This window comes from Microtus pennsylvanicus, chromosome 4 (assembly GCF_037038515.1).
Source record: "Microtus pennsylvanicus isolate mMicPen1 chromosome 4, mMicPen1.hap1, whole genome shotgun sequence".
NCBI lineage: Eukaryota > Metazoa > Chordata > Mammalia > Rodentia > Cricetidae > Microtus > Microtus pennsylvanicus.
This window is the reverse complement of record NC_134582.1, coordinates 110,216,097-110,360,275: the sequence shown is the minus strand read 5'-3', so window position 1 is coordinate 110,360,275 and position 144,179 is coordinate 110,216,097. Positions and strand designations below refer to the sequence as shown.

General features: G+C 37.7%; 3 protein-coding genes across 7 annotated transcripts in view; 1 reads left to right on the top strand and 2 right to left on the bottom strand.

Moving 5' to 3' along the window:
* Positions 1–13,199, bottom strand: part of Sugct (succinyl-CoA:glutarate-CoA transferase) — a 661,530-nt gene extending 648,331 nt beyond the window's left edge. For both annotated transcript variants that reach the window (XM_075971076.1, XM_075971078.1), the window contains exon 1: positions 13,087–13,199. In XM_075971076.1, coding sequence (XP_075827191.1) covers positions 13,087–13,180 — 94 coding nt within the window. In that variant the 5' untranslated portion in view covers positions 13,181–13,199. The remainder of the gene's footprint in view (positions 1–13,086) is intronic.
* Positions 13,200–13,771: 572 nt separating this feature from the next.
* Mplkip (M-phase specific PLK1 interacting protein) lies at positions 13,772–16,359 on the top strand. The gene is made up of 2 exons (XM_075970156.1): positions 13,772–14,456; positions 15,597–16,359. Exons 1-2 carry the CDS (start codon positions 14,121–14,123, stop codon positions 15,795–15,797), a joined length of 537 nt encoding a protein of 178 aa, XP_075826271.1. The 5' UTR covers positions 13,772–14,120; the 3' UTR covers positions 15,798–16,359.
* A 17,203-nt stretch (positions 16,360–33,562) lies between these two features.
* Positions 33,563–135,389, bottom strand: Cdk13 (cyclin dependent kinase 13). Of its 4 annotated transcripts, none has more exons than XM_075970151.1 (15): positions 134,031–135,389; positions 97,904–98,563; positions 90,462–90,632; positions 88,941–89,080; positions 86,874–87,044; positions 67,227–67,416; positions 66,403–66,459; positions 54,713–54,814; positions 54,540–54,617; positions 45,614–45,730; positions 44,666–44,797; positions 40,077–40,124; positions 37,968–38,173; positions 36,235–36,684; positions 33,563–35,755 (listed from the first exon to the last, which is right to left on the bottom strand). In XM_075970151.1, exons 1-15 carry the CDS (start codon positions 135,242–135,244, stop codon positions 34,905–34,907), a joined length of 4,587 nt encoding a protein of 1,528 aa, XP_075826266.1. In that variant the 5' UTR covers positions 135,245–135,389; the 3' UTR covers positions 33,563–34,904. The 4 variants fall into 4 exon arrangements, with proteins under 4 accessions (XP_075826266.1, XP_075826268.1, XP_075826267.1 ...); XM_075970153.1 differs by having other exon boundaries at positions 36,235–36,504; XM_075970152.1 differs by lacking the exon at positions 40,077–40,124.
* Between the last annotated feature and the right edge of the window lie 8,790 nt (positions 135,390–144,179).

The window sequence follows — 144,179 nt, the reverse complement described above, 5'->3', positions numbered from 1 at the left end:
ACTACAAGACCTAAAAGAAAATTTAATTTTTTTTTTATTTTTTTGGTTTTTCGAGACAGGGTTTCCCTGTGTAACAGTCCTAGCTATCCTGGAACTACCTCTTGAAGACCAGGCTGGCCTCAAACTCACAGGGATTCACCTGCCTCTGCCTCATGAGTGCTGGGATTAAAGGCATGTGCCATCACTGCCCGGCCAAGACCCAAAATTTCTTTTTTTTTCATTTCTTTTTTTATATTTTTTAATTAATTAATTTATTTATTAAAGATTTCTGTCTCTTCCCCGCCACTGCCTCCCATTTCCCTCCCCCTCCCCCAATCAAGTCCCCCTCCCTCGTCAGCCCAAAGAGCAATCAGGGTTCCCTGCCCTGTGGGAAGTCCAAGGACCACCCACCTCCATCCAGGTCTAGTAAGGTGAGCATCCAAACTGCCTAGGCTCCCACAAAGCCAGTACGTGCAGTAGGATCAAAAACCCATTGCCATTGTTCTTGAGTTCTCAGTATTCCTCATTGTCTGTTATGTTCAGAGAGTCCGGTTTTATCCCAGGCTTTTTCAGACCCAGGCCAGCTGGCCTTGGTGAGTTCCCGATAGAACATCCCCATTGTCTCAGTGTGTGGGTGCACCCCTCGGGGTCCTGAGTTCCTTGCTCGTGCTCTCTGTCCTTCTGCTCCTGATTTGGACCTTGAGATATCTGTCCGGTGCTCCAATGAAGACCCAAAAATTCTTAAACTGATAAACACTTTCAGCAAAGTCGTAGGATACAAAATACACAAAAGACAGTAGCATTCCTATACAACAAGGAAAAACAAGCTGAAAAAAATGAAAGACATAATCCTATTCAAAATGGCCTCAAAAAATAAATTGCCTTACAATAAACGTAAGCAAGGAAAACACTAGAAGATGGAAAGACCTTCATGCTCATGTGTTGGAAGAACCAATATTATGAAAATGGCTGACCAACCAAAATAAATCGAGTCAATGTAATCCCAACCAAAATTCCAATTACGTGCTTCACAGAAATATTTTATGTACATCAGTATGTTACCTGCATGTTTGTCTGTTTGAGAGTGTTAGGTCTTGGAGGTACAAACAGTTGTGAGTTGCCATGTGGGTGCTAGGAACTGAACCCAGGTCTTTTGGAAGAATAGCCAGTGTTCTTGACTGCTGAGCCATCTCTCCAGCCCCAACACAGAAATATTTTTTAAAATCTCAGAAAGCTAAAGAATGGGCTGGATCCAGTCATCAAAACCATGGCTTTAATCCTACCCATATTGCTTAGTAAATTAAAAACTCATGTGGTCAGAAAAAGAGAGAGATATACAGTAAAGATAGATTCAAAGATAAAAAAAACTTCTAAAGGTGTTACTGTGTTTAAAAATATATGAAGACTTGGGGGAAAAAAAGGGAGTAGTTGGGTGTGGCAGCACACACCTTTCATCCCAACACTTAGGAGGCAGAGGTAGATGGACCTCTGAGAGTTTAAGGTATTGTGGCACATGCCTTTAATCCCAATGCTTGGAAGACAGAGGCAGACAGATCTCTGTGAATTCAAGGTGTGGTGTCACACACTTTTAATCCCAGCACTTGGGAGACAGAGACAGGCAGATCTCTGAGTTCAAGGACAGCCTGGTCTACAGGGTAAATTCCAGGACAAAAAAAGAAACCATCTCAAAAAACAAAAAATTAAAAGTAAAAATAAAAGAAATAGAGGTTAAAATAAAGCCATGTAAAGATGAAAAATACACAGAGAATCTGGATAGTGTATGTTATTATGCTTTCTTTGAATTGTTTGAATGTTGAGGAAGGAGCAATAGCTGCTAAAAGATATTTGTTTATAAATGCTGCTGAATCAATCCAAGATAGGTATTTTGAAAATACCTGACTTCAAAAGATATGTTACTTTGGAGAAGAGGTTTTGCTTTTGTTTCCACAGAATATGAGAATTTTTGGATTTATTCTGAGTTAAGAAAAACCAGGTTTGATCAAGGAAGACCACCTGAGAGATCTCCAGTAGAAACAAATAGCCCAGCTGTCTGAGTTCTACATCCAGAACAGATTCAAGATGCTGCCTGAGATGATCAAGCCTCAACGGATACTCCAGTCAGGACTTGATTATAACTGTAAATTTTCTTTAGGTCCCCATAAGATTATCAGTGCCCCCAACCAGCAGGAAGTAGTCTGGAAAACTATGCCCACATTCCCAAAAAAATGGACTATGGATGTTCTTGTTTTTGTTTGTTTGTTTGTTTGTTGTTTTTTTTAAGAGGAGGAAGTGGTGTGGGACCATGATCTGTATTCTGTAAATTATATTTTAAATAAATGCTGATTGGCCAGTAGCCAGGCAGGAAGTATAGGCAGGACAAACAGACAGGAACTAGAGGCGGGTCAAGGAGAACAGGAGAATTCTGGGAAGAGGACGCAGTCCCAGCCTAGACACAAAAGAAGCAAGGTGTGACTGCCTCGCTGAAAAAGGTACTGAGTCATGTAGCTAACATATACTAGAATAATGGGCTAATATAAGTTATAAGAATTAATAAGAAGCCTGAGCTAATGAGCCAATCAGTTTATAGTTAAAAAAAAAAAAGCTATTGGCAATTGATAGCTCCGAGGAAAGGGAAAGCCATCTTCTTCAGGGATTTGAGTCATGAGAAGCTACAACTGTATTATTAAATTTCTTTACAAAATAGAGGGTTTCTATAAAGGTTTTTCATAAACCATCTCACATGTATCCTGTTCCCTCACCCCTTAAATTCCTCTTTACTGGCCGGTCGGTGGCGGTGCATGCCTTTAATCCCAGCACTCAGGAGGCAGAGGCAGGTGTGCTTCACTAATTTCTTAGAAGTAACCAGGAAAATAAGCTAAAAGTTATAATCAGTGAAAATCATGAGCAAGGCAAGAATAATCTTTTTCTCAGCAGGCCACTTTTCTCCAGAAGGCAGAGGGAGTGTCGGGTAACTAGGAAACGTATGTAAGCAAACAGGGGAAGCGAGTAGCATTTGGTTCCCGTTAGTACTTTCGCCAACTGTTAGTTGTCTAAAAGGAACATTTTGGCTCTAAGGATTACACCCTATGCTGCCTCTCGGGATGAAATACAAGCAGTAAATTTCTTGCTTCAATTTTACCAAGGTAAAAATAAATACAAATAGTTGAGGATTTACTTTAACGTTAATGCTAAGTTAGCTTGGGACAGACGTTCCCTATCTGCTGGCAAAGTGAATCCAGGGCACTCTTGTTCTCTATCTCTCGGAGAGCTTAGACTCAACAACTTCAGACATGCCATAATTCTTGTACCCGGGTGTCTATGAATGTCTCAATTGAGGTCTCTTTGCCTGGACACTAACAATGACCAACTATTTTTCAAAGAAGATAATTGTGGGGGTTGGAGGGGGGGACAGACAGACTTCGAAGTTAATACAAGGACCTGGTAAAGAGAGTAAGGGTATTGTCTGTGATTATTTTCTTGCCAGAGTCATGCATTACTGGGAAGAAGCCATCCAATATACCAATGCATAAGGAAAATTGTGCCCAGTAAACAATTAACACACTGCTGGGGGCTTGGGGATGAATCCTACCACAGAAGAGGAGTGTTATGGCTTCCCAGGGAATTTACAGTAAGGACACTGACTATTCATAAAGCAAATACTCCCACCATGTTGTAAGGAGAGTCTGCTTGTTTGTTTCCCAGCCACCCGGCAGCTCAGACACAAAATAATCACACAGAAACCATATTGTTTGCAATACTGTTTGGCCAATAGCTTAAGTGTATTTCGGGCTAACTCATATCCTAAACCATCTCTATTAATCTGTGTATCGCCACGTGGCTATGGCTTACTGGGTAAAGTTCCATCTGTCTCCTGTGGTGATACATGGCTTCTCTCTAACTCCTCCTCCTTTCTCCCAGCATCCAGTTTAGTTTTCCCCACCTAGCTCGGCTCTACCCTATCATAGGCCCAAAACAGCTTCTTTATTAACCAATCGTATTCACAGCATACAGAGCAGGGAATCCCACATCACCACGACTCTGTGTGTGGGCCTCTTCCATTGGAATGTGTGATCCTGGTGGGCTAATTATGAGGTTTTGTCAGTTGAGTTCTCATTGCATAATCCTATGGACCACAGCAAGGTAGAAGAGGATAGGCAGGACTTCTGTGGAGAGAGAGGAACCCAGTGGAAGAATCTGAGAGGTGGGGAATTCACCAGTGAGCCACAGAGAAAGTTGGACATATACTATGTTGAGACAAGGTAATGAGTCATGTGGCAGAACATAGATTAATATAAACAGGTTAATTTAAGTTATAAGAGTTAGTTTAGAACAAGCCTAAGCTAAGGCCAAGCTTTCATACTTAATAAGAAGTCTCCATGTCATTATTTGGAAGCTGGTGGTCCAAAGAAAGTCCAATTACACATCTCCTCATTATCAGGAGAAAAAAAACATAAAAAAGAATAAATTTATTTTAAAAATTCATTTTAATGAGTACATAATCAAGTTGAGGAAGGATACTTAGACTAAGAGATTATACAATATAACATATCAATATAAGAACAGACAATGGGGGGAGCTGGAGAGATGATTCAGAGTACTGAGCACTGCCTGCTTCCAGAGGTCCTGAGTTCAATTTCCACCAATCACATAGTGGCTTACAAACATCTATGATGAAGAGCTGGAGAGATGGCTCAGAGGTTAAGAGCATTGCCTGTTCTACCAAAGGTCCTGAGTTCAATTCCCAGCAACCACATGGTGTCTCACAACCATCTGTAATGGGGTCTGGTGCCCTCTCTGGCCTGCAGGCATAGAGACAGAATATTGTATACATAATAAATAAACAAATAAACAAACATCTATGATGAGATCTGATGCCTTATTCTGGCATACAGGTATGAATGTGGATAGAACACTGTATACATAATCTTTTTAAAAAGTTACTTTAGAAAAAGCTTTAATATCTCTTGTGGAAGAACAGGAAGAATTCTGTATCCTTTAAAAACAAAATGAAAGAAAGAAAAAGAAAGAAAGAAAGAAAGAAAGAAAGAAAGAAAGAAAGAAAGAAAGAAAGAGAAAAAGTGATGTGGGATTCCCCTCTGTATGCTGTATCAGTGACTTAAAAGAGTAAAGCCAGGTAGGAAATCCAAACAGAGATGTAGAGAGAGAGTAGGCGGAGTTATGGAGACAACATGTAGCCATAGGAGAAGAAAGATGTCCGCGTGCCAGTACTGATAAACCACGAGCCTTGTGGTAAAATATAAAATAATAAAAATGGGTTAATTTAAAATGTAAGAGCTAAATAAAAATATGCTTAAACTAATAGGCCAAGCAGTGTTTTAATTAACACAGTTTTTGTGTGATTATTTTGGGTCTGGGTGGCCAAAAAACAAACAAGCGGCCTCTGCCTACAAAAAAGAACAGACAATTAAAGTTGGGCAGTGGTGGCTCATGCCTTTAATCCCAGCACTCAGAAGGCAGAAGCAGGCAGATCTCTGTGAGTTTGAGACCAGCCTGGTTTACAGAGCAAGTTCCAGGATAGCTAAGACTGCTAAAAATGAGAAACCCTGTCTTGGCCGGGTAGTGGTGGTGCATGCCTTTAATCCCAGCACGCAGGTGGATTCTGTGAGTTCGAGGCCAGCCTAGTCTACAGACTGAGTTCCAGGGCAGCCAGGGCTGTTACACAGAAAAAAAAAAAAGAGGGGGAAGAGCCTGCCATGATGTGCCTTTTCTTATTAAATTCTAGGTAGATTCAACAAGAACTATATATGAATAAAATGTAAATAGCTAAAGTGCTAGAAAAAGCATGAAAGAAAATACACTTTCATTCGAGAAAAGCTTTTCTTTATCAAAATCAAAAAGGAAATAAAAAACAAGAGGATAAAAGGTTGAAATCAAATAACCATAAACACATAGCTTAGTACAGTAAAAGATCCTGGGAATTAAGTTAGAAGATAAATAATACAGTACACAGATAAAAGCATTCTCAAGAATAAAACAAATGGCTGGAGTCCTGTCCCAACCACAGAAGGAAGATGTGATTGCCCCACTGAAAAAGGTACCGAGCCATGTGGCTAACATAGATAAAAATAATGGATTAATATAAATTATAAGAGTTAATAAGAAGCCTGAGCTAATGGGCCAATCAGCTTATCATTAATATAGACCTCTGTGTGATTTCTTTGGGACCTAATGACTGCAGGAACTGGGCAGGACAAAAACCTCAGACAAAAGAATAGTGCCCATGTGGACAACTGCATCCACTTAAAGCCTGAAAAAGCTTGGGAAGTAATTCTATACAGAAAAGAATAGAGTAAAGCATGGCTTCTTGGTAGCAGCAATTTCTCCGGTATGCTCTGCTTGCTAGAGGCAAGCAAGCACTCTCATTTAAGAGAGGCTTCCTGACTCAGCTTTAGCTGCAAAACCCTGCAGCTCTTTAAGAGGTCCTGCCACAAAACACTTAAATGGTGTTGATGAAAGCTGACCACATGCTTTTTGACCACAGCCATAGCAGGAAAAAGGCTGTGCTGTTTTAAAATGCTGGCTTTCTGGGCCGTCCTGCCAATGCAAACTCTGACCCTTACTACACCAAACACCCTGACAGCTCATATTTCAAAGAGTACTTTAATCTTTTTCTTATTGATTTATATAGATTTGGGTAGCCAGACAAGTTAGTACATACCTTTAATCCCAACACTGAGGAGACAGAGGCAGGCAGGCATACTTACAGGTATGTAAGTATGAGACCAGCCTACAAAATGGAGAGTTCCAGGCCAGACAGGGCTCCATAGCAAGAGCCTATCTCAAAAAGTGTGGCTGTTTAACCAATCATTATTTAGTAGAAGTAAATAATGCACAGGTTTACGTTTCCCCAACCCCAAATTATACCATTTATAGTTAATTTAAAAAGCTTCTATAACATATTTAAAAAGATCTATCTGATGTTTGTTTTTTTGATTAAAATATCAAGTAGTTGTTTCTTGTATAAAAGCTCAGTACTTCTCTTGCTTTTTATGTTTCTAAATCTTTACAGTTTTATGTAAAACTGCAAAAGATATTGTATATGCTGGTTTTCTGCTGCTATAACAGAAAACTAGAGACTGGGTGATTTATTTTAAAGAGATTGTTTCTCATAATCTAATAGCTGGGACATCCAAGAGAACACAATGGCTACATGTAGTCTTTGTGTTCCCCAAGGCAGGAAAAAAAAATGAGGACAAAGGGCAGCAACAACAGGGATAACAAAGTTGAGTTTGATTTTATAACAAACCACTCTGGCAATAACTAACTTACAACCATGGTAATCCATCATGAGGCCTGAGTCCTCAAAGTCCTAAACAACTTTTAAAAGCCAATACTATTAAAGTTGTGATTAATCTTCAACCATGAAAGTACATGTGTAACCTTTTATAATTGGAAAACTACAAAGATACAATGTCATCTGCTCATTTAAAGTAATCTTTTAGTATTTATTTTTAGAAAATGTGACTCACACTTCTGTCAGATTCCAGCCAGACTGATGTTCAGGCCACTATACCTGCAGCAGCCTCAGCCCTCTTGCATCTACTGACAGGCACCCTACTAAGAAACTGTGAATCTATAACAGACTTCCAGGTGCCAGGATTTCTCACCTGGGGAACTGATTTGCAAAAGTTGGTACTGATGACCCTGCATATGCTCTGGTCCCCTGACTCCTGCTAGGAAACCAGAGAGCCCAGCTGCAGGCTTGTTCTGTGAAGCCCCCACACTTCCTCAGAGACCTATTTTAATAAAGGCTCCAACTCCTACCTCATGAGCCTGATTCTGTTGCAGAGTAAGCACCAGGTTCTCTGTCTCTAAACTCTCTTCAGAGCCCCCACAATGCTGGTATCTATTTGCTCATGGTATTAATAGCCCTGCTAATAAACTTCATACCCTCAATAATCCAGCTCAATGTTCCTTTAAAACTTACATCTAGGGCTGGAGAGATGGCTCAGAGGTTAAGAGCACTGCCTGCTCTTCCAAAGGTCCTGAGTTCAATTCCCAGCAACCACATGGTGGCTCACAACCATCTGTAATGAGGTCTGGTGCCCTCTTCTGGCCTGCAGGCATACACGCAAAACAGAATATTGTATACATAATAAATAAATAAACATTTTAAAAAAAAACAAAACTTACATCTAGTCCTTTCAACTCTTTTATTTCTTCATATAGAACTATTTTTGTAAGTATTTTTATTAATTTCAGTGGAGATTTCTGTTGGTGTAACTGCAGTGATACATGTATTACACATTGGTGAAGCATATATTTAACACATTTCTCTTGTGCCTGGCCAATATACATGCTTAGAAATGAAAAGGGAATAGCTTTTTAACAAAGCAATGGAATTTGACTCTATTTAAAAACAGTTCCTAGGGGCTGGAGAGATGGCTCAGTGGTTAAGAGCACTGTCTGCTCTTCCAGAGGACCTGAGTTCAATTCCCAGCAACCACATGGTGGCTCACAACCATCTGTAATGAGATCTGGTGCCCCCCTCTGGCGTGTTGGCATACATGGAGGCAAAATGTTGTATACATAATAAATAAATAAATCTTTAAAAAATAAATAAATAAATACAAAAAATAAAAACAGTTCCTAGCTGGGCGGTGGTGGCACTCGCCTTTAATCCCAGCACTCGGGAGGCAGAGGCAGGTGGATCTCTGAGAGTTTGAGGCCAGCCTGCTCTACAAGAGCTAGTGCCAGGACAGGCTCAAAGCTACAGCAAAACCTTGTCTTGAAAAACAAAAACAAACAAACAAAACACCACACAGTTCCTGTAACATCTTGCTTTGTCAATGGAAATATTAAGTGATTTACTGTGTTTGAAGCAGATTCACTCCTATTAATGAATGAGCTAATCACATATTTACTTCTCGGTAACCTACATTACAGGGGTTGAATCATAAGAGAAGACCCCAAAAACTATGAGTCTAGGAGTTTGTGCCACCTTCCTCTGATAAATGGGAGTAAATTCTGCTTGGGTGGAAAAATGAACTAATGCCTGAGCTTCTACCCTGTGAGATATAAATAACCTTTCCAGGAGCACAGCAGCCTCACTGAGTTTGCAGTCCTTAAAATGTACCCAAGTCTCTCTGTTTGTATCCCTTTAACTATAAACACATACTTCAAACTATCTAATCAATCATCTTTTAACTTCCAAGTTAAAAGATGTGCTTTAACCCAGTTTCCATCTAGAAAGTACTAGCAATGCAGAAACATGAAAATATTTACTTCTTAGAGACACAGTAAACAACCAAAATATCAATGCATGAAGCACTGATTGCTGCCACTAACCTAAAATGGATGTGTTCAGAATCTTTTTTTGCTGAGATCTGGGACTTCCTCAGAGGGATCCCAGAGTCTCTTCGCAGGATGGCAAAATAAGGAGACAAGGTGAGCAGGATTCTGGGTCCCCAATCTGTCTTAAACATTATTCTTCTGCTATTATAAGTATTGGACTCTCAAATAGGTCTTTCTTGTTTTTTAAGGATTTTTTTGTTTTGTTGTTTTTTTTTTTTTTTTTTTTTGGTTTTTCAAGACAGGGTTTCTCTTTGGCTTTGGAGCCTGTCCTGGAACTAGCTCTGTAGACCAGGCTGGTCTCGAACTCACAGAGATCCACCTGCCTCTACCTCCCAAGTGCTGGGATTAAAGGCATGCGCCACCATCGCCCCGCTAGGTTTTTTTTAAGATACAGCATGATGAAATGAAATTGATATCCACTATAAACACACACACACACTTTTGGATAACCTAAATAAAGATTGCAACCTTATATAAACAAGCAGTCTCAGGGCTGGAGAGATGGCTCAGAGATTAAGAGCACTGGTTGCTCTTCCGGAGGTCCTGAGTTCAATTCCCAGCAACCACATGGTGGTTCACAACCATCTGTAATGAGATATGGTGTCCTGGCACACATGCAGGTAGAATACTGTTTACATAATAAATAAATAAATAAAATCTTTTTTTAAAAAAAAAAAAGAAAGAAAAAAGTAGACTCCACTCATCTTCATACTTATGTTTCCTGATCTTGTTGCTCTTACTTGCTTTAACTTCTACACTCTAAAACATTATCACCAGAGAGTCCTCATTAACTCAGAAAGTTCCTTGACATTGTTCATTTCTATATATACAATGTTAAACTGAACACAACACCTAGTCACTGGCAATATCTATCCTGAGAGCACTGTAGTGTGCACAATCCTGTCTTCTAATGCTAGTCATCCCTACACTGTGTGTGCTGTTCTTTTTGCAGGAACAATGTCTATTAGCTAACAAAAATGCCTACTTTCCTTTTCCCTCCAAGAGAAAGCTATTCTATACTCATAGCCATCATTACAGTTCTTTAATTTTCATAGCTCCAGGAAAAACAACCAAATTTCCTTTCCCCTCATGCTTTCACTAAACTCAGTATAGAAAGAAATTTTCAGTCGGGGGTTCTTGGGCCTACCAGCTTGGCCAGTCAAACTGTAAATCCCAGACTAAAGTTTAGGAATACCCTAGCTTTAGTTATAGTTCACTAGCTAAGAGCATATTCATCATCTATAAATCCAAAAGAAGCTACACAGTACCACTTTCTTTTTTTCTTTTTTTGAGAGAGGATCTCTATTATGCAGCTCTGGTCATCTAGGATGCCAAGACAGAGAAACTCTGTCTCGAAAAGGCATATGTCACCATGCCTGGCCACCTTCAAAATTTGTGTGCATGTGTTTTTTGTTTTTGTTTTTTTTTTTTCCGAGACAGGATTTCTCTGTAGCTTTGGTACCTATCCCGGAACTAGCTCTTGTAGACCAGGCTGGCCTTGAACTCCCAGAGATCCGCCCTCTGCCTCCCAAGTGCTGGGATTAAACGCGTGCGCCACCACCGCCTGGCATGTGTTTTATTTTTTATTTAATTTCATTTTTTCAATGATTAATTTGTATTTCTAAGGGAGAAAAAAATCCCTAGAATTCAAAAAGTCTGATTTCTGATCTTGCTAGGTGAGTTTAAACAAATCATTTAACTGTTCTTGCCAAAATTATCATTTGAAAGAAGTCCGTAAAGAGATTAAAATATATGTTGAGTTTCACATAATTAAAGATTCAGTTTTGGACAATCCTATAGATGTGTAGGAGGCACACTGCCTTAAATATAAATCTACCCAGCAAAATTTTCCACTGTATTTCTTCCTCTGTCAGATTTTAGTGTATTGTGTAGATAGACATAAGAGCATTCTGGGGGCTGTGGATGCACTGAAGCTCAATAGTAAAGAGCCTGCCTTGCCTGGATTAGACCTTGGATTCGATTCCATTCTAGAAGAATTCAAGTAAAAAGATAATATTGAACAAGCTGAGACCTAATTCTGTATATCTTCTCCCAGTTATAAAAATAATAAATGTAACTTTGATGCCCATCACCCCACTTCTTGGTTCCCCTTGTAGGACAGATTATTGATTCACTGACATATATGTGACTTATTTATTGTAAGTATGAGTGTTTAGAAAAGAAACATTTGGTCAGCGTTAGTATTCAGGCATCTGTACTGACCTGCCCTTGGGGTCCTGACAGGACATGCCCTCAGCTGCAGCCACTAAGAGCACCTCATGTGCACCTTCTCCATGTTCCCTTATAAAAGGCAGGTCTTATCCACCTCCAGTCTCTTTCTCTCTCTCTCTCTCTCTCTCTCTCTCTCTCTCTCTCTCTCTCTCTCTCTCTCTCTCTCTCTTTTGTCTGCTACTCTTATCAGCTCTCTCTCTTTCTCTTCCACCACTCTTGTCCCCAGGGACTGGTCTCTGTTCCTTCTCTATACCCTTCTCTTTCCTCTTCAATAAGCCTCCTGTTGTATGGCATGACTTCTCCTCGCTGCATTTTAAAATAAACAACAGTCAGGATAGAACAATACTAATGTTAGATAAGTTGTAGTCTGTAGGCTTTAATTATATCACGGTATCTTGATGGTGACATTATCCTTCCATGAATAATTATACAAATTGTCTTCAAAAAAAAGAAATGTGGTCAACCCTGAGTTATATATTGAGAACTTGTCTCAAAAACAAAACAAAATGAGGCAAAACAAGAAAGTTGAATGGAATTAATTGCCTAAGAATAAACCACCACCATGAAAAAAAAATCTCACCCCCCTCACCCCAAAATCCTGTGTGTCTCCATTAATGGAGATAAAAGCTTAAAAGATACTCTTTACTCATGTCACTGAAGATGTCAGAGACTAAACAGAGGCCAAAATCTTCCATGAAGGTGCTCTGGCTGAATGCAAACCACAGGGAACAGGAGCTGGAGAGGAGGCTCAGTGCTTAAGACTGCCCTCGCGGAGGACCTGGGTTGTTCCCAGCGCCCACCTGGAAAAGCACAGCCACACTTTTCTCCAGTTCCTTCTGATCTCCAAAGGCATAAGCAAGTGAATAAATACACAACAAAAATCTAAACAAAATCTCCTCAGGCCCATACTATACACTGGTCTAATTTAATGAGTTCTAGAATTCCCAGAGCTGATTTCAGTATGAAGAACTAAGGGAAACTCCACAAAACTAGTAATTTGAAATTCCATCTTCTACAAGATGGAGACAAGTGTCTTATGCAGAATTTATGCAGAGGATGGAATTCCTGAATTATGTTTCTTTATAATTACAAGATTTTTAAGTTTTGGTTAAATTTTCCTCTTTTTCTTTTTAAAAATATCTGGTGGCGCACGCCTTTAATCCCAGCAATCTGGAGGCAGAGGCAGGTGGATCTCTGTGAGTTCGAGACCGGCCTGGTCTACAAGAGCTATTTCCAGGACAGGCTCCAAAGCCACAGAGAAACCCTGTCTCAAAAAAAAAAAAAATCTTTTTCCCAATCTCGTCAACTTCCACAAGAACTGAAACGCAGGGGTCAAGTCCAGCATCAATTAGTACAGGCTAAGTTATCAAGGAAACAGTCTGCTTTCGAAAACTCAGCTTTGGGCGGGAGGTAGTGTTTTTTAAGTTATCAGAACTTGGGGGGGGACTAAAAGGTAGGGGTGAAGAGAAGCGGGGCACGAACGCGGCCACGAGCCTGGTCAGGGGAGAGGGCGGCGCGAGCGCTCTCCTCAGGGACGGGACGCTGAGTGTCATAGGGTACCTGACTGCAGGCGGCCGGTCCACAGCCCCCTCCCGCCGGCCCGGCCTCGGCCCGGTCTCCGAAAAGCCAGCGCCCTGGCCAGTGTCCACAGCATCGTCCCCTCAGACGAGTGAGAGCACGGCAGCGACAGCCCTCCTTGACCTTAGGACCCCCGGCCAGCCCCGCCCCCTCTGACAGTCCCGCTCCTCTGCCAGCTCCGCCCAGGTCCTCGGCCCCGCCCCCCGAACTCACTCCCCCCACCCCCCCTCGCGCCTCGGAGCTGGCTCCGCCTCAGGCCCTCGCGGCCCCGCCTCCTCAGCCCCGCCCCCTCTGGCTCTTGCCCCCCCCCCCGTCCCGCCCCCTAGGGCTCCCCCCTCCTCCCCCCCTCCCACTCCCGCGCCTCGGCGTTGGTTCCGCCTCTGGCCCAATCAGCCCCGCCCCCTCTGGCTCCTGCCCCTCTCAGCCCCGCCCCCTCGGACTCATTTCCCCCCCCCCCCCTCGTCCTCGCCCCCGCGCCTCCGCGCTGCCCTCCGCCCCGGGTCCACTCGTCTTGCCCCTTTGTCTAGAGCCCACGACTCCGGCCTGTGGCCCGGCAGACACCCGGAAGCCCCAGAGCACGATGGCCCACCCCCCTCGGACCCGCCCCCTCCGGGACCACCTCCCCCGACACGTCCTCTCCCACCCTACGGCACTCTGCCACACCCCACACAGCCTAAAAGACTGGACGACGGGTTTGTGTCTTCCGCTTCCGCCTTCGTGGACGTGGGTCCCACCAAAGGCTGCCGGAGGCAGTTTTCGAGCTTGTGGGTCTCATTATACAGCCTTTCCTCCTCTCAGACACACCCACGTCCTCCGGATTGAGTGACCTATTTACTCGCCTTCCTGCGGAAGCTTTGAGCGATCGGAACCTTTGTGCGCCCGGAACTAAGGTGCCGAACTGCGCTGGCACTCGGAAGGCTTCATAAATAGAGAAATCCCAGTTCTTTTCTGGCGGTCGATTGCTGGAGTTCCGGTGAGAGGATCGTCGAAGGAGGTCTTCAGCTTCAGTTCATGATATGCACCGACCGAATTTTCGACCCCCAACTCCTCCGTACCCCGGCCCGGGGGTAGGAGGCTGGGGTAGCGGAAGCAGCTTCCGGGGTGCCCTGGGCGGGGGGCCGCGACCGCCCTCCCCGCGGGACGGGTACGGGAGTCCGCACCAAACTCCGCCGTGCGGGCCCCGGGCTAGGCCGTACGGGAGCAGCCACTCTCCGCGGCATGGCGGCAGCTTCTCGGGGCCCCGCTTCGGGTCTCCGTCCCCGGGCGGCTACCCAGGCTCCTACTCCAGGTCCCCCGCGGGGTCCCAGCATCAATTCGGCTACTCCCCAGGGCAGCAGCAGACCTACCCCCAGGTAAAGACAATAGCTAGCGTTTGCCGAGCTCTTACTGCGATGGCAGACGTGATACTAAACTTCCCTTTACGTGGATTGTTTAATCCTCTGTGAAGTGACCTACTACGTTGGCCCAGTTTTGCAGATAAATATACTGAAGTGTAAAGAAATAAATTAAGATTATCATAAGTGGCAGAGCTATCGTTCTCTGTTCCACAGCAGATGTGCTCTTAACGAGTATACCATATTCATATACAAATTTTCTTAATCCTCTATTTCTTCTCTCCTCCCAGCCCCCACAGTTGTTTTTTTTTTTTGTCAGTTTTTCAGTAAATAATCCTGGAATCCTATGGGGAGGACAAATGATTCCCTACTATTGTATGACTTGTCTAGACTTTAGTCCACTGCCATTTCCTACCGATGTCCATCCTTGGTTTTGTTTCATTGTTCTTTTTTTTTTTAATTGTTACAATTTTTTCCCCCCGAACTATATTGACTTCTACTCCAAGTTCTCTTGAAGGACAAAACCGAGAATTGGGAGTTGTGTAAATTTCCCTTCATCGAAATGAGTGTCCACAAGGCAGGAAGTAGCTCTTTGACTGAAAACTTGAATCTACTGTGTTTTGCAAACTTGAATATTCTCACCAGCTGAATCCCGTTGAGCTGGAGCTAAAAAGTGTAGGAAATTTTCATGCAATATAAAAGTAGAAATTTGATAGCTTTCAGGTTAAAACGTTTTCAAGAAAAAAAATGAATACAATTAGTTTGTTCACGGCTTGTACAGGATTTATTTGTATTTGATAGTTGCAGGGTTATCCCATAAGAAACGCAAAAGATGGGCATTTTTTAAAAACGAAATATACAATTGGTTTTAGTAATTGTTTTGTTTTTAGAGACGGGTTTTCTCTGTTGTAGCTCTGTAGACCATGATGGCCTCGAACCCACAGAGATCAAGCCTGCCTCTGTCTTCTGTGGGCTGGGATTAAAGTCGTGGGCCACCATTCCCTGCTGATTTAAAGAAAACAAGAGATTTGCAACTGAATATACTATTCAGCTTCACTTTTCAGCTTTTAATGTGATCACCACTAATCTTCAACTAGTCTCGAAAGTACCAATTATCACTATTAGATGTTTTTTTAACTGATGATTTTTTTCCTAAAGGGTTCTCCAAGGACATCTACACCATTTGGATCAGGGCGTGGTAGAGAAAAAAGAATGTCTAATGAGTTGGAAAGTTATTTTAAACCTTCAATGCTTGAAGACCCTTGGGCTGGCCTAGAACCAGTGTCTGTAGTGGATATAAGCCAACAGTACAGCAATACGCAAACATTCACAGGCAAAAAAGGAAGATACTTTTCTTAAATTTTCTGAAATTCAACTGGAAGCTTCATGTGTCAGGAACATCTTGGACAGAACTTTACACAACTTGTGTAAATGAGTTGAACCCAAAGATGCCTGTGCTACGTGGTGGTGGCATACAACTTCAATGCCAGCACTGGGAGGCAGGCAGGCGGATCTGAGTGTGAGGCCAGCCTGGTCTACAGAGTGTGTTTCAGGACAGCCAGGGCTACACAGAGTAACCCTGTCTCAAAAAAACAAAGAAGATGCCTGTGATCAAGGGATCACAACAATTTAATCTTTCTCCCATTTTACAAAAGAAACCAATGGTAAGATTTGTTTTCCAAAATGGGCTCAACAGTATTTCAAGTCCCATATACTCTTGCAGAATTCTGCCACTTCCCTATCAAGAGGATGTGTCATTTTGAACTTTATCAAACATTTCTTACTGTCCTGATTAAAGGAGTATGATGAAGTTTATTTTTATTATGAGTGAAACATTTCATCCAAACTGTTACACTTGCATATGGAAATGTTCAGAGTTCAGATGTTTTGACCAGTAAAGGAGATGGCAGTGTGTGTTTAATGGCTCTTTTTTTGTCCCCTGTTTTAAAAACTAGTCTTTGGGTGAGTCACATGAAAGGAAAACTAAGAGTACGGATATAACAAAGGAAAAGCTACCAGTTTAGGCAATAAGCAAATGGTAAGGCTATTTGCCTCATCTAAGAATATCCAAATCTAATATTAAACTACGGTTGATTTTGGGTGAATCAGGTTCTCTATTTCCACCATGCTGAACAATGATGAGTTTGAAGATGCATCTCAAATTTTCAAAATTTGTGTGATTTCAAGGATGGAGAAGTTAGCAGTCCATGTATTCTTCTCATATACTAACATTACATTTCACATTAAAGGAATGTGACTTAATTCAGACAAATGTAAGTCTACAATCCCAGGACTCAGGATGCTGAGGGAGGAGAATTACAAGTTTAAGGCCAGCTTGGGCTACAAGCAAGAGCTCCTATTCTTGTTTTCCAACCCCCATCCCCTCCACCCCAGGTATTTTACAGGTTATGTTTTATATTTTCCAGAATTTCTTTCACTTTTGAAACCTTTCAGGAATTTTGCCAGTCTGTTATATAATCTGTAAATTTTCAGTAATTGTTTTTCAAGCCTCCTTAGTCTCCAGGCATGGCTTAAACCACAAGTGTTTTCAATTTTACCATGAACTTCCTGGTATCTTTTTCTTCTTTATCCAATATTTACTACCTAACCCAAGATTTGTCATTTTCTAACCCATAGTGAAAACATTGCCAGTTAACTTATGTAAATGGATCTCAGTTCCCAGTGTTATAAAATACTATTTTACTTTGAGAAAATATCCTATACAATTAGTAGAACCTGCACATTAAAATAGGAGTAGCTGAGCATGGTGGCACACGCCTTTAGTCCCAGAACTCTTCTGGGATCTCTGGATTTCTGTGAGTTAGAGGCCAGTCTGGTTTACATAGCAAGTTCCAGTTCCAGGCCAGCCAAGGCTGCATAGTAAGACCCTGTTTCAAAATAAAATAAAAAGAAAAGAAAGAAAATGAAAAATCTAGGAAATAAGACTAATTGTTTCCAAAGTATAGTCTAGAACTTCGTGTATTTAACCATAAAATCAGACGTCTTTATTCTGTTCTAAAGCATTAAAAAGCATAAAGATTATGGACAGTGCTTTGTAAAGACTTTGGGTTTGTTTTGTTTTGTTTTTGTTTTTTTGAGACAGGGTTTGTCTGTTGCTTTGGAGCCTGCCCTAGAACTAGCTCTTGTAGAAGATCAGGCTGGCCTCGAACTCAGTGATCTGCCTGTCTCTACCTCCTGAGTGCTGGGATTAAAGGCATGCGCCACCACTGCCTGGCTCAAAATTAATATATTTTTAAGTTTTTTAATTTAATTTTTTGGTTTTATCCTACTTCCTTTCACTGAGATTGAGTTACATGGGTAAAGGAAGGGAAGTACATGTTTAGAATAAACGTTGCAGTCTTCTACCTGTTATAAAAGAGCTTAAGAATTTTAAGGAGTGGTGGTAAAAATAAGAGAAATGACTAGTTCATAAAGTGATTAAAAAATCATGTAGCTCTTGCTATCCTGGAACTCACTGTGTAGACCAGGCTGCCCTCAGACTCACAGAGATCTGCCTGTCTATGCCTCCAAAGTGCTGGGATTAAAGGCGTGTCCCATATATCTTTTTAAAAATTACTCTAAGGGGTATGGGACCAAAATTTTGGGGGATCTCAAATCAGCTGAGGAGGGAAGGAAGGGAGTATAGTAAACTCAACTCAAGAAGAGTGAAAAAAAAAAAGGATGAAAAATAGTAAATCTTAAAACTGGGCATGGAAACTCAAGCTTTAAATCAAGAGGCATAGGCAGAACAATCTCCAAATTCAAAGACTGCCTGGGTTACACATGATCCAATTATTTCAGTTACCAAGGGAAATCTAAGTGAAGTAATTTTGCTTTAGCAAAAGATCATAAACTAGGATTAGAAAAATGGACCCTATTGGCTCTGGGGGAAAACACATCTAAAGTAGAGAGATTCAAGGATGAGAAGATGCGAGTCAGCTGATAGAGTGCTTTCCAAGGATCTGCAGAGCCCTAAATTTGGTCCCCAGCACAAAATACCATTCATGGATGTATACTGCTTTAATCCCAATGCCTGGGAAACGGGAGGCAGAATTAGGAGGTCAAGGTCCTCAGCTTCACAGCTTGGATCCATCATATGTTTCATAAGTGAAAAACAAAAAGAAATAGAAAGTTTTAACATCACAGTGGAGACCTTAGCACATCTCCACAAAAACTGCTTTATCGAGAGAGAAAGAATTTCTCAGTGTATAAGAGGCATTTACACAAAATGAAGAACACACATATAATATATACATGTCTTTGCAAGTATATACATTATGTAATTTAACTGAATTTTAAAATCGGTACAAATTTAAAACTTGATATACAAATTATATTTTCTCACCAAAATTTTAATAAATTTCAAAACAAAGTACTCCCTTGTCAAGATATACAAGTCCATGAAATAAGACAGCCTGTAGAGAATTTCTATAAAAGTAATACCAATAAAGACTGAATTGATAATTGTAAATTCTCCGTCCACAAAAGAGTAGGCTTCCAGGCTATTGTATTGTAATTTCTGTATTATGTGGACCTTTGGTGGGGAAGTATTCAATCTCTCCCTTTTTTTTCTTGTTTTTTTCAAGACAGGGTTTCTCTAACAGTCCTGGCTGTCCTGGAACTCTCTCTGTAGACCAGGCTGGCCTTGAGCTCACAGAGATCTGCCTGCCTCTGTCTCCTAAGTACTGGGATTAAAGGTGCGTTCCACTATTGCCTGGTTTATTCAAAATATCTTAAACTTACATTAATTTATTTCAAATTTTCCAAAACAATAAATAGAAATTGTAGATTGTTTCACTTATAGACATTGTTATCAAAATTCTAAACAAGATTTACCAGTGCCAGCTACAGTAACTCTGAACTTTACCGTGGGATTAAGTCCCAGCCTGAAAAAGAAAAATTAATAAAAATGAACTAATAGTGCTTATTTCACTCACTTCTGCGTGGCAGTGATGGCTCAACCTTTCAGAGTGTTTTGGTATCATGCACCTTATTACCCAGTTAAAGAACAGAGTCTGTATTAATAGGCAAATAAATTGAAGTTAAAACATTCTTAAAACTGGATACACAGGTGTTTTAGAGAAGTGAGATGGGATCACATCTACAGGAGTGAAAAGGAAAAGCTGAAACTAACTGTGGGCTGATGAGAGGAAACTTGAACTATAACTCTGTCCAAAAACAGTTTGTAGTTACCCGTACTCCTGTGTATCAGTTGGGGAAAATATAATAGATAAAATGCTTCACTCTGTAGCAAGCTGTAATTTTGGAGCATTGGAGGTAAAGTACAAGGCACATTTGAAGGCCATTTTTAAAGTATGACTAAATGGAGAAGTAGAGACTGAAAATTCATTTCATAGGTTCTATTTCAGTCACAATCTCAAAATCATTTTTAGATTTTACAAAATGATTGTGTGTGTGTGTGTGTGTGTGTGTGTGTGTGTGTGTGTGTGTGTGTAAAATCAGGCTTTGTTCTACCAGACTTTGCTCTACTGTATAAGGGAACTTGAAAAACTAATGTTCATTTATTAGTACAGGGATGAACAAATGAATACAATATAACTGAAGACCTCACAAATGAACACACATGTAAAACATTCTATTCCATAGCCCTGAAAATCAGCAGAGGTAAAGCAGATAGTGACAATAGGCCATCTATTCCTTGCATATGAAAAGTAAATCTCTAATTCATTAAAAGCTAAGTTAAATTCCATGTAGAACAAAGACAAAAAAGGACAAGAAACTTAAATGTTTAAAATTTAGGCAGTGTGTTATAACCTTATGTTAGAAATTTTTTTTCTTTTTTTAAATTTATTTATTATGTATACAATGTTCTGTCTGCATGTATGCCTGCCCACCAGAAGAGGTCACCAGATCTCATGGATGGTTGTAAGCCACCATGTGGTTGCTGGGAATTGAACTCAGGACCTCTGGAAGAGCAGCCAGTGCTCTTAACCTCTGAGCCATCTCTCCAGCCCTAGAAATTTTTTTCTTATACCAGATTTTTTTAAGCTATAAAAGATTGATAAAATTGTCTTAGATTTAAAAAGTTTTGTACAACAAATGGCACTGTGAAGTTAAAGTTAATACATTTACAGTAAACTTAACTCAAAAAATCATTTAGAAACCCTAATAAGATTTGAGTGCTTTACAGATCTATATTCCCAGAGGTTGAGCCATGAAGATGAATTCAAGATTAACCAAGGATACACAAGATCCTGCATTAAAAAAGAAAAAGGGAAAAAAAATACCCTTATGTGCCAAGGACACTTAAAAAGGAAAAAAATAAATAAATGAAAACTAAGCATTATGAGGGGCCAAGAGATGTCTCAGTAGTTAACAGTGCTTGCTGCTCTTGCAGAGGACTCAGGTTTAGTTTTCTGCACAAACACATGTAACTCCAGTTCTAGGTGATCAGATACCTTCTTCTGGTCTCCTTAGGCAGTGCATTCACATAGTGCACATAACATTCAGGGAAAACACTCATGCATACAATAAAATATTTCTAAAAAACATGAAATACGAAATTAAAGCTACAATGAGTTAGTCATTTCACACAAATTTATATAATTTAAAATGATATATAGATGCTAAAAGAACATTAGGTTTATATAGTGCCCTTGAAGGTATTGTAGACCCAGCAAATCTACATGTAGTGATTATGGGATGGGCTTATAACTACAACTCATGTCATTATGTCATTCATACTTTTATAAATTTGGAACTGAAAATACTAGTCATAAAATATTTGCAATCTCAGCAAAATATTTTTCTAATATTTTAAATTCACATATTGTTTTGAAGTACAGTGTGTTATTTCAATATTTATATACTGTGTAAACTGATTCAATGAAGGCAATTGGCAGATTCATCACTTAGAACATTTATCATTTGTTTGTACTTATTTTGATACATGCCATTGTTAAAAGACATAGTTGTCCTGCTGTGCTTTTATAGTACGCAGAAGCCACTCTTGCAATCCAGCTGTACCCTATTCCTGTTAGCTGTCTCCCAGTCATCCTCAGTCATGATTGCCGGTTTTAATTCCAAATCCCAATGGGAACGTAGTATATGTGTTTTCCTTATTTCATTGAGTAATGTTACTCAAAAGACTGGGTGGTGGTGGTGCACGCCTTTAATCTGCGCACTTGGGAGAGAGACAGGTGGATCTCTTTGAGGCCAGCCTGGTCTATACAGTTCTAGGACAGCTAGAGCCACATTTTGAGACCCTGTCTCAAAAAACAAAAGCCCACCAGGCTTATTTATTTTGCTAGAATGACAGGATTTCATGGCTTTTATGGCGTGTTAGTGTGTATGTATCATATTTTCTTTAGTCATTCATCATTTGGTGGAAACCTAGACCAGTTTCGTATTTTTACTAGCAAGTTGCTTTACGTATGGATGAATGGATTCTAAATGTTAAAATGCACTATTTTTTTATTTGGGGGGGGGGGTATACGCGTGATATGGTGCAAATGTAGAGGTCAGAGGACATTTAATGGTCCTTAGGTCATCTGACTAGGAGGCAGCCATCTTTACCTGCTCAGCTACCTTACTGACCCTGTTGACTCTGAAGTTTGTGAAAGCAAAATACCTAGAATAGCCAGTTCAACAGAGCATGAACTTAAAATGGAGGCTAACAGAATATGAGGAACTGGAGAGATGGCTCAGCAGTTAGGAGCACTGGCTGCTCTTGCAGAGGATGAGGGTTTTGTTCCCAGCATCTATATGGTAACCCATGACTGCCTTAATTTTAAGGTAGTGGTTCTCAACATTCAATACAGTTCCTCATGTTATGGTGACCCCCAACCATGAAATTATTTCGTTGCCACTTCATAAATGTAACTTCTACTTTTTTTTGGTTTTGGTTTTTTTTCAAGGCGGTTTCACTGTGTAACCCTGGGTATCTTGGAACTAACTCTGTAAACCAGTCTGGTCTCGAACTCACAGGTATCTGCCTCCCTGGGTGCTGGGATTAAAGGCATGAGTCACCACCACCACCCTACTTGCTACTGTTACGAACTGTAATGTAAATTATATGATATACAGAATATCTGATGTGCGACCCCTATGAATGCACCAAGGAGTCATGTCCCACTGGTTAAGAAACGATGCTCTAGGGGATCATACACTCATACAGGCATATGTACATGAAATGAGACAAGTCTTTTTTTTTTTTTTTTTTTTTTGGTTTTTCAAGACAGGGTTTCTCTGTGGTTTTGGAGCCTGTCCTGGAACTAGCTCTTGTAGACCAGTCTGGTCTCGAACTCACAAAGATCTGCCTGCCTCTGCCTCCCAAGTGCTGGGATTAAAGGCGTGCGCCACCACCGCGTCATTTTTTAAAAGAAGAAAAGAAAATCAGAGATCTTAAGCATTCTTCCCAAAACTCTGCCTATTTGCCCAGCTTGTACCTGGTGCCAACATATTGGTGCTGTTCTCAAACTTGTTCAGAGAAACTTCTTATTGCAGAGTCGTGGTGTTGTAGAGGTTCATTAACTATTCAAAATGCTGAGAATAAGGGGCTGTGATTTATCAGCTATAGATGGAACATCTGTATCAATCAAGCCCCAAGGCTCAGGGAACACTGAGGGAGATGGTTCAGAACATGTGTAAAAGCCAGAAGAAAGGAAGGAGTGCTGTGTAAGACTGGCCTCTGGATATGGCATAGCTGTAACTTGCATGAACTCATCACAAGTGTGGGTACCAGCACAAAATCAAGAGTTTAAAATTCCAGCATTGGGGGATGGAGAGATGGCTCAGTGGTTAAGAGCATTGCCTGCTCTTCCAAAGGTCATGAGTTCAATTTTCAGCAACTACATCATGGCTCACAACCATCTCTCTGTAATGAGGTCTGGTGCCCTCAGACATACACACAGACAGAATATTGTATGCATAATAAATATTTTTTAAAAATTCCAGCATTGGAGCTGGAGAGAAGGCCCACTGGTTGAGCTCTTCCATCACAATCCCGTGGGACCTTAGGGAGACAAATTGAAGTCCAAAAACTGCTGTATGATTTGTTTTTCCTCTTCAGGTTTAAATACACAGCTCATGATGGCCCATTATTATTCTATATCTAACGATTCCTCTAACGTCAGTTCATAATGATGATAAGAATCATTAAATTTGAAAGGGGAAAAAAGCCTTCCATTAGGATAGTGGGAGGAAAATGAAAGGATAATACCCATTGATCAAAGTGCATATATGTGCTTACCCATATATAAGGATTTCCTAGTGGGAAAGTGAATTTTCTGACCAGCGAGTCTGGTTCTATCAGAGAACTCCCTTTGTCTATATGTTGTCATATGGCTAGATCTGAGATGGGACTTTTATTCTTGCTTTTCTTCTAGATGACTATATCCTTGGCAACCTACATCTTCTTCTTATAAAGTATATTGGATGTCTTTGATTGTTATGCAGTTTTATTATGGTTCTATGATAATTCAACATCCAAGGACTGGTTTCCCACCTAGTGCATTCTTAACATACACAGGTTGGATTGGTATTTGCTCATTAAATAGCGAAGTAGGTGTGCCAGGTACAGGTTTTTTTGTTTGTTTGTTGGGTTTTGTTTTGGGTTTTCGAGACAGGGTTTCTCTAGCTTTGGAGCTTGTCCTGAAACTCACTCCATAGACCAGGTTGGCCTTGAACTCACAGAAATCCACCTGTCTCTGCCTCCCAAGTGCTGGGATTAAAGGCATGCGCCACCACCGCCTGCTGCCAGGTACAGTTCTTGATGCTGGACACAAAACGAAAATTTTCTTGTAGAACTTCCAACTTTCATTGAGATGGACTTCCAGCTGCCAGAATTTTAAGAAAATACCCTGCTGTTAAGTCATTCAAATTATGTTATTTCTATTTAGCAACCCCAACAACAAATATGAAAGTGTGCATGTTTTAGAATTGATGAAACACTGTATCACAGTGATGGGCAACTTAGGATACAGGAGATTAGTGATTGTGAGGAGAAATTGGTTGACATATTTAAGCATTTCTCTAGCAAAGATCAAATAAATGCAGGCTCAAAAACAGTATTTGGAGGTTCTGAATCTAAGCAGAATTTTAGCTTTGGAGAATACAGGGAAGCAAGATGTAACAAGCTGCTGACAGTACTTGGGAAGTGGAATCATGAAAAAGCAATGGAGTCTGACTGTTTCCAGAATCTTCAGGGTAAAGCCTGAGTTCCAGAAATCTCAGCCTGTCCCAAATATGTCACTTACAAGGATGCATGCTGGTAAAGAGTGATTTATTCATTGCAAACATTCGAAGGAGGATAAAGGGATCTAATGACCTTCTGGTCTTTCTTCTGGATACTAACATGAGCTTTTGGGTTAAACAGGAAAGATAAAAAGAGCAAGACATGTATATAGTTATGGCATGCGTGGTTTAGGTGTGGTCTCCATGATCCATCTCAGTTCTAGTCTACAAGATTGGGGAAAGAAGTCCTTATTGCTTGAAGGGACAGGATTCTTCTCTAGACATTATTACTCATGGGAAATTTCCTCATCTGGGGTAAGGCAATCATCTGTGCTGCTGTTAGCTACTTTGTGGACCCAAGAGAAGAGTCAATGCTTTTCAGGGAAACACACACACAAAACACAACTTGTGCTTATATCAAGAGTATTAAAGAAAATTGTACTGAAAACCTATGAGGAATTTCAACTCATTTGAAATTAAGATTAATATTAATGTAAAACCTGGTATGATGGGCATGAAAGACATGAGCGTTCTAACTTGATATATAACGGAAGACATACACTTAGAATACTTCATTTCTCCACTGTTGAAAGTGCAAACTGGCACAGCCACTTTGGATCCTAATATGGCGAATTTTTAGAAAATTAGGCAACAAACTACCTTAAAACTCAGACACAAAAGATGATCCACCATACCATAAAGACATGTGCTCAACTATGTTCACAGCAGAATTATTTTGTCATAGACAGAATCTGAAAGCAATCCAAAATGCACCTCTTCTACACATATGATGAGAGACATTATACTTTACATTAGTCATAAATACCATAAATTATCTTGGAGTAACTCTAATCATACAAATGGAAAAACCTGTATGATAAGAACTTTAAATCTTTTAAGAAAGAAATTTAAGACATCAGAAAATGGAAAGATCTCTTGGATTCTCTTGGGGAAGTAGAACCAAAATAGGAAAAATGACAATCTTACTGAAATCATTTTACAGATTTAATGCAAATGTCCATTAAAATTATAGCAAAATTCTTCACGATCTCAAAAGAACAATTCTCAGCTTTATAAGAAAAGATAAAAACTCAGGATAGCTTAAACAATCTTTTTTTTTTTTTTTGGTTTTTCGAGACAGGGTTTCTCTGTAGCTTTGGAGCCTGTCCTGGAACTAGCTCTTGTAGACCAGGCTGGGCTAGAACTCCCAGAGATCCGCCTGCCTCTGCCTCCTGAGTGCTGGGATTAAAGGCGAGCGCCTGATGAAGGTTGATGTTGGGGAGGATGCCTATGTGTTTGTCTTTGGAGAGGGAGGGTGACTTGATCGGGGGAGGGGGAGGAAAATGGGAGGCGGTGGCGGGGAGGAGGCAGAAATCCTTAATAAATAAATAAATTAAAAAAAAAGATTTACAATGAGATCTTAAAAAAATAAAATAAAAAATAAAACCATAAAAAAAAATAAAAGGCCAGTGCTGGGATTATAGGCGTGCGCCACCACCGCCCAGTTTAGCTTAAACAATCTTAAAATCCTGTACGATCAAGGAACTTGTAAATGTATCACAAACTGACTATAAAACTTCCCTACAGAGCCACAGTACTGAAAACTGTATCAATCCATACACCTACAAACTACAGATTTTGACAAGCAAAAATTGTGAAATGGAAAAGAAGCATATTTAACCTGCTTGTTTACTTTTAATTGTCCTGAAGCTGTAGTTTTTTGAGGCTAGCTTTTTTGAAAACCTGCCTTTCAGCTTGTAGTTGAAGCTGTGCCGCACGGCGTTATCTTGGCTGGGTTCACTCAGGTGGGGAGACTTTCCCCCTTGGGTAGCACCATTTCCTGTGCAAGAATCCTCAATGGTATTAAAAAGGGAAAGTGATCTATAGACACAAGCATCCATTGCTTTCTTCTTCCTATGGGTAACATGTTACCAGCTCTTTTGAGCTCCTGCTGCTTTGACTTCCCTGCTATGATGGACGACACCTTAAACTGTAAGCTCCAATGAATCTTCATTAAAATTGTTTTTGCCACATTCTTTATCACAGCAACAGGAATTTTAACTAAAACATATTTGTTTTTAGTTTATAAAAGATGTGTCAATACAGGACTATTCAGTCAAAATGCATTGTTTCTTAGTATCTTAATTTTTTTCTCTACTAAAGTACATAATTATTTCAGTTTTTACCCACTATGAACAGTAAATTATACTATGGGTCTCTAACCTGGTAGAGCAACTCTATTTAAAATTAATTTGTGTACATGTGTGGAGGTCAAAAGACAGCATGTAGAAGTTGGCACTCTCTCTTCTATGTGGTTCCAGAGATGGAACTGAAGTTATCAGACATCCTGACAAGCGTTATGTACTGAGCCGCCTACTAGTCAAATGATCTCAGCCACTCGTGGTTCTACATTCTTTAGCATGATTCTTAAAACGTTAAAGTCTCCTGTAGTTCAGACTCTCTGACCTCTATGTCTTAGTCATGTCTAGCATTAAACACCTTTCTTCCTTGTGTAACAGATTTGTTACAAAATGTTGGTCATGTTATTAGCAATGACCATTCTTGATCTAAAAACAATGTTATCTAATAGTCCACCCAGTAGAGTTGTAGAGTTGTTCTGGAAATGGCTATATTAAGAACAGAAACATCTTTTTAAAACTGGTTCTAAAAATCATGAACTTTACTACAAAACAAATGGTAGTTAAAGTAAATGAAACCACAAGTAGGTGGTTAAGGTAAAATGAAGCAGATACATTTTATTTTTCATATAGATCATTGGGCAATTTTTGAATTCCTTATGCCATTCATTCAAAAGAGACATAGGTCAGGGACAGCACTTAATCAGCATTCACGAGGCCAAGTTCAGCTCCCAGCACCAACAGAAAAACAAATTTCAAAAAGGAAAATATATGGTTAGAAAAATCTGTTAAATTTTTAAAGACCAACAGAAGCTATCAAAATACAATTTTAAAAAATTTCAGAAAAGATTAAAACAAAGGGGTTAGAGAGACAAGCTCGGCAGTTCTGAACTCTTATAAAGAGGATCTGAGTTTTGTTCCCAACCCTGATTCCAGCTCCAAGGGAGTTCATGCCCTCTTTTAGACACCTGCATCCATATGCACATACTCACACACAGATTAGAGAATTAAAAAATAAAATATATTTTAAAGCAACAATCACAATTGTCAAACAAATAGGTGGCGTGGCAAAGCATCATGGTACACACAAATAATCTCAGCACATGAAAGGCCGAAACAGGAAGGTCACCAAGTCTAAGACCTCTCCTGCTCATATACACCTCGTCTCAAAACAATCTGGCAGACAGCACAAGCTAAACAGAAGACTTAGTAATTACAGCATACTAAAACAGAACCTAGTAGAATTCATGTTAAGATGTAAATAAATATAACATTTATGTGCTGAATAATGAGTAAGTATATATGAAAGTGTAAAACAAGAATACAGGGCATCTTGCCAGTGTTTTGGAAAATAACAGATGAAAACTACAATAACCTTAAACAATAAAGATAAAGTCAAAGAAGTAATCAGATTCCTAACATTAAAATTCCCCTTTAAAAGTTGAAGAAAACGATTACTCAACTAACGGCGCACGCCTATAATCCTAGCACTCGGGAGGCAGAGGCAGGCGGATCTCTGGGAGTTCGAGACCAGCCTGGTCTACAGAGCTAGTTCCAGGACAGGCTCCAAAACCACAGAGAAACCCTGTCTCGAAAAACCACAAAAAAAAAAAGGAAAATATGAAATTAAAAAACCAAAATAGTGTGATAAATTAAAACTATATTTGACTAGTAAGAGAATGGAAGTGATTGGAAAAAGGAAGAAAATAAAAAAATATAATCAAGAAAAAATAATGCTGGGTGACAAGGAGTCCCAGGTCACTTGGGACTAAGTGTGTGTCGCTGGAGTTCACAGGTTCAAACCTGGGCAACACAACTTACAGACTCCATGTCAAAAGAACAAGAAGGACTAGACCTCCCATCCCCCAAGAGAAGAAATTAACACTTTGTTTAAAAAAATAGATATTATGTGCATCTGCATGCTAACTGTTCATTTAAACATACTGCAGAATATATAAATGTTCAGAAAACGAAAATTTCTCAAGATCCATGTTAGAACCAGAACCCTGATCAGATGGAAAATACAAATGAAAGGAAGAAAACTAAAAGAACTTCCTTCAAGGAAAGAGCCAGGATTATCAAATTAGAAATAAAACATCTTATACTTATTCAATCAACAGTTAATTCTCAGGACATATTCTAAATAAAACAACATTCCAGCTTCTTTTACCTAAGTGCCACTACGTGCTAATGCCTGCCTGAGTAAACACAGATACAGAATTTTAAATACTTAGTCAATACTACACAGCAATATTAAAAATTTAAATGTATGGGTTAATATTAGAATCTATTAACTGGTGTCCAAGGAGAAAATCCGTATTAAATCCGTATTAACATCATTGTTAGAATTGAGGCTGATCCTAATAAATAATCTTTATGAATGGAAAAGAACTCATACATTATGAAGTAGCCCATCACTAATCTATTTGTTTATAAATAAAGGACAAAATTCTAAAAGTTAAAGACATTCATAAAATCAAAAAGGATAAATCAAAACTTAATAAAAATAATAGCGAAGCAATATGGCCAATTTTTTATTTTAAATGATTTAACTTTCCTATATAATGATACAAACTTAAATAATCACAATACTGGGTCTGGAGAGATGGCTCAGTGGTCACGAACAAGTACTGCTCTTTCAGAGGACCCATTTCTAGTCTCAGCACTCAAAGCATGCAGTTCATGACTGAAAGCTCACAATACTCAAGAGTCTCTAAGAAGTAGAACATTGAACAACAAATAAAAATTTGGACCTTTCAAGGGGAACACACCAAAATACTGGCAAGCTACCAGAGGGAAAGTTTGAATATATTTTCAACTGAAATGAGTAATGGGTAAAATGATACTAAGGGACAGAAACAGAAAACAGGAAAGGAGAAAAAGGTAAACTTAAATTCTACTCTCGTTTGTTTTGAATGCAGGGCCTTCATGTATCCCATGATGGCCGCAGGAACTCACTGTGTTGCTGGATGACTCAACTTCTGATCCTCCTGTCTCCACTTCACAAATATTAAGATTACAGTTGTGCAGTACCATATGTATTTTTATGCCAGTACTAGGGATCAAACTGAGGCTTTGGGCATGCTAGGTCAACACTCACCAAATGAGCTACATCCCTAGCTAGTAAAGTTCTGAAACTCTGTTCTATACCAAATTATCCACACAGGCTGTGCATTTTGCTAAGAAGTGTAAATATAATAAAAACCACAACACGATACAGCTCCATGATAAAGAACTTTCCTGACATGTGCAGGGTTCTGAATTCAATCCTCACTGAAACAAAACACAAATGCACATATAAACAAGAATCAAGGATCAGGATGGAACACTACGGAGACCTCAGTATTATACCCACACCAATCAGACAGAAAACACAAAAACTAGGGTAGGACAAACTATATCAGAAGCTGTTTGTTGATACAAAGTCTAAGTCTAGGCTCCAGAAAAGGTATAAAACCCAATCCTCACCTCCGTATAGACAAGCCAGAATACCCCAAAAAAGTCTGACAGAACCCTCTTGGTGTCCTGTTCCTAAAGACTACATCTAAGTGGAAAGCACTAAGTGTCTCAGGTCCACACCCCCCCCCCAAAAAAAAACCAGGGCACACTAAATCACAAATGGTCTTTTCTAGAGTCTGTTCTGACTATATACAAAAAACAAGGGTTTAAAAAAATGGCCTGAAATTCTTGTGGAAGTTTATTTAGAGACTATGAAACAACTTTTTTCCCTTTTAAAAACAAATGGCTTATACATTAGACTTAACTATGAGACAACATAAAAGTCTCGCAAAAGAATATAGTATCTGTGCCGGGTGGTGGTGGCGCACGCCTTTAATCCCAGCACTCAGGAGGCAGAGACAGGCCTGGGAGTTCGAGGCCAGCCTGGTCTACAAGAGCTAGTTCCAGGACAGGCTCCAAAGCTACAGAGAAACCCTGTCTCGAAAGAAAAAAAAAAAACCAAAAAAATCTGTACAACAAACTAATAGGGAGGATTGAGGATGGTTCATTTTAATAAAGTCAGAACTAGAAAATTCTGATGAGTCAAGAACTACAATTTTGTTTCTTCCATCTTCAGCTGATCATTTAACAGCTTATTATTAGTAACTTCTACTAATAAGAAAACCAACTGGATAAATCCTTTGGTAAATGGAAGTCTTATAGAATGACTTGAATTAATAGGATCATTACAAGATTCACATGCAAATTGTAAGCCTGATACTAATTCTGCTGTGCAAAAAGGAAATACATTTTTAATGCCTTGTTCTCAATTTGTGTGTAGCCTGTAGAAAATGCACAGGAGCCTTTTAGTAACTACAAACATGAAAAACAACTGATACCAACTTCTAGTTTTCTAAATTATTATTCCTGTTTTTGTCTATAGTCAAAGAAAATGGGCTTTTCCCCTGTAACTCTGACTGATTCCCAACTCAATAAGTATACCAGGCTGTCCTCAAACGTTTTGCTTCTGTCTCCCAAGCATTAGGATACAGACATTTGCCACTGCCTGGCAGTACCAAGTTTTTAGTGTGTGTGTATGTGTACATGCTAGGGATTAAACCTGGGCATTGTGCCTGCTAGGCAAGCATTCACAGAACTATATCCTAGCCCTTAAAAATTATTAATATAAAAAAAAACAAAAAACAAAAAAAATTATTAATAATTTAGATAAAGTATTAGTCTAGTCTAAATACTCATCAGGTTATTGAGTTTCCTTAGTAAGAAGTTGGTATTGCATAAGCATGGTAGCAGCTACCTTTATACTAGTAGTTGGTGGATAGAGGCAGGAGGATCAGGAGCTCAAAGCCAGCCTTAATTAACTACATAGTTCCAGGCAAGCCAAAGCTAAATGAGGCTACAACAAAAAAAGCAATGAAATAAAAAAATTACTGCAGAATCAGATGTAGTGTAGGTATAGAGGAACCACACTGAAAATACCAGGTATAAAAAATAAGCTCTTTTAAGCCTTTTCTTCAGCTGTATTGTGGTCTATTAGTGGGTCAAGTTCAGGCTGAAAATAGCCAAGCCAGCATCCCAAACATGTATGTATTCAACACCTGCAAACCTGGAGTGAGCGTACAGCAAATTCACCAAAACCTTCACAGAAAGGTGCCGTTGATTCAGTTCAGAAGCATCTAACCCACACTGCAGGTGTTTGCATCAAATCTCAGCACTTATGAGCTAGTCAGATTCAAGTTAAAGATTGTTAACTGATTTTCTGGCCTTGCTTCCTTACAGGGCCTTATTTCTCCATTCAAATTTCAATATAAAACTTTACCCAAATATTCATGTTACGTTCACTCAAGCATGATTATTCACTCAAGCATAAGCACCTAGCTTCTCCCTCCATACATTTACAAGAAACTCTACCAGCTTCATAGATAACGTGATTAAATCTCCCTCATGATTATGGATATATCCCAAGAACTGGACTAGCATGTTTAGTCACTACATTTGTATTTGCTAACAGAAGCGGAAACGGTTAAACTGCCACATTTCTCACATTCCATAGAGCAGCTCAGTCAATCAACTCTTTAAAAATACTTTTAAGTTTTCCAACAGATAAAGACTGAATCTTGGGACATACTGATGTTTCCACATGCAGGAAAAATTCATGTTGAGACATACAAACTTCACAGGAAAATTATGTTTTTCCATAAGTTATTGTTTTTATGTTCATTTTTTTATCTGCAGTTTGACTTGTTCTACCAACTTCCCAATCAGTTTAGATTTTACTCAAGAATATAGATTATAACCTAAATAATTAGTGATTTTCTAGCTCTGTTCTTAATCCAAACTCACTGAACTGAAATACTGTTTTGCAGAGATACATTTACACTTGGCTGATTATTTTGCCATGTTACAAGACACACTGTTTCCATGTAACACCACCTGAGCCTGGGATTACCATGCAATAACTGGCCTCTTACCACTACATTATGGTGTAACTGGCATCCCTTTTCTTCTACATATATAAGGTATCGTTACACTGTCTTAGAAAGTACAGGTTATTAAAAGGCATAGTTCCAATTTTCTATTTTGAAGTCAACAATTTCCCTGTCTTCCCAGCCACTGTCCCAACATGGATATATGTCTGAAATGTTTAATTAGAAAGACTATCCAAACACAGGTCAATTTTATATAAAATATTTAATTTTTAAAACACAGGCTAGTCATGTCACATAAATAGTTCCACTTTAGGTTAGCTGCTTGTGGCCAGCAGAAGTGTCATGTGTGACGAATAAGAATAATTTTAGATGCTATCCCTTATAGTAAAGTCTGAAGTGCTAAGACTCACCATATTGAAATTTCAGAAACTTGAATACTCTATTTTGCTAAATTTCAAAACATTTCTTCACTTCCTAATGTTTTATTAGTTAGTACTCAATACTCAAAAAAAAGCAAAGTTTTTTCTTCCATTAATTTTGTTACACCAACAAAAATAATATCAAAAATAAAACGGTCAACTGAAAACTCATGTTATAGGCATAAAGTGAAAATTACCTTCTTTAGAATATCCTTACTGGTTCCTGAATCATGTTTTGAAATGCAGGGTCACAAATAGATACAGGGCATGAGGTTAAAACGGCTTGTCATAACAGTTTTCTCTAAGATTCCAATTAAAAAGTGACTACAACAGTTAAAATTGTCAACTGGCACACTGAACTTCCCAGAGTTTCTGAGTTTATTAGTGATAAGGGAAATGCTGGTTATTTACCTTTGGTTCCTTTCTAGAAATACAATTTTGTGTTCGTGTGTGAATGTAAAGCATAGTGAGACTTGACAACATTACAGTTATTCTTTCTTGGTTGAGTTTAATAGAAGAAAAAACATTAAAACAACCTAGTAGCACTGCTCTAATCTGGCAGATTACAGTAAATTTCACAAAGTTCTCTGAGTTTTCAATTTGCTTTACTAAATTAAATCTAGGACATATTTCTACTTAAGTTGACTTTTAAAAATAATGACATAACTTAAGATATGGTGTTTGCCACTCTCCTTCTGTGAACTTTAATACATTTATTATGTGAATCATTATTACATACTTGCTTCAAAAATCCTGTCTTCCAAGTAGAAACTGGGTCAGCATGGCAGCAAGAAGAGAGTACTCTAAAATTTAGCCAGCTATTACTTTCAAACACTTAAGTGATAATGTTTTTTAGTACTTCTCAGAAGTAACAGAAGGTACTGCATTCTCCCTTTCTTTTCTCTTATACCACTACCAAGAGAAGGTAACAGTGAAAGTTAACACAGGCAAAAGACAGGCAGAAAAGGACAGTGTGACAGGCAGAGGGAATGGACTTAACAGAACTGGCCAGGCAACTCCTAAAAACTGAGAGCTTCCTGCTTCTTCAACACAATGCAGACTCCCTTAAAAGACAAGTGGGTGTACAGGCTAACTTCATCCTCAGTCCTTAAGCTTACCAGTTAAGGCACTTACTCAACCCCTCCCACCCTGCCCATAGTTTTCATATAAAAACCACTATTTCATTTGAATGAATTTTGCTGGGTTATGGTAACCTGAAAAACAAAACAAAAATAATGTTGACCATTTTTTATATAAAACTGTTGCATCAAGAGAAAGGTTGTGTTTTATTTTCTGAAATGAGCACAAAGTACACCTTTCACAATAACACTGAAAGCAGGTGCAAAGACTGACAGTGACCTTTGACTAAAGGTAGCTTTGTAAAAAGAAAATACCAAATAAATCAGTGCCCTTTCTGATTGTTGTAAAACTGGAAGGGTGAGGGAAAGGGTTGGTTGTTACATAAAAGTTGGTCCAAACTTACAAAAAAAAGCACAAGTGTGCATAGTTCAGAAGATCTGCAACAGGGCCATAAAAACATTATGTCCCTAATGTTAGCATCCACTTAAAACTGCAAGAATACAAAATAAAACTGTTAACTAAAATCTGTGACGATGTACAATCAATAGAGCTAGTTTTAAGAACAGCATGAAATTAAGCGAAGTTTTTTTTTGTTTTTGTTTTTCACTATTGTATGCAAGACCCTTTTCCACATAAAAATAAAGCTGTTGTTGAATTAATATTATTCAAGTCTCTTGGATTGCTGCCTGAAATTGCAGCTAGAAAAGTCTTTCCAGATAAAAATGATGTGCCTGAGGAAAAACAAGATACTCAGTATGGTAACCCTCTGCCTCGACCTCTGCCAGCTGATGTGCTAATGTGTCCTCTGTATCCTTGTGAGTATCCAGGTCCTTGGGCAGGAGAAGTCCAGGTCTGCCCATGCATGAGGCTAGGGCCACCTGGATTTTCCTGTAAGTTACCACCATAGTTATAGTTGTGCATCTTTGCTGGCAAGGGATGAGTACTCTCTGGCCCTGTGGAAGGGTCGTTGCTGTTTGTGAGGACTGCAATAGGACCATGGCTATATTCAAATCTATGGTCCTTGTCTCCACTAAACAACATGGGACCAGCATTGAGGTAAATGTCTCCATATCCAGCTACTGAACTGGGAAATGACTCGGAAAAGGCAGAAGCTTGAGGTGGGCCACCAGTGTGAGATGAAGCAGTACTGTAGTTCTCCAAAGACTGAATATCTGAGTTCCCAATGAAACTACGTGGTTCCAACGGTGCAGCAGCAGAGCTACTTCCCAGACCATCACTGCTAACATAAGGAGCGGCAGAGAAAGCAGATCCAAAGTTGTCCTTATAGTCTGAAGTGGGCACATACGTGTCTCCTGTGGGATAATCAATACCACCTTCTCTTTTGGGATCCTCCTGGGGCTGATGCTGAGCAAGCAGCTGTAAGAGGGCTGCCTTCACTCCAGCATGAGGGTCGGTTAGTGAAGAACTAGTGGTGGGTACATGCTGGTTTTCTGTCCGATAATCCAGGTCCTCATCAGTGACTGGTGGTGGTTCAGGGGGTTCAGGAGGTCGTTGATCAGGGGGCAGAATCCGAGGCCGGTCTGGTTCTGGTGTCAACTCCATTATCCTCCTGTCCTGGTGCTGGATGAGATCATCTTGCCCTAAGTGAAACAAAAGCAAGTGTCAAAAGCTACTATAGAAAATGAAATACTCAAAAGGAGTGGTCCCAAGAATGATCAAATATTCAATGTTTAACAAATGTCAAATGCAAAAGGAGGTCTCACAAGTACCCATATTGCCCACCACCACTTAAACAAAAGGTCATTAAAGGAATAGACTATTCAGCTTTCCAAAGGTACTCTCTATGTTCACATTTAAAACTTGGGGAGTAGGTAACTACACACAATATTTATCCTTTTGTGTTCAGAACAAAGGGCTATTGTAAATTTATCTTATTTAGACAGTTATTCTTTTCTAAGATAATCATAAAGAATAATATCATAAACGGACAATTTGCTAACAATATATTCCAGGAAGTAAACTGAGTAGGTCACTATCACCAGTGACCTGAGAATGTCTTTACAAATGTCATCGAACAGTGAACACCATAGATAGCAACAACTACTAGCCAACCACTCACCAGATCCCGGAGTGCTGGGTTCTGGAGGTGGCCTGAGCTGTAAAGGAGCTTCATGTCCCGATCCATTTTCCCGCTCTTCTAGCATGACCTCTTTCTGCTTTGACTGCTGAGCCTTTATTAACTGAGTCAAGAGAACTGCAAATGCACTCTGCACAGCAGCCTGGGCGGCATCAGTTTCCACTTTAGGCTGGATGGTCTGTGAAGGCTGAATTCCTCCCAATGATTTTGAAGACTCCTGTTGTGGTGTTGATGGATCTGTCTGTTTTTCACCTGTTGCCAAAATTCCAGCAGGAAGGTTTATTTTATTTAGCTGCTGTTGAGTCTCAGAGTTTACCTTAATGTTCAACACTTGGACAAAATCAGCCATATTAACACTTGATTTAGATTGTAGTAGGTTTAGAAGAATTGCCAATTCATTGTGGTTTAACGGCTGTCCGGGGCCTGTTATTACTAAAGACAAAATGTATTAATTAGAACTGCCATAATTCATAGACTTTCCAACCCCCAAAATGTCTTCATTACACATCATTTAAATTACATTTGAGGAAGGGCGTTCAGCAATAATGTAAAAAGAGCACTTCACTTTATTCATCATGATGTTCAAAATCTAACTACAACATAAATTAAAACTACATTCTATTTTGGGTAATCATCTTTAGGAGTATATGTTTCAAAAGAGAAACCAAGACCATCAGATGACCATATGTGCAGATTTGAACCATCAGCAGTGAAGACAGCTGTTAGCAGTGTCAGGTACTTTCTGAGCACTTTGTAGTTTATCAGTCTAAAAGAGTGCATAACTTGCCAAAGGGCCTGGATTCTGAAATCCTTATCAGGCTATACTGCTCTCAAAAGTGAAGTTAACTTAGAAATTAAAACTAGAATATTTTGCAGAAAATGAGAAAAATCTCTGTATTTTTATTCAAATTACTTAAGCAAAAAGTTAGGACATTTTGAGTTAGAAAGGCCTACACAAACACGCATATTGCGTATTAACTCATTACCAGTAAGACACATCTAGTTTTTTTCTTTGTCCAATATTCAGTCTAGAACAGGCAGATTCCTGGATTCTTGAAGGAAACTGAGATTTCGTTTTATAAAAGCTGTCAACTAGCCAAGCATGGTGGCACACATCTTTAATCCCAGCTCGTGGGAAGCAGAGATGGGTGGAACTTTGAGTCTGAGGCCAACCTGGTTACAAAAAAAGTTACATGACAGCCAAGGCTACACAATGAAACCCTATCAATAAATAGATAAATATGAATGAAAGAAATAACTGGGTATATAAAGTATTCTTTTAAATAGCAGGTTCCAATCTTTTAAAATATAGCTTCTTAGTAAGGATGATGTAAAGATATCAATCAATGGGCTAAAGAACTTCTATTGCTGTTTTGGCTGCCTTCCTATGTTTTCTATGCCTTAAGCATCCATAGACATTAAATATTGAACTTCACAGACTAGTTAGTGTTAATGAAAGGCATACTGACTCCTGAACTAGGGAAACAAAGAAAAAGAAATCTGACCAATCATGACAAATACATGATGAGATTGCTTAACACTATAGTGTGAGCAGCAATGAGACCTTTGTGCTGGCACAAACAATAAAGGAATGTCAAGCTCACCAGAGAAGCTTCAGTGTTTACCTTTCTGCCATAGTATTCAAGCAGAACAAACACATTCAACACAGGTCATGAAGCAGTATGAACAAAATAAGCCACAAAAACATTACTGACCAGGTGCTACACTTGAGTTGCTTTGAGATTTCAATTGTGCAGGAGGCAGCACACCCTGGGGTGTATTAGTTCTACTGTCATCTAAGCCCAGAGACAGATCCTTTCTGGGGGCTTTGATTGTGGAAAGATCATCAGTCATGCCCATCTGTTTCTGTCTTCTTCGCTTTTTACTCCATAATTCATGACAATCTTGCCACAAAGGAAGGCTGAAAAACATAGATGAATACTAAATCACAAATGCCATAACAAGAAATGCTAATGTTACAATGTACCACTAAAGATATTCCCCTCCCGCAAACCATTCTGGAAGACTTCATACACATACATACATACATAAATACATACATACATACGTAGATACATACATACATACATACATTAGTAAAATTCCATCATACTTCAGGGTTTTAACTTTAGCAATGGAATATTTTTCTTTTTAATTATTTGTCCTAATTTTTATTGTTTAAAAATTTTATTCATGCATATAATGTCTGATTAAGTACATCCCACCTGCCCTCCCCTCAAGTTCCTTCCCTATCTCCTCTAAACCTCTATTCTCTCTCTTAAAACTCACTAAATCTACTTGGTGCTACCAGTATGTCCAAGGATAAAGGGCTACCTGCAGGAACAGGAGTGAACTCTACAGAGGCCACAGCCCTGAAGAAAAAGGTGACTCTCCCTTTCACAGCAGCCATTAACTGCCAATTTCTCCTCAGCTGAGAGTGGCCTTTATGACCCACTCCCTCCCACCAACTGAGATTCTGTCTGACTTGATCCCGTGTGGGCCTAAGGCATACAGTCCCAGCTGCTTGTGCATTCACACGTACAAGTGCCCTGTTGTAGAGATGACCTAGTTTTCTCTTCTGAATAATAAATAAATAATTGTTCATTGAAATTATGAAGAATACGTATTAGTTAAAATCTGGCTATTACCCTTCATACAACCTTTTATAACCAGTTCTTATAGCACACTGTAAACTGAACAGGATTTGAAAAAGGATGAAGAAACACGCTATTTGTAGAAGCCAGACATAAAGGAGAATAAAAGCTAGAACATAAGATTTCTACAAAACTTTTTAGTAAAACTTTTTCTTTAACTTTTTAGTTACATATTTACTACTATTACCAATTGCTTTTAAAATAAACTGATTCTAAAGATGAGTCTCGAGAACAGGTAATCCAGACACAGAGAGGCTCATTGCTTATCAACAGAATTCTGTGTGATTAGTAACTACCAAAATTACCTCTAATTCTAGAATAATTTTTTATTTTAATATAATTTTATAACACTGAACACTAGTAAATAACTTTTCCTTAAAGAAAGACAAATACTTGATTTACAAATATTTTCTTTTTATCCCAGTTACAAAGCCCATGGAAACTTACTATTACTTTTCTCTAGCTTAAAGGTGAGAAAACTAAGGCTTGGAAAGGTTAATAAACTTGCCCAGAATATCTAGATTCTTTTAAGCAATACCATCTAGTAAAATACGCCTATTCTTCTCAACTTGATGTTTACCAAGAGGTACACAATGTCTTTCCAAGGTGTACCTGAGGTAAAGGGACTTCATTTCCACATGGACTCTTTTCAAACTGAGCTAGAAGAATGCCCTGAATGCTCATGTAAATTTTTCCACAATTACTTTCTCATATTATAAAATAAAGGCATATGCAACAGAATGCTTGAATCTTAGCAATATAATATTACTAAAAAATGTCATTTCCACAGGATTACAAAACAGCATGATACCTTTGTATAAAATGAAAAACAACTACATTTTTTAAATGTAATCTTTTATGAATACATACAGATGGCAACAGAAAATATATACAAGAATAAGGAAACAGGAATGATGGTTACCTCAGGAGGAAGAGGGTAACAGAACACGTAGGTAGGAGGAGGGATTATGATATGATTAAAGTGGGTTATTTTCAAGGTTCTAGCTTTTGCTTGGTAGGCTCATGGCTGCTTATTAACATTTAAAAAACTAATTAAAGTAACTAAAATAAATAAAAGAGAGCCATGCATGGACCAATGATGAGTGACACAAGGATCATGATTAAACCAAGTCTGTGCACCTGAGGTCTGAAAACAAAACGAAGGCATACCTCTCAGCCATCTTACTATGGTGCATTGCCTCAGCGTGCAAAAACCTCCTGGATAACAAACAAAGGGACAATTGGAAAGGTTGACACTGGGAAGCTTTAAGGCATCAAAAACCCTCTAAAAGACTTTCCTTTCTGGGACTGTGTTTGTGTTTTATGATGTGTGCTTCAGCCTCTGTTGGGATGTTGATTTCAAATATACTGTAGTACTATAGATTAGGGTAAATAAAATCATTCATTACACCTCCTCCATTATGACAGCCAAGAAATACAATACTCTTGTGGAAAAGCAAAGAAATCCAGGAAAAGGATTTGTTCCCTCCCATAATTTAAAGAGATTCATTATGAATGAATTACCTTAACACTCATCTCTACAAAATATAAACATAAGTTTATGATAATCTAATTAATGACACTGATTCTCCAAACAAATCAGGCATGGTCTCCAGATAATCAAAAGTATGTACTTCCTTGAAGGTTCAAATGCTGGCTCAGTCACTTAATATGTCAGGCAAGTTACTGGACCTCTGTATCACAGTTTTTCTTTAAAAATGGGATTAACAGTTATTACCTATTTCCTGGGGACAGACATAATATGTTAATGTCTATCAAGGGCAAAGCACTGTATTTGTGATTGATATCACTGACTTATCATCGTTCAGTGGTCTAAAAGTAGTTTATCAAGACATATCACGAAATATTTAATTATAGGTGGCCATATTATTGTGCAAGTGTTTAATGGTTTTAATATTGTTAATAAGGCATAAGCTAGCAGCCATCTAAATCACTTTTTAGTTACATAGTTATATAATACTATTTTTTTTTGTTTTGTGTTTGTTTCTTGACGGGGTTTCTCTGTGTAACAGCTCTACCTGTGTAGACCATGCTTTGTAGACCAGGGTAGCCTCAAACTCACAGCAATCCAACTGCTTCAGCCTCCCGAGTGCTGGGATTAAAGACATGTGCCACCACTGCCCAACATATAAACTTTTTAAAGTTACAAAGACATCAGAAAAGTTGATAAATATCCACTACATATTAGTGGAATTATTTCTGATTTAATACTTTTACTCATTTGTTTTTTCTAAAAAAATAAAATATATTTTCAACAATTTGATTATTTTAAAAATGTATCAAAAATGTTAGCTATATACTTATTTTTCAAAGGAATACCACCGCTATTTCATAGTTTTCTTATAAAGTAGAGGGTATTACATGTGGTTTAGAGAACTTTATTTAAATATAGTATCAATGCAATGAAAACCTTTGGCCTGACTGCTTCAGTGATGTATCTAAGTGCATACACACCATAATAGTTTCACAGAATATCCATTAAGTATACTGCTATTTACTTTTTAATAGAAAAGCACAGTGAAGCATATTCTGATAAAAATTAAATTTGAGTTACTGGACCTTGTTTGACAAGAATTACAGTTTGTAACAAAAACAATACAAAACACGCACAAATATATGAAGGCATAGAACAAAAACTGGTAGAGCCAGTAAAAAAAATTACTAAATATCTAAATGAGCTTTCAGGTCCTCACTGTCAGGAGATCTGCAGGGGAAAGACTTTTCAAATGATCTTATTTTTTTCTTTTGTTTTTTAATTTGTGTGTGTTTGTCTGTGCAACATGATGTCCACAAAAGTCAGAAGAGGGCACTTTATCCCCTGGAACTGGAGTTTTATATAGTAGTGAAATCACCATTTGGGTGCTGGAAACCAAACCAAGGTCCTCTGCAATGAATAAATAATCTTAACCACTGAGCAATTGTTCCAGTTCCTGATCTCATTTTCTTTTCTTTTTTTAAATAAAAGACTTTTTGTTTGTTTGGGTTGTTTGTTGTTGATGATGCCTATTTGTTTTGTTTTTGAGACAGGGTTTCTCTGTGTAACCACCCTGGCTGTCCTGCTTGCTCTTTAACCAGGTTGGCCTTGAACTCACAGAGATCCACGCGCTTCTGCCTTCTGAGTGCTGGAATTAAAGCATGCACCACAACTGCCAGAAATAAAAAAAGCTCTTGATACTTATTGTGGAAGGAGTTTAAAGACAGTGCTATAGCTATGCACAACTCCTTTCAGTGACTGCTTATTTGCAAGGGCATTTTTGAAAATAAAAAGCAATATATAATTAATGTGGAACCATGTCTCAATCTACAGTAAATAGCACTGATTCAGAGATATGTAAATTACTATATGAATTACTTAGAGGAAAAGATCTCAGCCCGATCACTTCTAATAGACTGCATAGCTAACAAAATTCATTGATGGTTTTAATCGAAATGTTTACTACTAATACAGCACAAAATTACCATACTAACATTCATACATAGTACAGTATAAGAAATGTTTTAAAATTAAAATCCATTGGTAGATATAGCCTGTTTTTAAAAAGTACAATACCATGATTAATATACTAGTTACGTTACAATAAAAATGTGAGAAATGGAAGTTCAAGATCAAAACAGTACAATGTCCAAATGCTGAAGATTTTCTAAGCTACTATACACACAACTTGAAAGGCCTCAATATATAGACTCCGGTGGATATATTTACAAGATTAATATAACTGAAATACTTAAAACTGTTAATTAAAAATTCGCTATTACATCTTTTGTAACTTGTAAAAGTGGTTTCAGAAATTAATCAACTCCAAATAAGCTTTATATAGTTTTATGAGAATCCTTTCATGTGGACTATGTTATCAGAATTGCACTACCAATAACAGGACAAAATCTTATTATATTTTTGTTGAAGAACTCTACCAGGAAACACATATTACCTTGTAGGTATTATTCTGGCACTGAAAAATACTAATCTAATCGTGATTACAGAAAAGCAATCAAAATAAGATTTGGGGATGTTGGCTCTTATTAGGACTGAAGATGCAGTTTAGTGGCAGCACTTGCCTGGTATGTGAGGCCCTGGGTTTGATGTCCACTAAAAAAAGAAGTCAGTGTCATCAAAATCCTCTAAGGGTGACAAAAAAGTGAAGCGATGTGAGTTCTGAACGAACGAATGGTTCAACCGTGACTCCACAGGAAGTTTGTAAAAAAAAAAAATGTTATTGGACGATTGGAGAGACTTTAATAAGCACTATTATTAATTTTTATGCTTTATAATAGGATGTATAGCGAAGTTCTAGTTGTTATAGATTCATGCAACAACTTATATTCAAGTACTTCAGAAAAGGTTTATAAAGTAACAAAGCAAATGTGTTCACATGTCAATAATTACTGAATATATAAATGCTCGTTTTCCTATTCTATCTTTCTGTAGAGATAAAAATCAAAAGAGAGAAAAAAAGTCACTTTGATAGGTGACTATAGTTAAACCACTTGGAAACTACTGATATATTCTAAATAAACAAAAGAACCACAAATACTAAACACATAGTTCAATGGTATCTGATCCAGGTATGGTGGTGCAAACCTATCATTCCAGCACTCAAGAGGCATAGACAGGAGGAAATTGAGTTCAGGTCAGCCTGTACTAAACTGAGTGTAGTACAATCAAACTCTGAGTCAAAAAAAAAAAGAAAAAAAAGTAAAAAATAAAAACAGAAAACCTAGTGAATGATTCAGTCGTTCTGTATGTCAGATGACAGTTACTCTTTAACTTTCAAATTATCCCATGGGCCATTTATATATAGTTCAATATAATTTTAATGGAGTTTATCATGACAAGCCCTGTGAAAATAAACTCCGTGTAAGTGGAAGAGCCAGAATTTGAACTCTAAAGCTCATGCTTATTCATTAAAAATATGTGCATTTTATTATACAAAAATATTTTATTGGAGACAGGCTTGCTTTGTAATGCTGTAATGATCACGTTAAGAGTTACCAAGGAAATACCTACAAAACTTTAGACCCTATCATGGAGAGGCAAATGGACTGCCTTCTTCCCAACCAACCCTAGACAAATTACAGAAGCTGCAAGATGATTCAAGAAATCAGCTATCCTGATTCCCCAAACTATGCATTTTCTTTCTATGATCTTACTCATTGCAAACATTCTTCTAGGTAATGTTAAGGATTTTCTATTGTACAGGATATGTTACAGAGTATTTTCAGATCTTATTTCTTATAAAACTGACTTCAGTTTGAGAGGTGACACCACCCTTTACCATATTTGTATTCTTGGGCAAGTTTTTTAACCTCTTTGAGCCTGCTTCCTCCTCTGTTAAGCAGTGGTAATAATAACAGTAATAATAATAATAATAATACCTACCTTAAAGGGTTGTAAAAATTAAGCTTAGCACAGCACTCAAAAGCTTCCGCTAAAGCAGGACCACTAGAGGCCAAGTTCCTGATGGATGTACTCCACCACGCTGAGGGGTTCTTATTCTTAGAGGTGAAACATAACACTATCCTATAGCAGCTAAAGAAACACTAAGGGCTGTTTTTGCTGTTCTACTGTAAACTCAATAAACAAGCACCTGCACTCTTGATGTGCAAATACTTTTCTCCTGTTTTACCTAACTCAACTTAAGTCACAGGATATCTTCTGCTCATGACAACTAACTAACAAAGTTTTTAAGGCTGTCCAGATTCTGCAAAAATAAAATCTAAAACAAAAGAACGTCACTTACTCTGGCGGAGGCATTTTGGAGGGTTCCACATCTCGTAGAAACTCACACTGAAGAGCCTGCTCAGCAGTGCACCGCTTACTGGGATCCAAGGCAAGCATGTAATCAAATAAGTCCAGCGCAGCTGCAGGGATACTAGCACCAGAGGACACAAAAGTCAAGCACTGTCTTCACACAAGCTCTATGCTTCTGTGAGCACTTATTTTAAAGAAATGTATTTGGCATCAAACTTGAAAATTAATTTAAAATTGTATTTTAAATACCAACTTCTTACTCTGATTACCTGTATCTTTAAAATCCTCATTACTTTGTTATTAACTAATAAATTCATGCAGGTGATGAATATCTAAAAGCTAATGTGATAATCAGTTGAAGTATTATAACTATCAATTTTCTTTGCAAGAACTATTGTTATTTTTGGACTGTTTAGCAAACAGCATCTTTTATTACTCTATGAGCAATCCACTGTCATAAATTAAAAACTGAATAGCCTCCTAAAATAAAAACCTAAACTCAAGACTCTTTAAAAAAATTTATAACACAGTTATTAAAGTTTTTTAATGTAAACAAATACAGCATACTGGCCCAGTTATTGACTCTGGAGTGTAGTAAAGGCCTCTCTATGCAGCAAAGGGAAATGGGCAACACAAAGCGCTAGAAGCAGAGCTGCAATACCTCTGTCTGGGTCACTATAACAGTTAGAATTCTTAAGAAACGACTCTCAACTGTGTGTGCTAAGGTACACCCATATTCTCAGCACCTAACAGTCAAGGTCAAGAAAGAGTTCAAGGTCAACCTCAGATATATAGAGAATACAAGGGCAGTTTGTAAAACTTTGATTCAAATAGCAACAAAAGACAAAAACCAAACAAAACAAAAAACCTTAAACCTCAAAATGACTTCAAAATAAACAATCAATGCAATATGGATATTTAAGCATCCCTTTCTTACAAAACAAATTCTTCTCTTAACTTTCGCCGATATTGCTTCTTTGGTTTCATGGTGTTGAAATATGGCAGTTTGATTACATCAGGCCACACTGCAGGACAAGGACTCCCACATATACGGCTATACAAAAAAAAAAAAAGGAATTTTATAATTACAAACTACATACAAAAACTAATAAATACCACCAGTATTTAAAAGAAAATCAAGTAGTTGTTAAGAATACAAAAGACCTTTATATAATGTATAAGAAGTTTAAATACTTTAATCTTCACAATTTAATTTGAAAATCCCCAAATCTTCCAGAAATACATTTAATCTAGTAAAGAACCTTCCTATTAAATTAAATCTTACAACACGGGTGATGTTTAGAATATACTGCCTATGTGTTACAAATTAAGGAAATGAATTTAGTATATGTCTCACTCTGGTTTGGGAGTGTTGGCATGGTCTCCTCTCACAAACGTAAACGAACTTCCTAAATAACTACCTCTAGATACAAACAAGAGCACCCTGAAGGTAGTACTTGAGTAGACTTGAAGTATGCAGTTCTGCAGTTTTAGCATTTATGTATTTCAATTGCTCTACTCTTTGACCACCTTGAAATTCCTCAATAGTTTGGTATAAACACAGGTAATAATACTGGGAAAATAGGCTTTAGTATATAAAAATCACAAGATTATATGGATATCATTAGTAAAACTGTCAGTAAGGCTTACCATGTTAAGAAAAAAAGGGCACAGGCTCATTCACATGAAGCTCATCCCCTCTCAGAATGCATCTTTTCCTAGACTGCTCCTTCATTTCTGCTAGATTCTAAGAAGCTGTGCCCTCATCAGTCTACTGAACAAGGTCTTTTCTTCCCAAGACTATGCAGAATGGACGTTCCTTCACATGCTATCTGTTTCTTTAGCATTTGTGTCATCCTTTGTGTTCTGACTACATGGCTAGGTGGTTCTCTTGGTTCCTGGCACATGCATGCACATAAATAATACAGAGTATTCTGGAATAGAGAGATGAAGGGCACTTTCAACTCCTGATATTAAAGAAAATTTAAGTGAGAGAAAAGATGAAGATTTTTGGCTATAGTTCTAACTATAAATCACAGCCAGGTTATAGAGTATACTGGAATAGAGAGATGAAGGGCACTTTCAACTCCTGATATTAAAGAAAATTTAAGTGAGAGAAAAGATGAAGATTTTTGGCTATAGTTCTAACTATAAATCACAGCCAGGTGGGAGAGAGTAAGAGAAATATGTTACAGGCAGAGAAAAAAACACGTGCCTATTAACACACAAACACAAGCTAAAGAGTTTCAATAAGAGTTTTCTTATATGCACTATTGAAAAGTAAGTACTAAAGTTATCAAGAGCAGCACACAAGACCCCAAAATTCTTGATAGTCTAAACCTAAAAGCTTTACATTTCATTTCCATCCTGGCAATAATCTATTTAAGTCTCCCCCCCCCCCCCCCCGGCTATAAATAAGACTTTGTGTTTCCTATTGACAGCTTTCTCCCCACCCCCTCCACCAGAGACAAGGTTTCTTTGTAGTTCTGGAGACTATCCTGGAACTTGCTCTGTAGATCGGGCTGGTCTCAAACTCACAGAAATCCGCCTGCCTCTGCATCCTGAGTACTGGGATTAAAGATGGGCACTTGGTCTTTTTTTTTTTATTATTTTTAGCCCATTGTATTTTCTAAGCAGTTAATCTGGAAATATATAGGAAAGGTTCAAAATTGAAGCTTTACAGATTTACAAAACACACACATGCAGAGTTAACCAATTCTCAAACAGTGCTAAAATGATGATGATGGCACATTATTAGGCAATTTTGATATCTAGTTTTAACAGAAATGCTTTCAATTTAATCTCTTGGAAAGCTGGTAAATGTTAGTTTGAGAAACACAGAATATACATTGAAATATATTAACAAACACAGATAAAAGTTCCCACATAGCTACTATTAAGAACTATTCATTGAGCCAACTGTGGCGGTACACACTCCTTAATCTTTGCACTTGAGAGCCAGAAACAATAGATCTGATCTCTGAGTTCAGACAGACTGGTCTACTTAAACTATAGGCCAGCCAGTGATGAAAAGTAAGTTCCCACCCCATATATGTGTACTACAAATATAAATTTGGGGATTCCTATCCCTTGGACTCCAAGGTACTCTCAGTATGTAGCTATGACATACAAATATGCCATCGCCAAACATTGTGCATGCTGAGCATAGGTGTCACATTCCCATAATTCCAACATTTGGGAGCCAGTAATATTATCACAACCTTGAGACCAATCTGGTCTACAAAGTGATTCTAAGGCTAGCTGGAGTGAAATAGTGAGGCTATGTAATTGGCTCAAAAATTAAAAAAGGAATTTTTAAGCCAAATTACTGACTTGCTATCCTCTATATTACAGCCTATTGCCCACACACATTAACTTCTTTGCTTTTTAGAGTTCTCATGTACTTCCACTAATTCATATATATTATATGAATATATCAATTCAAGTAGTTTCGTTATTGTAATTTTGTTTGAATAAGCTGTGTTAAACTCTCATATTCTTAAAAAAGTCCTCTGGTTCTTTTCTTCTTAATGTCCCCAACGCCCTTCCTAATTATTTCCAAATTTATCCTCCCACAGATAGAAAAAACAAAAACAAGTGTTCAGTGTGAAAACCAGTGTTTGGAAATGCTGGCTATACTGTAAGGTAAGACAAAATGGGACTGGAGAGCTGGCTCAGCAGTTAAGTGCATGTACTGCTCCTGCAGAAGGCCAGATATTCCAATACCCTCTTTCTGGACTCCCTAGGCTCTGCATGTATATGATATACATCCATCCATATAAAATTTTAAAAAACAATGTTTTGGGTTTTTTTTTTCTTCAAATCAGTTTCACCATGTAATTCTGGCTGTCCTGAAATTCATGAAACAGGCCAGACTGACCTCAAAACCAGAGATCTGCTTGCTTCTACTTCTGGAGTGCTAGGACTAAACGTATGTGTCACTACACCCTGCTGGTATATACAATGAGTGAGAGGGACAATATAAAACGGGGCTGGAGAGATGGCTCAATGGTTAAGAGCATATGCTGTTCTTGTAGAGGACCCCATAACTGAAGGCTCACAACCACCTGAAACTCCAGTACCTTTGGCACTCTTGGAGAACTTACACACATGTGCACAAACCCACATACTTAAAAATAAAAATAAACACAAAAGAAAATAACATTTAAGAAAAGATAAACTGTCATTTTAAAAAGTCCTTTAAAGCCTAATAATCAAAATCAAACTATACCTTTCCAACAGTCATTTAAAACTATTTTAGTTTTTAATTATGCATATTGTATGGATCTGTGTATAAATTTGTGCATATAAATATGATGCCCTGTGGAAGTTAGAACAAAGTTTCATATCCCCTGGAACTGTTATTATAGGCAATTGTTAGCTGTTTGATGTGGGTGCTAGGAATCAAACTCAGATCCTAGGCAAGAACAGCAAATGCTCTTAACCACTGAGTCATCTTTCCAGATCCTTCTGCAACAGTTTCTAAAATCTTAAAATTTTAAGATTATGGTTTTTCAATATTACAGATGCACATACACTGGCGATTTTATTAGAAGGATGTCCACCCACCCCACTGTATTTTCTAGTTGGTATACATATTTAAAAGCTACTGTTTTCTTTTACAGATAAGTATATGATAAATATATTTTAATATATCATGAGGTTTTTTTGTTCTCACACAATTTTAGGCAATTACTAGAAGGCAATTTTTCTCTTCCCCCTTTTCTTCAATATTCTATCATTAGATATTATTATGGCTATTAGTGATATAATTTTTACTATATTTAATACTCCCTTATACTTAAAGAGCTTCCCCCCAGCAAATACTTATTCAAATCTATTAAATAAAGAGATTGTGCCATTTCTACTAAAATGACAAATTACAGCAAAAACATTTGTCCTAATATTTCCTTGTATTCTTGAGATGAATCTTATTTATGTTAATGCTATAAAACATTTTAATGTTTTTTTATTCGTTCTTTTAAAAGTTCCTACATGAATACAATGTATTTTTATCATAATAAAGTTCTTTTTTTTAAAGGATAGGTAGTTTTTGCTGCTATTGTTGTTTTTAATAATTTAGTTTTATTTTATGTGCAGGTGTCAGATCCCCTTCCCTGGAGTTATAGACCATTGTGAACTGACAATTGGGTGCTGGGAATCAAACCTGGGTCCTCCGGAAGAGGAACCAGTGGTCTTAACTGTTGAGCCATCTCTACAGCCCTCATGATAAAGTTCTTAATGAAAACCATAATACTGTTTGCTTTATCTCCTTCAGAAATCTCAAATATAGAAAATTTTAATGATGTCTTTATTAAATATTACTGCTGGTACATCCTATATAAAAAGTTCCAGAAGTCCCATTTCTTGCATGGATACAATGGTTAATTCAAAGCTCAATTTTTCCACTTATTAACTTGAAAGACACTGAATAAATTCACTTTCCTAAGATTTAGCTTTTTAAACTAAACAGAAGACACTGAACTATATAAGAAAGTTTAACTGAAATAATTCAGCCGAGAAGACTAGAGCAATGCTTCTTTTGAAAACTAGCTCCAGCATCCAACAAATCAGTACCAACAATTTAAAAAAAAGGGGGGGGGGGGTTTAGAGGGAATCATAGTAAAGGAAAATACACAATACGTAATTTAAGGATTTATTTTTTAGCCTGCCAAGGCTTCCTCTTTGAAGAAGATACATTGAATAGAACTCCCTATCACTAATTTGTACATATCATACCCACAACAGATCATTGGCATTTAGCTTTGGTCTCTATTTGTTGCATTTCTTTTAAGCATAAAAATTAAAAGCATTTTCAATATACTAGCATAATAATCCTTTTCTTTTTACTTTTCTTTCACATATGAAATTTTTGCTTATTGCTAACTAGTGAACAATGTTTTAAGGTTTCTGAGAAATACTGATTCTATGTTTAACTAAACTACATAAAACAACTTAAAAAAATTCAACATCCACCCACCTCTTGATATTCACATTTCTTAACTGAGTAGGATAAATATGTACCCTTACTAGAAAGTTCCAGGCTACTAACCCCATTCTTTTAGCATGCCATATCTTCAAGATAATATTTCCTGAGGAATATAGAAAATAAAAGTATGAAACAGAAAGTTGGGAAACTGTTATATAATAGTTTAAGGAACATTGTAACTAATGGTTTTATAAATACTTAACAAGAATTTACCACTAACATGCCCAAGCCTGGTTCTTCAACGTGATACTTCGATAGTGTTATTTTATATATTTAGGGCTTTCTAACGTATTTAAAATTATGCTTTGTGAATTAAATGATCTCATCGTTTTTATTTTCTTTATATCTGAAGTAATTTTATCTGTCAAAGTCTTCATTCACTGAATTTCTTTTCACATTCATAAGTTACAAAATTTACATGGTGCATATGTATAAATAATCCCAAAATGAAATCTTGGATTTATTCATAAAGTTCTACATTTTCTGTATTGTAGCTCACTAAGTATTTTTCATTCCCTGGTTTTATTTTGCTGTTCCAGTTTGTCACCTGCATGCTCACTTCATTGTTTCCATTCTTACTTATACAATATAGTCGTTGACTCGCTTAACAACAGGAATCTTAAGTGCACTGTCAGGCGATTCTCTCATCGTATAAATATCAGAAGGTGTACTTAAATCTACTTCGTAAAGGCCAATCACTTGATGTGGCTTCTTGGTACAATCAAAAGAGGCAGTTATTTTAGGTTGCAGCCAGTTACATGGCATGTTGTTTTTACAATAAACTTATTTTTTTAAGAACAAGTACACATGAGAACAGCAAGTACAATGCACTGAATAAATAAAGCAGTAGTGGTTTATTACCATTAGTAAGTATTGTGTACTTAATGATTGTGGTAGTTTGAACATAACTGGCCCCATAAGCTCAGAGAGAGTGGCACTATTAGGAGGTGTGGTCTGTTGGCAGAAGTGGGGTTAGGCCTTGAGGTCTCCTGTGCTCAAGTTATACTTAGTTCAGTTCACATCTGTCTGTTAGTTCCTGCTGTCTGCGGATCAAAGATGTGGAACTCTCAGCTCCTTCTCAGCACCATGTCTGCCTGCATGCTGCCATATCTCCTCATGATGATAATGTCCTGAACCTCTGACTTGCAAGCCACCCAATTAAAGGATTTTCTTTATAAGAGTTGTTGTGGTCGTGGTGTCTTCACAGCAACAGAAACCCTATATATGACTGTATGTACTATGCTTACAAATGACTAACACAGTAGAGTGGGCATCCCAAACTGTAAGCCATCTGTGCAACACCATGTTAAAAATAACTCTGATAGCATTGGTTGGTAGCAATTTTCAGCTTTATTGGATCACCACTGTCCATACAATTTGTGGTTGACCAAAGGTCAGTAAACAGCACACAATTGCATTGACGGCCATGATTTTCTCCTAAGAAAATATTTAAACCATGACATTTTTATGTTTGATGTACATAATTTGATTTGTCAATGTATGTCTCAGCAGGCATGTCCATGTGTAGTGGCAGATGTCTGGAGAGGATAGCTTTCCGAAATTAGTTCTCTCCTTCCATCATATTGGTCCTCTGGTTCAAACTCAGGTCACTAGGCTTTGTGGCAAGTGTCTTTTCTTTACCCATTAAACCACCTCCCCACACCTACTGCTCTTTTTTTTTTTATTTGAGCCACCATCTGTGATTCTTTTTTTTATTGAAAAAAAAATTTCCGCCTCCTCCCAGCCTCCCATTTCCCTCCCCTTCCCCCACTCCTCTCCCCCTCCCTCTCCAGTCTGAAGAGCAGTCAGGGTTCCCTGCCCTGTGGAAAGTCCGAAGTCCTCCCCCCTCCGTCCAAGTCTAAGAAGGTGAACATCCAAACTGGCTAGGCTCCCACAAAGCTAGAACATGAAGTAGGATCAAAACCCCGTGCCATTGACCTTGGCTTCTCATCAGCCCTCATTGTTCGCCACGTCCAGAGAGTCCGGTTTTATCCCCTGCTTTTTCAGTCACAGTCCAGCTCTTTTTAAAATATGTATTTCTTTCATTTTTGCATTCTAACTTTGTTCTATTTTATTTGAATATATTCTACTTAATTCTTTGGTAATTCTCACTTTTGGTGTATCCGAATGTTTAACTAATGCTTATAAAAGTTTATATAAAAAGCACTGAAAAGTATACTTGGAGCAACACTTCCTCTTGATTCTAGTTCATTTGTCTATCTAACAAAAAGTAAAGATAAAAGTGTGATGTGTTCCTGGTAAACTCTGTACCTGCTTTGGTTTGTAAGTTCCTTAAATTTCATGTGTTAAAAACTTAACCCCAAAGTCCAATGTTAATGGAATTTGATAAATACTGTGGGGTGGGAAAGTCAGTAGGACTCATTAGTGAGTTACTGCAGGGCCATCTCTATTAATAAAAACTAGCCTCTGCTTAGCTTTGTCTGTCTCTCCCTGTGTCATCTTAGGGCTTTGCAGAGTTTGCTATTAATAAAAGGACCTTGCCATCCATAGCTTCTCAATCCTGAACTGCCTTGAGAATCATAAGCTGAATTTCTATTCAGTATGTATTATCTAGCCTATGGCATTCGGGTAGTAACAAAAGGAAACAGGTTGACACACCCCTTTATCTTAATCATTTCATTAAAAGTTCCATGTATGGACACTGGTGGGACATGTGCTTCAATGAGGCTGCCCAGGAATTGAAGCAGTGCTAGTTTTGACAAGGGTACTTTTGCCTATAGTGGGTTCATTATCCCCAGAGAGAAGAGGCTCTAACATACCTTTTTGTTTCTATTCTGTGCTCTATAGCAGCAGAAGAAAAAAATAATCTGATTTAATCCCTGAAAAGAACAATATTAAAGTTTGGGGGGGGGGTATCTTTTTTTCTTTTGAGGGGAGAATTGAGAAGTAGCTAAACTCTAACCCTGTAATGAATTTCTCCAAAGGCAGAATATCCATTCTCCAGACCTTCTCCTTTGATTAAAGTATTTTCTTTCTAGATGATATCTTTCAAATTTTTAAGATGAAGTTGGGAGTCCTTCTCTGGTTATTTATTGTCTGTTGCTTTATATTTGTTAGAAAAGAGAAATGCTGTAAATTCGTGTCTCCTTTAAAATTCTCTATCAAAACACCTCATTCTCACTGATACTTTCATGCACATCTCCAAAGTTCTAAATTTACACTGTTATAAAGAAAACCAAACTCTTTTAAAAAATAAAAGAATTTAAAACTTGGTGAGATACTTTATACCTGTAATTTCAGCACTAAAGAAGCTAAGGCAAGAGAACTTCTAAGAGTTCAAGGTCAGCCTGAGCTACATAGTAAGCTCAAAGCCAGCCTGCCATAGAATGTAAAAATCTCTTCTTCATAGGAAAAGAAAAAGACAAAACAATTCTCGTAAAAAGCAATATAAACAGAAAGTTGACTAATGTGTATGAGTTAACTGCTTGTGAGTTATATCCTGACAGCCTACAAAAAAATGACATACGTTGGTATGTACACACATAGATTCGGGTATGCACACAGACACAGGTAAATGTAAACTTACCATGTGTACACAGAATGAAGTATTTATTCTCCTACCTCACATTACTCTTCCTTCTCAGTCCTATGAGGGACTAAGTGCTGTGATTTAATCCATCTCTTCATCACAAAAACACCATAACAAAGACAGGAACAAACAAAAACATCTTTAAAATCCCTAGTTTTACCGGAACCAGTATCAGAGGGCTCACACTCTAGTTTGACCTCCTTTTAGTAGTCACTAGACTTCAAGAAAACCATGCTGCTCGCCTGAAGAGACAAGCCTGAAATGAGTTCAATACTCTGTGGAGCATGACGTCATCCATGCCCAAAGCTGTCACCAGCTGCTTACCTTATTAGCTCCAGCTGTGCGAGTTCCTGATTTGCTTGAAATATAGGCTTTTTAGTGAAGAGTTCACCAAGGATACATCTAGTAGAGAAAAGTAGAGCTGTCATTATTAAATTTTCTCATCTGAACTCACTATAAAACTTTTTTAGTACCATAAGCCAATGTTCCTATCTTACCCACAGCTCCATACATCAATAGCTGGTGTATATCGTTCTTCTCCCAAGAGCAGTTCAGGTGGACGGTACCATAACGTAATGACCTTGTTAGTATACGGGCGACTAAAAAACAAAACAAAACATACACACACAGATAGCACTCTTTAAAGTTAGCATTTGTAGTAAGAGATTCTCTTAAAAAATACTATTTTGAATAGTCAAAGCAATCGTACAATTAGAATTAAAACTAAGATTTTTTTAAATTTATTTATTTATTTATTAAAGATTTCTGTCTCTTCCCCGCCACCACCTCCCATTTCCCTCCCCCTCCCCCAATCAAGTCCCCCTCCCTCCTCGGCCCGAAGAGCAATCAGGGTTCCCTGCCCTGTGGGAAGTCCACGGACCACCCACCTCCATCCAGGTCTAGTAAGGTGAGCATCCAAACTGCCTAGGCTCCCACAAAACCAGTACGTGCAGTAGGATCAAGAACCCATTGCCACTGTATTAAAACTAAGATTTTTAATACACAACCAAACACATGGACAGTAAGCAGAAATTTCCTCAACACAAGGAATAAGCAGTTAGCTATTAACTGTAATTTGGTCAAAAAGAAGTCACTCATCAACTCAACTGCTGAGCAATTATTTTCCTTTTCATAAAAGCTCTTTAAATGATTAATTCATAAAGGAATGGGTTCACAAACCTAGCATAGGACTAACATAACAAAATGTAGTCCAAATTCAAGTTCAGATTATCTAACAAAAGACTGTTTTTGTTTTGGGTCTGAGGATTGAATCCAAGACCTCTCAAGTGCTAGCCAAGTGTTCTACCCAAGTCCCTAACAGAAATATGCTCTTTATTTGTTGATGAGATAGGGGCTCACTGTACAGACTAGGCTGACCTTGAACTCATAGATTTTCTTGCCTCCTCTGTGTGGTAGGATTCAATGTGGGCACCACCACAGTTGGCCCCTAGCAAAAGTTTTTAACTAGCTCTATCATGGAAAGTATTTCACACATTTGGATGCACTCTAGTTTGTGAAAATAAAGTAGATAGTGATTACAAAATATTGACTAGTTATGGTCTAGTCTACACAGAACCACAATCTATAACTATGGTGCTTCCATCACAAAACTAAAAAGAGAATATACATATACATACATACATACACACACACACACACTCACTCTCTGAGATAATTAAATCTAGCTAAGTTATATAAATGCAGCAGCAAAGGATTTCTAAACATCGGACAATAGTCACATTCTACATGATTTATATGAAGTTGATCCTAAAAAATAAGAACCTACAGTTAAAATAAAGACATCAAAATAACTACCCCTTTAGAGGAGTCATAAACCTTATTCCAAATAACAAGGACTACACGAACAGACAGTGAGCTCCCTAGGATGACTGACTGTATTCCATGCCTGTCTATTTCCCTGAGATGGGTTGGATCAGATTCATTTGAAAAAAAGAAAAACGTGTACACAATTTATTTCAGCAGCAATTTCTTAATTTAGCAATCATGGGTCTTAAATTTCTGAAAGCCTAAGACCCATCTGAGTTCGCCTCTGCCACAACTTAGACAAATTTCTCTGAAGTAATCTGTGCACTAATACTTAAGTTATCAATTTGGGCAATACAATGTTCCCAAAGCCAAAAAAAACTTCTGCTGAAATTGACATTTCAAACTGAAAATTAACACGAGTCTAAGTTTTTTGGTTTGGTTTAGTTTTATTTTCTGGCAAGTCTCACCATCTAGCCCTAGCTGCTCTGGGATTTGCTTTGTAGGAAGATGGCTTGAGTTTCCAGTAACTTTCCTACCTCTGACCCCCAAGAGCTGGGAGTCAGACATGTACCACCATATCTTGCTAAAATGCCTACGAAGCAAATGAAAATTGGCTATATTTTCCTTAGTAACTTTTTTTTGCTTATTTCTAGCATCAATAATCTTCATATAATATAAAGTATTTTAAATCCTAGCTGCTCTAATAAAGCTAGACTTAGTCATTCTTATTTAAACATAATTCCTTTTAAATTTGAAATTCCGCCCCCATTTTCTTACTGACCATTTTTTGATGCACAGCAAAAGATCTGAGAGCATAAGGTCTAAACTCTACTCTCAATAGTCATCTAGACATGATTCTACTGTCTTTAAAGCCCTATATTTTCTATCTTCACTCAAGAGTGTAAAAGCTCATTCACAAACACAAAGCCCAGGAAAATATGGGGTACAATGGAGCATAAGGTGGCATGTGAATGAGCTGGCTGGAGGAGAAAAAAAGCTTGGAAACATAGGAGGACTAGCTTTTACATTGTTTCAAGGGTCTATACAACTTCTATGCTGCTAAGATTGAAACTAGGCTAACTACTCTCAAAGAAATACTTAAATTAATATAAATCTAATATTTTAAATTTAAAAAATATGAATGCTTAGAGAAACTTTAACTATTCTAGTGATGTTTTATTTAAACAAAGTATTCAAAATAAAAAATTAGCATATATGCCATATATCAAATCCTATGCAATTTATTACATAGTCACTTTTAGCTTTAAGTTTGGCTAACTGCCTTTATCAAATTCAGAATAGTAATTTTCAAAATGATTAAACACAAAACAACACAAAGTACAGTTCTAAGTGTAATACAAAGTATTTAATGTACAGTTAATTGTTTTCTAAGTATTTTTAAAATGTTAGTTTTTATCAAATACCCTCTGCTCATTTAGTAACACATTTCAATGCTTTACTTCTATACAATCTTAGGAATTTCAGAGTTTGGGGGAGGGGTGTTCAGGGGAATAGATTCAGTTGTGGTGTTCCCTATTTTAAATAAAAGTTTGACAAGATCATTCTATGAAATTCAAAAACATTCATGTAAAAGGACACACCTAAGCAAGATTAAATATAATAAAATCTCTAGTGATTTCTTTCATTGTATAATTGGTAGTATTTTTGAGACAAGAAGGAAAGCCTTCAGGTAACTACTCAGGAGAAATCTGGGTCATTCTGTCAATACCTACCTAGCTGCTGCAGGGAGATGACCCAGGGGGTTTCTTTGCTGTTGTAGGTGAGGAATGGACATGGCCTCCCCAAGTAGCCCTCAGGTAAACCTCAAACCTAAAACTTCCTGTCTTAGCCTCCTAGGTGCCAAGGTGACAGACAGTATGCCATCATACCTAGACAGGAACCATTAACAAACTCATCTTAAATACATTGTTTTAAACGATTTCAACAGTTATAACCTAAGTCTGAGTCACAACTACTATGTCAACAGCATAGTCATGGGTGTCCTCACCTCTAAAATACCCTTGCCTATCATCTTTTTAAAAACATAAAACCAGGTCATATCCCACTGCAAATAAATAAAATTTATCTTATTTCTGTGGCCCCACAGAACTTCAGACTCTTCAAACACCAGGGTGTTCCCCAGGAGCTGAGCTTCTCTTACTGGAATATTCTTTTCATGGGTCTTCATTAAATTTTCTTTCTTCATCCCAGATCTTAGTTCCAATTTACGTCTTCAAAGACAGCTATGCTAACTGTCCCATCAAAAATTCCTTCAGATACTGTCACATGGCCAGAATCTTATCGTCATCATTTTATTTGAGCTGTAGCTCAATTTAAATCCTTAATTTCTCTGAATACCATGTAAAAGAAACAGGGATTTAGTCTGTCTTTTATAGTTCCAATGCCTAGTCCTTGGATACTTATTCTATCACACTCTGTCCAAGTAAGAACCTGTGTATACTTTTAACTGACTGGCATGCTGTAACTACTTAACAGTAAGTACAAACTTTTTTCTCATGCCCTTTCTTTTATCTTTATACTTCTTGATACTTTCACATTCCTTTTTACCTTGTAAAGAAATAGTTTCAATTCCTGTAACAATGCTATACATTGAAAAACTCATTTTTCCCAATAGAGGGTGTCTTCATACTAAGACCACTTGTCTACTTTGAAATGTTCAAGTTTTTAAGTACCTACATCATAGCTTTCAAAAGTGAATTTGCTACCTTCTACTGAAAATTGCTTTACTCTTCCTGTCTCCACAAACAGCAGCACTTGGCGGTAGAGAAGAGCAGCCATCCTCTAGGACGTGTTCTTTTCTTCTACAGAAGCTGCCCTGCTCTAGACACTATACTTCAAATCCTCACTGCAATGAGTTGTGGCCATGCAACCAAGTGCATGCCACTGGAGCAGGAATACACAGCTAAGAGCTTTTCCAATCATGTATCTCGATACCACCCCCTTCTTTTCATATTTCTGGTAATAGCCTTAGAAGGTATGTGTAAAAGACGGCAAATCTTCCAGCCAGGTTTTCTGGTTGATTATATGAAACAGTCGCCCTTTGAACTGGTTAAGTATTAATGGTGCAATGAGGTAAGCAACAATCATATAACACTATTAAGTGAGAAATTATAATACTTTGAGCCATTATTAAATTTTTTTACAATAGCTTTGCCTCTCCTAAATGTAAATGTATTCAGCTATTTAAACAGAAACCTTATAGGGAGAAGTGGAGACAGATTTTTCAACAGGTAGTGGGCTCTAACTATTCTCCAGTAAAGACCCTTATTACGCAATTCACCTCTTTCTAAAACATAGTCCTCTGCCTAGTTCTAGCCATAATAATTTTTATCAAAATTTAGTGCAATAGCTTTCTAATCAAATTTTTTTTGCTTCCAGATTTTCAAGGATAATTCATTTTCCAAAACACAGTCAAAACGATAGTCTTAAAACGTAAGATTATTGCACATTGCTTCTAGTGTCCTTTGTCTAGTGCACAAGGTAAAAAAAAAATCCTTTATTACTAGGAGTTCTTGCTAATAAACCACACTGAATCTTTAGTTCTCTGAAATGGCTGAGCAAATGTACATTTTTTAGAGTAGGGAGATAGAAGCCAAATTGGAAAAAAAGCAAAGAAAAAAAACCCACAAAAAAACAAAACAAAGAAAAAACTTTGAAAAAGTGAATGCTGCTTAAATGCTTTGAACTCCTTTAACATTCCTAAAATCTCAGAAGTCAGCAGCTGGAAACAGGAGGACTTTCAGTTTAAGGCCAGCTTGGGATAACAGTAAAAAAAGTAGGTTGGTGTTCTAGTTCCTGGACCCCTGCCATACCCCATTTTTCATTTTACTATTAAGTGGGGGGGGGGTGAGGGAGGGGAGAGGAACACACACTGAGAAAGTATGCAGACAGAAGGACTTTAATCATAAAAGCAAATTTCAACTTAGGAAGAGTTAGGAGACCACTAAAGCCAATCTCACGAACCACATCACTCAATAGTTTATATAGTATTACCAAAAAAAAGTTCCATGTTATGAGTAGGTTGTTGTATTTATAAAGGTAAAGCTCAAAGTAAATGAGACTGATATTATGTTTAGAAGTAAAAAGAATTTAAATCTCAAGAAACTGTGAGAATTGTAATCTGAAGAGATAATCCAAATGCACAAATAGCTGAAAATCAGGAATCCTCAAAAACTAGCCTTTCCAACTTGGTCTTCCTGTTCTAGGTACCTAATGTCAACATCCTAAAGAAAAAAGACCTTATTTACACCATAGGAAAAATTAAAAAGACACCTGACAACACATACATATTTTTCTTCATGGATTACAAAAACTATAATACTTCTGAAAAGAGTTAATCCTATCTTTTTACAAAAATCAGATATTAAAGATATAGCACTGAAAAAAATAATTTGATTGTACGCATTTAATCACTTAGGAAAAGGGACAGACTGAGAATATGAATCATTTTAATTTATTTCCATACTTAAAGTTCCAAGCAATAACTTCTATAATCAGACAGACACACTAACTCCTTCTGTCATTAAATTAGAACAGTGAATTCAAAAAGCTGCTATTTACAGGTGGCAAAACTAAACTTTATAAATACTTCAGAAATAAGGGTCTAAAGTCAGTTTACTCTCAATTGCGCTTTCTATTACATATATTCTCGAGAAAACACTACCAATTTTAGGTTTGATTTACAGTGCTAGGAATTAACCCCAGTACCTTGAGCATGCTGGGCAAGTACTTTACTACCAAAGCAATCTCTGGCCTCCATTACCAGCTTTTGAAAAGGCAGCTGACATTATCATTTTATCATTAAGGAAAGAAATATCTGGATAGGCTGATAACAACACCAGCCCCCCCCCCCAAAAAAAACCCCACAAAAAACCTTTTTATTAAAAAAAAACCTTAATTATCAAAATAGCTAGGGGTTTTTGGTTTTGTTTCCACTTTTTAGCTTTCTAGTTTGGTATTTAAGGGAGCTCTGAAGCGATCCAAGTATAACAGAACTGAGCATGACTATGGTGGTAAAAAATGAATATCTATAATTTGCTAATCCACTTCTTAAAAACGTGTATATGACTGAAGAGTTGGGAGGACAAAGCCAGTTAAATTCAGCAAATCTGGGACTGAAGATGGCTCAATGATTAAGAGCACTGGCTACACTCTTCAGAGAACCCAGGTCTAATTCCCAGCACCCATATGGCAGTTCCACATTGCCTTAAAAAAAAAAAAAATCTTTAACTCCAACTCAAGGGTATCCAAGTCTTCTTTCTAACCACCTTGAGTACTGCACACACATGGTGCATATACATACATGCATACAAAATACTCATTCAAATAAATTCAGCAAACTCTTTGCTATAAAACAGCTACAAAAATTGTTGCTGGCCTAATGGTACCCTTTAAAGCACCTTGTGAGGCTCCTAGTGCTCTCTACCTGAAAGGTACTTTCACAATATCAAGGTATGATGCAGGGGCTTAACCAGAAAATACTATAGAGAATACGGTTTCTGTCAAAAACTCCAGATTTACTTCCTAGCTCTATTGGGAACTGGCTGGCAGTGTGACAAAAGTCTTGTGTTTGACTTGTGAAAAATAAAGACACTTATACTACTCATCGGTGAAGACTTTACAAATAATGATTGCGAAGCTAGCTACTTCAAAATAAATCAACATATAAAGATTTTCCTTTTTTTTCTTTCTTTAAACAATTCAAATTGAATTAGGGTTAATTAGTGCATTAAGCATTAACGGGTGCTCACTCTGCTTTGCTGCATCCCACCCTTGAATTCATTAAAGTCTTCAAATAAAGATCAGAGAATAGATATAGAAATTATTAAAAGAGCACTCAAAATTCCTGCAATGACTACTGCTAAGAATGCAAGTGTTGAAGGATCTTTGATAGTTCAGAAAATTCTGTAGCCAGGCGGTGGTGGCGCATGCCTTTAATCCCAGCACTCGGGAGGCAGAGGCAGGCGGATCTCTGTGAGTTCGAGGCCAGCCTGGTCTACAAGAGCTAGTTCCAGGACAGGAACCAAAAAGCTACTGAGAATCCCTGTCTCAAAAATCCAAAAAGAAAAAGAAAAAAAGATAACTCTGTAGAATTCCTCAGAAGTTGGTTATGATGCTATGCTCCGAGATTTTGTAGAAAAAGGAATCATTGATCCAGCATAGTAAGAACTGCATTACTGGGGGCTGCTGGGGTGGCCTCCTTGCTAACTACAGCAGAAGTTGCAGTGACTGAAATTCTGAAAGAAAAGGACTCAGGAATAGGTGCAATGGGGGAATGTGAGGGAGAATGTGAGGTGGCATGTTCTAATTCCTAGAATAACCCTTTACCCTTATCAATGAACTGTGACAGGAAGTTCAAGGGCCAGGTTCCTCACTGATATCTTCAGAGAAGTCACCTAAAGAAAATGACTGAAGAGAAGTCTGGCTGGTCACTATTAGTTCCTGGTTTCCATTGACAATATATAATGGTTTACTGCTGTCGTTGTCCATGCCTACAAAGAATTTATTTTGTATTTTTGAATAAAGACATTTGTACATTCTGAATTAAACACTTAAATATCAAAGTTTTCAAAATAAAATGAGAATTACAATTGCATATAAAATAAAAACAATTTCTGTAGATCCACAAAAACATTTCAGAACACAGTGTATTTAGGGAATTTAAGTTCAACAATGCTACTATGGGGGCGTGGCTGGAAAAGGCAGTGTCTAGTAATGGGAGAAGAGAATAAATGAAACAAAGAAACTAAAGGCAGGGAACATTCTTTAGAGGGATATGTATGGTTGATAATATATATGCATATACACAGACACACATATGACACAAATGTCTGTGGAAACAAATGGATAAAGAAAAGTAGTATCTTGTTTTTCTGGCACGGTAGACAGGGCTTAATTGAAGATATGCAGATCATGTAGGTGGAGACGTGCAGCAAATGCATGATAACACACACAAAAAGTTAACAATGGAAATTTAGGTTTGTAGTGAGAACATGGATGAGATTTCCAAAGAGGTGGTGGGAATAAGACAATAGAAAAATGCTAGAAAATTTAATTGCCTTTCCTATTTTACATAATCAAAACAGAGAGTATATGAGAAAAAAAAAGAGCTACAAATTTTGATTTTACAATGACATCATTGACCTGAGTAAGGTTTCCATCTCTGAAGACTGCTGAGGTACACTATTCATTGTCATGTATATTTGTCTGGGGTAGTCTTTCTCTTGTCTTACTGTTATGTTTGGTTTCCAGCCTCCCATAAGACCCTCAGCATTACCTGGAAACCCCAGAGTTCCCTTCTCCCAAAACACACTCCATGTTTTAAAGTATAAGAAATAAAGCATTGTTTCCATCTTGAAAATGACAATTATAAACTTAGGGACAATGAGCCATCCTTAAAGTCCCTAAACAAGTGGCAAGGCAGGAATAGCCACTAGATGGCAACAAGGCTTTTAACTCACTCTGCCTGAGGATGGGTTAGCAAGTGTTAAAACCCTTTCCCCTCTTCCTCTTCTCAATGAGATTACAAAGAAATGCAGCAGACTTTGAGTACTATTTAAGGAAGTTTTATTTTGATAATGGCAACTTTTGGAAACGTAACAGGTATGTATATTTGTTAATTTGTTTTAAAACTTTGTAGGAACATTGAAGGATTTTGGGTTTTGGTAGTTTTGTGTGTTGAACAAACAGCCTCAAACACGCTAGACAGGTGCTCTACTACTAAGCAACATTTTGAGCCCAGAATTTGGAGATGTAATTATTTTTTCTTCCTTATTTTATATGTATGAGTGTTTTGCCTGTATATCAGTATGTGTTCCATGCGCTTGCCTAGTGCCCATGGAGGCCAAAACCAGAGATGGCTTTAGATATCCTGGAACTGGAGTTCCAGGTGGTAGTGAGGTGTCACGTGGCTGCTAGAAGCCAAACCTGGGTCCTCTGCAAGAGCAACAAGTCCTCTCAACTACTAAGCCAGACCCAGTTTTGGAAATGCTAACTCCATCATTGTAATATTTAGAGTATGAAGCTCATTAACTGGCTTAACCAACATTTCACAGCAGCACTGATGTGGTGGCAGAAATACCACATGGAGGCCATTTCGAGGCGCAACTGAGCTACACACAGTTATGTTTGAGCCTGACCTAAAATACATATATAGTGAAACTCTTGTCTCAAGAAACAGTATTTTGTAACTGAATAAGGATAATAAAAAGACTATAGCCAGTTTCTCACTTTAGGACTATAATTTTTTTCTTCAAACTTCAAACCTGTAATAGAAGCGCTGTTATAATTTTTCCTCAAGAAAAAGCAGTTTATTTCAATTTTTGTGGCAATGCTTTTTTGTCCTATGAGAAAAGATACACACACACATATGGAGAAATACGATATTTTTTTCTGGAACATCTATACCAAGTACACAGGGATATCTTCAATAAAAAGAACTTTTTAGCTATAAAAGGTAATTAGGCGCATTCCAATATGAATGAACCGTAACAAGAAAGAAAGAAAAATACATTGAAGTATAACAGATTGCACCTAGGACAAATACAACTACAGTGAAATATCAAGATATTAAGAAAATAGAGTCCTTAACCAAATAACCCCCGCCCCCCCAAGAATAGCCAGATTGGTCAGAAATTTAAAAATAGTTATTCAAATAAAGCTTTAGATTAAACAACATTAAGATCAGTTCCTTTCCAAATTCTACCAAAAGAAACCTTATTATATTATAGAAATATTTAAAAATTTAGAGCCAGGCAGAGACACACATCTTTAATCTTAACACTTAGAAAGTGGAAGTAGTTGGGTCAGAGTTCAAGGCCAGTCTGGGTTATATAAATATGGGTTGAAAACCCAAACTATATATAGCTCCTTCACCCTGTCAAAACATACCTTAAAGTCACTCAGTCCTTCACACCAGCAGACACAACAGACTGTGTTCAACCCCACAGAACTGATGAGGAAAGTATGGCATATATGCACATAGACTACCATGAAGGTGAGTAGAGAAGGAGATGGGAGGATCTGGGAGTTGGGGAAGTGGAAAGAACAGCACCAAAATATAGTATATGAAAAAAATCTAACAAAAAGTTATAAAAAATAATAAATATCATGTTGTTCAATGTGATGCCATGATGAACCTGAAGGCGGTCAAGTTAAATAAGCCAGGCACAGAAGACAAAGATCACACAACCTCACTTGTATATAGAAACTAAAATACAGACTTTGCAATTAGATGGTAAGAATAAGTTCAAGAGATTTATCAAACAACTTGATAAGTGTAATAACAGTTCAGTATCTTCTTTAAAATTACTAAGAGATTTTAAGCGTTCCTACCACAAAAAATGACATAAGACATTAGCTAATTAGTCTACTTTAGCCATTCTATAATGTTATATATAGATCAAAATAATTTATTGGATATAATTTTATACACCAATAAAATAATTTAAAAACACAACATTTAATTCATGAAGAATTTATAATTACACAAATGTATAAGTAAAATAAGGAAAAAATGGACCACACTGACTATATTTACTAAACTGAATCAACCCATAGCTTGTACACAAAATTATTATTTCAACAAAACATTTTAATTTAAAAGTCTGTATTAATTCAAATAAGAGTCCTATTTCTTTACCACCAGACATAAAGGGAACGTTAGTCAGAGAGCTCCATCTTTCTCTATCTTACACACTGAAATTCCTCACAACTGCTTGCTTAAACAGTTCGAGGGAATTGGGGGGAAAAAAAGAGACTACTGTAGATGTAAGTAAACAAAAACAAAAAAGGTGAAGTTTAAAATAATAAAACAAAGTTTTAGAATTTATATGTACTATTTATAAAGCATATACCAAGCTTTACTATTAAATACACAATTAAGAACCTTAATTCTAGACCCACACTAAAAATTTAAGTATGTTTTAAAAATTTTTAAGTTCATGCAGTCATATTTAACATCATACATTTTAATAAAATTTTATTCATCCACCATTTAAACATCAAATTTATTTAAAAATTGAATATACAAAATTATAAAATTAAATCAGCAAAACCAATTTTTATTACTACTCAGGAACATAAATGTCTATATTTTTAAACAAACAAACAAACAAACCAGCTGGAGAAAGAGCTCAACAAGCACCTATTGCTTTTTCAGACAACCTAGGTTCAGTTCCCAGCACCCACATGGTAGTTCACAACCCTCTGTAACTCCAGTTTCAGAGGATCCAAAATATCTCTTTTAACCTCCACAGGTACAAAACATGCATGTGGTACACATACATACATGTGGCCAAAAACTCATACACATAAAATCAAATAAAAAAATTAACATTGTAAATTTAGCTTCTAAAACTGAACTTCATGCTTACAATAATTCATCTCAAAGTACTCTTACCTTTCTTCTGAGCTATATAAACGAGCAAGTCCAAAATCTGCAAGCTTTATTTGTCCTCTGGTAGAAATAAGACAAAGTAAAAAAGCATTAGTTTATCATGAATTTGATTATGAATATATATATATATATATATATATATATATATATATATATATTTTCCATTTCTAGTGCTGAATTAAGACACATTAAAAAACAAATAAATTCTCTCATTGACCTGCTGTACTACACGCAAAGTTAACTAGTGGAAAATGTACAAGGCAAATTTACAAAGTAACAAGTAGCATATTGCTTTGGATAGTTTCTTTCTGCTGTTGTTATACACCCATTCAATCATCCATATCTACAAGTTCTTAATTTTCAGATTCAACCAGCTGTAGATCAAAACTATTAGAGGGACTATATTGTCCTAAAGATGTACAATCATGTGTGTTAATATTGCCTAAAAGACAGTGTACCAGCTATTTACAAAGCATTTATATTTTTAAACTAGACAAATACTACCTTATTTTATGAAGGGCCTAATGATCCTATAAAAGGATACAGTGTTAAGGGTACTCTTAGAAGCAACCCCCAAAGGGGCCCAACACACTACTATTATTTCAGTGGCACTAGTGTGACAGTATCGCGGGTGCTGCTTCAGTTGAAGGAAGTACCTCAGTGATGCATAGGCAGAGTACTTATTCAAGTAAACAGTACTCAAGAACTAAGTCACAGTGTCTGAAATTTATACTTAAGCTGACTGTTGTTCATTACCCAAAAAATCTGATGAATTAAAAATGAATTTTATAGGAAGTTATATTAACACATAAAGCTCATAGACATACCTATTATTTAGAAGGATATTTGAACATTTAATATCTCTATGCAAAAAGTTCTTCTTATGACAATAATCCAGGCCTTCCATGAGCTGTCTCATAAAAGATTTTATATGATTTTCATTAAAATGAACCAAGCCTGATTCCAGTAGTCCCATCAGATCATGGTCCATATATTCAAATACCAGGTAAAATGCACCTGAGAAAAAGAAAAATTAATATATTAAAGACTTTTATTCCTACAATCTATCTAGATGCTCAAAATTTTTAATAAAATATTGGTATGGGTGATTATCATTGAAAATAATACTCTGTCATGTATTTATAAAACTTGTTTATTCTCTCAGAACTAAGTATCAAAAATATCTCAAAAGACAGTAACAGTAGTTTTCTTCTAAAGATATTCATTATAATACAGATCAACTCTATTCATTTCCACATTTTATAGCTTCGATCTGATTAAATTCTTACCAATATCAGACAAATTGTTTTTCAGTAGAAAGTGAATAAAATCTGTATGCTTCAAAGAAAATCTAAAAGTTTAGAGAACTGGTTTTAATGTAAGGATGTGAGCCCAAACAGAAAAAAAGTCATCTTTAGATAGCATCTATTGAACTTTCAACAAACACATAATTTGTTTAGAAGACAAGTGTTTAGTGTTTAAAAATCTTAAATAAAATAAAATGTATACAAACTGAATCCAAAGCTATACAAACAAATAGTACAATCAAGTGAAGCTTTATAGAGCAAGTTCCAGGAAAGCTATACAGAGGAACCCTGTCTTGAAAAACAAAAACCAAAACAAACAAACAAAAACCCTAACCAAGTCATGCCATCCTCTGTGAAAAGAAGAAAACAGCACCACGCCAAAGACACCCACAGCTCATAATCAGCTTCTTAACTCTCAAAAATGATGCAATCTAAGGATACTCTCTAAAAACTTATTGTGCCTCTGTGAAGAAAATAATCGGAGCACATTTAATAGGAAAATGGTAGGCATTTTGAGATAAAATCTTCATGGTTACTAATTCTGTGTAGACAAAGTTATATTTAGAAGGAAATGTCATTACAGCTGGAAATTTAAAAGAATACAGAGGCCGGGCGGTGGTGGCGCACACCTATAATCCCAGCACTCGGGAGGCATAGGCAGGCGAATCTCTGTGAGTTCGAGGCCAGCCTGGTCTACAAGAGCTAGTTCCAGGACAGGAACCAAAAAAAGCCACAGAGAAACACTGTCTCGAAAATCCAAAAAAAAGAAAAAAGAAAAAGAAAGAATACAGAGGAAGTCACTGGATTAGAGGGGGAAAAAACCAAGATTATACACACAACCACAATTCATTAAAAGTATGCTGTAAGGGTTGGGGAGATGGATCAATGGCTAAGAGTGTTTGCTGTACAAACCTGAAAACCAGAGTTCAACTCTCCAGCACCCATGTAGCAAAAGCTGGGTGTGGCTGTGAGGGTTTTTGTAATCTGTGTTGGGGGTAAAGACAGGTAGGTCCTGAATACTCACTGGCTACCCAGCCTACCTGAAAGGCAAGCATCAGGTTCAATAGAGAACCTATCTCAAGGGTCTAATTACATGGATACAACAGGATCTCCTTCTTCCTCCAGTTTCCCATGAGCACAGCTAGGCACATGCATCCTTGCATGCACGCACACAGATGAATACACTACACACTCTCACAAACAAAAAGTTTTTAATGATATAATAACAGAAAAACACAAATGACTAGAACTAAATTATAACAAGAATTAAACATCAAAATAGAAAAATTTAAGCCAGGTGGTGGTGCATGCCTTTGATCCTAGCACTAGGATCTCTGTGAGTTCAAGGCCAGCCTAGTCTACAAAGCTGGCTTCAGGACAGCCAGAGCTGTTACATAAAGAAACCCTGTCACAAAACCAAACAGACGGACAGAAAGGAAAGAATGACAGGAAGGAAGGAAGGAAGGAAGGAAGGAAGGAAGGAAGGAAGGAGGGAGGGAGGGAGGGAGGGAGGGAGGGAAGGAAGGAAGGAAGGAAGGAAGGAAGGAAGGAAGGAAGGAAGGAAGGAAGGAAGGAAGGAAGGAGCAGGCAAAGGAGACAGAGAGAGAGAGACAGACAAACAGAAAGAGGAGAGAGAGACACAGAGAAAGAGAGAAGTCTATAATGTAATTTCAATAAAAGGACTGATGGTTAGGTTTTATTCTTTTGGCTGAAGGAGAAGGGGTGAGCACTTGAAAAAAAATTATAAAATTCATCTTGAAGAAGTTGTATCAGATCATTGGTCAAACACTGTTGAAAATACACTTTGCCATATAAGAAAGGAATATGCCCTGTACATGCTTAGAGAAAGACACAACAGTGTATTAAATAAAATACACACCAGAAAACAGATTACAAATACTTGCCCAATAATTACAGGAATTTGAATTCTAAAAAAGTAAAAGATGACAGAATAAACTCATTTAGATAAAAAATAACCCATAAGTAGTTACATCAAAGACAAACTAATGAAAATGTAACTAATAGATTCCTCTAAATAATGATTTAGGAATGCCACTGGACAACAATTCAGAACCAATAGGGGAAATGACAACTATGAAAATATTCTCTGCAATATAACAAAGCAAACATCTTTACCATAAAATGTTACTATAAAAACATTTTTACAAAAGAAACTCAACCCATAGAACAAGGGGAGAAATAAAATAGATGATCAGATGGACACAATGGTGTATGTCTGTAATCCTAGCATTTTGGAAGCAAGAGAAAAACCAGAAGGTCAAAGTCATCCCAGGCTCTGTATTAGGCTAAAGTAGAACCTCCAATATTCAAAGAATGTCTGTGTCTCACTACTACTTCAAATGAACAGATCAAAACAATATACCATTTTCCAAGAGTATACAACATTAGCAAAGGTGAGAAAGGGAAGTATTAATACTTAGAAGATGTGTTTTATTTCTAGTTGCACAGATCACAGATTAACTCACTAGCTCACAGGTAGCTACTGAGTACTTGCAGCAAATCCAAAATAGTTTTTAAGTATGAAATGTGCACCAGGTTTCTATTACTTAATATCTCAGTAAAATGCTAACACAACTAGGTATGGTATACAGGCATTCAATATACACACAAATGCAAAGCCAAACTGCTTTATATAGCAAGACTTTGCTCAGAAAATTTAATACTAGTAATAATTAATGATAATGGTGACTCAATGGTTAAAAGTCCTTGTTTCTCTTGCAGAAGACCTGAGTTCAATTCCTAGAACCCATTATCAAGCGGCTCACAGCTAGATGTAATGATAGCTCTAGGGGATATATTCTCTTTTGGCTTCCATGAGCATCCATCCACATCCACATACACAGGCATGCACGCACACACAAGTAAAAACAAATCCTTTAGTGATAATATATGTTAAAGATCATGCACTGAAATAACCAAAGACAACTTAGCAGACACTAGGTTAAAAAATTATTAAAATTAGTTGGGTGGTGGAAGCACACACCTTTAGTCCCAGCATTCAAGAGGCAGAGGCAGGCAGATCTCCAAGTTTAAGGCCAGCATAGTCTATAAAGTGACTTCCCAGACAGCCAGGGCTACTCAGAGAAACCCTGTCTCAAATAACAAAAAAATTATTAAAATTGATTTAATTTCATCTGTTTCATTTTAAAACAAAATTACTAGATAACATTTCATTTTGAAATAAAAAGTTTCCCATTCTATTTCTGTCAAGTAGAAATAAATGAGAGGACTAAGAATTGGAACAAGACAAAATGGTTTCTGCTCCCAGAAACCATAAAATTCAATGGAAAATTACCAGAAACAGTAAAAATTCAGAAAAAGTGTAACATAAAATAGTCACTAATATTAGCTACCAATTAAAAGATAAGCTAGAACCTATTGATAATAGTTATGAAAGAAAAAACTCCTAAATATGCAAAAACTTAAAAATTCCTTTGTAAGATAGAATACACAGATAGGAGTGTGCAAAAGAATAAAAATGCCAATCTTCCCAAATTAATTTGTAAATTATGCAAAAGCCCAATTTCTAAATTAGCGTTGTGCTTTAAACAGTAACATGCCCCATAGGTTCATGTACTTGAATACCTGATACCAAGTTAACAGTACTGTTTGGGAAGGCTATGGAATCTTTAAGAGGGGAGCTTGCTGGAGTAAGAACAATGAAGGCAGGCTTTGAGATTTACAGCCTGGCCTTACTTACCTCTGATTCCCTCTTACTACTTCCAGTGAATGGATGAAAAGAGATCACTCTGCTTCCTGACTGCTATGCCATATGCTTTTCCTGCCATCTTGGACCAAATCCCCTGATGAACTATAAGCCAAAATAAATCATTTTCCCCTAACTTGTATTTTGTCAGGGTATTTTATCACAACAAGAAAAGTAACAAATGCAAAATGCAATGAGTTTAAAAAAAAAACCCTTACAATATAGATTATAAAGAAAAAACTGAGAAAAACAAAAGCATCTGAAAGAGGAAAGAGATAAATAAACAATGGTTCTACATCCAATTTTAACAAGTTTTTTAAAATTATAATGTAAATTATTTCTGTAAAGACCAAGTGTGATTCAGGAAATCCAAAAACAGATTCCAAGTGCACACTGAATTTTTACGGTAGAGTTAGCAGGTGACAAGCAGGTAGGCTCAGGTGACAAGCAGGCATGAAGACCTGATTCCAGATCCTCAGCACCATGTAAAACTCGGGCAAAGCAGCACATGACTGTAATACCAGTGTTGGGAAGGTAGATCCCTATATTTCACTGGCCAGTGAGACTGACTATAAGAGAAATCCAGTCTCAAAACTAAAGTAGAAAACAAATAAGAAAACACCCAATTTAAGAAGGAAAAAGGGAAGGGAAAAGAAGGGGGGAAGAAACAGTTGATAGTGACCTCAAGCTTCTACATGCACTTAACACACCCACACAAACAGGTACCTACACCTCACATACACTCACTCACCCACCCCACAGAAGTAAAGGAAAGGAGGAAGACAGACAACATAAAAAGGCATTTCACTCAGTAGGATGGTCTTCTTAGCAAGCAGTGGTAGGATAACTGAATACCCAGATATAATGAGGTAAAAAGTCTGTCCTAATGACAGCCACCAACATAAAAACCAAATAAACCAATTATAGAACTACGAAATGAAAACAGAAGCAATTGTTCAAAATAATTTCTTATGTTGAGAGTGTGGAAAACACCCAAAGGGGGAGGGGGTCGGGAAGAAGACAAATAACTGTGACTACTATCTCTAACTTTCAAAAAAAAAAAGGCATAATATAACCTCACAACTAACCAATAAGAAATATCCACGGGGGCTGGAAAGACGGCTCAGTAGGTAACGTACTTGACAACTAAGCCCAGACACCAGCGGTGGATCCCCAGAACCCACAAAAAGGTAAAATGAGAAATTCCACCAAGTTGTCCTCTGATCACACATATGCAACCCCCATACACATATCATGCATGTATTGTATTGTACATGTATTACAGACAATGGTAATAAATTTTATATAAAAGCAAAGAAACCCCCATCAGAGCCATTACCAAAGTAGGAAGACAAGAAATAAACCAATGATCTGGAAACCCAGTGTGAATTAAGTTTGAATAAATGGTAAGGGGACAGATTTAACCAGGAGAGATATCTAAACCGGCCTAACATGATGTGGGAGTGTCATATATCAATCTGTTGATTTCATTGGTTAAGCAATAAAGAAACTGCTTGGCCCTCATAGGTTAAAACATAGGTGGGAGGAGTAAACAGAACAGAAGGCTGGGAGAAAGAAGCTGAGTCAAGGAGTTGTCATGATTCTCCCACTTCAGGCAGACGCAGGTTAAGATCATTCCTGGTAAGCCAGCTCGTGGGCTACACAGATTATAAGAAATGGGCTAGTCCAGGTGCGAGAGTTAGCCGAGAAAAGGCTAGATATAATGGGCCAAGCGGTCTTTAAAAGAATACAGTTTCCGTGTAATTATTTCAGGGCATAAGCTAGAGCTAGCCATGTGGGCAGCCGGGTGCCGGGGACGCAGCCCCGCCGCTCCTATTTCAACACTAACAACCTATGTTCAAATTCAGATGCAACGAGGTGCAGGAAAGAACCAACTCTCAATAGTTGTCCTCTGACCTCCACTCTGAAATACACACATAGGTATTTACCCCCTGACAGACACACCCACACCATAAATTAAAGAACAGAATATTTGGGCTGCAAAGATGACTTAGCAAATAGAAGGTAATAAATTCAATCCTTGAAACCCAAAGGTGAATGGAGAGACTGACTTCACAAAGTTGCCCTCTGACCTCCAAGTCATGGTACATGCACATGCACACACTTGTGGGAACACACATACACAAAAAAATAATAATAAATAATTAAATTGGTAATAACAATATTTAATGAGGGATTCAGGACATCTCCTAAATTTTTATCACTGGAGCCCTACATCAAAATGATCATGAAAGAAATTCAGTGTCCCCAGTGAAATGAGGAAATGTAGTATTTGTAATAATCCCAGAGCAGTGATCCTCAACCTGTAGGTCATGACCCCTTTAAAAGTTATTAAACACACACACACAAACAAAACTCACAGGGATCACATATCAGACATTTACATTACAATTCATAGTATTTTACGGTTGGGGGGGGGGTCACCACAACATGAGGAACTATATTAAAGGGTCACAGGATTAAGAAGGTTGAGAACCATTGGCCCAGAGCATCTTGTTCTTAGCAAGGCTTGTCCTTCAGAGGAAGTTCTTCCCAGAGTTTAACCAATAGGTTCTACTGGACTCTTCCACCTCTGGAGCCCTCCTAGCCTTCAACTAACCAAAACAAGGCTCAACTCTAGCACACTCCAGTTGTATCTATCTCATTTAAGGGTGAGAAAAACCAGTCACAATTAAGAAGTACCTATGAACAACACAGCCTTGAAGCACAAGCTTGCTAAAAACTAAAGAAATAATAGTTCCCCTACCCCAATTCCATACCGTTAATAGTGCTCATAGACGAAAACCCAGAGAGTGCGTCAAAAGAGCATGTTTCAGGCCCTATTTAGAAAAAAAAAAGACTTCAGAGAAACTGAAAACTAACTAGGAAGACAAGCCATAAACAGGAGAGGACATTCTAGCCTCAAACCCTAACTAGTAAAACAAATAGTAAAACTGGCCGAAACAGATAGCCAGTTGAGCATAAAAGCTTACACTAAAGACCTAAGTACCTCAATAATCATGTATTATTTAAGACTTCAAAGAAAGTTTACAAAGCATATTAAAACATAGTCTCAAGAAACACAATAAGCATCAGCACCAAAAGTAAACAGAATTATCTGATTAGGAACTTTTATAAGCTATGATGAATATGCTAGGAACACTAGCTGAAATGAGAACACAACATGTCAGAACACATGGGCAATGTAAATAGAAAAATAGAAGTTCTAAGAACTGTTGGAACTTTAACACTGCAACAGAAATAAAAAAAAAATGTCTTTTTAGTATCCTGTACAGATCTAAAACCACATCAGCTTACACTCTTTGCTTGCCTGTGTGATGTGGACATAATGACTTTCCTGCTCACTTCTTGTGCAAGATCAAGCCAGCACATCAGAATACCTTGTAAGCCATAAAAGTGTTTACAATGGAGGGAGAGCTTACCATTGTACTTTTATTTCATTAGTCCACATATGAAGGGAAGCTACAGTTTGAATCTTAAAATTACTAATATATGTAAATACATTAATTTTGGAAATCAATGGCAATAAAATCAAGCCCTGTTAGTCTTTGCTGTCTATGCTAAAGACTTTGTTCTAAAATGCACCTGTAATATAAAGGAAAACAAAATGTTTCTACTTTAAAAAAACAACAAAAAAAGGAAAAAAGTTATCTTTCATGGGTCAATCAATATACCAAACACATCCAAGGAAAGAATCACTAAGTAAAAGGATATGTTAACAGGAATGCTCAAAAGTGATGTGTAGCTGGGTGGTGGTGGTTATACCTTTAATCCCAGCACTTGGGAGGCAGACAAAGGTGGATCTCTGTGAGTTTAAGTTCAGCCTGGTCTACAGAGTTAGTTCCAGGACAGCCAGGGGGAGAAAGGGGGGAATATAAAAAAGAGAAAGGGAAAAAAATCCTCTGGTTCTAGACAGTAAAGCAATAGTATGGATATCTGGAAAAGTCATAGGGAATTATACTATTAACTATCTAGTTACAATACATGTAAACTGGCATATAAATACACATATATAATTTAAATGAAATTTTCTCATCTAGGCTGCCAGAAGCCACAGATCCCCTAGAAAACAAAACAAAACAAAACATCTTTCCAACTCCAGACAGGAGAGGCCCTCTTCTGAGCCGGTCAGAGCTATCCAGGACATTAGTAAAATATTGTGTGCTACTGTTATTGCCCTTGGTAGTCCCCTAGAGTTGAAAGGTAAATCCATATTGCTGAAGACTTAACTCTTCAGAAATAGGGCCCAGAGGCCCCTGAGCTAGAAATGACCTAGCCTCCTCCCTGAGGATTAGCTTTCAGGGTACCAGAAGCCACCATGCAAGCTAATGAACCACAACATAGACCAGCATGACACTGTAACCCTAAGAGTGCAGTAATGGCAAAACCTTGTTGGTAACCAACAGTTCTCTAATTAGACCCAAGACCTGCTCAACAAGAGAAAATTAATGTCTGATACTGGAAACACAGCCAACCACCTGAAGCTAATATAGTCATGGATCTTGGAGGAAAACCCACAACTGCCATTTTCCTAAACCAGCATAATACCTAACTACATTCTGGACATTTGTTCTTAGACCCATAGATAAATGTAGTCCTCACCCCAATGACTACTTCTTTTTACAACAGATGGAGACCATTACAGAAAACCACAAGCAATCAAAATGCAGAGTTGTGTCCAGTCCCAAGGATACATTGATAATATAACCAACCCCCTAAGAATAAGGATCACTGTGGCAGAAAGACAAGAGTCTGAGTAACAGTGAGTTTGCTGTGAGACTGTCTCTCATAGGAGTAGCAGAAGTTATATTCATAAGGCTTCACTAATGTGACTGCCTACACATCAACTGAATACAACAGATATGCTGACGTGGATGACGAAAGCCCAGGAGATCTCAACCTTACACAAAAACTACACAACCAAAGAATGCTAACAGTTGGAGAAATACTCTTCACCACAAAAAAAGCACACCAGCTGGTTATCCAATACCAAATGTTTTCAAGTCTGAAACCATGCACAAATAAGTAACATATAAACTAAGCAGGTTATACTTATATATTCAGGAATGTGTGTATGTATATAAGATATGCATATACATATGTAACAATTATTAATGAAAAATCCAGGAATTTGAAAGAGAGCAAAGAGTTTGAGGGGAGGAAAGAAAAAGGAGAAATGATGTGATTATAATGTCAAAAAGAAAAGAAAAAAGGTTAAGGTATACAAAAGATGGGGGGGTGACTAGTTCCAGAGTGCCTCTGGATCTAAGGCTGCAAAAGCCAATTCCTGTCAGAATCTCCACATGGTGTCCATCCCCCAATAATTATGTTACTCATTTCTACAAACTAAATATATGGGAGTTCAATATCCTATCAGTTTTTTTGGTTTTTTTTAAATATTTATTTATTTATTATGTATACAATATTCTGTCTGTATGCCTGAAGGCCAGAAGAGGGCGCCAGACCTCTTTACAGGTAGTTGTGAGCCACCATGTGGTTGCTGGGAATTGAACTCAGGACCTTTGGAAGAGCAGGCAATGCTCTTAACCACTGAGCCATCTCTCCAGCCCCTCCTATTAGTTTTTGAAGTAATGTTCTCAATAGCTTTTTTTTTATTAAATCCACCTGTCTCTGCCTCCCAAGTGCTAGGATTAAATGTGTGCACCACCACCACTCAGCTTTAAATTTACATTTTTAACAGAAAGATACTTTTACCAGCTTCTGTATGTTCGCTGATAGTAATAAATGGTTTGTGTTTAAAGGTGACAAGTTAACGCAGTTTCTAGAAATACATACCTCTGAGACTGCCTACACTGAAGATAATGAATATATCCTTTTGATCATAGACTACATTAATATAAATATTACATTAAAGTTCACCTATTTCTTTGTAAATATTTTCTAATTATCAACAGAACAATTTTTCTAGACCGTAGTAACATGTTTTTCAGGGCTCTACAGCGTTTTCCAGTGGTCATGTGCCAGTGGTGATGTTCATAATTCCTTATACTAGATAAATTGTGCTACTTATTATAAGCAGTATTATAAAGAACAATCTTGTAACTATGAAAAGTTCAAATTAAAATTGTAAGTTAAAAGGCACATTTTACTTTACATAAAAAAGAACACTATTTATCATGCATTTATTATGTCTAGGATCATATCATCTCCTTAAACATTCTCTAAAGATTATAAAAATGTTCTGTTTATAGCATTATATTAATTTTATTCATTCTTTGGTATTTAATTATATCCATTCTCTCAATCCTCCCTCCAGCTGATCCTCCAAGAACCAACTCCCATCCTTCTCCTTTGTCTTTAAATAACTGGATCCAACTAGTACTGCCCATAAACATATGGGTATACAGCCATCCAATGGGAACATGGACCACCTACCATAGGCCACACCACTGAAAAAACCTGACTCTTCCTCCTCCCACAGCATCCATTAGTAGCCCCTCAGCTGGGAGTTGTCTTGTGAGCCTTTTCCCAATGAACACTTTTTTCATAAATCCTTGCCCCTCCCAGCATTATATTCCATTCAAATCTTCACTGGTAAGTTTAAAACCTCACATCCATATATGTATTAAAATAACTGTAATGTTGTTAAAGAAAAAAACAGAAAAGACCTCTACATACCAGAAACTAAAATACTATACAAAGCTATAACAATTAACAAGGACAGTAGCAGGAAATGTAACAGGAAGGGTCAGTGAAAGAGGAAAACCCAGAAAATTCGGGACCTTATACAGGACAATAATATCAGAACAAATATAAAAAACAAAGAGACAAAGACAAAAAAACCCCACTTACTTGTCAGGCAACAGGTGTATATAGTTGAGTTGTAGAATCTTTGCCTAGCAAGCTGACCTGACCTCTAACACAGCATAAAACTGAGTGTGGTGACAGATACCCAGCTGCAATCCTAGCTACCAGCCAGATGATAGGAGGAGGACCATCAGGATACCATTTTAAGCAATGCAGTAAAATTGGAGGAAGATCTTGTTAATGTTCCAAAGATGGGGCCTTTGCCACCAACGCCCCCCCCCCAAAAACAAAACAAACAAACAAAAAAACATTGGTTTAAAAAAAAAAAGACCTCAGGACACAGAAAATGAAAGTTAAAAATAAGCAGGTAAGAAACAACAACAGAAAAAAAAAACAATGACACACAAAACAATTTCTCTAATCCTTTCTTAGTTTGTTTCCTATTGCTGTGATAAAGTCAATGACTGAAAGATACGTGGGGGAGGAAGGCGTTTATTTGATTACAAGTTATAGTCCATCACCAGTGGAAGTCAAGGCAGGAACACAGAGAAACCATAGAAAAATAATGCTTAATAGCTTGCTCAGACTACATTCTATTTTTTTTCCTTTCTCTTTTCTTTTTTGGTTTTTCGAGGCAAGGTTTCTCTGTATAGCCCTGGCTGTGCTCAAACTTAGAGATCCCTCCTGACTGCTGGGATTAAAAAAAAAAAGGTGTGAGCCACTATGCCTGCCTCAGTCAACTTTCTTATACAACTCAGGACCGCCTGCCTAGCCCAGGGATAGTACTGCCCCAATAAACTGGGCCCTTCCACACCAATGTATCAATTATTAACCAAGAAAATGCCCCACAGACATGCCTACAGCATTTTCTCTCTTGAGATTCCCTCTTCACAGGTCATTCTAGATTGTGTCAAGTTGATAAAAACCAACCAGCACAATCCCTAAGGAAAAAAAGTAAAATGACCCAGCAACCTTAAGAAACACAAAGAGGTTGTTTCATCACTCAGTCAGTAAAGCAATCCTAGAACTTGGGGACTGAAAAAGAGGGTTCCCTAGAGCAAGCTGGCAAACTAGACAAGCCAAATGGACAAATTTGGCCTCAGGTGAGAAACCACAGCTCAACATATAAGGTGAATAGTCATCAAGGAAGACACCAATGGCAACCTCTAGACTCTACCTGCATGAGCAAACATGCTAGACACACAGACACAACTCACACATGCATATCACATATATAACATGTGAAAAAAATGTTATAAAAAGGACAAAAAAATGAAAATATGTATAATCTCAAACTAGGGGAAAGTTTCTTAGTAGATAAAGATGAAAAATCAACTGTAAACTGCATTTAAGTAAACTGAGTACTCAAAAAATTTTGATAATAAAAGATTAGAATCGGCTTTCTTATAAGGTGATATCTTTAATCATTAATATGGAAAAGAGCTAGATATATCATTTAACCCGTGAAAGTCCCAAATACACATTTATACTGAATATAGAAAAATACACCTATGTGAAAAACCCTAAGAGAGTAAGATGCATTGAAACTGTAGCACTATAGAATACTGTCTTTTTAAATGTCTGTATAAGGTATATAGCATTATTTATTTGTAGAAGAAAACATACTTTATTCTTAATTACATAAAAGTAAATTAAGTAACATACATACTTGTTATATACAAAGTGCCTAGAAAAAAACCTAAAAAGTGGAGGTCTCTTCACTAGAAGGAGTATTATTTGCATTGACTACATATGCATATAATAATCATTTATGTCTTTTGTTTCTGAAATCCGAAGTGTTTTTATTTTGTTGTTTTTCGAGATATGCTATCTCTGCCTAGCCCTGGCTGTCCTGGAACTCAGAGATCCACTTGCCTCTGCTTTCCCAAGTACTGGGATTAAAGTGTATGCCATGACACCTGGTTGTATGACAATGTTTAATTAAATCTTTCCTACTTTGTTTTTGTTAAACATTGACTCTCTTTTCCTTCTAGTGGGTTGTTATCAGCTAGTTACATGGTTGAAGCTTAGTTTTTTGCATGTAATTATTCATTTTTGTAGCACTTCTGTGGAGGTCAAAGAACATCTTCTTAGAGTACATCTCCTCCTTCCCCCACCAGGCTCCCAGAGATTAAACTTGGATCATCAGGCTTCTATAACCCATCTTTGTACATCTCTTCCCACCTTCCAAGAAACCTCTATCCATTGGGACATCTTGCTAGCCTCCTTTTTATTTTTTGATTTTTTTTTAGTATTAATAATTAGAGACTTCTAAGCATTAAGGAAAGGTTGAATTTTGTGTGTGCATGCTAAGCATGTATGTGCATGGGGGAGGGGGGAGTTACATGTACCTGTATGTAAGGAGGAGACCAGAAGATAACAGTGTATTCCTCAACTAGTCTCCATTTTATGACCTTGAGACAAGACCTTTCATTGAATCTAAAGCTCATTTCAGATAGCTTGGCTAGCTAGCCAACAAGCTCACAGGTCTGCACAAATATTTAACAAAGAACTCAAGTCTAAATATACTTATGTGAAAAGCATTGTTCTGGGGCTATAGGCATGCATAGATTTACACGGGTGCTGGGGGATTCAAACTGTGTTACTCAAGGTTGCACAGCAAGTTCTGACCTACTGAGTCATTTCCCCAGCCACTACAAGGAATATTTTTAAAAAATTAACTTGTGATTCACTAAATAAACAACAGATCTCCATATAACCGGCTATACTAGATTTAAAACTATTCACTTCTTCAAATATCCATCCTTTCTTCTTAAAAAAACAACTGCTTCTATTAGTTATCTCGTTCTGGTCTCACCATTAACCTACCACTAAGCCATACCTAAATACTGCGTGCCATCTTGCAATGTACTTCACTTGCATTATTACATTAAATGACCACAATAAATCTAAGTAGTATTACTTCCTTTTTCCAGAATAGGAAAGCGAGTACAAAAGGAAAAAATACTGAGGTTTTTTTTTCTTTTTTACTTTAAAAACATTAATTAACAGAACACCATCTCAATCAATTTTAGGTATGCAGCTCAGAGACAATTACATGCAGTTGCCCACAAACTCAGCAACAGTTACTCTGATCTTATTCATAAATGGGTGTGAACTAGTATAGTACTGAGGTTTTGACTTAAATTTCCCAAATGCCTATCATGTTCAATTTTTTTTATGAGATTCTTTGGAAAAGAAAAATCTGCTTAGGTTCTCTAAATCAGTTTGTTTTTTTAATTATTTAGCTCCAAAATTGGTTTTTATACTCTTGTTGCAAGTTCCTATCAGACAGAGAACAAAATGTTATGAATATTTTCTCCTATTCTATGTTGTCTTTTCACTTCTTTGTTTTCTTTTTTATTTGGAGTCAGGGTCTCACTATGTTGCCATGGCTGGTCAGGAACTAATTATATAGATCCACCTGCCTCTATTTCCTGAGTGTTAGGAATTAAAGGTATGCACCATTGAACTCACCTTCTTTCACCATCATGCCCCCTCTTTTCATTCTTTGTATGGTCCTATTTAATTCTGTTGAGGTTTAATGTACCATTTTTTCCTTTCTTGCTTGTTTGTGCTTTTTGCCATCTAATAACATTTAGCACTTTAGTCTAACCCAAATACCAAGATCAACTGACGTATAAGTGTTAAGTTTTATTTCTAGCTTCTAAATTCTTTTGTTGATACAATAATTTACTCTGGTGGTAGTGCCAGACAGTTATGATCACTTTAGCTTTATAATAAGATTTAAATTCAATGCATTCTACTTCACTCTTCCTTCTCAGACCCTACTCACTATCCCAGATCTTGTTTTATATAATATCTTGTCAGCATGTGAAAAGCCAAATGGCACAACAAAATAGCTCAACACATAAGAGAACTTGCTGCCAAGCCTGACAACCTGCAATCGAGTCTGAGTTTGATTTTCCAGGACCCACATGGTAGGAGGAGCAAAATGACTATCACCAAGTTGTCTTCTGACTCATACAAACACATCATGGCACCCTCCTCTCAACAATCAAACAAAAGTAATCCTAAGAGCACTGGCTGTTCTTCTAGAGGACCCAGGTTCAATCCCCAGCACCCACATGGCAGCTCACACCTGTGTAGAACTCCAGCTCCAGGGATTCTGACATCCTTACACAGACATACATGTAGGTAAAACACCAATGAACATAAAAATAAATTATAAAAACAGTTAAAAATGAAGTCACCTTTAGTTTTTTTGATAAGGATTGCAATAACTATGAAGATAAATTGGGAAGAGTATTATCTTAATAGAATTAATTCTTAGATACTTTGAAAATGGAATATTTTCTATTTAGTCTTTTTAATATTCTTTCAATGTTTCCCAGTTTTCAGGTTACAATGTTGTAACTTACACTATCAGTTTATCTTAGATGTTTTATCCTGTGAATGTTATTTATTGTGTCTTTTGCCCAATGCTGTCCATAATGTACACGTACACTGTACCTTATTATCTACACATGCACACGCACATAGGTGCACACACGATGGTTTTGCTTCTTTTCTAATCTGGATATCTTATTTTCTAGTGCAATTGCTCTGACTAATACTTCTAGAAAGATACTAAATAGAAACTACAACAATACATAATAGACCTGTACACACGATATCTAGGATATCGTGTGTACAGGTCTATTTTTGAGAACAAATAGCAGTAGTCCTTCCTTATTCCTCTTAATCAGTCATGATCTAAAATTATTAGGTGTTTCAAGAAATAAACAATTCATATTTTTAAGTTGTATTTCCTTCTGAGTAGTGTAAAGAAACCTTAGACTGCACATTCTATCAAGATAAATAATCTTTCAGTCCAGTGAATCCATGGTATATATTCGGGTTTTTTTTTAAAGATTTATTTATTTATTATGTACACAGTATTCAGCCTCCATGTCTGCCTGCAAGCCAGAGAGGGCACCAGATCTCATTACAGATGGTTGTGAGCTACCATGTGGTTGCTGGGAATTGAACTCAGAACCTCCAGAAGAGCAGTCCGTGCTCTTAACCTCTGAGTCATCTCTCCAGCCCCCTATATTCGGTTTTTTAAGGCAAGGTTTCACTCTATAACCTTGGTTGGCCTGGAACTCATTATGCAGAACAGGATGGCCTCACCTGGCCCACCTTCCCAAGTGCTAGGATTAAAGGCATGCCCTATTTTACCCAATTAGTTTCTTTCTTCCTTTTTCTTTTTTCCTTCCCTTTCTCCCCTCTCCCCCTTTCATTTTTGTTCGTTTGAGACAGGGTTTCTCTGTGTAGCCTTGCTGTCCTGGAACTCTCTAAAGACCAGGCTGGTATCAAACTCATAGAATCACCTGCCTCGGCTTCCTGTGGGCTGGGATTAAAGATGTGAGCCACCACCACCAGGTTCCAGTTTCCTTTCTTGAGCTTGAAAAAAAAACTACAAATTAAAAGAGTACTCATATTTCCTCAGTACTTAAACACTAACAGTGGAAGCACTGTAGCATGATGAATGCACAATGGCTACAACAGTAGACTCTCCAAGTGAAATTTTGCATTTTTTAATTTGAATAATAAAACATATCTTGAAGTGGTCATTAAAAATCTATGAAAGTTTATGTTTTATAAAATGGGAGCACTATAAAAAAATTAAAAAATAACCCAAAGGGCCGGGCAGTGGTGGCGCACGCCTTTAATCCCAGCACTCGGGTGGCAGAGGCAGGCGGATCTCTGTGAGTTCGAGACCAACCTGGTCTACAAGAGCTAGTTCCAGGACAGGCTCCAAAACCACAGAGAAACCCTGTCTCAAACTGCCCCCCCCCCAAAAAAAACCAAAGGCTTCAAAAAATTTATAATTTAATAAAGCAAATTAGTTATGACCAAAAACAGAATACAAGAAAACGACTATTAATGCACTAGCAGCCTTTTCAAGAGTATTAAAAGTCTGAATATTATTTATAAAGTAAAGCTCATTTATTTACTCAGCAATTAATCATTTTAGCAAATTTTGGTTAACTGTGCTTAGGAGAATATCACACCAAAACAGGTATAGATCCCATCCTTGTAAAGAAAATAATAAGCTAAGTAATCATTTTTAGTTGTTGGGAAGTTTTTATATTTTTAATCTTTTATTAATGGAAAAATTACTTTAAATTTTGTTTCTATTTAGTGGAAGTTTGAAATACTGGGCAAGTAAGGCATCACCAATGAATAAAGTAATATTCAGGAGCAAGAAATCCATCTTTTGGGGGCTGGCTCAGCGGTTAAGAGCACTGGCTGCTCTTGCAGAGGTCCTGAGTTCAATTCCCAGCAACCACATGGTGGCTCACTACCATCTGTAATGAGATCTGACGCCCTCTTCTGGCCTGCAGGCATACAAGTGGGCAGAATAATGTATACATAATAAATAAATTTTTTTAATTTATTTATTCATTCATTTATTTATTTTTAATGCAATATTCTATGCAGGCCAGAAGAGGGCACCAGACCTCATTACAGATGGTTGTGAGCCACCATGTGGTTGCTGGGATTTGAACTCAGGACCTTTGGAAGAGCAGGCAATGCTCTTAACCGCTGAGCCATCTCTCCAGCCCCAATAAATAAATTTTTAAAAGAAAATCCATATTTCAAATTTTAATTCCATAACACAATGCACTGCAGGATATGGTGGGAATGTGTGTTTTTTTCTGTGTGTGTTAGAAGTACCAACATGGAAGTATCATATGTAAAGAGTTGAAGATATCAAAGTTTACTGGCATATTTGTGGATTCCCAAAGACCAATGTAATTGAAACTTAGTACATAATCAAAACAAGCAAAATTAGGATTAGAGAGAGTGCAGGGAAGTGACTCCACAGATGAAAACAAGGACTCAGGGCATGTGAGGGAAAAAACAAACACACTCCTCTATCTGCAGTGTAGAACACAGTGGCAAAACAAATTGTATTTGCACTCTACCTCATGGTTAAGATCCTTACTACAATTTTTACTACATGGAAAGAGATATAATGGTCCCCTTTTAAGGATGGAAAAAAACAGGCTAAGAAGAGATAAAACGCCTTGCTAATAAGGTCACAGTGCTAATAAATTAAGTCTCAAATCAGAGACATTTTATAACTAAAGTCAAGCCAGTGAGCACCTTCCTTTCTATTGTGTATTCAGAAGAAATAAAGGTTAAGACAACAAAGCATGGCAAACGTCGCACTAATAAATACAGATTTTCCAAAATCCAAAAAGAAGTAACAGTTAAGATTATTCTTATCTCTACACTACATATAGAATACTTTTAAAAATAGGGTAATTTATAAAAAATAATTATCATATGATCTATTCAATATTTAAAACTGTGCATCCCAGAACAGTAAGATTGTGTATGTGCAGCCAGTAAAGAGTTGGTTTACAGTTTTGTAAACTAACTGTGATGATTGATTTTATTGTCAAACTGACGAAGCAGGCTCACACTGCTAGAGAATTCAGTTCAATTAAGTAACTGCCTGGATCAGAACGGCCTGTGGGATGTATGTGGAGCCCTGTCTTTATTTCTGATAGAAAGAGGTGAGCCCAAACCACCATGGCAGTACCATGTCTAGGCAAGTTGTCGTGGGCTACATGAAATAACTAGTTAAACATGAGATAGCTAGCAAGCCAGCAATCACCATTCCTCTCCATGATGTCTATCATGAGGTCCTGCATAAGTTCCTGCCCCGACTTTTCTCAGTAAAAGACCATGACTTGGAAATGTAAACCAAACTCCTCCACTCCCAAGTTGCTTTTGGTCAGAGTATTTTATCACAGAAACAACCAGGAAAAAAAAATTAACTAAGACACGGTCCAAGTAATTTAAATGTTTATATTAGATTTAATGCATGCCCAATGGCAACCACTTGTAATAAAAGTCAAACTTTTCTTAGTATTTTTTAAATTAAAAGCAACCATGTATTAACTTACCGCAAACAATTTCAAGAACACTGATGCCACACTTTGCAATATGGTACATGCCTGACAAAAGGTGCCATTGGGAGACTGAAGTGATGGTTCAGAGGGTAAGTAAGCATTGAATTGAATATTCAAAACCACAGAACACATACCAAAAACTGGGAATGGTCATATGCATCTGAAACCCCAACTCTATGTAAAGGTAGTGACTAAAAGATGAGTGTGGCTTGCTAGTTACCAGTACAACTCCAGGTTCAGTGATAAACCCTGTTCTCAGGGGAATAAAGCAGACAGTGGTGGAGCAGGACACCTGATATCTTCTCTGGCATCAGCACATAGACACAAGCATGTCTATCACACATGCATGAGCACACATACCCCCCATATCTTTATTTTTTTCTGTGAATTCATAGAATTCAAAATGTAAAAATGCAATATAAATACACTGTAATATCTTTCTTGATCAGTAAAAAGATTAAATATATATCCAATCTCAAAAAAGTGTTACTATTCAGTACTTGGTTGTAACACTGGTAAATACATTTGACTTAGCTGACTTAAGAAACTCAAGAACCACTGAATTAAAAATAATTAATTCCTTAAATCTACTAAATTTTAAAATAGCTTGACATTAGAGAACATTTTTATTTACCCAATACGTGAATGATCATCATCTAGGAATAAAATCTTCAAGTTGGAAAAAACATGAATTAAAAAACGTGAAATATGCATACATACCTTTGTCCTTCTTAAAATCCAAAGCATCTTCTTTATCCGTCACTATTTCCTTCATATTGATGATACTCTGGTGGGTGAGTTGCCGAAGAATTTTAATTTCTCTAATTGCTGTAATTGGGAAGCCCTCCTTTTCATTATCCAGACGTACTTTTTTTAAGGCTACCATTTCTCCTATTAAACAGTTAAATAAAATCAGGTTACTAGCTAGCAAAAGATACTTTTCTCTATTTAACTTAAATACTTTTCTTATAATTTCCATTTCTACATTTTAAAATTATAATTCACGAAGGTATTTTAGTTTCCAACATAACAAATAATATTTGTAGTTAAAGAAATTAACATCTCATAAAAATTATGAACTTTTACATTGCATTGAACACTATACACCTGGTTAGGATGAGAAAGGTCTGTATTTATTGTTTTATACTCTCTACTAATACAGAAGAAAAATGGTGAAGAATGGGATTTTTACCATTCTTTTCTGTGTAAAAGAAAGATCAATATATACAGGATATTCATTCATTCATATTAATATGCATTCACTCTCATTCTCTCTCTCTCTCTCACCTCTCTGAAAGGAAAATATACTCCAGCACTTATTGTTCAAACTCACCAATTACCTAATCATGAAAATGGGGTCCAATTTGTCTCAAAAATACGTTTCCCCCCATTATACTATATTGTCACATAATTTAGGTGTGTGTGAATTTTGTATCAGACACCAAGTAATATCAGACACACATACACAAGTTGTTATAAGTGTAGGTCCAGAAATGCTTTAAATTTTGGAGGTTTAGAGTGTTTTGTTTTGTTTTGTTTTGTTTTATGGGAACATACATAGACTTAGTAGGCTGGGCATCAATCAACATAAGAAAATGTTCACTATAATAAAGACATATTCATTCTACTTCTTTGGATGGAAAAAGGGGACTAATGTTACATATTCTCTAAAGAGAAAAATGTATGGTCTTAATCATTAAAATTTATTTTCATTTTTATGACTTTTTCCTATAGTATAGTATGTTTTAATCATTAAAGCTTCTAAAAGTTATAATTTCATCTTATTGATAATATTACAGATACCGTTATTCCATGTTCTAACTACCTTCATTAGTTTCTAACCATAAGTTGTTCTCCCATATACTAAATGACCTCAAATAGCTGTCAATTTTAATCTTAGTTCATGTTAAAAATGAACTTAAGCTTAAAAAAAAAAGGTAATTCTGTTGGGGAGTGGTGGCACACACCTTTAATCCAAGCACTTGGGAGTAAGATGCAGACAGTCTTCTATGGCTGAAGCTAACTTGGACTACACAGAGAAATCCTCCTCCCACCACACACACACACACACACACACACACACACACACACACACACACACACACACACACACACACAAGCCCTAGCTTATGCAGCTCAATGCATTATTTAGCAAAATGTCAAACTTCTGTAATGTGACTTCTAACACAATTACTTTTCTTCTTTGGAGGAGTTTTTAAAAACCTTCCGCCCAGATTCTTGATTATGCTCTGAAAAATGAATGTTCTAAAAAATGTAACCATCCGAATCTGGTTCAAAGGGTAATTTCTATAGAGGAAAGAAAGATGGTCAAAAGAAAAGTACTATATGATTCTTAATATAAAACAGTCTGCTCCTAAAAACAAGCATGGTGGAGCATGCCTATAACCCGAGTCTTCAAGAAGCTAAGGCCGGAGGAAGTAGAAGCAGTCCTGACTACATACTTAACACTTTGACTCAAAAAGAAAAAAAAGAAACTATTAATACTTTTGCCTAGGTACAAAGAGTTTAATAACTATTCACCACAAAAGGAACACATTGCTAAATCCCACTATAGGCAAAGCACAAATACCAAAGGAACGATTTTTACAAGTTTATTGTGTACCTGTATGTACTGATACTGGTTTAAGTAGACAGAAAATGCATATGCTGAATAAAATTAAGACTAAACAGCAACACAAAGAATTTTTACTTTGGGAATTTTTTAAACTATACATCAGAAGAAAAACAAAAAGTAAGCATGTTCCATCCCAAACTTAAGATTCTTACCAGTGTCTTTGTCCCTGGCTTTGTAAACTTGTCCGTAAGTACCTTCTCCAATAATTCCGATGATATCAAATTTATCCACGCAGCGTTTTCCCCAGTCAATATCTTTCTCTTTGATTTCACCATAGCGAGGCCCACATATTCTATTAAATATAGTTCTGAAGTTTTTATAGACAATCAAGCAAACTGAATGAACTGTTTCATAATTCAAAACCAATCCCGCCCAATCTTAAATATGTTATTTCACCCTATTCTTGTGTATTTGTGAAAATTAATGTAAGAAAAGCTACTACTAATTGATATTAAAATTTTCATAAAAAACTTGTAATTTCTACATACTGACTCTTCTGTAGATTAAAACTTGAAGAAAAAGAAGCAACAGTGCTTTTTTAAAAGGGTTTTAGAAATGTACCTTTTCAATAAGTGGGTTAAAACCAACATTACTAGAGTCAAGATTTTCTCCTCTGTCCCCAGAAAGTTTTGTTGTTCCAGTCAATGATTCTCTCTTCCCATAAATGTGTGTATCATGTGCATATAGAGAGAAGGGAATGTATATGTGTATACACACACACACACACACACACACACACACACATAGTACAAGGTTAACAAACATTAACAAAATAAAATGACTAAAAATTACTTACAAACTGAGATACAGAGCAGGATAAAACCACCCTAAAAGCACTGAAAAATTTTCACTCAAACAAGTATAGAAAATTAATCATATAAAAATCAAGATTCAGAATTTCATAGTTGGACAGAGTTTAATAGTTATAACAAAAGTCAAATTCTTTAAAAGGATGTTATTATGTAGTGTTTTAACTGTAGCAGAAATTTAAGAATTGAAGTAGGATTCAAGGATAGACTAACGCTTTTTCCTCATAATAGAAAATGACCTCATATTTTTAAATTACATGTTACCTGAAGAACAATACTAAATTAAATCTACCCCAAAGTTTTAAACTTCCCTTTGTTAAGCAGATTTTTTTTTTAAAAGCACCATTGTTCTCATTGCTTAGTTTCAAGGAAAAGAACTCTATGAGGTATTTAACATAAAGTTATATCAGCTCCATTGTGAAAAATTCTGTGTTTTGGAAAACTGAGAATGTATGAAGTTATATGGAGAAATGAATAGTTAAAAGCAAAGGGAAACACTGTCCATTACTGACTTTGAGCTCCCTGAATGCTGCTGCCTTCCACTTTGCTCAGTTTCAGTGTTTTCATATTCATTAGCTATCTTAACTACAGCTAATATATCTCTGACACATACAACACCCCCAAATTAATAAATACAAACTGTAAGAAATTTTCATTTGGTTTTATTAGTCAAGGCAAATAGGTATACCACTTATAAAAATTTGTTTCAGAACTCTCAACCAATTTGTACAATAAATAAATAAATAAATCTGTTAAAATAAAAGTACACTTTCCATTTTAAATCTCAATGTTTTCTAAGTTTAAAATGATCCAGGATATAATGTTTCCAGTCAAGTTAAGTGCAGGTAGAAAGCAAGCACATACTTAGGCCTTCTTTTGTTGTGTAACTGTGCTGCTGTTTTCTTCTCCTCTGGACTCTTAGAAAGATCATCCCCTCCTGGTAACTCGGGGGGCAACGGTAAATCAGCAAGCAGACATCGAAGTTTCTTTTCTACTTCTTTTTTAACTGCCTTTACAGAAATATTGCCTCTTAAGCTAAAGAAAAGAAAAGAGGGGCCACATAAACCACAAATATTTGATTATATAATAATAAAAATACGGTCAAGTTTTAAGATTTAAACAACATGCATAGGTTGTATTTCCTAAGTCACACTTCACGTCCAGCTAAAACGAACACTATTCTTCAACCGCTAAGTTTGCTGTGAGTTAATGCTCTTGTACACTGTAAAAATCTGTCACTTGTATTAATTTAATAAAATACTGATTGGCCAGTAGCCAGGCAGGAAATATAGGTAGGGCAAAAAGACTAAGAGAATTCTGGGAAGAGGAAAGACAAGAGTCAGTTACCAGCCAGACACAGAGATGAGAATGCCTTACTGAGAGAAGGTACCAAACCATGTGGCTAAACATAGACATTAATTTAAGTTCTGAGAGCTAATTAATAATAAGCCTGAACTAATAATCCAGTTATAATTATTACATAATTATAATTAATATAAGCCTCTGTGTTTCTTTAGGACTGAATGGCTGCAAGACTGGGCGGGACAGAAACTCCTGTCTACACTAAGTCGAAACTTAGAAAAGTTTGTAGGAAAAGAAATGACACAGAATTAAGTAAAAAACATGGAAATCTATAAAGTGTACACCTTAATGGTAATATATTGATACTTGTTAATTATAATATATGCAAGGTAAACAGGGATTCTAGAATCTTTTTATCTTTGCAAATCTAAGACTATTTTAATAAAATAAAGTATAGGGAGCTTGGAAGATGGCTCCATGAGTAGTAGAGCTAGGCATGCAAGCACAAAAACCTCAGTTCAAATCCCAAGAATTCACATAAAACTGGACACAGAGCACAAGTCTACAATTCCAGTATTCCTAACATGAGAGGGGGAAGAAAAGACAATAGAATCACTGAAAGCTCATGGGTCAGCTAGCTTGATATTCACATTGAAGTGGCCAAACAAAGGGAACTTAAGGATAAGGACCAACACCCAAGGTTGTCCTGTCACCTGATATAAGCACTATGGTATCCAAATAGCATACACAATTCACATACATAAATAAAACAACATATTTTAAACTTCAAAAAATATATAGATCTAATTTCAAAACTGTGAACTGAAACAGGAAAAAAAATCAACTAGTTATGCTTGCAAGAAACCTCATGAATCCTGTGTACCATTTGATTCTAGTATGAAGAAATGATGCTTTCCTTTAAGTAAATAAAACCACAATCTGCAAATGACACACCACTATTCTTTCCATTTACATAATCCAAACCAATTAATTCAATATCATTCTTTTCAATGTTAATTTTGCTGAACCACATAATTTTCTATTTTTTAAAAAGATTTATTTTATTGCCAGCTTCACTGTCATGTTTGCTCTGCTTTGGTTTGCGGATGCTTTGGCCTCACCAACATGAACTGGAAAAATGTTCATCAATTGACATTTCCTTCTTTCTCATTTCCTAGGAATTCCCAGGTATAAAATTTATTTGTATTTTCAGTATCTCAGAAATTTGATGGGAGGGAGTGTTATCTCTCCTGTTTCTGGGCAAACACATCTGGTTTCTCCGGAGCACTGAATCACTTTAGGTCATGAGATTGGCCACCTGTGATGCTGCAAACCCATAAAGACAATAGGCCACCATTTCAGCTAAGTCAACGAACACTTGCTGCTGAATCTCCAATGGGTCACACACTAGAATCTTAGCTGGGGGAAATATGTTGCTTTGTTATGGCCTTGAGAGATAGCAACTGGAGTTTAGGAACTTAAAATGTGATTAGAGAAATCTCATATGTGACAGTAAGAGAGAGGTGCTATAAATAAAACACTGGCAAATAGAAAAAATATATTAAATCATTATGATTCAGTACATTCTATTGTAGGAATTCACGGAACATGTCAATTTGGGTATTTTATTTATGTGACATATTGAAGGGAACAGAAACAAAAATAATAATATTTGAAAAGTAATATGTGTAAGTATGCCTGTGTCTGTGTAGGACATGTATGCGCATGTGAGTACAGGTTCTTCAGAGACAAGACAGCATCCCGTTCCCAGGAATCTGAGAGAAAGGAGGTTGTGAGATGCCTGATACGAACACTTGGAACCCAACCCAGGTCTTCTGTGGGAGTAGTGTGCTCTCCTAACTCCTCAGCCATTACTCCATCCCCACCCTCTCTTTTTACTTGATACTGAGGAGGTCTTTAATAAAATGTGCTACACATCTGATAAAAAACCAGTAATTCATTAAATGTTTAAAAATAAAAATAAAACTATTCCTATTGAAAGAATAGAGCAAGAAAAAAAAGATTTATTTTATGCATAAACTAACTGTATCTACATGTACACCTGCTTGCCAGATCTCATTACAGACTGTTATGAGCCACCATGTGGTTGCTGGGAACTGAACTTAAGCTCTCCGTAAGGCTAGTACTCTTACCCACTGAGCCATTTCTCCAGCCCATGATTTTTTAATTTTTAAAGACCTGTGGTGGTCTGACTGATAATGAACGCCCACAGGTATTTTGATCCCTATTGGTGAAACTGTTTGAAAAGAATTAGAAGATATGCATTGTTAGAGAGCAGGCTTTAAGGTTTTAAAGAGCCATTTTACCTGTGCTCCCTCTCCACCTCTAATTTGTTGATCAAGATGTGAGCTCTCAGCCCAGCACTGTGGAGCATGCCTTTAATCCCAACACTTGGGAGACAGAGGCAAGACAAGATCTGCAAGCTGTTCCTGTTATCATGCCTTTGTTCTGTCATCATGAACTCTGGCCTTCCATAATAGAATTATTATAACCTTGGTTAGTCCTATACTTTAAAAAATACCCAAAGAGCTGCAGTTTTCTAATTGTATCTGAATTATAACTGATAATTTAAAATTTCCCAAATACAAAAAAATCTGTTACCTAATCAAGACATGTTAAAAGGGAACCTTTTCATGATAATAAAATTTGGACCTTATATACTTTCACACAAGTTTTCAATCTAATAATGGAAAAGCTCGTATTCTATTGTGGCTCAAAATTAATAAACATATCACTGAAAATAATTTAACTTTAGTTGACACCACTTCTACTCCTATTGATATTATTATTATCAGATACATAGGTCCTTTAGTACCACATACTGAAAACTATTTGCCAGACAAAGAGTAAAATAATCTTTGTTCTTCATAACTGTTACTCTCTAGAAGGTTCTTTAGCAGGTAAACATATTTGAAAAGAAAGTGATTTGTAAGGAATTACACAGCCCATTTCTCAATGTTACCATCCTGCTACTCAACAAATATTACAGGCTTTTATAGTTTTATGTAAAGTCCTGGAGATTTAATAAAAAGTAATAAATATCACACTACTGTTTCTTTCTTTCATATAGAAGGTCAGATTTTTGGAAAATTGGTAACCAGTAAATTAAAATACTAGACAAATGGATTCAGAGCCTGATGAGGTGCTAAACGTTAGTTATATTTTATTTGAAATCTATTCTGTTTATAACTATGCCTATTTAAAGTAACCTATTTAGAATATAAAGTCTCTAACTTATATTAAAACTTTTTTTTCTGAGATACTTAAGTGCATTTTGATGAAAGGGGTATAAAAGTCTTGACTTTACCTTTTTTTTTTTACTTAAGGAACTACATTCAACTACATTATTATATAAATCACCAGATATTATATTTTCATAATATTATAACAAAAATATTTTACTGCTTTCAATAAATAAAATGTTTGTTTTCCATATTTTACAGTTACAAAAATAAATAAAATCCCTTAACAAGAATTATGTAACACCAACAAGGTGAAGACATTTTTGACTGCTGAAGAAAATAAAGTTAAGTGTGAACAAATGGAAATAAGAGCTGTTTTTGGCATGGAGCTCTGCAAAGCTGTGTGTATCCAAACTCATTACATCCAAGTGTTGCAAGCAAATCGTCTTTGAATAAAAGCAAATAATAGTAAGAAAATTTTCTGAAAAATGAGCAAAAAATATCAGATAAAATGGTCAACCTATTTTAAAAGATTCAAGAAGCCTATTGAAACTAGAGAAAGTATAATTCAGTTTATCCAGTGTATTGTAAAAAAAATTAACTGTCAATATTTTTAAATCAGAGAATTTACATAAATATTCAGACCAGAGTTTTTGTTTTTCCTAATTTTATAAAAAATTATTGGAAACAACAATATGTCTTATGACATATGTCTTTCCATATGTCTTATGAATGTCTTCTCTAATTTTCCAGAACAAAGTAGTTAGGCATGACAGACAGAATTGTGATGCTGCACTGAGAAAAGGCTGGAAAGGAAAGAAAACTATGCTAAACTAACCCCAACAAAGACAAAAACTCTTCATCTCAAAAATAATGGCCCTGGCCTTGAAGATAATATGTATTTTCACAGCGTTCACTTGCAAATTCCTATTTATCAACAATATGGGCTCAGAATAAACAGGTATAATATCGGTAAATAGTTGTGTAGAAACATGTATTTGTTCTCTAACTAAACATAAGTAATATAGGAGACACTGGTTTAGTTACTGTAAATAATCTCTAGCTTATTGAGGCGTGTATGGAGGAACCACAAATGTCACAACATACACGAATCTACATAGGAAGAAGAAAAAGACAAGCTCTTCTGAGTAATCGAGGAGTGTTGAGGTCACAGGAGAGGGCAGAAGGGGAGAGGGGAGAAAATGTATAGCTCAATAAAAACAATAAAGACGGAGGGAGGGAGGGAGGGAGGGAGGGAGGGAGGGAGGGAGGGAGGGAGGGAGGGAGGGAGGGAGGGAGTGAGTTAACTGCGGTTCTGGGAGGATTCAGAGTCTGGCATACTCTGTTTGGCTAAGACTCAAGGAAGCACCAGTCAGTGAAAAAGGTGAAAGGATTTTGCTTAAAAGAGTACCTATCAGCCAAACCCAGATCGATGACTGTAACTGATTATAATGGAGAAAAAAGAAAAGTTCCATTTGATTAAGAGGACTAGGTGGAGTAGGAGGAATTGCCTTTTTTATGTTTGCTTTATTAACAGCTATTAAGAGGAATGATCAAATTTTAAAAAATCATCATCTGTAGTTCCTATTATAGTAATGATTAGCAATCTTATGAGTGAGTACTAAACAGTAGATGACCAGTTTCAGGGAAAACAGATCTTCAAATCGACCAATATATATCCTACAGAAATATATCCCAAAGTAGACATTTGTACCTTCTACACAGAGGTTTTAAGGTTGGTTGGTCAATTAACCAAGTTATCACATCACAGTTTAACATTTTGTTCCTCATACAGTAAGAAGTACATAAGATCATCTCCTAAATATTCTAGCCAAAACCAGTATTTGTTCTGAACTTATCCAAGATCCAAATGATTTCTAAGTTTATAGGAAATGAAAAGGTTAGAGAAAAGCAATCAGACAAATTCAGAGGTAAGACAGACTTTTCAACGTATGAGGGTAAATAACACCTGTAATTATCTGAGGTTACATTAACAGCACATATGAGTAAACCGAAAACTATGGCAACCACTTATTTTCAAAATGATGTGTATACACATACACTTTCCTTATACAGGGAAATTAAAAGCATAAAAGTAGATATATTAAATACTAGCATTTGTTGACTCTGGTCATTCTCAACCTGTGAGCCCCAACCCCCTTGGAGGTCAAATGACCCTTTTATAGGGGCCACCAAAGAAATTACATTATGTTTCATAATAGTAGCAAAATTACAGTTATGAAGTAGCAACAAAAATATTTTTTATGATTGGGGTCATTACAACATGAGGAACTGGATTAAAGGGTCACAACACTGGGAAGGTTGAGACCCACTGCTCTAGAAAGTTAAAATACTAATTTTATTGTTTAACTTTATAAAATGCCCAAATACATAAAAGTAACAAGAGTACAGATTTACAAAATCACAGTCACAAAAAGCACAATCAACCTTTGGAGATTTATTTAAGAATGTAAATATGACAGTTAACTAGGCGTAGGTAGAGCATACTTAAAGAATGCAAAGGTGGAAAGTACTCCTTAAAACATGGCTGCTGAGATTATGTAGACCATTACTTTTCTTTAAAATTATCTTTAAATAGAGTAAATAAAGACACCTTCCATATTCAGGTTTCCAGAAACATTATCAGAAAAGACGATCTCTCTACATCAACAAGGCAATTTCAACCTGTTTAACACAAAAACAAACAACAAAAACCCACACCAGGTTTCTAAAAAGAAAACTTTTAAACATGAAACTCACAAAATTGGTGAAAGGGGCCGGAGAGATGAGGAGTGGTTCCTCCCTTATAAAAGAGGAAGAGAAAGCCAACAGTTCTTTGCTTACCAAAACCTGAACAACAGTCCTTTTCAAACAAAACATGAGGTCTATTATACTTTGCAACTCTGTAGAATAATAATTAGGCATTTTGCTTTTGTAAAATGAAAACATCATTAACCTAAGATAGTGTACATTTTCCCCAGTCCTGATTTATACTAAAGTAATAATGATAGTATCTGAGATGCACAGAACTTTAGCTTACAGCATTCTATCAGGTCATCTAATTCAAATAACTAATCTGTGATTTTTCATGATAAATATTCTCATTGTTGGATATAACATGGAATAGAGCACAGAAAAACTGAAAACGTAAGACAATGAACAGCTATGATCTTCCACATGTAGTGTATTGTACTTCTAACAAAACTAATAAGCCTATAAAAATATTTCCTGCCTGATCCAAGTGATTACTTCTAACCATTTTTCTTTTTCACATTTTAATAACTTAAAACTTCACTGAAAAGAATGTCTCCCTTTTATACACTTTGTATTTAAGTCAGTCACTGAAAGAAATGACTACCTCAGTCATGTCTATAGTAGCAGTAATAGTAGAAAATTTCATATCCAAAAAACATATACATCCATTCAAGGAGCAAAAAAAAAAAAAAAAAAGTAAACACTGAAAGAGAAAAGGCAAAAACCAGTGTAGATTGAAAAAGCTGGAGCTGAATGCGGTAGTGCACATCCTTAACCTAAGCACTCTGGAGTCAGGCAGAGAGAGTTCCTCAGCTAAGAGGCTAGCTAGCTCTATACAGTAAATTCCAGGTCAGCCAAAGGCTAGCTACATAGTGCAAAGCCAGCTCATCCTCTCTACTCACCCATTCCCCAAAAACCAACAAGATAAAGAGGCTTTTATACTAACTTTGGGGAAGGATAATCCAGAGTTAAATCATATTTCTCAGTTTAAAGTTTCTTTTTTTTTTTTAAAATAGTTACTGACAAATTTCAAATGTTTGCACTTACCTATCAGTATCTTTATCTTCAGGCAGCATGGGAGGCAAAGGTAACGGGGGTAATGTAGAGGTCACTAAAGCCACATGTTGCTCCTTCTCCTTAGCGCCTACGCTTGCTGTGAGTGGCTTAGTTTTCTCTTTAGTAGTAGATACTGGTTCTTCCTTTGTAGCAGCAGCTTTACTTTCCTTCCCAACAACTGTTTTCTTGGAGGCTTTATCTACAATCAAGTTATTGTCTACCTTTGTTACTTGAAGGGGTGGCTTTGTCTTTACTTTGTCACTTTTGGCGGTACCAGCACTTGAGGGCGAAGGTGCATGTTCAGTTTTCAGTTTCTTCACATCCTTCACGTGGTTTGTTTGTGAGGCACTGGCACCAGTTTCTGTGCTCCCCTTCGTAGGGGTAGATGCATTTGAGGCTTTTGCAGCTTTGGCAGCTGCCTCAGCAGCCTTAGCTGCCTCTGCAGCCTTTGCTGCCTCTGCAGCTCTTGCTGCCTCTGCAGCTCGTGCCTTTTTATTCTTGTTCAATTCAGCTGCCAGGCTACTCTTGAGAGTTAGTGTACTAGGAGAAATGCTTGAGTGACGACTTCTAGATCTAGACAATCTGTGCCTGCTACGAGATCTTGAGTGCCTAGATGAATATGGGCTTCTGCTTCGAGATTTGGCAGACCGTCTGGTGAAAAATAATTAATATTTAGTCAGTCACCAAATTAAATTTTATAGAGTGCTAATTTGAATATCTGAAGTGAAACAAATTTACTTAATTTCAAAATAATAATACACCATCTCTGAAAGGTTTTGTTGTTATTTCTAAGTAAAATACCAGAGGGCAATTTTCTTTAAAATATTCTTCTTTTGCTCTGACCTATGAATGCTCAAAGATAAGGCTAAATTTAAAACAAAAGAATAAAAAAACTTCATAAGAAAAATAACAATTAGGGCAGCAGCAGGCCATCACTGCTAAGTCAGAGAGGAGGAATAGGCAATAAGTATCAAACAAAGACAGCAGCAGATAGTCTTCTACCCTCCTCCCTCAGTCACAGTTTCTGGCAGAAATAAATTGTGTTTCTTTACCACCATGAGTCCTATTTTTGATACTTCAGAATTCCCTATTACTCCTTTTCTAAGTTCCCCTCCCAAATTCTTTCAAAATGTAGAAATAAGACCTAGTTTGTTTCAGCATTGAGTTATCATTGCATACAAGCCCCATCCATGCCTTACATAAAAATATATGCAATTATTTCTGAATAATAAAAATATAAGCCTTTAAAATATTCTAATTCATTAAGCAGCTGTACATACCAATTATTGAAATAAAGATACAATTTTACAATTATTCACTAAAATAAGTGAAAACACTTAACTACATCAAAGAAAGATTGTAAAATAACCTGCATAATTTTATATAGGAAGCAAATGCTATATTAGGAAACTTGGCTACATTTTGATTGTTTCTTCTCCCTTCAGATGATTGAGCTCCAGACAAAACATATGTAAGTCATATGTGTATCCCCTGATCAGATAGATACCAATGAACAGCAAGAGAAAGAAAGCAAAGAGATGGCATCTCAACACAGGTAATAAGAGACTTTTATAAAGCAATTTTTCTACAATGTATTTCCTAGGACCATGACTTGGGTTACCTATTTAATACAGACACAAAAATTGTATGTAATACATTCTCAGACTCTGCTAAGTTGCTAGTAAACTCCAATGATACATTTACTATTTACAGCTAACAGTCTGATAACCTAAAATTTAATATAAAAAACAAAACTCAAATGTAGATGATTTTTAAGTAATAGTTTTGCCAACATTTACTAATGTTTCAGGTATAGCTGTGAGGGTGAGAAAGAAACGCATCTTTAAACCTATAACAAGTTACACTATAACAATCTTACTAAAATTCTTTCTATGAATAAAATTTCTTAATTTTTTTTCTTGGACAAGACAACTTGGTGTTAAAGCATTTGTCACCAAATCTAAATACCAAGAGTTCTAGCCCCCAAGGACCCATAAGAGAACCAATTTCTGCAATTTATCTTGACCTCAATGTACACACTCAAGTAAGCATGCACACACGCACACAAACACTTAAGTAAACAATTAAAATGGGTTTTTATGATAGTTCTATCTGTTGAATTTACAGTGAACACGTTAACTATTGGCTGCTTGTTTGTTTTTCTGCTTTGTGGTTTTTTGAGACAGGGTTTCTCTGTGTAGCCTTGGCTGTCGTGGACCTCATCTGTAGACCAGGCTGGCTTCAAATCACAAAGATCCACCTGTCTCTCTGCTTCTCGAGTGCTGGGGTTAAAGACATGTGCTAACCCTGCCCGGCTCATTGCTGGTTTTAAGTAAGTTAAAGATCTCTTTAGGAGCTAAAAAAGATGGCACTGGGCGGTGGAAATTAAAAGCAGGTAGTGTTCTCAAAGATTCAGCACCAAGGTCAGGCACCTGGCTCCAGGAGATCCAAAGCCCCCTTCTGATCTCAATGGGCACTGCACTCATTTGCACATACCGCCCCCACACAATAAAATTTTAAGAACTCTTTTAAAAAACTAAGAGATTATCTTATGCTTTTAAGAACTTTTCCAAATTTACTTAGATTTATACAATTTAAGTAAAATCAGAATTGCAACTCAAACAGGCTAGAGCTCACTATTAATTAGCTAGGCTAGTTAAGTGTCCCTTAAAGCAGTGGTTCTCAACGTGGTTCTCTTTCTAATGCTGCAACCCTTTAATGCAGTTCCTCATTTGGGATGATGGGATGACCTCCAACCATAAAAATATTTTTGTTGCTACTTCATAACTATAATTTTGAGACTGTTATGAACTGTAATGTAAATATTTTTGGAGCAAAAGTTTGGCAAAGGGGCTGAGACCCACGGGTTAAGAATCACTACCGTAAAGGGAGAGAGCATGGTGTCCTGGTCATTCCAACTATATCACAGAGACTCTGCAAGAATCCAGTTCTGAGCAATGTACTTGGTGAACTCTCACAAATTCAGGCAGCTTTGTCCCCCTTTGCCATCATAGCTCTTTCCCACAGCTCCAACAGCACTCACTATTCTTAGTGAAGACTTAGCATTCTTTGTGAGCTCCCTTAATCTGCATCACCTTGTGGTTTCTTTTTAAAGTCTCCTCAGTCATCTAAATTAGATTTCATTTTTTCTAAAACTTTCACTAGGTATGCCAAGTCTTAAAACCAAACTAATCAATTTTTAGCTACCTAAATTATTTTTGCTGAAAGATTATCCAATCCACCATTGAGCATCATTTGCCAATGCAACTTCCTGGGGTGAAAGAAAACACAGAAGCTCACATAATCAATATCCAATACAATTGCCATTACCCTCAACACTTTTTAGCCTACTTTTTTTGCCTTATTTAACTTACGTCCTCATGGAATTCTCACAGTAACATTTACTTTAAAAGCTTGTTTAAAATCCTCAAGAGGTATGAAAATGATTATCAAACTGAAAATTACCATGCTAAGTATTATTTTTTTCAAAATGTGTCTTTTTCACATTTGTATTTATTGTTGCACTGGTCACAATAGTTAGGAAATAGAATCAACTTAAGATGTCTATCAACATATGAATGGGTTAAAAAACAGCACGGTACATATACACAATGGAACCTTATTGAGCCATAAACTAATGTGGGATTTCCTTCTGTATGTTGTAATTATCATTAATGAATAAAGAAACTGCTCTGGACCTATAGCAGGGCAGAATTTAGCTAGGCGGGGAAAACTAAGCTGAATGCTGGGAGAAAGGAGGACAGAGTCAGAAAGAAGCCATGGAATCATCGCTGGAGACAAAGTGCTGAAACTTGTCTGGTAGGCAGGCCACAAACTCGTGGTGGTGCAGATTACTAGAAATGGGCTAAATTAAGATGTAAGAATTAGCCAGTAAGAAGTTAGAGCTAATGGACCAAGCAATGTTTTAATTAATACAGTTTCTATGTGATTATTTTGGGTCTAGGCTAGCCAAAGGGACAGGAACCAACAAGCGGCCCTCCTCCAACAATAAACAAAAATGAAATCATGGCATTTGCAGGAAAATAAGAGTGGAAATTGTTATGCTAAGAAGATTAGCAAATTTCACTAAAAAGACCCCTGCATTTTTGTCTTAAATGTACTATTGAGATTTTTTAATTATTATTCATATTTTTAAAAGGTCTCTTTCAAGCATTTCTTAGTTAAAACTTTAAACGGCTGGCCAGGAGACACACCTTTAATCCCAGGTCTCGAGAGGCAGAAGCAGGAAAAAATCTTTGCACGTCTGAGGTCAGACTGGTCTACATAATGAGTTCTAGATTAGGCAGGGCTACATAATGAGATACTGTCTCAAAAAAATATTCAAAGAACAACAAATGATGTTTCTATGTACTTTATTAAGCACTGTTGTATGCACTCTACTAATTATTTACAACAGAATGGTGGGAGTTTCTTAAATGTACCTCATTTAAAATCTACCTTATCTATCTAATCTATTAGACTACTAAATACATCAGATCCAGCACCGTCTAAAATTAAGATTTAGGAAGTACATACATCATTCTCTTAATATTTGATCCTCTTAACATTCTGTTTTTAATTTTACTATTCTCTATTTGTTTAACCATGCTACAAATTTCATTTCCTGGTAAACACATGCTATCTCAGCAAGCACCTTATCTTACTTACTACTCTACATTGCCTTGTATAGCCATACCCTCTGAATATTTCCTACTGTTGCTGTTAACAAACTAGACCAAACACAGTGACTTAAAGCAACACAAATTACCTCACAAGTTCTAGACACAGAAATCCAGTGAGTTTTGAAAACTTAAACCACCTATCTCCGCTCAAATCTCGAAGTAATATGTTCTCTTACCTTTCCCAGTTTCATTTAACTCAAGGCATCCATCATTCAGGCTTCTGCTTCCACCACTTCCTTCCTGTATGTATTAGCATATGGCATTTCTAACTCAATCCCACAGTCACCTTTCCATAAACCTCCTTGCCAAACAGGAACTACCTAGGTAGTACTTTTTAATCGTATTTTGCCACAACATACTTTATATACACATTCCAGAGAGCATAACATGGGTATCTTAGAGGGTCTTACATAGTCTACCATACTCCTCTTTTTTCCTCAAAACCACTTTTCTCTTTCATCCCACCACCTACTCTCTTAATCTACCCTGTTCAATTGATATATTCTCTCTGTAAACAGCATAACCAAACCAATCTTCCTTGCTATTCAATGATTTTTTTATATGTCCCAAATCCTTCACATTCCTTTTCTTCTACAAACCTTCACAACATTCTTAAAGCTCACCATCCAGTTCCAAAATTTATCAGGCATATCTTCTCCCACACAAACTATATTACCTTCCACCTACATTCTACTTCATTGCTATCTAAAATTAACCCCTCTGTGATGAACCATGCTCTGGAACCTTATTTTACAGGGTGTTGACCCCAAATGGCACAACCTGTAAGCATGTCAAAAATAATGTTTCTCATCTCCTTTCTGGTACCTATGGTCTTAAACACACAAAAAATATTTGTAAAAAAAAATAGCAGATAGGTGAATCAAAAGATCCAAGTGCTGGTATCTTGCTATTTTATCTTTCCTGCAAGTCAACCTCCTGTGCCCATAAACTCATATACTCACTGATATTAACTAGAAAATAAACATGCTTTATAAAACTAGAACAAAAACTCAATGTCTATAATGACAATATTAAGTATATTCTTAAAAATACTCCCTACCATTTCAGTTTCCCTACTTTTTTCCTAACTATATATGCTGGCAGCTTCTGTCTTTTAAAGTTCTTCTGTACCATATTTATTCTCACACAGAATATAATTTATACCTACAAACTGTGGTGGTCTGAGTGTCTAAATACGAATGAACCCCATAGGCTCACTATTTGAATAGTTAGTCAACAGGGAGTGGCACTATTTGAAAAGATTAGAAGTATTAGGAGGTGTGGCCTTGTTGGAGGAAATGTGTTACTAAGAGTGTGCTTTGAGGTTTCAAAAGCCTATGCCAGGCACAGGCAGGTAGTCAGTCGTCCCCCACAACACTGCCTACGGATCAGAATGTAGAACTCTAAGCTATAGCTTCCTGCTGTCTCTTCTTAGCACATAAATAACAAGTTAGTAAATATCTTTGAAATGTATTGTGCTAAAATATTTTAATTTTAAAACTGCTGTTTGAACTGCTGAGTTTCTTTAAAACAAAAACAACAGCAAAAATCATCAGATCAATTCTGGCATGAGATCAGGACACGATTCACATCAATTTCTAAAACAGCCCAAAACTGCTCTGAAACTTTGTAACATGTATTTATGCAAAGAGGCACTCTAGGCATTGACCATCATAAAATAAGAATATTAATCAACTCTGAAAAACACTGAAGAGCTCTCTACATGACAATATTAAGTACTAAGTCAACATTTAATTCCTTATATAAAAGTGAAAAGTACATGCATTTCTTTAGTCCCACATTCCTCTAATCACCTCCTGCATCTGCCTAACAAGGGATACAACGTTTTAGTACAATGCTTACCACCTATCCAAAATTTGCCTTTACTGAAACTGGGGATATAGCTCAATTGATTCTTAACTAGCATGCATGAAGCCCTGAGTTCAATCACCTACACAACATAAACCAGGTATGTTGGGGGCACAACTATAATCCCTGCACTCACAAGTTGAAGGTAGGAAGATCAGGTCAAGTTTAAGGCTACATAGCAAGCTCCAGACCAGTCTAGGATACATGAATCATACACATACACACACACACACTCACTCACACACACACCAACAAAAACAACTTTTTAATATAACAGAACTAGAAATAATCTTTGTCCCATAATCCTCCCACATTGTCTTATCTCTTGTCTTATCTCATAATAAAAATAACTTAATTGCCCTACCCAACTAAACTGAGAGACAATATCTTCAAAGCTTTGACTCTGAATACAAACCTGGCCAATTCCAGATGCTCACTAATATTTATATAGTAAGAACACTACCGATGATGCTCCTAATGAATGGTCCTAATCTAGCTTTCCCTACTGTTGTGGTTTGAATGTAAAATGTTCCTCGAAGCATGGCATGTATTTGAACATTTGGTCACCAGCTGGTGGCTCTGTTTGGGAAAGTTATAAAAACTTTAAGTGTAACCTTGCTTAAGTAAGTCCATCACTAGAGGAAGACGCTCAGGTTTTACAGCCTGGCCCTACTTTTTGTTTTCTCTGCTTCCTGTTTATGAATAAAATGTGACTGAACAGTCTCACACCTGATGTTGCCATTTCTGCCCAACATACTACATAGCTCCGGAACCGTAAACCAAAATAAATCCTTTCCCCTACAAAGGTTTTTTCTTGTCAAGGTATTTTTATCACAGTACCAGAAACAAAACTAATATACCTAACAACTACTACATGAGACCAATGCTATACTGTGTTTTCATTACCTATGGAGAACATTCTCCATCTTTTATAGTGAATCCTTCCTAATTTTCAAGGATAGTCCTAAAGCCTTTTCTTCATAACAACTCCAAGACGCAATAGTGACTTATTGGCACCATTCTTCTGACCAAATCATCATTCCCAACCTTTTATTTTAGGCATTTACCACATTACCTATTAGACTATAGCTTCTTTGAAAAGCATAATATAGTCTAAGTCAATTTTATTTAATCACACTACACTTGATAGCTTAATGCCATTTGGATAGCAATTCTTCGTCAAATGAACACAATGAACATCAGTCTACAAAAAAAAAAAATCATTTGACTTTCTCTGCCTTCACAACAATGAAAATACAGAGAAAGATGGGGAAACTAAGACAGAATGCCAAGAAACTTGCTACTCAGGTAGAATCAATAATCAAGCCAACTCACCCAATCCAAAGCCTGGTGCCACTTTCTGTTACCATACTGAACTCTTTCACCTTCACATTTACTTAGTTCTTAACTAGTTTTCAGAAATCAGGCTAACCTTTGTTCTCTGTTATCTGTCCATTTGCTGAAATCAGAACATTTGTCATCTACTACAAGGCACTCCAGAATCAGCTTTAAAAAACAAAAACAAAAAACAGAATTTATAACTAAATACTCTGTTGAAGAAGACTAAATGTTTTCCTTTCACCATTAGGAATAGAGAAGGAAGTCTTTCTGGGCAGGCCTTTAATCCCAGCCGTCAGATCCCTGCGAGTTCAAGGCTAGCCTGTTCTACAGAGTAAGTTCCAGGACAAGCTACAAAGCTACACAGAGGAAACCCTGTCTGGAAAAAAAAAAATCAAACAAACAAAAATCCTAGAATACACTAAAAACACAGAAACCAATAAATAAAAGAAAGAGTCAACCGTTTCTACATTCTTACTCAATATGAAAAAAAGTTTTAGTTATCAGCAGGAGAGTGGTGGCACACACCTTTAATTCCATCCAATGTGGGCCCATGACAACAGTGGCATAAAAGTTGCTCTCAGCTGGGTGTGGTATACAACTTTAATCCCAGCACTCAGGAAAAAGAGGCAGGCAGATTTCTGAGCTTGAGCCCAACCTGATCTACAGAGCGAGTTCTAGGACAGTCAGGGATACAAAGAGAAACCCTGTCTTGAAAAACCAAAAGAAAGAGAAGCAGTTTTAGTTCTGCACACTAGCAATGAACAGTCAGAACAGACAGGAGGATAGCTAGGGCTTGCTGGCTGTCACCCCATCCAAACAAACAAGTTTCAGATTCAGGGAGCTTATGCCTCAAAGAAAAGGAAAAAGAAAAGAGTGACAAGAGAACACCACAAAATGCCCTCGTCCTGCCTCCATGTGTGCAAATATGTACACCCACATAGGCATTTATGTAACGTACACAAATAAAAATAAGAATTTAAAAATCATTTTTTAAAAAATTACTAAGAGAGAAACCCAACATGGCAAACAACACTCAGTTACAGTTGGCCAGAGTCTCCAAGGAATAACCTGGGGAAAGCTGAAAAATAGCTATTAGAAAAGTAACACATGGGGCTGGAAAGATGGTCAGAGGTTTAGAGCATTGACTGGCTGCCTTCCAGAGATCCTGAGTTCAATTCCCAGCAACCACATGGAGACTCAGAGACATCGATAATGTAATCTGGTGCCCTCTTCTGGTGAACAGGCATACATGCATGAAAAACACTGTATGCATAATAAATAAATCTTTTAAAAAAAGAAAGAAAAGTAACACACTTAAGTAACTGGTGGAAAAAAGGCAATATCCAAAGCAATGGCAGCACTGCACTGACAATCTACAGAATAAAAGCAAGACATTTCAGAAAGGTTTCTGCTTCTGTGGTAGCTTGACAGCTGACACCCCGTGCAAACCACATTCTCAGAAAACTCAGAGCAAGTGGTATAGGACTAGTATTTCAGTATCATGAAACAATACAAACAAAATATTCCAAGCCTAGAAAAGAAACCCTCACCATATCTGCATGGCATTTAATAATACTAAAACTAACTCAACGCAGCATGTAGGAAGATCAAAGAAGGGGCAATGCTAGCATTTGCATAAGGAGCTCAAAAAGAATTTTTCACTTGAGTATACTCTAATTACTGTAATGAATTCTATCAGGTATGGTCAGATCTGAGATTTTGCCTATGAAGCACTCCCGCCAACCAGAACAGCATTGGTAATCCAATCGCTCAATGATTCAGATGGAAGAACAGAGTCACCTATCAACAGAGGACTTCCCGACCCCAGATTAATGTGGAGAGCTAAAAAATCCAGAGTGAATGTGTAAAGAGTGGGTAAGTCATGAGTAATTTGTATTGTTAATATAGGCATGGCCACATCAAGGACCCAATGCCTGGAACCCAAAGGAATAGCAAAACCGTCCCCCCAAGGGTGAGACTCAGAGGAATGACAAAGCCTTCTTTCGGTAGGTATGTATAAGATCCAGCAGCTACAGATTCCTGTTGTAGAATATTATTTTAACTGTGAAAAGGTATGTTACATTTGTTTCTGCTGTTTTTGTTAACAATGTGAAGACATGTTACATTGGTTTGGTTAAATAAAATTAAACTGGGGTCAGGAGGTTGAATCAGCAATTAGCTGACGGGAAATGGTAGGGAAGAACTAAGTGTAGCAGGGTTCTTTATTGGGGGCTGAGCAGAAAGGGAGCCCCTTTTTCCAGGAGAATGAAAGGGGAGAAGGAGAGGACACCAGGGGCCAGTCACCCAGCTATACTGCTGCTGGGGGAATACATTCTGCTCCTTCAGCCAATAGCCTTTAAGATACCAGCCCACTTGGGCGTGGTCTCTTATACTATACTATAAAAGCAGCAGTAACCATGAGACAGCTCTCTTGCTTCCTGCTCCCGCTTACAGCTTCTACACTATTCCTGTTCACTCAGAGGACTGTTGTCTAGGGCAATGATCTGTAAGTTTTCCACTCAAATAAATAACCCTTTTATTATCCATAATTCTGAAAAGATGTGGGATTGTTTTGTGACTTATGCCTTCATACTGCCAGCCACGGAGTAAAGAGAGGTATATCAAATAGAAAAAGGTAAAGCCAAGAGGTGGTGGTGCATGCCTTTAATCCCAGTACTAAGGAAGCAGAGACAGGTGGATCTCTGTGAGTTCGAGACCAGCCTGATCTAGAGAACTACACAGAGAAACTCAAAAAACTAAAAACAATCAAACACCATAGAGTTCAATACAAACTACTACACCTGGGGAAATTATCATTCATAAGCAAAGGAAAAAGAAAAACTTTCCATAATAAAAACAAACTGAAGGAATTTAGGTAAGCCAAGTCAGTTGTACAACAGATATGTTTGTATAAATAAAAGGTGAAATATATTTAAGAGAACAAAATTTGTAACCCTATATCAGTGAACCAAATGAAGTCTAAGAAAACACCATAACTAGAATGCAGGAATAAATAGTGTTCAATAATAACTTAATATTAATGGTCTCAATCTCCCACTAAAAGGAAAAAGGCTGGATTAGAAAACAAGATCCATCTTTTACTGTCTCTAAAATAAACACTTCACCATCAGTGATGGTCTTAGGACAGAGCATGGGAAACGATATTCCAAGCAAATAGGACTAAGAAATAAGCAAACAAAGCTAACGGAATATCTGAAAAAATGGATTGCAAACCAAAACTAGTTAGAAGACCTAGAAAAGGACGCTTTATTCTCATTAATGGAAAATTTCACCAAAAGGTTAACAAAATCCTAAACATTTATGCACCAAGCATAGGGGTATTCAATTTCATAAAAAAAAAAAAAAAGAAACAAATTCTATTAGATCAAAAATCACAGACTGACCCCAACACAGTGACAATGGGTGACTTAAACACCCCACTCTCAGTAATAGAAAGGCTAGCCAAACAAAATTTCTACAGTTAAAAGACATTATAAATCAAACAGAACTAGTGAACATTTATAGAACATTCCAATCAAACACTAGATATACTTTTTTCTTAATAGCTCACAGAATTTTCTCCAAAATAGACCACATATTAGGACACAAAACAAGCCCCAACAAATTCTTAAAAATTGAAATAGCATGCTACATTCCATCTGATCACCAAGTAATACACAAACTCATAAAAGCTAACTAAACACACCACTGAATAAAAATGAATACCAAAAGCTATGGGACACTATAAAGACAGTCCTAAAGAGAGATCTTACATCACAAAACTGGAGAGATCTCATATTAACAACCTAATGTTGCACATGAAGGCCTTGGAAAAACAAAAACACCAAAAAATAAGAGTAGCTGGTAAGAGAGAATTAATAGTCAAGACTAAAATCAGAAAACAGAAGTGAAAAAAAAAAGACTGAATGAAGAGTTGGTTCTTTGAAAACATTAACCTTTGGACAAATTAACTCCTCCCAAAAAGAGGACATAAATTAATAAAATCAAGGATGAAAAGAGAAGCATTTCAAGTGAGGAAATTCAGAGAATCATAAGGCCATAATGCAAAAACTTACATTCCACTAAACTGAGAAAGCTAAACAAAAGTCAAGGAAGTAAGCAATAGATTCCATACAACCAATAAGAAAGAAGCAGTAAATAAGTCTTACAACTAAATACACAAACAAACAAAACACACCTCTGTGGTTGTTTGAATGTAATTGACCTCCATAATCTCAAAGGAAGTGGTACTATTTAAGTATGGCTTTGTCGGAGTAGGTGTGACCTTGTTGGAAGAAGTGTCTCACTGTGGGAGTGAGCTTTGAGGTCTTATATGCTCAAACTCCCCTCAGTGTGACAGTCAATTGACTTCCTGTTGCTTGCAATAATGTAGCATTTCAGCTCCAGCACCACAGTCAGCCTGCATGCTGCCATGCTCTCCATCATGATGATATGATGATAATGGACTGAACCTCTGAAACTGTAAGGCAGCCACCCCAATTAAGTGTTTGTTTTTAAGAGTTGCTGTGGTCATAGTGTCTCTTTACAGCAATAAAAACGCAAAGATAACCACAGAACCAGATGGATACAACAGAGAATTCTACCAGAGCTTAAATGAACTAACACCAATACTCTCAATTTATTCTACAAAACAAAAAATGAAGGAATACTTCTAAATCCTTTTTATGAAGCCATCATTACCCCGACACAAAAACCAGACAAAAACAAAATGATAGAGACCAATCTCTCTGATGAACACTAATATAAAAATTCTTATTAAAATACTTGTAAACTGAATTCAAGAGAACACAAAAAGATAAGGCACCATAGTCAAGTTTCATCCCAGAATACAAAAATGGGTCAAAAGTATAAATAAATATAATTCACTACATAGACCAAAAGTTAGAAACCACATGATCATCTCATTAGATGCAGAAAAGGCAAAAATCCAACATCTTTCCTGATAGAAATCCTAGGGTACATAGGGACACAGAAAACATATAATGGCAATATACAACAATCCCAACAGGCACACACTGAACAAAAAAAAAAACTCAAAGCACTTCCACCAGAGTCAGAAATAAGACAAGGATATCCAAGCTCTTCATTCTTGTTTAATACACTGTTCAAAGACTTAGCTAGAGTAAGAAAAGTGATGGAGATAAAGTGGACAAAATTGGAAAGAAGTCATAGCGCTTTTATTTGCAGATGACATGATTCTATACATAAAAGACTCTAAAAACTCCAAAAAAAGAGTATCAGTAGCCTCCCTATATATAAATAAAAAGCATACCAAGTAAGAAAAAAATCCTAGTCACAATAGACTTAAAAAAAAAAAAAAAACACTAGCCGGGCATAGTGGTATATGCCTTTAATTAAAGGAGGCAGAGGCAAGTGCGTCTTTTTGGTCTAGCCTACATAGTGAGTTCCAGGACTGCCAGAGCTACAAAACAAAACCAGTTTCAAAAAAAGACTATCTTGGAACTTGGAATAAATAAAAGAACTAAAACTGTATAATAAAAGATTTGAGACATTAAAGAAAGAAACTGAGAGAAATACCAGAAGACTTAAATATAAACATCCCCCATTCTCATGGATTGGTAGAATTATATTGAAAAAAAATGCCATCCTCTCAAAAGTAGCTTACAGATACAATACAGTAATACAGTTCCCATCAAAGTACAATGCTACCCTTCTGAGAAACTGAAAAATAATCTTTAAATTTTCATATGGGGGGGCTGGAGAGATGGCTCAGAAGTTAAGATGGCTGTTCTTCCAGAGGTCCTGAGTTCAAATCCCAGTAACCATATGGTAGCTCACAGCCATCTATAATGGGATCTGATGCCCTCTTCTGGCCTGCAGGCATACATGCACATAGAGCATAATATACATAAAATTAAATAAATAAATAACCAAACATTTGAAAAAAGAAAATTTCATATGGAAGCACACATACACACATGCATGGAAAAACAAACAAAAAACAGTATAGCCAAAACAATTCTGAATATTCTCCCCGCAACAAACAAAAAAACCTACTGGAGTTATACTACAGAGCTATAGCAACAAAAATATGGTATTACCCCCCAAATTGACCAAATGGTATAAAAGTGAGGATGTGGATTTAAGTCAACACATCTACAACCACCTAATTTTTGACAAGGGGCGAAAAAAATGCACACTGAAGAAAAGATATCCTTTTAAAAAAAGAAAAGAAAAATGCAACACTGTTGGTATCTACATGAGGGAAAAATAAAAACAGATCCTTATTTCTCACCCTGCAAGAGAGAGAGAGAGAGAACAAAGATTTTAACAAAAAACCTGAGACCCTGAAACCGTTATCAAGGGAAAAGTAAGGAAAACACTTTAAAATAAAGTCACAGGCCGGGCGGTGGTGGCGCACGCCTTTAATCCCAGCACTTGGGAGGCAGAGGCAAGCGGATCTCTGTGAGTTCGAGGCCAGCCTGGTCTACAAAGAGAGTTCCAGGACAGGCTCCAAAGCTGCAGAGAAACCCTGTCTCAAAAAACCATAAATAAATAAATAAATAAATAAATAAATAAATAAATAAATAAATAAATAAATAAATAAATAAATAAATAGAATAAAGTCACAGGCAAAAACTTCCTCAATAGGACTACTTACACAGAAATTAAAGTCAACAACTGGCAAGTGAGACCCAGTAAAATTACAGAAAAGAAAACAGCTAATTGGGTAAAACAAAACCTACAGAATGGGGGGGGGGGGCTGTCATATGAGAAAATTAATATCCCTAAACAACAAACATCAAAAAATGGGCTAAGAAATAGAATTCAAGAGAAATGCAGAGTGGCTATATAATCTAAAAGATGCTCAATAGTCTTAGACATCAGACAAAAGCAAATTAAAATTGTTTTGAGATTCTTCAACAGATGAATAATAAATATGTGGTCTAAACACAAAACATAATTTTGTTCAGTCACAAAAAATAAAATTTGAAGCTAGATGCTTCTGTTATTTTTAACTAAGTCTTTATAATTCTCTTTTATCAATGAAGACTCAGAAGTAAGATGCTGGGGTGAAAACCTGCTAGCTCAGAAAGACAAAAAAAAATTACCCATTTGCTTCCTCCTCTGCTGTTGTCCAGGAAATGAAAGCTTTCTCCTACCTCCTCAAACAAAAGTCCTCTAACTCAATGTCCCTCCCTTCTACTTCCTGTGTGTCTCTCTATTCATCCTCCCGACTCTCTCTTACTCTCTATGGTTTTTTCAGGTCAAATGGTTACTTGCTCCATCTCTTCACCTACTGTCAACTTTATTTAATCCTATTTATAATATTCAAGCAGAAAGCTCTTGGATTAAAGGTGTGTGCTAGGGCTGAGCCACACCACACCTAGAAACAGGTTTTCCCAGTAAATAATGTATTCTCTGTATTCAGTGTGATCAAACATTCTGAAATAAGATCCAACACTGACAGAGACTCCCTGATGAAACAGATATTATGGCAGCTGCCAGAAATAAGGACCACAAAGACCCAAAGACCAAAGAGAAAACAGAAATGAAACCAAGGAACAAAACACACACTCAACAGATAAACTCAGAAATCAGCACCTAGACCTATAATCATCCCAAACCCAGATGCCTAGATGTATCTAACTTTGTGAAAATGATGGAGAGGTCCTTAAAAGAGAAATGAGTAAATCCCTTCAAGAAAGCCAAGAAAAAAAAAAACTTGAAGAAAACAAGACCTTTCAAATCTTGAAAATGCAAAGAGCAGCAATAAAGAAAACACAAATAGGGCTGGAGAAATGGTTAAGAGCATTGCCTGTTTTTCCAAAGGCCCTTAGCTCAATTCCCAGCAACCACATGGTGACTCACAACCATCTGTAATGGACTCTGGTGCCTTCTTCTGGCCTGCAGGCTTACACACAGACAAAATATTGTATACATAATAAATATATAAATTAATACTTAAAAAAAGAAAGAAAACACAAATAGGGAATTCTAGAAATGGAAAACTTGATGCAAACAGGAAATACAAAGGCAAGCTTTACCAACAGAATACAAGAGATAGAAGAAAGAATCTCAGGCACTGACAATAAGATAGTAGAAATGGATACACCAGTCAAAAAGAAAGTTATATCTAAAAAAATCCCTGACACAAAACATCCAAAAAATTTGAGACACTATGAAAAGACCAAACCTCAGAGTAACAGGACTAGAGAAAGAAGGATTCCAGCTCAAAGGTTTAGAAATATTTTCAACAAAATAATAGAAGAAATATTTCCTGACCTAAAGAAGGAGTTATCTATAAGAAGGTAGAAGAAGCACATATAACACCCATACATTGGACAGGGAAAAAAAAAAAAACCTCCTTGCTACAAAAATGATCAAAGCACAAAACATTAAAGAAAGAATATTAAAAGGTGCAAGGAAAAAAGACAAGTAACATATAGACAGCCCTATCAGAATCACACTCACTTCTCAATAAAGACCCAGAAGACCCTGGGCTGATGTCTTGCAGATTCTAAGAGATTTAGCCAGAAAAAACTGTCAATCACCACAGATGGAGGAAAAAAAAAATGACAAAGTCAAACTTAAACAGTATTTACCCACAAACCCAGTCCCACAGAAGATACTAGAAGGAAAACTCCAACACCAGAAAGTTAGCTACACCTACACAGAGTCAATAAACAATCTCATAGCAGCAAAACCCAAAGAAGGGAAATAGCCAGACGGAGACAGACAGACACACACACACACACACACCCCTACCACCAACACCAAAATAACAGGAATTAGCAATCATTGGTCACTAATATCCCAGTATCAATGGATTCAGTTCACCAATAAAAAGACATAGGCTAACTAACAGAATGCATATGAAAGCAGGATCTATCATTCTGCTGTACACAAGAAACACACCTCAATATCAAAGATAAGACAATTACTTCAGAGTAAAGGACTGGAAAAAGATTTTCCAATCAAATGGGCCTAGAAGCAAGCTGGTGTAGTTATCCTATTATCTAACAAACAGACTTCCAGCCAAAATTAATCAAAAGTGATTAGAGGGCATTTCATATTCAAAGAAAAAATCCACCAAGATGATGTCTCAATTCTGAACATCTATGCCCCAATAAGGGCACCACATTTGTTAAAGAAACATTACTAAGCTTAAATCACACATAAAATCCCACACATTAAATAGTGTAAGACTTAACACCTCACTCTCACCAATGGACAGCTTATCAGACAGAAACTAAACAAAGAAACCATGGAAGACATTATGACTCAAATGGACCTCAGATATCTACAGAACAGTTCACTCAAACACAAAGAATATACCTCTTCTTAGCACCATATGGAACCATCTCCAAAACTGACCATATACTCAGTCACAAAGCAAATCAACAGATTAAAAAAAAATACTGAAATAACCTCTTGAATCTGATAAGGGAATTCTCCATGGATTGAAGCTGGACTTCAACAACAGAAACAGCAGAGTCTAAACTCATGGAAACTGAACAACTCTCTACTAAGTCACCACTGGGTATAGGAAGAAATAAAGAAGTTAAAGGCTTCCGAGAATTCAATGAAAATTAATGCACAACATAACCAAAGTTACTGGGCACAATGACAGTGCTGCTAAGAAAAAATTGAAAGTACTAAATGCCTTCATGAAGAATTTGGAGAGATCTCATACTAGCAACTTAGTAACACACCTGAAAACTCTAGAACAAAAAGACACACCAAGAAGGAGTAGACAATAGGAAATAATCAAACTGAGGGCTGAAATCAATAAAAAGAAAGAGAATACAAAGAGCTGGTTCTTTAAGAAAAATCAACAAAATAGACAAACCCTTACCCAAACTAACTAAAGCAGAGAATGTCCAAATTAAAAGTATCAAAAACAAAGTGGGAGATATAACAACAGATACAGAGGATATCCAAAGAAACATTAGGTCATATTTCAAAAACCTGTACTCTACACAACTGGAAAGTCTAAAAGAAATGGCTAATTTTCTCCATAGTACTATTTACCAAAGTTAACTCAAGATCAGATAAAGAGACCTATAACCCCTAAGGAAATACAAGCAGTCACTGAAAGTCTTCCAATCTGTCAGGTGGTGGCAGTGGTGCATGCCTTTAATCCCAAAGGCAGTGGCAGGTGGATGGATCTCTGTGAGTTTGAGGTCAGCCTGCTCTACAGAGTGAGGTCCAGGACAGCCAAGGCTACACAGAGAAACCCTATCTTGAAAAACCAAAAAGTCCGAGATCAGATGGTTTTAGCACAGAATTCTACCAACTTTCAATGAGCTAATACTAATATTCCTCAAATTATTCTACAAAATAGAAACAGAAAAAACATTGCCAAATTCATTTTAGGAGGCTTACCATGAACCCAAACCACACAAAGACTCAACAAAAAAAGAATTTACAGACCAATTTCCCTCATGAACAATGATGCAAAAATATTCAATAAGATGTTGCAAACTGAATCCAAAACTCATCAAAAAGATCATTCATCATTCCCAGAGATGCAGGAATGGTTCAACATATAAAAATTTGTCACTGTAATCCACCATACATAATGGGAGAAAAAACACACATAATCATCTCATTAGATGCTGAAAAGCCTTAGACAAATCCCAACACTCCTTAATGACAAAAATCTTGAAGAGAACAGGTAGAAAGTCTTACAGCCAGTGGTTACCCACCCACTGGAGCGTGGCCTTTTATACTATTTATGCTGATGTAGAGCCTCTTTTCCAGCTGCAGGATTTGGTTTCTACTCTCCATTCCAGCAGAGGATTCTAATTCGTGAGTCTACACCTAAATAAATAACTGTCTTATTTTTCTCAATTCTGAGCTAGTGTGGGATTTCTTTTAAGCATCCTTCATCAAACAGGGATACAAGGGACATACCTAAACATAAGAAAGGCAATTTATAGCAAGCCAATAGTAAACATATTAAATGGAGAGAAACCCAAAACAATTCCCCTGAAATCAGGAACACAAGGTTCTCAGTTCTCTCCACATCTAGTCAATGTAGTACTTAAAGTTTTAGCTAGAGCACTAGATAACTAAAGAAGATCAAGGGGATACAAACTGGAAAGAAAGAAATCAAAAAATTGCTATTCACAGAGGATATGATAGTGTACATAAGCAACTCCAAAAATTCTACCACAGAATTCCTAGAGTTGATAAACACCTTCAGTAAAGTGTCTGGATACAAGATTAAAAAAAAAATCAGTAGCTTCCTAAATACAAATAACAAACATACAGAGAAAAAAAAATCAGGGAATCAATACCTTTACATAAGCCACTATTAATATAGAAAATCTTGGTGTGTCTTTAACCTAACAAGTGAAAGACTTGTATGACAAGAACGTCAATCTTTAAAGAAAGAAAATTAAAGAAGATATCAGAAGATGAAAAGATTTCCCAAGCACACAGATCAGCAGTATCAACACAGTAAAAATACTTATTTTACCAAAAGCAATTTACAGATTCAACACAATCCCCATTAAAATTTCAACACAATTCTTTACAGATATTGAAAGAACAATACTTAACTTCATATGGAAAAAAATAGCTATAAACAATCCTGTACAATAAAAGAACTTCTGATTTCAGGCTACTACAGAGTTATAGTAATAAAAAGCACATGGTATTGGCATATAAACAGACATGTCAATTAATGAAATTGAATTGAAGACCAAGACATAAATTCACATCTATTGACACTTGGTTTTTGATAAAGAAGCCAGAAATATACAATGAAAAAAATAAAACACCTTCAAAAATATGGTGCTGGCCTAACTGGATGGTGGCGTGTAGAAGAATGCAAATAGAACCATTATCTATCATCCTATACAAAACTCAAGTCCAAGTGGATCAAAAACCTCAACATAAAACCAGATAAACTGAACTTGATAGAAGAGAAAGTGGGGAATAGCCTTGACTCACTGGCCTAGGAGACAATTTCCGGAACAGAACACCAACAGCACAGGCACTATTAATAAATTAACAAATGGGACCCCATGAAGCTGAAAAGCTTCTGTAAGGCAAAGGACACAGTCACTTGAAAACGTGACAGCTTGTAGAAAAGATTTTCACCAATTCCACATATGAGAGAGCTAATATCCAAAATATATAAAGAACTAGATATCAACAAACCAAATAACCCAATTAAAAATGGGGTACAGATCTAAACAAGAGAATTCTCAACAGAGGAATCTCAAATAGCTGAGAAACACTTAAGTAAAGTCCAACATCCTTAGCCATCAGGGAAATCCAAATCAAAATGATTGTAAGATTCCATCTTAGACCTGTTAGAATGGTGAAAAGCAAAAGCAACAGCTCATGCTGGAGAGGATATGGAGTAAGGAGAACACGCTGGTGAGAATGCAAACTTGTATGGCAACTTTGGAAATCAATACAGTGGTTTCTCAGAAAATTGGGAATCAACCTACTTAAAGACATAAGCTATATCACTCATGGCATATACCCAAAGGATGCTCCTCCATCTTGTCACAAGGACACTTGTTCGACTTTGTTCATAGCTGTGGTAGTTTGAATAGACATGGCCCTGTGGTTGTTTGAATGTACTTAGCCTCCATAAGCTCACAGAAAGTGGCACTATTAGGAGGTGTGGCTTTGTTGGAGTAGATATGGCCTTGATGAAGGAAATGTGTCACTGTGGGGATGGATTTGGGGGTCTAATAAATGTTCAAGTCACAATCAGTGTCTCAGTCACTTCCTGTTGCCTGTAGATCAAGATATAGGACTCTCAGTTCCTTCTCCAGCACCACGTCTGCCTGCATAACATCCTATCCTGCCATGATAATGGACTATACCTCTGAACAATAAGCCACCCCAGTTATAGATTTTCCTTTATAAGAGTTGTCGTAATCATGGTGTCTTTTCAGAGCAACAAACACCGTATCTAAGATAGTCCCCCCACAGACTTGTGCTTGAAAGCTTGATCCACAGGGAGCAGCACTATTAGGAGATGTGGCCATGTTTGAGTAAGTGTGGCCTTACTGTAGGAACTGTGCCTCTGTGGAGGGGGAGCACACGTGTACACACACACACACACACACGACTGAAAACCAGTCTAACCAAGTGAAGACAGAAGATCCAAATTAATAAAATTAGAGATGAAAAAAGAGAGGTTCCAGCAAACATCAATGAAATCTAGAGAATCATTAGGCAATACACTGCCAACTACAACTAAAAAAGATGTAAAATATAGAAGAAATGAACAAATTCCTAGACACATATGATTTACCAAAATTTAATCAAGAGGATAGTAAAGAGACCTGCAGCCAGGACTGACAACTTGAGTTCAATACCCAGGAGCCACGTGGTGGGAGGAAGGTCTGACTCCTGCAAGTCCACTAAACCATTTCACCCCAATAATACAATTTTTTCATTAAAAAAAAGACAAACAGGATAAACAGATTTATAACAAATAACAAGACTGAAGCAGTAGTGAGGAATCTCCGAAGAAATGCCCAGATCGGCAAATTTACTGTTAACACATGTTTAAAGAACAAAGACCAGCATTCCTCAACCTACTGTAGACAGCAGAGCAGAAGAGGGGAAACACCACCAATTCACTCTATTACTAAAAAAAAAATACTACAGCACAACAAAAGAAAATCACAAACTAATCATGCTGAACACTCAGAAGGCAGAGGCAGGCACATCTCTGTGAGTTCAAGGCCAGCCTGGTCTACAGAGCGAGTTCCAGGGCAGCCAGGGCTACACAGAGAAACTGCATCAAAAAAAATACACACACACACACTAACCCCATTGGTTTTACTCCAATGCAAGGATGGTTCCGCATATATAATTCAATAAGTATGTCACATAAATATTTTCAAAGGCAGAAATTACTTGATCATCTCAATATATGAAGTAAAAAGGCCTTTGACAAAGTTCAATATCCTTTTAAGTCAGGAAAAATATCCCATACTCAGTAACTTCACAAAGAAAATAATAAAATGATTGGGAATTAACCAAGAAAGAAAAACCCCTACAATTAAAATTTTAAAGACATTAAAGAAATTGAAGACAATGTTATTAACAGACAAATGTGACCTCATGAACTTAAAAAGGTCTGCACAAGAAAAGAACCAGTGGCCGGGCAGTGGTGGCACGCGCCTTTAATCCCAGCACTCGGGAGGCAGAGGCAGGTGGATCTCTGGGAGTTCGAGACCAGCCTGGTCTACAAGAGATAGTTCCAGGACAGGTTCCAAAGCTACAGAGAAACCCTGTCTCAAAAAACCAAAAAAAAAAAAAAAAAAAAGAACCAGTTAATTTTGTGAAAAATAGCCAGCAGAATACAAGAAAATCTTTGCCAAACATACATCTGACAGGGAACTATTATTTAGAATTCATTAAAAAATTCAAAAACTTACACACAAAATAATTCAATCTAGTAAGTGAACAAAAGAACAAGACAATTCTCAAAAAAGGAAATACAAGGGTTGGAAAGATGGCTCAGCAATAGAAAGAAAGAAAGGAAGGAAGGAAGGAAGGAAGGAGGGAGGGAGGGAGGGAGGGAGGGAGGGAGGGAGGGAGGGAGGGAGGGAGGGAGGGAAGGAAGGAAGGAGGGAGGTTGTTGCCCTTTCAGAGAACCTAAGCATAGACGCATGCACATTAAAATTAAAAAAGAAAAAAGCTTTACCAACAAAGAAAAAAAATACAAATATCCAATAAATATATCGGGGGTGGGGTTGTATTGGTTTTGTTTGTTTGTTTGTTTCTGTTTTCTTTTTCATCCCCGCCCCCCAAGAAAGGATTTCACCTTCCTCTGCTTCCTGTGCACTGGGATGAAAGGCATGCACCACCATGCCTAACTCCAACAAATATTTCAAAGTATTAAATGTACTTAGTCAGTGAAATACAAGCAAATTAAAATTACCTCACGATTCCATTTCACCCCAGTCAAAATGGTTACCATCAATAAAGAACAGCAAATATGGAGGAGACTATAACAAAAGAATCATCATGCACTAGCGGAAGAAATAAATATAAACTAGTGCAGTCACTATGGAATAACTTTTTCTTAAACAAAGACTTGGAATATATAAACAGACTTCATGTCCATAAACGGATACTGGATAAAGAAAATGGAGTACATACATACAAAGAGCCACACAAAAGTATTATGTCAATATGCAGAAAATGTATAAACCTGGAGGTAACTTTAACAGTAAGCAAAACAAACCAGACTATAACAAGACAAACAGTCATGTTTTCTTTCATATCTAGGTTCAAAAAATGACATGTAAGCAGAAATGAGAGGCTATGTTGAAGAAGAGGCCAACGGGGAGAGGAGAAAGAATGAGACGAAATGGTGGAAAGAGGGACAAGTATTTCACTTTTCTCTCACACACATAGTTGCATACATATATAAAGTACAAATGCAGAAAAGGGTCCATTTATAGGAAAATGTAGTAGTAAGAAGCGGCGGGGCTGCGTCCCCAGCACCCCAGCCGCCCACATGCTAGCTTATGCCCGAAATAACAACACACAAACTGTATTCATTTAAACACTGCTTGGCCCATTTCTATGTAAGCTTCTCGGCTAACTCTCGCACATGGACTAGCCCATTTCCAATCAGGTGTGCTTACCGGGAAGATTCTAGCCTACGTCCATCCCGGGTCAGAGCTTCATCGCATGTGCCTCAGAGAGCAGAGCTATCCCCGCATCCGCCCAGGAGCCGGGAGCATGGCATCTCTCTCAGGCATCTGCCCCCGAGAGGAGAGCTGTCGAGTCTGAGCTCACTTCTTCTTCCTCCCAGCATTCTGTTCTGTTTACTCCACCCACCTATGTTCTAAGCTTTGAGCCCAAGCAGTTTGTTTATTACTTAACCAATGAAATCAACAGATTGATATATGACACTCCCACATCAGGGAAAGGGGGGCCCAACACCACTTAATGGGAAAAGGAGGCAAAAATTTAAGTCAGAATGAGCAAGACTGGGGTACTGCATGGGGATGGACAAAAACCAGCAGGTTGAGTTCAGAAATAAGCTTTCATATATATGACCAGCTGATTTCCAAAGATGTCAAGAAAATTCAATGAAAAATAATCTTTTTAACAAATGGTCCTGATAAGCAGACAGTGAGATGCAGAACAAAATATCTTTTTGTTTGCTTGTTTTTTGAAACAGGGTTTATCTGTGTAGCTCTGTAGACCACACTGGCCTCGAACTCAGAGATCTATCTGCCTGCCGCTGCCTTCTGTGTTCTGGAATTAAAGGCGTGCACCAGCACCACCCGGCTAAAAGTAGAAGTAGATCTTTTTATGAAACTCATCACACAGAAAAGTTAAATCAAAATGGGTTAAAAGACTAAAACTATAAAATTCTTGGAAGAAAATACAAGACTAAGTCTTTGTAACCATGGGTTCAGCAAGATAAATTCAAAACCACAAGAAATAAAAGTAACTAAATGCCATTAAAAAAATTTTAAATATACTTAAGAAAAATACACCAACAGCAAAACCGGAAATGTTGGATCCATTTTTTAATCCTAGCACTGAAATAAGACTACTGCCAAGTTTGAGGCAAGCCTGAGCTATACAGTGAGACCTTTCTTTAAAAAAAGAATCAAATAAAAATGGCACTATTATAACAAGTGATAAAAATGAGAAAATACTTACCAGTTACATGTCTGAGAGTAATCAATTAGTAAATATAAAAAAGACTAAAGGTAAGAATAAAGCCAGGCAGCATGCATAGCACAGGCTTATAAATTCAAATTCAGGAGGCTGAGGCAGAAGAATGAATCTCAGGCTAGCTTGGGGTACCCAGGGAGAGCCAGCCTCAAAAATAAACCAAAATAAAATTCAAATTTTTAAAAAGAGAAGAACTTAAGACATTTCTAAAAGAAGAAAAAATATTCAAGTATCTAAGAACATATGAAAATATGATCAACTTCACAACTCCTCAAAGAAATGTAAATCAATATCACACTGATAGCATTATTCAAGTAAGCCAGGGCTATAATCAAACAGACTTTGTACTCTTATGAGTTTGATGTAGAAAAAGTGGAGGTCCCCAATCATTACCAATGTAAAAATAATGCTTTTGAAAAATAGTTTAGTAGTTACTCAAAATATTAAAAATTACATGACCCCACAAATCTTAGGTATACACCTGAAAGGAAAAACACCTTATATAAAAGGTCATAGGCGCATAAATCTTAATAGTGAAAAAGTTAACAATTCAGATATTCATTAGCAGTAAAATACAGTGTTCTCTATAGAGCAGAGTATTATTTGAACATAAAATGGGATAAAGTATTGAAATATTACACAAGACAGATGAATCTTGGAAACCAGCCCAAAAGACCATGGAATAATATATTATTCCAAATAAATGAAAAATCCAAATTCTGTCTACAGACATAAGACTACTAATGTCACAGGCAGGAGAGGTCAATGCTGATGACCATGGGTTTCTTTCAGGAGTGATTAAAATGCTCTAGACGTTAATAATAATGGATATAAAACTCTAAAAATGTAATGAAGACTAATAAGCTATACAATTTAACAGAATAAATCCATAGCCAAGGAGAGTTGTTCTTTACCTCTTCAGAAAAAGTCTAGAGCTTAAGGAAAATAGAAGTTCAGAAATTCAAGGCCAGCACATGGGCAAAATAGTAAGAAGTTGTCTCAAAATATATGTAAGGAAAATAAAAATATTAAAGAGTAAACTGTGTAAAATGCAAATTACATCTCAACAAGGAAATTATTATAAAAATTAGAAATAACAAAACAAGTATCTTGTACTTAGTCTAAAAATGGGTTTCAAGTTTCCGGAAACATATTTTTAAAAAGACACATATCTTACGTTTTACAATCTGCTCTAACAAGTTCTTCTCGACTGAGCTTAAGCTTTCTTCCTATTTCACTGAACCATAACCCTAGATATGTTTTTAAAGCTAAAAACGAAAGGCAGTCAGAGTAGCAGTAATAATTTGCATAAAGTTGCACACATAGATTAGATTCTCTGGTCATTTTAGACCTTGTTAATATTAACACATTTAAAGAAACGGAAGTTGGTGTTGAACATGATCACTTGCTGGGTACTTAACTGTCACATACTGTGCTAGATGTACTGATATTTTATTTGTATTTTAATGAATAAAGTCTGCCTGAAGATCAGAGTGCAAAGGAAGTGGTGGCACACCTTTAAACCCAGGATTAGGGAGACAGTGGAAGACAGATCTCTGTGAATTCAAGGCTACTCTGGACTACACAGATCCAGGTAGTGGTGGCTCACACCTTCAATCCCAGTGTTTGGGAGTCACACACCTTTAATCCCAACACTAGGGAGGTGCAGACAGGATATGGCTAACCAGAGAGAGGAATACAAAGGGGAAGAGACAGGAACTCAATGTAGTATGGAGTCTGAGGTTTGGTGGAGACACACAGTGCAGTCTAGGCAGTCTGAGGATGGCCCCTTCAATCTGAGTATTGGCAGAGGTAAAAGGTCTCTCTAGTAGCTTACTGCCCTGCTTCTCTGATCTTCAGCTTTAACCCCTGAGTTTTTTATTATTCATGCTATAGATATTAACTTAAAAAAATAACTTCAGGTGTAAAAAAAAAATCAAGTGACTGAAGAAGAAAATCAAAATGAAAAAATTCACATCAAACTATAAAGGCCAGGTATGGTGAAGTAATACTGACAAAGAAATAATACTAACTTAGCATTCCATAGTCAGAAGAGATATCTTTAAAAATAGCCTTCCAATGTACACATTAGGAAACTGCATTGTAAGAAATCTATTACACTGGTCAGAGGAAAGTCAACATACAAAGCTGGACCTATACAAAGGAATGGAGAGCATCTGAAAAGGTAGATGAATAAATGTGATCCCACAGTTTTTAAAATACTGTGTCTATATATAATACAAATATGTCATATGTGTCTAAAATAAATCTGCTAACAAGAATATGCAAGGAGAAAGGAAATCTAAGTATGCTCGTGTAAATACATGATAAAGATGAACACTGGAACGAAGGAGAAAATCTTTTTTTTTTTTAAATTTTTCGAGACAAGGTTTCTCTGTAGCTTTGGTGCCTGTCCTGGAACTAGCTCTTGTAGACCAGGCTGCCCTCGAACTCACAGAGATCCGCCTGCCTCTGCCTCCCGAGTGCTGGGATTAAAGGCGTGCGCCACCACCGCCCGGCTGAGAAAATCTTTTTCACTGCAAAATTAGACAACTTTTTTTTACCCCAATTTTATAAATCATTAAAGTTAAAATGCCAAATACCAAGACATTTTCAGAATTTACTTATATCCAGAGTATGTAAAAAAAAAAATTTAAAAAGCTGTGAAGGGCAAAATAAGCATTGGGGAAAATGTTCAGTATTGTTATAAGAAAACTGAAAATAAAACTGAAATGGGCTGGTGGGACACAGGAGAAAAGGAAACTATTTTTCACTGTTGGTGCTAATGTAAATTAACAAAGCCATAATGGAAAACAGTATGTTTTATATTTTAGAAATAGAATTGTCACATGATTCAGTAATCTCACTTTTCCATATAAATCCTAAGAACTGAAATCAGTGAACTAAAATTTTATACTCCCATGCTTACTATAGCATGATAGCAAATACAGTGAGTAACGTAGGTATCCATTACCAGATGATCTGATAAAGAAAATGTGGTACATATAAACAGAATGAAATACTACTCCGTCTTATAAAAGAAGAAAATCCAGGCTGAAGAGATGGCTCAGTGGTTAAGAGCATGTACTGTTCTTCCTTGGGCAGCCCACCACCACCTTGAATGCTAACGCCTTTTGGCTTCCATGTGCACTGCACAAACCCACCTACACATAGATACATATGTTACATATGTCCTGGCCGCCCAGCTAGCTTACACAGGAAATAATCACACAGAAAACTGTATTCATTTAAAACACTGCTTGGCCCATTAGTTTCTTATTGGCTAATTCTTACATCTTAATCTTACCCATTTCTATTAATCTGTGTATCACCAAGTGTCAGTGGCTTACCGGGAAAGATTCAGCATGTCTGACTCTGGTGGATACATGGCAGCTCTCTGTCTGCCCTTCCTCCCTGCATTCAGTCCTGTCTTCTCAGCCTACCTAAGTTCTGCCCTATCAGGCCCAAAGCAGTTTATTCATTCATTAACCAATGAAAGCAACACATGAACAGAAGAACCTCCTACACCATACACATTTAAAGGAGTAATAATAATGATGATAATAATGATGATGCACTTTAGGGAACTGGAGATATGGCACAGTAGTTAAGAATGTGTGCTGCTCTTATAAAGGACCCTGAAGTCCACCTCCAGCTCCTGCTTGTTACTCCAGCTCCAGAGAATCTGGTATCCTCTTCTGGACTTCCACAGATACAAAGGCACACTCTCATATTTAAATACAGAGAGAGAGATATCTTAGAAAAATAAGGAAATGCTATCATCTAAATAACGTGGATTAACCTAAAAAGATTAAACTGAAAGAATAAAAGAAGTTCTTTTATTCTAACAAACATTTAAGAACTTCTATATAAGTGGACAATGTGCTAGTGTCTAACAGAGGTTTGGGAAAAGAACAGACAGGGAAAGTAAAACATTGATCAAAAGTGTACAACATTTCAGTTAAGAAAGATTTAGAGATTACACAAAATGATGACTATACAATAGTGTAGTAGATACTCCAAAACTACTTAAGAGGAGATTCCCAGGATGGAATCCCAGAAAGTCAGAAAGTGAGAAAGCACTAAGGAAGATGGAGGACTGGGTGTTTTAGAGCTCATTCACACTGTGTCTCACCAAAAAAAAAAAAAAAAAAAAAAAAAAAAAAAAAAAAAAATCACTACTTACCAATTAAAAATAAAATGTAGCCACATATAATGAATGGTACATACCTGTAATCCTAGCAACTAGGGTAGGCTAAGGCAGGCAAATTTGCCATGAGTTGGAACCTAGCCCAGGATACATAGCTACAACAGTTAGAGAATACAGCAATGCTAGTTTCAATAAAAAAAAAAAAAAAAGCACCCACTAGCTCTGAAAGCACAGAGTGAAAAGAAGGAAAACCAACTCATCCAAGATCCAAGTTGCTCTCTGTCCTCCACAAGCATGCAGTGGAATATGAACATACGCATGTACAAAGGTGAACGAACACACACGCGCACATACAAATAATGAAAATATAAATAAATGTAACAACAAAAAAGAGTATTCGTCAAAATGTCAAAAGGGAACAAATCATGTATCTAGATTTAGGCAACAGTTGTACCAATGAGTCACATGTCTAACACTAGGGAATCAGATTTAAGAATATTTACAAGGGCTGAAGAGACAGCTCAGTGGTTAAGAACAGTAGCTGTTCTTACAGAAGAATCAAGTTAGGTTCCCAGCACCCACAGAAGCAGCTTATAACTCTGTAACACCAGTTTCAGGGAACCCAATGCTTGTTTCTGCTCCTCAGGCAACAGACATTCATGGATACACATATATACATGCAGGCACAACACATATACACATTAAAAATAAATAAATCTTCCGCTGGGCAGTGGTGGCACACACCTTTAATCCCAGCGCACTCTGGGGAGGCAAGCGGATCTCTGTGAGTTCAAGGCCAGCCTAGTCTACAAGCTAGTTCAGGACAGTCAGGAATGTTAAGAGAAACTCGGGGGGGGGGGCAGGGGGGGGGATCTTTAAGGAACACTGTTGCTCTGCCTCTACAACAGGCATCGTCAACAACAGCAGCAGCAATGTAAAACCGCTATTTGCCCAAGAAAGTGGGCTTCCTCTGAGAGCAGTATGGGTTAGCAGGCTAGGGAGGGACCAGTGAGCCAGAGCCAGGTAAGACAGGAGCCTGTCACAGTCAACCTAAGACAGAGACCTTGTGCACTGAGGCAAGGTTCTTTATGACAGCTAAGATGTGAATATGTGCTTCTGCAACCCAAGGCAGGCCTGGTCTAATTATACAGAAGAGGGGGAGCTGTTGGGAGCTGCAGACCCCCGGCCCCTTGATTTTCTTTGCCTGCCTCAGACCCTTTTACCTGCTGGAGTGAACTGAGAAAAACACTTGCTTACCTGTACCTGCAGCTGCTCTGAGCATAAGACCCTAAAGGCAGGGGAGTGGGTTCTGGTGAAGCTTGCAGCTGAAAGAGCCCGAGAGCGGGGGCGTGGCTATCAGTTAAGGATTCCTCTATAAAGCTTCCCTTGAGCTCAATAAAGGTGGCATTCTTGTATCAAGGATGACCTGTGTCCTAGTGTCTCTGTCTGTCTGTGTATTCACATGATTTTAAGTCTCCAGGCCAGTTCCTAGCTCGCGTAGCCAGTCCTGTGGTGCAGGTGCTACAGGAACATCATCTTTGAAAATGGGTAAAAGAACACTATCAAAAGAAAGAGGAAACTACACTATACAAAGAAACCATCTTGAAAAACCAGAAAGAGAGAACATCACTCTCAGACACATGGTAAGTGGCACTGCAGCCCAGTGAAAGTGCCCTGCAACTAAAGACAGCAACAGAGAGTGGGGAAGAAACTAACCCAATTACAACTTTCAGTTCCTTTCAATGACCTTTTCATATAAATTCCCCACTTTTCTAACATTTTATCCTTTAATACACATCTACAGCATTGAGTCTCCCAAATTTAGAGGTTCTAATTCCATCTCTGTAAAGAAGTAATAATTCTGATTCCAGTGTGATACTTTTGCTTCCAAAATCCACTTCGAAACTTAGAAATTTCCATATGTAAGATAAAGGTAACCCAAAACAAAACCAAGAATAACCACCACTACCACCAAAAAAGAAAAGAAAAAGTGTTATCAATGGGGAGGGGGGACCTACAAAACAGGGGAAGAGGTTGGGAATGCCTTATATAAAAATATTAAGCCACATTCACTTTCAACTGATTTTTCAGAAATAACTATATTCTAGGGTTTCAAATAAAATGACAGTCCGCTCAGAAACTTTCTACCATAACAACTGATTTAAGGTCATCAAGAAAAACAGAAGGTATATCCTGGTCAGTAGAAGATACAGCAAATATAAACAGTAGGTCTGAGTTTATCAACATTAATGAGACCAAGCATTCTATTCATTTTCCAGTAAATTAAGATTTCCCTGTTTCTTTTGAGATGGGAATCTCGCTTAATGTAGCTTGAGCTGGCTTCAAATGCAGAGATCCACCTGCCTCTGCCTCCCAAGTGCAGGAATTAAAGGTGTGAGCCACCACCCATACCAGGTGAGAGTGTTTTTAAAGCTTCATCTTTAAGAAGATAAGACAGGTAGGATGGATGGATGGATGGATGGATGGATGGATGGATGGATGGATGGATGGGAGCAAGACAGAAAGAAAGACAACTGTTTGTTAAGTGTGGGCACTTAGGCCATGGGCATGTAAAGGTCAGAGGACAATTTTCCAGAATCAGTTCTCTTCTGAACCAAATTCAAGACCTGTACAGTAAATATTTTTACCCACTAAAGTCTCTCTATATATATAAATCACAATTACTTCCCCAACTCTAAAGACTATGTGAACCAAAATGGCTAGCAAGTTTCAAGGTGTTATCTGTACAAACTGGTTTGCTTTACTGTGTGAAGAGGAAAGGGGTGAGGGGCACTTAAAGAATTAAACCACTACTACCACATAAATTTTGGAAATTTGTCCTGTTAGCTTATTATCTAGTAGGAACAAACAAATGTAGTCAGCCAATTAATTAAGGTTTTAACAGCACTACAGCAAAAACAAAACAGTGCTATAAAGAGCACAAACAAACGTCCAGATGAATAAGCAATTAAGATGTTAAGTTCTGAGATAGAGTTCTGAATGCGAGATAAATGGCAAAGAGGGAAAAAGGGTTATCAATGTCTCTTCTACCATTTCAAGCTCAGAGAACAGTTAATAGGAAAATACAGAAAAATACATGTGTCTGAAAAATAAGAGTCCTGGCAGAATGGGGTCATAAACAAAGACATTAAGTCACAATGTATCACAATGTCTATACCCAATAGTACAAAAGAGATAGACACTATTTAACCATGTAGCAAGAATAAAGCATGAGCCAGAAAGGGTTCAGGAGACAGTTACAGTAGCTCCTTTAATACTAGTGTTACAGAGGCTGAGGCAGCACTGCCTCAAGTACAGGCCACACTGGGTTAGAGAGAGATCCTGTTTTCTATTAATAGGAGGGTACTAATAAAAAGTCTAACCCATTAATAATGACAGCCTAAATGAAATGGAAAGGCATAGTGCATTCCTTTAATCCCAGCACTCGGGATGCAAAAACAGGTAGAGCTCAGTGAGTTTGAGGCCAGCCCAGTCTAAAACACAAGTTACAGGACAGTCAGTGGTGTTACACAGAGAAACTGTCAAGAAAAAATTAAAATGAAAATAATAATTAAATTTCTAAAAGAATGGAAAGGCAGATATAAATATTACTGTTAAGAGGAAAGAGACTTAATGACGATGGAACACATGAAAAAATGATGTAAAAACTGACCAGAGAAAAGACAAGACACCAGTTCATCTTCTTAGAATGAAAGGTAGTACTACAACTTCTGGAAACTTTAAACAATTTACCCAAAGATCCATTCTCTTCTGTTTCTACACTTATTCTCTATCTAACATTTCTGGTACTTATTTCTATAATGTACATATCAAACCAGAAGCATTCTATAACAAAATAATTTCACATTATTTTAAACAGCAGTTGTGAGAACAAAATAACTTAACCAGGTGTCCCATATAATAGGCTAGTAAAGACCAGTGACTTAACTTTTATCTCTATCTAAAGTCCAGTCACTGGATTCTCAGTCTTGGTATTAGTCAGAAGCAAAGCCTTCTGCTGAACCCTCACACAATAGAGCACAAAAGGAGACAAAAATCACTCATATACACTTCATCCTACTGATGGTAATTAACCTGATTTCAGTAACTGCAGGTCAAACCTCCCACAGCAAATTAGTCATCAAAAACTAATAATTACTGTATCTGAGAAATATCTCTGGCCTATCTTGTAAAAACAAAAAAAAATAGAAAAAAATCATCCAAAGATTTTAAACCTCCCGACTGTTCTTTAAAACCAGATTGAGGCTGGAAGAGACCAGTGGTGGAAGGCTTGCTTAACAAGCCAGACAATCTAGGTTCAATCCAAGGACTATAAAAATAAGTTAACAAACAAACAAACAAAAACTACAATCAACCTGAAAGTATCATCAGAAAAACTGATTTTGTTTCTTGTGTTTTCAGATATGGTCTCAATGTAGTCCTTGCTAACCTTCACCAACTCCTGTCTCGACATACTAAGTGCTGACTAAAATGAGGCCAAGCCATAGTCTATCTAGAAAATTTCTTTTAAAAAAAAAATCCTTAGGGGCTAGGAGTTGGCTCACTGGTTAAAAGCACTTTTTGCTCTTTGCAGAGGGTCCAGGTTCCATTCCCAGCAACCAACTGTCTGTAACTCCACTGGCAGAGCATCAGACACCCTGTTCTGATCATGTGACCTCAGCAGACACCAGGCCAGCATGTGATACACAAACATACACAGTGAAACTCTCATAAAATAAAATACTTTAAGCTTTTTAAATATCTTTTTAAATGGAGGGAGAACTAGCCAGTGAAACAAAACTGACTATTAAGTACCCTTAAAAGGTTTGTTTTGTTTTGTTGAATATACCACAATATTAAAGATTTTCAAATCCGCTCAGGGTTTAAATCCAAACTGACACTTAAGTCTTTGAAGCATTTATTTCCTATTCCATCAGTAAATCACTCAAGTTTTGGGAATATCTGTTTCCTAATCCATCAGTGGGAACTATCACAAAGACTTGCTTGTGAGGATATTGTTAGGCCGTTTCAGCGCATACTACACAGAACACTACACTCAGTTCCTTTCTCTCGCTTTCCTTCTATCAACACACCTCACATTTATTACATGGCTTATCAGGAAGATGGTAAGAATTCACACACCTCAACAATGAAATAAAGAAAAATTCATTAAATAGCGTATGAAGAGAAGTTAAGCTAAGAAAATGATGAAATGCATGAGCAGAGAACTGGAGACACAAATGCAGAGAAAGAACAGGTTGTAAGGTGGAAGCCTCTAGATGATTTCAATACTATTTTGAGTATGGACACATCTACGCTGGTAATTCATTAGTTTGTGGGCTTAGAAAATGTCATATTGATGTGTATTACAGAATAGTACATGGTCTATACTAATAATTTACTCAAATAAAGCAGGTAAGCCAGAAACATAACAGTTTCTATATTCAGTCAACTCTATCATCCCTTCACTTAGCTATTCAACGATTATCAAGTGTACCCAAAGACAGCAGTGAGCATTAGGAATCAATGGTGGGCAAGAAAGGCCAGAGGCCACCGTGGAGCTTTCTACCTCCTCCACTCAGACAGCCAGTCATCTGGTTCCACTACTAGACCTGGAAGTAAATAAAACTTCCTGCACTAAGCTGAACAAGTGAATTCATGTTCCCGAGCAGTAAGTACATTTGCTATTTTTCTAAATCTTGTTTTCCAAGTAAAACTAGTCATTAATTTTGGGCCCCAAATTTTAAGCAGAACATTAGAGGTGTAACACAATGCAAAGCAAATGCCTCATTTAAAAAAAAAAAAAGGCAAGATTTTGATGAGAGAAAACTTGGAAACATGACAGCTATCTTCATGTTTTAAAGAACTAGTACCCACATTTGTTTTGGACTATTCCAAAGCTTTATATTTGGAAACTACACGATGTGCATTTCTGTTTCAAAAGATTTTTAACAATTCAAACTATTCGCAATTCAACCACTTCAGATTTCTGAAAGGTTGTATACTTTATATTATTATTTCATTTATCCCTTGAAATAATAAAAAGACAAGCATTACATATTATAGTTTAGCAAACTTAAGTCTTCAATGGTTTTGCTAAGAAACTGGACAAATCATACAAGAAACTGCACAAACAGTGCCTGAATTCATGTCCAACCCAGACTGCCCAAACATCATAATGTGTTCCTACCTACTGATGCATTTATTTACTCAGGCACAAGCCACATGGCCTGTTATCAGAAACGATGGACAATATTATAGAAAAGTTTCTTCCCAAACCAACCCTTTGGAAATAAAGCTGGTCAAACACACAGCATGAAAAGACTTCTAGTGACTGGACTTTCTACATGCTAGCTCTGAGGACAGTAACTCTGTCTTTCACCCCAACGCGGCACCTATGACATTCCTTCACTGCTCCACTTCAGTGCCTAAACTATCACTGGCATATAATCTGTGCTCTTAGGTATTTACTAAGCATGTACAGTGTTAACCACACAAAATCCAACGTGTAACAACAAAACCTCACTAAAATATCTAGAAACACAAACCTATTGTTAAAATTGCCATTACACATCAAATTGCTATATAAAGTTATGAAACTTAACCTTGCCAGTTTGCAAAACAAACTGAATTGCAGAAAATAAAAACGATCTGGCAAAGGTAAAATACAAGTAAAAAGTAACATTGTATTAAAAGCACAAGTCAGACTTGCTGTAAGAGCTGTCAGCTGCAAAACTCTTAAAAATGGCATTTCGTATGTACTTGAACACTGTATGAATACATGCATACAGATCGTACGGTTTAGAGACACTCAGGTGTTTTACTCACAACTTTATAGGTAGTAAAAGATCTGCAAATTTCATAGACACATACACTGTACTGGGCACCAGCAAAACCAGACCTTACAGGTATTCCAATCCATTTGGCATTACCAAAAACTACAATAGAAAAATAACCCCAATACTAAAGCTAGCTTACAATACCCCAAACCAAAAAGACTAGAAGCCTCAAATATGTTAATATAAGAAGTTACAAAACCTACAAAGTACTTTAAAGCCACTTTTAGTTCACTCTACATAACAGACATCTATCAATATACACATTTGAGACTTACATACAATATTAAGTCCCTGCAATGCAATCCATTAATATATCACCAACAGAACAACCTTTTCTCCAAAAACATTAAGACAAATTAAGCTACTTTTAGGGTTTATCCAAACTAGAAATGCAGGGAGAGCAGAATGCTTTGAAAAAAATCTGCTAACAGTTAAAGCAACAAGTTTTAGGTTCTCACAGCACCCCAGCCCGCTAGAAATCCATCTTCTGGTGATTTCTGGTGGTTAGGGCCTGAAGCACCTAACCCCACTCTCCCTGCCTTTTAGGGTTAGGGAGTAGGACTCACCTGAGCACTGGGCTGTAGGGGCTGCGCGAGCGCCGCCAGCTGCTGCTGCTGTACGGGCTGGGGGACACGTCGCCGCCCCGCTCGTAGGAGCTGTGGCGGCTGTAGCTGGGCGAACGACGCCGACTGTAGGGACTCGGGGAGCGCGCCAGCCTCCGGGAATAAGGGCTGCTGCCACCTCCCACCGGGCTGGGAGACTTGCGGCTCCGGAGGCTCTGCGAGGCCCTGTGGGACACCGGGCTTTCGTCCCGGCCTCCCAGCGGGCTCAGGGACCGCTGCCGCCGCCTGTAGGCCTTGGGCTCGCTCTTGTCCTCCCGGTAGGCCTTGGGCGGCTCCTTGTAGGCCGAGGGCGGCTCCTTGGACGACTTAGTCCGGCTGCGATGGGCCTTGAGGTCCCGGTCCTTGCGACTGCTGCTGCTGCTAGACGTAGCCGAGGCGCTCTTGCGGCGGCCGCCACTGCTGCTGCTGCTGCCGCTCTTGGCGGCCTCGGTCCGCTCCTCTCCACTGTGTCCGTGGCGGCTGCGGGCCTTGGAGGCTTCGCTGCCGCTGCGCGTCCCGTCCCGCCGCCGGTGCTCGCGGTGGCGCTCCTTGCTGCGGCCACTGCTGCTGCGGCGGTCCCGGCGCGGCCTGCGCTCCGACCCCTCCGCGCGCCGCTGCGTGCCGGAGGAGGAGGCCGGACTCCCGCCGTTGCCCCCCGTTCCCCCGGCAGCCGTCGCCGCCGTTGCCGCGCTGGCGCCCCCCAGCAGCAGCCCCTGCTCGGACTGGGAGCTCACATCCTCGTACTCCACCAGCGGGGTCACACCCCCGCCGCTACTGGCACCGCCACCGCCGTCCTGCTGCGGCTGGGGCAGCGAGAAGACCCGGCGCTTCTCCGCCTCCTGCCCGGCGCGGGGCCCGCGGCGCCGCTTCTGCCGCCCTCCCGGGCGCCTCTTGCCTCTCGCCAGCCGCTTGACCTCCAGAGGGGGGCCCGGGCTGAAGCAGGAGGAGGAGGCCGCGGCGGCGGCGGCTGCGGCGGCGGCCGCGCCGGGGGCAGCCAGGAAGAGCAGAGGCGGCGGGGGCGGCGGCGGTTGCAGGAGCTGCGGCTGCAGGAGCGGCAACAGCAGCGGCGGCTGCTGAGGGGACAGGAATCGCCTCCGCTTGCGGCGCTCCTCCAACTTCTTCTCGGCCCAGCTCAGGCCCCCGCCTCCCCCCAGCGCCGTGTCCGAGCTGCTCGGCATCGCCTAGAGCCCGCCGCAGAGTGCGGCGAGGGTGCGGCCTCCTCCGGGGTCAGACCCTGGCCATGTCCCCCGCCGGGAAGGGGGACGGCAGCGGCGGCGGAGGGGGCAGCGAGCAGCAGGGCCGGCCGGGAGCCGCGCCACGATAATCCGGGTAGGGACGCGCGTCCCCGGGTCCAGTCGCGGTGTGTGCGCAGCGGCCTCCGGGCCTGGCGCGGGAAGATCCTGTCCTCGGCAGCAGAAAAGCCGGCCGCGCCAGGCGGCGGCGGCGGCGGCGGCGGCCTCGGGCTCCGGCGGCGCAACGCGGAAGTGCCACCGCGGGCCGCGCTTCACTCCATCGTCCTGACGTCGGGGGCGAGCGAGCTCGCGGGAGGGCAGTGGGCGCGACCGCAGCACGCCTCCGTCGCCCGCCGCTGCGCGTCCACGTCGTCCTGTGGCGGCGGCGGCGACACCCCGCGGCGCTCGGAAGGGCCTGGGCCTCGCGCCCCGAGGGCACTGCGCGCAGTTTCCGGAGCGGGGGCGCGGCCCGCTGTCCTCCGCCCCTCCACGCGGGCTCTGCGCGCGCCGTTCGCCCCTCCCTTCGCTCCGCGTTCTCCCTGCGGGAAGGCGACGCGACTGGCTGGCGGGGCCTCACCCCGCACCACCCCCTCGCCGCGCTCCTCCGGCCTTTCCCCGAAGCCCGACGCTAGGCCGGCGGCGCGCACGCTCGTCACGTTCAGGAACGCGGACAGGGAGTGGTGGCGCCGTCGAAGGAGGTGGGAACATAGGCGCTGCGCGGCGGCGTGCTCGCTCCCGCCGGGACCCTGACCGTCGCCGGAAGTGACGTAGCCCACCCCGCTTCCGGAAGGGGTGGGACGGAGGAGCGGGGTTAAAGAAAGGAGAGGAGGCGTGGGCTGCGCTGTCCTGTCGCTGTGCTGTCGCTGGAGGGGGCACCCGGCGGCGCCAGCAGTGGCGCTCGTCGCTCGCCTGCAGTGAAAGGTCATGGCAGGACCCGGACGAACCTGGACCACTATCCTTATCCCAGCCTCGGGATTGGAACGGCTATGAGAGGAGTCGAGACTCCCCGCGGAGGGCCGAGATGACGTTAGCCTGACCAGACTCACGTACACCCAAGTTCAAGGACCCATCGTAACCTAAAAATACTTGGTGATCATGGCTTCGAGCTTCCGCAACACTGAAGTTCCATTTTAAAAACCTTAAGTCAATCTGGAGAATAAGTTGAATGTCAAAGGATTCCTGAAAACCCCAGGGACTCCCTTCTTTGTATTTTTTGCTTTATATCTAAAACCAGTGAGGCTGTCAGTAACATAATGCCCTCACTTCGCATCTCCTTAAGATTGCCCTTCAGCTAGAGGCTAGGCGGCATTCAGGATAATTAGATTAATATCTAGATGGCTTATTAGCTTTTGATAGGGTTGGAACGAGACCAAGCAGTCTGCTCAGTGGTTACATATTGTTACTCTTTAACAAATTTATTCAGCTCATCAGCTTGTTAGTAGTTCGTAAACACTTAGTAATTCAATCAAGTTGAAGTCAGCGTATCACAACCTGATGGAAGCTCAGACTTCACAGTATACAAAAGATAATTGCTAGAAGATAAAGGAATAGGTTTGAAATTGAGCTAGAAGATGACAGGCCTGGGTGGATCACCAGTGGGGCGTTGTTTACACAGCGGGAGTGGGGAAGGCGATGGGGAGTACTGGGAAACTGAGTTTTTAAAGTATGTTGCCTAAAGCAAATTTCTTCTTGACAGTTTTGTTAACTGGCACTTCTGTAGCTTCTTCATTAAGACCACTTAGAGAGTGACTTTCTTCTGAAAATTAGGATCAGCCTGCCCCATCCTGCTGCTTTTAAAACCTTGGTGCGAAGGCGCATGTCTATTCACAAGAGCAGCTGAGAAAGGGCAAGGATGGTGGTGAGTGTATGGCCCATCTGGGCGCTACATGATGACCCACCCCATAAAAAGATAACTAAACCTGGAGTAGAACAGAAGAGGCAAAATGAGGTTTGTACAGTAGTTCCTCTAGTATAAGCTACTCCACTTGAGGCTTCTATCTTGCCGCTACAAAGAAAACTTGAACTGTAATAAATGGATAGTACTTAGCCCAGGCTTCAAGCAGAAAACTTAGGAAAATATTTTAGTGGACTTTTTGCCATCCATCAGTTTTCTTTTTGTCCAGGAATTTTTTCCTTTTATTAAAATTAGATATTTTGTTTTGTTTTGTTTGTTTTTCGAGACAGGGTTTCTCTGTAGCTTTGGAGCCTGTCCTGGCACTAGCTCTTGTAGACCAGGCTGGCCTTGAACTCACAGAAATCCGCCAGCCTCTGCCTCCCAGTGCTGGATTAAAGGCGTGCACCACCACCACCTGGCCATAGATTCTTTTCTCACACAATACATACTGATTTGAGTTTCCTCTTCCAGTTCCTCCCCACCTCTGGTCCCCTCTGAATCTACTCCCTTTCTGTCTCTCATTAGAAGAGAGCAGGCTTCTAAGAGAATACAAGGTATAACAAGATAAATTATAATAAGGTAAAATAAAAAAACATATCGAAGTAGAAGAAGGCAAACCCACAGAAAGAGGAAGGTTGCAAGAGAAAGAACAAGAATCAGAGATCCTCTCATTCATACACTCAGGAGTCCCGTAACAATGCAAAACTGGAAGCTATAACATGTCTTAAAAATGACTTTTTGATTCTCAGAATGAATTTTATAAGGTCAGTTCTCACAGAGGAAAAAAAAATAAAGCAAGATACTAGAATTAGATACTAAAATTCAGACACATTACCAGATCAATAGGAAACATATCTAGAAAATTTATGTTGTGTTCAGCATCATTGCAATATGCTTTTATTTGACAGGGTATTTTTTTCCATTTTACATACCAACCACAATTCCCCTTCCCTCCCCTTCACCCCCTCCCCTCCCCACCCTCTGAGAGGATAAGGCCTCCCATGGGGAGTCAACAAAGCCTAGTATACTGAATGGAGTGGGGAGGGCCTCGCCCTCTCTAAGTACTGGAGGGAGAGGGGGAAGGGTGAGTGGGGGAGCTGGATGGAAGTAGGAAGGGAGGAAGTGGAAATTTTGAATGGTACTATTTATAAAGTAATAAAAAAATTAGAAAAAAAGCAAAGCCTGGCATATCAAGTTGAAGCAGGACCAAGCCTCACCCCTCTGCATTCAGGTTGAACAAAGTATCCGTCATAGAAAATGGGCTCCAAAGAGCCAGTTCATGCAACAGGAATAAATCCTAGTCCCACTGCCAGGGGCTCTCCAAATAGATCCAACTATGCAACTGTCACTCACATTCAAAGGGTCTAATTCGGTTCCATGCAGGCTTCCTCATAATTCTGATTTTGGTAAATGGATAAATGGAGCATTTTAAGTTCCCCAGAGGCACCTGCACAACTTTCTTGGAAAAACTTTTAATAGAATTCAAGCTCCAAAACAATGGAAATATTTAAATTAGATGTTTCTATAAGAATATCTGATACTTACATAGGAAGAATTTTAAATTGCCAGTAGGAACTGTATACTATCTTATAATATATGTGTGTAATTTATAATATATATAATTTTGCAATTTTCTGTTAGTGTGCTTTTGTGTAATTATGTCTTTATAGCCCCTGTGCTTTTAAAAATATATTTTCTTTGTTTATCTGAAAGATCATTATCATACCACACAAGCTGTTCTTTAAAGTTTGGACCTGTTAGTGGGGAGGGATATCTCTGTTAGAGAGCTTGCCTGATATGCACAAAACCATGGGTTTGAGCTCCAGCCACACAAATTAGAACATGGTTGTGGACACCTACAAGGTAGGTGGGTAGGAAACTACATGCAGCTGTACTATAATGTTAAAAAATATCCACAGTTCATCTAGAAAGTCTATTAAAATCTTAGTCCTGCTGGACGGTGGCACCATACACCTTTAATCCCAGCACTCAGGAGGCAGAGGCAGGTGGATCTCTCTGAGTTGGAGGCCAGCCTGGTCTACAAGAGCTAATTCCAAGACAGTCTTCAAAAGCTACAGAGAAACCCTGTCTCGAGAAACCAGGAAGGAAGGAAGGAAGGAAGGAAGGAAGGAAGGAAGGAAGGAAGGAAGGAAGGAAGGAAGGAAGGAAGGAAGGAAGGAAGGAAGAAAGAAAAGAGGTCTTCAAGCCCAGTCCCAGCACTTAAGGCAGGAGAATCACTTGTTCGAAGTCAGCCTTGGCTACACAAGTTCAAGACCAGCCTATGATACTTGAGATTTTGTGTGGTGAGATGTGATTTAGCAGAAAGCAAAACATTAAACTCTAATTGTTTTTGTTTTTGTTTTTGTTTTTTTTTTTTGCTTTTTCGAGGACAGGGTTTCTCTGTGGTTTTGGAGCCTGTCCTGGAACTAGCTCTGTAGACCAGGCTGGTCTCGAACTCACAGAGATCCTCCTGCCTCTGCCTCCCGAGTGCTGGGATTAAAGGCGTGCGCCACCACTGTTTTTGGTTTTGTAACGGTTACTTTTTTATTTTATTAGCCTGGCCTTACAGAGATCCACGTTCTTCTGCTTCTCAGGTACATTAATTAAAGGTATGTGTCCAGCAAAAGAGTTACTTTAAATAAATGAGGTTTTTTCTTTTTCCTTTATTTATCTATTTAAAGGCCAAGCTGGCGTCAAACTCACAATCTTCCTACTTTTGTCTCACAAGTCCTGGGATTATAGGCAGACACCAGTTTGTTTGTTTGTTTAATTTTCTCAAATTTTATTTGTAATATAGCAAAAATACCAGTAGATACATTTTTTTAAGTACTTTTCCGTTTTCACCAATGTTTAAGAGTATAGAGGACTTTGGGCCAATGTTACAATAAATCACAAATATAAGAACGTGATTGTTGCCTTCAAGCTTGTAAATGATATATAATTCACAAGTAGGTCACACACTGTCATTCCATGATCTTGTAAATAGAAATTTTTACAGTGTCTGTCAACCTTTTAAGAGATTGGTTGGACCGGGCGGTGGTGGCGCACGCCTTTAATCCCAGCACTCGGGAGGCAGAGGCAGGCGGATCTCTGTGAGTTCGAGACCAGCCTGGTCTACAGAGCTAGTTCCAGGACAGGCTCCAAAGCCACAGAGAAACCCTGTCTCAAAAATCAAAAAAAAAAAAAAAAAAAAAAGAAAGAGATTGGTTGGTTTAGAGTTTTTCTTAGTCTTGAAAAAAACTCTAAGCCATCTTATGCTCCATGATGCACACCACAAAGATACCAGCATGTTACTATTTAAATTAACCTAAGTGAACTTTCAAATAAATAAATGCCTTTACTGAACACTTATTATGCCCCACATTCTATGCTAAGTATTTTCTCATTTAATACAACAGCACAAGTAAGACAGTCCTAGTCTAGGCTTCCAGGGGTGGTGCTGATTTACACCACTTGTTCCAGTTCATCAAATTCACTTTCACTCATGAGTTTTCCCTCCTGGATATAAATTATCATGTCAGTCTTCCTGTAAAAATTATCAGTGGTAACAAGGGTGATGAAGGCATGCAGGAAACTGGCCCAAAGTATACTTCTAGTAAATAAGACACATTGATCTGTCCAGATTTGATGACTTTACTTTCAAGAATGCAAGCTGTTATACAATGACATTACTGCTACTGAACTTGACAATGATCCCAACAGTAGTAATGTATTCCAGAATTAAAATAGAAAAGTATAATGCTGCTATAATTTGAGTGTTTTCTCCAAAAATTCATGTTCTAGAAACTCAGTTCCCAAATATATGCTACTAATAACTAAAGACTGGACCTTTGGGAGGTAATTAGAATTAGACAAGGTAACAAGCTGACTCCCATGATGAAATTAGTGGTTTTAATTTTTTTCTTTAGTTTTTTTTTAATTTTTTCATTGCATTTTTTTTTTATTTATGTGTATGCACGTGTGTGAGTGTGCATACCAGTCAAGTCTACTTAAAGAGACCTTGTCTCAAAATAAATAAATAATGCACTGGCAGAAGCAACTTATGGTAGAAAGAGTTTATTTTGACTCTCAGTTCTACAGTACAGTTTGTTGTGACAAAGAAATCACAGTATAGGAACTTGAGGAAGCTGGTCACATTGTGTCCACAGTCAAGAAACATAGAGGAATGAAAACCTGTGCTCAGCTCACGTTCCCCCCCCCCACTTCCTCCTCTTATTTTGTTTTGTTGTCTGTTGTTGTTGTTGTTGCTTTTGATTTTTCCGAAATGGAGTTTCTCTATTTAAACAGTCCTGTCTTTCCTTTGTAAAATTTGCTTTGTAAAACAGGCTGGCCTTGAACTCACAGGTATCCTCCCACCTCTCTCTCCCAAATGCTGGGTTTAAAGGCATGAACTACCAATGCCTAACTCCTCCATTTCCTAAAGTACAGAATCCTAGACCAGTAAAAGGGGGAAATGATTACACCCCTTCATCCAGCAGGTTGTCTTACCATCTCAACTGACCTAATAAAATAATCCCCTATAAGAATGCCCAGAGGCCCCTTTTCCAGATCTCATCAAGGTAGCAATTGAGATTAACCACCACAGCTTCTTATGTGAATAATATTTTAATTATAAATAACAATCTCCTGATTTAGATCAGGCATAGTGGCCCACATATGCCTGTAATCCGAGCACTTCAGGTGTAGAGGCATTTTTCGGGGTATGGGACACTACCCCCCCCACACACACATACACCACCAAAAAAAAAGGAAAACCAAATATACAGAAGCCCCAAAACAATATTTTGATTTTGTTGTGAATTTAAATGTGCTTAGATAAAAACCGTATCACCCAGCATTCCTTGCAGATGAAGGAAGTAGCTATTGGTTCCTGAAAATGAAATCTAAGTGAAAGTTGTGGAATATAACTTTTGGAAATACTTCTTAAAATGGAAGAAAGTGTAGAACCACCTGGGAGACAGATGTCTGGTACATCTGTGAGGGTCTCTAAAGGAAAGTTAGGCTCATAACAGCTTCTTAAGAGTTCAGGAGCTTTGAACTGTACTAAATCTTAAGCAAAGTAAATTCATAGTATTACTAAGCTGTTTAAATAGAGTAATAATTTTTCAGGTGACAGTGGTTACATTATGGAAAACAGTGTGAAATACATATAGAAACAGAAAATACAAAATCTGTGCTTTAGTGGAATTTTTGTTTTGTTTTGTTTTCTTTCTTTTTTTCTTTTTTTAGTTTTTTGAGACAGGGTTTCTCTGTGGTTTTGGAGCCTGTCCTGGAACTAGCTCTTGTAGACCAGGCTGGTCTCAAACTCACAGAGATCCGCCTGCCTCAGCCTCCCGAGTGCTGGGATTAAAGGCATGCGCCACCACCGCCTGGCTAGTGGAATGTTTCTTTATGCATACATTAAAAGGGAAAAGTAAAATTTATTTTATTAAAAGTAAAATATATACATGTGGCATATTTGCCTGAGAATTTCCTTAAGATATTCCTGATTCAATACTTTCAAGAACTTCATGAACATGCATACCAGATGCATCTTTTAAAAGGTGGACACAGGGAGGCCACGGCATCCAGATGCACGGAGGCAGAGAGGCCCCGGCGTCCAGACGCACGGAGGCGGAGAGGCCGCGGTGTCTAAACGCGGCTGAGAGGCCACGGTGTCCAGAGGAGAGGCACTGCATTCAGGAAGAGGCTTTGGGGGACCAGCACAGCGGCAAACGCAAGCGGCAGGGACTAGCGCGGAGGCAGATGCAAGCGGCGGGGACAGGCGTGCAATAAGGAGAGCAGATCGCCCTACTACAATTAAATCAAAGAGGTAGGCCTCTGGTTAGCCAGGTCACTGGCAAACGGGGAGCCTGGTCCTGTCCTGAAGTCCCATTGGAGGGGTGAGAGGGTTCTTGGCCTGCGGCAGGAACCAGGAAACAGAGCGAGGGCATTTCATAAGCAGAGCCTTTGGCCAGCAGGGAAACCTGATCCGGTTTTTAAAAGACCCATTAGATAGGATCAATAGGAGGAGATGGGCAGGTGCCAAGGCAAGAATTCACCCAATAATCTGAAAAACCACATGAAAACACCAGAACCCAATGATCTTACAACAGAAGTATTTGAACAACCTAACACAGAAGAAGTGGAAAAAAATTGACTTTATGAAGGCAATAGAGTCCCGTAAACAACATGTAAAAAATGCCCTTATAGAAATGGATGAGAAGTATAACAAAAAGTTTGAAGAAATGAGTAAATACGTACATGATACCCTGGGAAACCAAGAAAAAAACGATCAAACAGGTAATGGAAACAGTTCAAGAATTGAAAACTGAAATGAAGGCAAGGAAGAAAATACAAACTGAGGACCAGCCGGATATGGAAAATCTAGGTCAACGAGCAGAGTCTACAGAAACAAGCATAATCAATAGAATACAAGAGATAGAAGAAAGAATCTCAGATGCTGAGGACACCATAGAGAAAATAAATGAACAGATCAAAGAAAACAGCAAAGCCAACAAATTCTCAACACAAAACATTCAGGAAATATGGGACACAATAAAAAGACCAAACCTAAGAATAATAGGAATAGAAGGAGGAGAAGAGTCACAGCTCAAAGGCCCAGAAAATATTTTCAACAAAATTATGGAAGAAAACTTTCCCAACTTAAAGAAAGATATTTATTTAAATATTCAAGAAGCATACAGAACACCAAACAGAATGGATCAAAGAAAAACATCTCCTCGCCATATAATAATCAAAACACAAAATATACAGGTTAAAGAAAGAATATTAAGAGCTGCAAAGGAAAAAGGCCAAGTAACTTATAAAGGTAAACCGATCAGACTTACAACTGACTTCTCTATGGAAACCATGAAAGCCAGAAGGTCCTGGATAGATGTACTACAGAAGCTAAGAGACCATGGATGCAAACCCAAACTACTATACCCAGCCAAGCTATCGTTCATTATCAATGGAGAAAACAAGACATTCCAGGATAAGAACAAA

What these genes read in the sequence shown, in the direction of transcription:
- Mplkip (XM_075970156.1), top strand. Translation starts at nt 14,121, where the DNA reads ATGCACCGACCGAATTTTCGACCCCCAACTCCTCCGTACCCCGGCCCG. An exon ending in AGCAGCAGACCTACCCCCAG is followed by an intron (nt 14,457 to 15,596) that starts GTAAAGACAATA and finishes TTTTTCCTAAAG; the next exon opens with GGTTCTCCAAGGACATCTAC.
- Cdk13 (XM_075970151.1), bottom strand. Translation starts at nt 135,244, where the DNA reads ATGCCGAGCAGCTCGGACACGGCGCTGGGGGGAGGCGGGGGCCTGAGC. An exon ending in AATATCCTTCTAAATAATAG is followed by an intron (nt 66,460 to 67,226) that starts GTATGTCTATGA and finishes TATTTCTACCAG; the next exon opens with AGGACAAATAAAGCTTGCAG. An exon ending in TCCAAAATGCCTCCGCCAGA is followed by an intron (nt 40,125 to 44,665) that starts GTAAGTGACGTT and finishes TTTGTTATCCAG; the next exon opens with GAGGTTTTTGCACGCTGAGG.